The sequence below is a fragment of the Oncorhynchus gorbuscha genome, linkage group LG01, assembly GCF_021184085.1.
Source record: "Oncorhynchus gorbuscha isolate QuinsamMale2020 ecotype Even-year linkage group LG01, OgorEven_v1.0, whole genome shotgun sequence".
Lineage (NCBI taxonomy): Eukaryota > Metazoa > Chordata > Actinopteri > Salmoniformes > Salmonidae > Oncorhynchus > Oncorhynchus gorbuscha.
Genome location: NC_060173.1, coordinates 31819889 through 31961888, shown reverse-complemented (window position 1 = coordinate 31961888; position 142000 = coordinate 31819889). Strand labels below are relative to the sequence as shown.

General features: G+C 44.0%; 8 protein-coding genes across 15 annotated transcripts in view; 6 read left to right on the top strand and 2 right to left on the bottom strand.

The window, feature by feature from the left end:
* The first annotated feature begins 23530 nt into the window (after positions 1-23530).
* On the top strand, positions 23531-38203 carry LOC124004899 (proline-rich transmembrane protein 4-like). The gene is made up of 3 exons (XM_046313740.1): positions 23531-23843; positions 25541-26566; positions 34852-38203. The coding sequence occupies exons 2-3, from the start codon at positions 25669-25671 to the stop codon at positions 37008-37010; spliced, it is 3057 nt and encodes a 1018-aa protein (XP_046169696.1). The 5' UTR covers positions 23531-23843; positions 25541-25668; the 3' UTR covers positions 37011-38203.
* A 9259-nt stretch (positions 38204-47462) lies between these two features.
* Positions 47463-61838, bottom strand: LOC124036137 (inosine-5'-monophosphate dehydrogenase 1a). Of its 3 annotated transcripts, XM_046350329.1 has the most exons (17): positions 61606-61837; positions 60772-61021; positions 53979-54077; positions 52910-52958; positions 51964-52065; positions 51628-51702; positions 51234-51440; positions 51004-51091; positions 50708-50907; positions 50518-50608; positions 50278-50373; positions 49983-50126; positions 49614-49758; positions 49333-49476; positions 49141-49224; positions 48608-48624; positions 47463-48380 (listed from the first exon to the last, which is right to left on the bottom strand). In XM_046350329.1, exons 2-17 carry the CDS (start codon positions 61017-61019, stop codon positions 48280-48282), a joined length of 1890 nt encoding a protein of 629 aa, XP_046206285.1. In that variant the 5' UTR covers positions 61020-61021; positions 61606-61837; the 3' UTR covers positions 47463-48279. The 3 variants fall into 3 exon arrangements, with proteins under 3 accessions (XP_046206285.1, XP_046206295.1, XP_046206275.1); XM_046350339.1 differs by lacking the exon at positions 48608-48624 and adding an exon at positions 48510-48527 and having other exon boundaries at positions 60772-61838; XM_046350319.1 differs by having other exon boundaries at positions 60772-61837.
* Positions 61839-62438: 600 nt separating this feature from the next.
* LOC124036149 (glycine cleavage system H protein, mitochondrial-like) lies at positions 62439-67504 on the top strand. The gene is made up of 5 exons (XM_046350345.1): positions 62439-62631; positions 62843-62922; positions 63509-63572; positions 65614-65745; positions 66630-67504. Exons 1-5 carry the CDS (start codon positions 62481-62483, stop codon positions 66725-66727), a joined length of 525 nt encoding a protein of 174 aa, XP_046206301.1. The 5' UTR covers positions 62439-62480; the 3' UTR covers positions 66728-67504.
* Positions 67505-90621: 23117 nt separating this feature from the next.
* Positions 90622-103698, bottom strand: LOC124042424 (zinc finger homeobox protein 3-like). Its single transcript, XM_046360692.1, has 7 exons — positions 103431-103698; positions 100624-102445; positions 99875-100479; positions 99474-99705; positions 98280-98527; positions 93357-97322; positions 90622-93253 (listed from the first exon to the last, which is right to left on the bottom strand). The coding sequence occupies exons 2-7, from the start codon at positions 102407-102409 to the stop codon at positions 92393-92395; spliced, it is 7698 nt and encodes a 2565-aa protein (XP_046216648.1). The 5' UTR covers positions 102410-102445; positions 103431-103698; the 3' UTR covers positions 90622-92392.
* A 12590-nt stretch (positions 103699-116288) lies between these two features.
* On the top strand, positions 116289-124719 carry gtf3c6 (general transcription factor IIIC, polypeptide 6, alpha). 4 transcript variants are annotated; one of them, XM_046350285.1, is made up of 6 exons: positions 116289-116444; positions 123190-123270; positions 123379-123442; positions 123819-123863; positions 123955-124071; positions 124464-124719. In XM_046350285.1, exons 1-6 carry the CDS (start codon positions 116421-116423, stop codon positions 124604-124606), a joined length of 474 nt encoding a protein of 157 aa, XP_046206241.1. In that variant the 5' UTR covers positions 116289-116420; the 3' UTR covers positions 124607-124719. The 4 variants fall into 4 exon arrangements, with proteins under 4 accessions (XP_046206241.1, XP_046206234.1, XP_046206260.1 ...); XM_046350278.1 differs by having other exon boundaries at positions 123949-124071; XM_046350304.1 differs by having other exon boundaries at positions 116290-116444; positions 123955-124059.
* A 381-nt stretch (positions 124720-125100) lies between these two features.
* Positions 125101-127911, top strand: LOC124036103 (calumenin-B-like). Of its 3 annotated transcripts, XM_046350268.1 has the most exons (8): positions 125174-125247; positions 125365-125430; positions 125740-125966; positions 126075-126268; positions 126382-126548; positions 126660-126720; positions 126829-127028; positions 127186-127911. In XM_046350268.1, exons 3-8 carry the CDS (start codon positions 125743-125745, stop codon positions 127288-127290), a joined length of 951 nt encoding a protein of 316 aa, XP_046206224.1. In that variant the 5' UTR covers positions 125174-125247; positions 125365-125430; positions 125740-125742; the 3' UTR covers positions 127291-127911. The 3 variants fall into 3 exon arrangements, with proteins under 3 accessions (XP_046206216.1, XP_046206224.1, XP_046206207.1); XM_046350260.1 differs by lacking the exon at positions 125365-125430 and having other exon boundaries at positions 125101-125247; XM_046350251.1 differs by lacking the exons at positions 125174-125247; positions 125365-125430 and having other exon boundaries at positions 125718-125966.
* Positions 127912-133570: 5659 nt separating this feature from the next.
* On the top strand, positions 133571-136395 carry LOC124036094 (synaptotagmin-1-like). Its single transcript, XM_046350241.1, has 8 exons — positions 133571-133707; positions 134041-134204; positions 134373-134495; positions 134704-134871; positions 134980-135147; positions 135375-135492; positions 135668-135801; positions 135980-136395. Exons 1-8 carry the CDS (start codon positions 133683-133685, stop codon positions 136184-136186), a joined length of 1107 nt encoding a protein of 368 aa, XP_046206197.1. The 5' UTR covers positions 133571-133682; the 3' UTR covers positions 136187-136395.
* A 729-nt stretch (positions 136396-137124) lies between these two features.
* The window catches only part of LOC124042272 (otogelin-like protein), a 50850-nt gene continuing 45974 nt past the window's right edge, over positions 137125-142000 (top strand). Inside the window, exons 1-7 of the mRNA XM_046360676.1 lie at positions 137125-137290; positions 139188-139230; positions 139475-139520; positions 139892-139970; positions 140110-140202; positions 140982-141258; positions 141549-141754. Of these exons, the coding sequence (XP_046216632.1) occupies positions 137206-137290; positions 139188-139230; positions 139475-139520; positions 139892-139970; positions 140110-140202; positions 140982-141258; positions 141549-141754 (829 nt within the window). The 5' untranslated portion in view covers positions 137125-137205. The remainder of the gene's footprint in view (positions 137291-139187; positions 139231-139474; positions 139521-139891; positions 139971-140109; positions 140203-140981; positions 141259-141548; positions 141755-142000) is intronic.

Genomic DNA, 142000 nt, shown 5'->3' with positions numbered 1-142000 from the left:
GCTGCCAATGACTGGAACGAACTACAAAAATCTCTGAAACTGGAAACACTTATCTCCCTCACTAGCTTTAAGCACCAACTGTCAGAGCATCTTACAGATTACTGCACCTGTACATAGCCCACCTATAATTTAGCCCAAACAACTACCTCTTTCCCAACTGTATTTCATTAATTTATTTATTTTGCTCCTTTGCACCCCATTATTTTTATTTCTACTTTGCACATTCTTCCATTGCAAAACTACCATTCCAGTGTTTTACTTGCTATATTGTATTTACTTTGCCACCATGGCTTTTTTGCCTTTACCTCCCTTCTCACCTGATTTGCTCACATTGTATATAGACTTGTTTATACTGTATTATTGACTGTATGTTTGTTTTACTCCATGTGTAACTCTGTGTCGTTGTATCTGTCAAACTGCTTTGCTTTATCTTGGCCAGGTCGCAATTGTAAATGAGAACTTGTTCTCAACTTGCCTACCTGGTTAAATAAAGGTGAAATAAAATAAAAATAATTGTTTTTCCCGTTTTTGAGAAGACCCTCTCAGAGGGAACGGATGTGGCCACAATGCAGTCTCCCTGTCATGACTTTAGTAAACCGTGGGTAGACAGTGGCCTTGTTCTTCCACCAGCTCAGAGGATCTGCAGATCTTTGGAGTGGCTCCTCCAAATAGGATCGGACCTCCATTATGGCATCTGCTAAAGGGATTCGTTGATGCTGCATCCCCAGTTGCTCTCTCGTCAAACAGCATCCATTCGTTATTTGAATTAGTTAATTATATTAATTAAAATATTTTGATTATTCATATCTTATTTTATATATATATATATATATATATATATATATATATATATATATATATATATATATATATATATATATATATATATATAAAAATAAGATATGAATAATCAAAATATTTTAATTAATATATATATATATATATATATATATATAAATAGATTCGGCTCTTCTGATATGCGAGCCGGCTCTTAGAGCCGAGTCGTTCGCGAACGACCCATCACTACAACGAGCTGCATAACCCATTATGCATGCCGTGGTTATATGAGCACTCTAATTTTAATCCAAACAAAGCCCATTGTATTTGCCTTGAATAGTTCAATTAAGCCTGGCTGGCGCGCGACCCACGTGACTACGTCAGGACACCTTCGAGAGCTGGTGTAATATGGAACGCCAAAATTGATACGCGTCAAATAACACAGCTCTATTATAGAATGTTGTGTGTTCTGTATTTGTACGTGTTAACCAAGCGCCACCACTACTAGCAGTAGCACAGCCGGTGAAATCGTGCCTACATCAGAATGGGGGCGCTGATGGTTAGCGAATTTAAACAACGAGCTTACATAACCCATTGCGCATGCCGTGGTTATATGTGCACTCTAATTTTTATCCAAACAAAGCTCCTTTTATTTGCCTTGAATAGTTCAATTTAACCTGGCTGACACGTGACCACACCTTCGAGAGCTGGTGTAATATGGAACGCCAAAAAAGATAGACGTCAAATAATACAGCTCTATTATAGAATGTTGTGTGTTCTACCACGAACGATGTGTTTGCAATACCGCGTTGGTATTCATTTGATTTGGTAATAAAGCATTATTTGTTCGACCGCAACTCCTGGGTTGGCTAGCTAGCTTTAGTTTGGTACCTAGCTAGCACCAATAGAACCAGACTGAAAACAATGACCAGTAGAAACTGCAGTCCTTCTCATTATTCTTGCAATGATGTAGGAATCCTTGTGAGTAAGTATTATCTAGGTAGCAACTTGTTGTTTGCCTATTGAAATTGAACTCCTGTTCATGAAAATAAATAGCTAGCCAGCTACTTATTAACCCCGTTGCCTAAATATAACGTTATAAGCAGCCAGCTATCTTAATCTGGCTTTGTGAGGCTCGACCGGACCGGGTTATGTGTTGTGAGACTAGCCACAATAAGGATTAGGCACAATAGTGTAATTTGCGGATTCCCTTCAAAATACAAGTAAAATTGATGCAGAAGATTACAATTAGTGGAATCATGACATATTTAGACTAGATCATGTTAAACAAGATTGGAATGTGAAGCAATAAAATGGGTTATCAATCTACTCTGTGACACCCATAGAACACAACTGTGAAGAGTTTTCGCAAATATTAGCATTGTAGCTCTTATCGCAGAACTGTGACTGTGAAAGCACCTCTCCAGTCAGCATATTGTGTGTATTGACATTCATATTGCGCTCTACAGCTTTACCTAAAGATTTGGGATCAATGAAATGGGGTATCAGTCTACTCAATACCCAAGATATGTTTTCCCAACGTCCTCCTCAGAGTTATCAGACTCCAAAACATCCACGCAGTATTTTTATTTTATTTTTACTCTGGAATAGTGTTCAATACACATAGGTTGACAATAAATGTGGCTCTATTCACAGTTGTTTCAGAGTACCGCAATAACTACGACACTAATGATCTCTGGGTGTCACTGAGTAGACTGATACCCCATGTCATTGATCCACAATCCATAGGTAAGGCTGTGCAATAAGTATGTCCCCAATGCAATTCTAAAGTATAATACATCATGTGTGATTTCAACAGATTTTTGCCAAATTAACAAATAATTGTCTTTTGTTGATTTTATATAAAAACATTCCAAACTCGTTTAGCATGATCTATTCAATTATGGCATATTATTTGTATTAATTTGTGTCACTGTCAAATACATACTTTTATTTTGAAGGCTAACCGCAAAGTCCACTAGTGTGGCCAATCCTTATTGTGGCTAGCTTCACATAGATGGGTCTGATCACCATTAATCAAATAAGAACTGTTTTTAAAAAATATGGTTATTTTAGATGATGACACCTAGCTAGCTAGCTACTGAAACAGATTATGTCGTTTTGCAATGTTTTTGGGGAACAACAGTATTGCTGTAACAGTATCTGTAACAGTATTGCTTCCATACCTCTCCTCTCCCCTGCCTGGGCTCAAACCAGGGCCCTCTGCACACATCAACAACTGTCACCCCTGAAGCATTGTTACGTATCGCTCCACAAAGGTAAAAAGGTACAAATCTGTCGTTCAGCCCTTGAACAGTTATCCCACTGTTCCTAGGCCGTCATTGAAAATAAGAATTTGTTCTTAACTAACTTGCCGAGTTAAATAAAGGTTTGAAAAAATACTAAATAAATACATAAAAAAGCAGCGGCCCTTGCAGAGCAAGGGAAACAACTACTTCAAGGTCTCAGAGTGAGTGACGTCACCGATTGAAAAGCTATAAGTAGCCAGCCATTTCACACCGGTTACACATCCTTGAACTAGCTAGCTTTTTTTATGACTAGCACTGTAGGTGCGCGAGACAACTTTACCAGCATCATAGCATACTTATCAATGAATCGTTGTGACATACGAAATATGAGTGATAGTTATTACACATTGATTACACTATGTAAAACGTTTATGAACGCATTTAATTATTATGTGCCGTGCAGTCATATTCAGATCCTGATTGGTCAGGAAGCTTATTTGACACGTCCGATAGTGTTTTTTGACACGCAAATACCCAAACGGCGTTCCATAGGTAGAAGGGATCCAGTATTTGTCAAATAAAAGTCAATAATTGACATTTTTGTAACAGGTTAGGATCATTTATGTAGCAGGTTAGGAAAATGAACATAGCAATTGTATGGATAAATTAGCCTCTAAAATATATATATATAAACAAACCATAAATGTCAACATTTTTGTTTTCTTGGAAAGCTGTGAGCGCTATTATATGACACAATATTAGTACTTGTTGCATTTACAACTTGTCTAAATCCTATCATCAACTGATTTCAGTGGAATGTTGGCATATTGTCAGTGAATTACAAATATTCATGGATTCTCTCAAACTGGCTGGCTAGCAAACATACATTGCAGATAAATTATTAAAATTAATTTTTTATACAACATCTTATCACATTACTGGCAAACCATGGTTGGCCAACTCCCCGACCAAAATAGCTGACCTTTATCCCATCATAAGAATTCTATTGTCCCTATCTAAACACTAATCCTAACCTACACTAAACCCCAACTTAACCCTTACCTAACCTTTACCTTAACCATTTTCAATTTCAACTTCAATGGGGTGATGTCAGAGTTGGAGGTCTCGGGATCCCAAATAGCAAGGACCAATTTGTATTTATTTTAGTATTTTTTATTTAACTAGTCAAGTCAGTTAAGAACAATTTCTTATTTACAATGACAGCCTACCAAAAAGCAAAAGGCCTCCTGCGGGGATGGGGGCTGGGATGAAAAAATATATATAGGACAAAACATACATCACGACAAGAGAGACCTAAGACAACAACATAACATGGCAGCAACACATGACAACACAGCATGGTAGCAACACAACATGGCAGCAGCACAACATGGTAGCAGCACAACATGGTAGTGTGACACACACAAAATGTATGGTCACATTTGTGTTTATGTATTGTTTCTTTGTATTGGGAAAGGATGCTTTTACTGAAATGTCAGTCCTCCAAGGTTTCGCCATTGCGAGGCATTTACACAACTGTTGGCCAGTAGATGGCAGTGAAACATGTTCGCTTTGCACTGGGACTATATGTGATTCTGCACCTGTGTGTTCTTATAATTAAGAGAACTGTTGAAAGAGAATCCATGCACTCCTGTTTCATCATTTCTCCTGTAATACAGGACAGTAAAGTGAAAAAATACACTGCAAAAATACATAAAATATTCTGAATACCACAATATAGTTTTGTAACTTGCCTGTTGAAGTGGATGTAATGGTTTTGAACTACATGGTAATTGTATAACTTCGTACTGGACAGAAAACGAATGTCAAACGTAAAATGAAATGATAGCGGTGCATTCCTTTTATCAACAAAAAACAAATTCCTGACAATATCCTAAGGGTTTTGAGAATTTCATGTTGTAGATATGCTAGCTTGTTCAGTCATTTTCCAATAATTAGCATTAATGTCAGTTGCAATAGTTTGGCCTTTCTATTAGCCCTTCTTACACTGGGTGACTGTATTTTGAGCATGGGTATAAAGTAACTTCTAATGAGTTATACCAGTCTTTAAAGACTCATGTTTTAGAGTCTCCTATGGGGCTTTAGCGGGCAACAGTCAACTACATAATTATAACCTAAACAGGTGAAACAAGAAGTTAGGAGTAAATGTGTTTGGGGTATGAATGTAAATAGTTTTAGGATGTGAATTGGATTGGAATTTAATATTTTTTATATGTGAAGAAGCTCGTCAAAGGCAAGCTTTAAAATACTTTTAAAAATCTGACACGTTGGCTGGATTCACAACGAGTGTAGCTTTAATTTAGTATCTTACGTGTGTGATTTAATGAAGGTTAGATTTTTATATTATGTTATTTTGATTTGCCGCGCTGCATTTTCCCTGGCTTTTGGCCAAGTGGGACGCAATCGTCCCCTATGCATTAAGACATTAAGGCAGCTCCAAAATGCAGGTGTTTTAGCCTAGCTCAATGCTTTCTGTGGTGGTGAGGCAGCCTGCAGAAAATACGGAGCGTAGGGGTTGGTAATGTTCTCCAGTTGAGCCGTGATCAACAGTGTTCTCTCACTCATGGGGACACTACGTCACCACAAAGTCTACAGGTAGAGCTCGAAAATTCAAGACTGTCATAGATTAGAAGTGCCCATCCAAGAAGGCTTAAGGTCATTGGCCACAGATAAAATTACGTCAAATCACGTTATATCTACCGTAGCTTTGATTGGACTGTTCATGTCAAAATCATACTTTCATAATCTTAGCTAGCAAGCTAGACAAACAGTAATCATCATGCATTAAGTCGGCAATCTACTATCAAATCCTTTTCAATCCTTGTCATATGAAGATAAATTATAGATAAAACATATCGGTGCTCATCGGCCATTGGACATAAACATTACACAATAAGTTGGAAACCGCAAATTCAACAATGAGTGCTAATGCGCCACTGCAACCCCGGGTTCGATCCCAGGCTGTGTCTGTGACCGGGAGACCCATGAGGCAACACACAATTGGCCCAGCATCGTCCGGGTTAGGGGAAGGTTTGGCCGGCCGCGATGTCCTTGTCTCATCATGCTCTAGCGACTCCTTGTGGCGGGCCGGGTTCCTGAAAGCCGACTCGGTCGTCAGGTCGACAGTGTTTCCTCCGACACAGTGGTGCGGCTGGCTTCCAGGTTAAGTGACCAGTGTGTCAAGAAGCATTGTGGCTTGGCTCTCGACCTTCGCCGAGTTCGTAGGGGAGTTGCAGCGATGAGAGAAGATCGTAACTACCAATTGGATATCATGAAAAAGGTGGTAACACCATGGGCCAAAAACAGTTGAATCCATTGGCCAATCTGTAAATCCAGCATTACTTCTGCCGCGTTCAAAACAACTGGAAACTCATAACTGGGCAATCTCAGACTTCAGTGAGTGCAAGACAACGGGAAACTTCAAGACAAGTGAGTAAAACTAGCTCCGATTGGGAAAATACTGAGAATTATTTTGAATGGTTATCCAAATCAGAATTCCTAGTTGGGATTTCGGGCTTATTTCTAGATCCCACAAGAAGTACCGCCGCGCAACCTTTCTGTTCAAGTGAAGCAGAACAATGTGAGTCCAAATATTCCAGGGAGATACAGTGGAGCAAAAAAGTATTTAGTCAGCCACCAATTGTGCAAGTTCTCCCACTTAAAAAGATGAGAGAGGCCTGTAATTTTCATCATAGGTACACTTCAACTATGACAGACAACATGAGAAAAAAATCCAGAAAATCACATTGTAGTATATTTTATGAATTTATTTGCAAATTATGGTGGAAAATAAGTATTTGGTCAATAACAAAAGTTTATCCCAATACTTTGTTATATACCCTTTGTTGGCAATGACATAAGTCAAATGTTTTCTGTAAGTCTTCACGAGGTTTTCACACACTGTTGCTGGTATTTTGGCCCATTCCTCCATGCAGATCTCCTCTAGAGCAGTGATGTTTTGGGGCTGTTGCTGGACTACACGGACTTTCAACTCCCTCCAAAGATTTTCTATGGGGTTGAGATCTGGAGACTGGCTAGGCCACTCCAGGACCTTGAAATGCTTCTTACGAAGCCACTCCTTCATTGCCCGGGCGGTGTGTTTGGGATCATTGTCATGCTGAAAGACCCAGCCACGTTTCATCTTCAATGCCCTTGCTGATGGAAGGAGGTTTTCACTCAAAATCTCATGATACATGGCCCCATTCATTCTTTCCTTTATACGGATCAGTCGTCCTGGTCCCCAAAGCATGATGTTTCCACCCCCATGCTTCACAGTAGGTATGGTGTTCTTTGGATGCAACTCAGCATTCTTTGTCCTCCAAACACGACGAGTTGAGTTTTTACCAAAAAGTTATATTTTGGTTTCATCTGACCATATGACATTCTCCCAATCTTCTTCTGGATCATCCAAATGCTCTCTAGAAAACTTCAGACGGGCACTGCAGGATTTGAGTCCCTGGCGGCATAGTGTGTTACTGATGGTAGGCTTTGTTACTTTGGTCCCAGCTCTCTGCAGGTCATTCACTAGGTCCGTGTGGTTCTGGGATTTTTGCTCACCATTCTTGTGATCATTTTGACCCCACCGGGTGAGATCTTGTGTGGAGCCCCAGATCGAGGGAGATTATCAGTGGTCTTGTATGTCTTCCATTTTCTAATAATTGCTCCCACAGTTGATTTCTTCAAACCTATTACCTATTACAGATTCAGTCTTCCCAGCCTGGTGCAGATCTACAACTTTGTTTCTGGTGTCCTTTGACAGCTCTTTGGTCTTGGCCATAGTGGAGTTTGGAGTGTGACTGTTTGAGCTTGTGGACAGGTGTCTTTTATACTGATAACAAGTTCAAACAGGTGCCATTAATACAGGTAACGAGTGGAGGACAGAGGAGTCTCTTAAAGAAGAAGTCACCGGTCTGTGAGAGCCACAAATCTTGCTTGTTTGTAGGTGCCAAAATACTTATTTTCCACCATAATTTGCAAATAAATTCATAGAAAATCCTACGATGTGATTTTCTGGATTTGTTTCTCATTTTGTCTGTCATAGTTGAAGTGTACCTATGATGAAAATTACAGGCCTCTCTCATCTTTTTAAGTGCGAGAACTTGCACAATTGGTGGCTGACTAAATATTTTTTGCCCCACTGTATGTATACTGTAGCCAAGAAAGTAATACTAACTGTATGTTGTATAGTAAGCGGTTAGTAGCCCATGTGTCTCACCCTAATAATTTGGTTATTTCCTCCCTCGTAACTTAGCCTACTGCTTTATCCTACGTTTCTAGCTTGGTATACAGGGAGATTACTGTAAGAACGGCCCATGTTCGGAATTCTGTCGCTGTACAATTCAAAAGTGCTGAAAAAATAGTTTTATTGACTATGTCCGTCATTGCTCACTCATTAATAATGTCTTAATCAGAATTACGGAATGCCTCTTATCTGCTCGTCGTTCTCTTATGACATCACTTGTAAATCTCAATTGTCATAAGAAACTACATTTGTTTAAGCAAGTCAACCATATCAGCTATGTTTTTTTAAAGGCAGTAAATGAGGCTGAATGAACTGTTTTGCTGCCAGACAAGGCTCCGCTGATAGACAGGTGTAAGGATTCACTCTATGGTGCTGAAAAGAAAGCTATGCTGTTGGGAAAGCTTTATGTAGGCCCTAGCAGTTTTTGGACACCGTTTGGCACCATTATAGTGCAATGAATGTATTGGTTAGTGTGGTGTTGTGTTGTGTAGTGTAGTGGCTTTGCTGGCATGCATCCCCCATTTTTTTGTCCCACCAAGATTTACATGTTAAAATCGACAATGAAGGTTAGACTTTTTGTCTTTTTTACCCATCTTCATTCACTTTGACCACTTTGCCAACAACTGAGACAAAAAGTGAATGACATCTTCATCCACTTCTCTGCTTTTCAACTCTGAACTCAGAACCAAAATATATTATACCAATCAAACAATACAGCTGTTTAACTACCCATGTCAAAGACATTTCCTCTAATGGGACAAGGTAGCAGGTCAGGGTTCCATAGACGCAGGCAGAACAGTTAAAACTGAACAGTTAAAACTGAAGATGCAGCATGACCACATGGACAGCAATGAGTCATCAGGTCAGGTAGTCCTGAGGTATGATCCCAGGGCTCAGGTACTCTGGGGGAGAGAGCGAGAGCATACTTAAATTCACACAGGACACCGGATAAGACAGGAGAAATACTTCAGATGTAACAGACTGATCCTAGCCCCCTGACAAACTATTGCAGCATGAATACTGGAGGCTGAGACAGGAGGGTTCGGGAGACACTGTGCACCATCCAACGATAACCCCAGACAGGACCAACCAGGAAGGATATAACCCCACCCACTTTGCCAAAGCACAGCCCTCACACCACTAGAGGGATATCTTCGAACCACCAACTTACTACCCTGAGACAAGGCTGAGTATAGCCCACAAAGATCTCTCCCACGGAATGAACCCTTGGGGGACGCCAACATGTTTGTCTACTTCTTTACTATTCAAATCTGGCGGCTGAACAAAAATATATCTTGCCGATAAAAAGTTTACTTTTAGTAACTGCATGAACAACTGCCATTTTGAGCATTCTCACAACAAATCAGACAAAACTTAGAGCATTTGCAATCTTCCTCTTCTTCTCTGTTTATCAAATATGAAAGCGGATTAGGAATAGCTTCTACCAATCAATAGGTAGAGATGTTTTAATAACCCATCGAATCCTTTCTTTAAATATTTGTTTCAGACTGAACAGCTAGAGCTAAGATTTCAAATGCTTCCCCAGTCTGGACGAACTGGTATGATACAGAAAATATTTCTAAAGCTCACTTTTGTCATCCTCCTTCTCAGGATCGTGCTCTGTGCTCTAAATAATTCAACTGGCTAGTTTGCCTGTCTGGAATCGAAGGTTGATCCTGCTACTCTGATTGGATAGAGCAAAGCTGTCTCCATTCACTTGCTTCATAATTCACCCGGAACTAACTGAAAGTGAGATGAGAAGTTTTTCACACGCAACAATTGTATTTTAGACTCTGACCACAACCACACTCTTAGAAGAAAAGGTTCTGGATAGAACCAAAAAGGGTTATTTTGCCTGCTTTATCTGGGACCAAGGTAAGACCCAGATGCAGACCGTGTCGAAGTAACAATGTTTATTACAGCAACATTGGCAAAGGTACGTTACGGCAGGCAGGCTCAGGTCAGGCAGAGGTCAGTAATCCAGAGGTGGGGCAAAGGTACATTACGGCAGGCAGGCAGGCTCAGGTCAGGCAGAGGTCAGTAATCCAGAGGTGGGGCAAAGGTACATTACGGCAGGCAGGCAGGCTCAGGTCAGGCAGAGGTCAGTAATCCAGAGGTGGGGCAATGGTACAGTACGGCAGGCAGGCTCAGGTCAGGCAGAGGTCAGTAATCCAGAGGTGGGGCAAAGGTACATTACGGCAGGCTCAGGTCAGGCAGAGGTCAGTAATCCAGAGGTGGGGCAAAGGTACAGTACGGCAGGCAGGCTCAGGTCAGGCAGAGGTCAGTAATCCAGAGGTGGGGCAAAGGTACAGTACGGCAGGCAGGCAGGCTCAGGTCAGTAATCCAGAGGTGGGGCAAAGGTACAGTACGGCAGGCAGGCAGGCTCAGGTCAGGCAGAGGTCAGTAATCCAGAGGTGGGGCAAAGGTACATTACGGCAGGCAGGCTCAGAGGTCAGGCAGAGGTCAGTAATCCAGAGGTGGGGCAAAGGTACAGTACGGCAGGCAGGCAGGCTCACTCAGGGGCAGGCAGAGTGGTCAGGCAGGTGGGTACAGGGTCAGGACAACAAGGGTCAAAAACCAGAGGATGAGAAAAGAGACTGGGGAAAAGCAGGCGCTGACACAACAACGCTGGTTGGCTTGACAAACACGATGAACTGGCAACAGACAAACAGAACACAGGTATAAATGCACAAGGGATAATGGGGAAGATGGGTGACACTTGGAGAGGGGTGGAGACAATCTCAAAGACAGGTGAAACAGATCAGGGTGTGACATGCTTCATAAAAAGCACAATTAAAGATTCTATATATAACCTTTTTGTATGGTTATTTGATCAGAACCCCAGGGGTTCTTCTTCACTGAACCAAAATAGGTTCCATATTGGACCCTTTGGTTCCATATAGGGTCCTATATGGAACCAATTTCTGAACCCTAAGAGGTGCCTTAAATGAAGCAAGCATATAACCCTTTTTGGTTCTTTCCAGAAACTTGTTTTCTAAGAGTGCACACAACTACTGAACACAATCAGACAATTATTTACAACACAACTACTGAACCACACAACTGCTGACCACAACCACTAACCGTAACAACACAACTACAGACCATGAATAATGACCACAACAACTAATCACAACTATTTAACACAACTCCTGACCACAACCACACAACTACCGAGCCACACAACTCATGACCAAAACTCCACAACTACTGACCACAACTCCACAACTACAGACCATAACTCCTGACTGCAACCACACAACTCCTGAACACTACTGCCTGCAACTATTGACCACAACTACTGACAAAAACAATACAACCACTGACCATAACTACTGACCCATACACATACTTAAAACTACTGAACACAACTACTGACCACAGCCAGACAATTACAACATAACTACTGAACCACACAACTACTGACCAGAACCTCACAACTAATGACCACAAAACTACTGGCCACAACAACACCACAGACCACAACTACTAATCACAATTACTGACCACAACCACTGACAACCACAAAACTACTGTCTACTACTGACCACAACCGCACAACAACAACTAGAGACCAAACATACTGACCACAAATACTGACCACAACCACACAACTACCGAACCACACAAGTAATGACCAAAACTACACAACTACAACTACTGAACACAACTCCTGACTGCAACCACACAACTACTGACCACAAAACTACTGAACCATACACATTCTTACCAAAACGACTGACTACTGACCACAACTACACAACTACTTATCAAGACTACTGCCCATAATACCACAACTACTGACCTCACAACTCCTGAGCCACACAACTAATGACCACAACTACACAACTACTGACCACACAACTGAACCAAACACCTACATATTAATTAAAACTACTGACCACACCACAACTACAACTAGAGACCATAACAACTTACAACAAATCCTGATCACAACTACAAAACTACTGACCACCACTACTGAACCACAACCACACAACTACTGACCACAACCACAGGCTACTACTGACCACAACCACACAACTACTGACCACAACTCCTGACCACAACCCTACTGAAACACAACTACTGAACCACACAACTACAATTACTGACCACATCCACACAACTACTGAACCACACAACTACTGAACCACAACCAACTAATCACACAGCTACTGAACCACACAACTACAATTACTGACCACATCTACATAACTATTGACCACACCTAACCAACTACTGACCACACAACAAAACAATGAGAGAGCATAACAACTGAGCACAACTCCTGACCAGTTGTCATGGAAAATATTAATGTTGTTTCCAACTACCAATGGGCTACTGCGCTGGCTGCATACTTAGCGTTGAGACTGCCGAAAGGCCAGTCTCTTTGGCAAATGACAGGAGTGACAAGGAGTGGAATGTTAGCTAAAACAACTGGTACACATACAAGTCTTCAATTATTTAAGCTAGAAATGTCATTCAAACTTTAAAACATGCAGGTTGCTTGGAATAGGTTGCTTGTACAGTATATAGCCTTTTGATACCACATACTCTTTGAACTATAGGCTTGAATGGAAAATGTTTGGATCCGCCACTGCTCTTGAACCATTAAAGCTACAAACACCAAACCAACATTGACATGTACCGACGAACTCAACTTAGATTGCTTGTAAAAAAGATTGGAGTTACTTTTGTACTTTTTGAACTATAACTGTTTTATATTTGTATTAAAGCTCCATAGACTAAAGGTAAAACATTTATTTGCCACTGCTCTTGATCTGTTTCAACTACAAACACCAACCCAAACGTGCAGAATGTCTTAACTTAGATGGCATCAACACAGGTTTTTTCTACCATTCAAAATTCATGAACTTTAAAGCTTGTTGTATCCCCATTCATTTCAATGGTGGAATGCAGGCTTCAACATTCTAAACTGAAATAACAGCCCAAAACTTTAAGATTTATAAATCAAATCAAATCAAATTTATTTATATAGCCCTTCGTACATCAGCTGATATCTCAAAGTGCTGTACAGAAAATAAGGGCATAAGGTGAGACCCAAATGCAGACACAGGAGGCAGATGGTCAGGCAGGTGGGCTCAGAGGACAGGACAGGCATGGGTCAAAATCAGGAGGGCGAGAAAAAAGAGACTGGGAAAGCAGGAACTGAGAAATAAAAAAGTTGGTTGACTTGACAAACAAGACGAACTGGCACAGAGAGACAGGAAACAGGGATAAACACACCAGGGAAAATAAGCAACACCTGGAGGGGGTGGAGATAAGCACAAGGACAGGTGAAACAGATCAGGGCGTGACAGTAACCATCCCCCCTAGGGGCGCCTGGCGTCCTACCTGGGCATGTATCTGGTTGACCGGGGTATCGGTGGTGGAAGTCTGCGATGAGGGCTGTATCCAGAATGTCTCTAATGGGAACCCAGCACCTATCCTCTAGGCCACATATGTCAGAGTCAAGGCCCGCGGGCCACATCCGGCCCGCGAGAAGGTTTTTTACGGCCCCTGGGATGATCTTGATTTGTTATTAGAACCGGCCCGCAGACCGCAGCAAGCCGGCAGCCCGCAGATCTTTTACACGCACCAATACTACATTTCCCACAATGCAACGGTGACGCACCGAGCAGTAGGCTGCTTCATTTCAATATTTATTGGCACAGCAGTTGTCAGCATCACAGTAAAATTAACTTTCAGATACCCATCAAAAATGGCAAAACGGAAGGTGGACACTGAGAACCGGGGGTTTCAAACAAGGTGGGAGTCGGAGTATTTGTTCACGGAGGTAGCTGGAAAACCTGTGTGTCTTCTGTGTGGAGAAAGTGTGGCGGTACTGAAAGAGTATAATCTGAGACGACATTATGAAACGAAACACGCGGACAAAAACAAGAATATGGACATGGAACAAAGGCTACAAAAGGCAGAGGAATTCAAACGAGGCCTCAAATCTCGACAGGCTCTGTTCAAAAAGCCAAATCACAAGGCCAGGCTGCTGTCAAGGCCAGTTTTATTTTGGCAGAAGAGATCGCTAAATCAGCCCGGCCATTTACGGAGGGGGATTTCATCAAAAACTGCATGATTAAAGTTTGTGACGAAGTTTGCCCAGAAAAAAGGCAACTCTTTTTAAATGTGAGTCTGAGCAGAAACACCATTGCCGAGAGAGTAGACCAGTTGTCCATCAATCTAAAAGAGCAGCTTGTGAAAAAGGGAAAAGATTTCATTGCATATTCCTTGGCTGTGGATGAGAGCACCGACATTTCTGACATTGCCCAGTTGTCAATTTTCATCCGCGGAGTGGACTCCAGCCTAAGCGTGACAGAGGAGTTTTTGGCTTTACGTCCTATGCATGGCACAACTACGGGGCATGATTTGTATGAAGAGGTGTCAAGATGTGTAAATGAGATGGAGCTGCCTTGGGAAAAACTCGTGGGTTTGACAACCGACGGAGCACCTGCGATGTGTGGACACAGGAGCGGACTGGTGACGAAGATACGGGAAAAGATGCAAGAGGAAAACGCGACAGGTGAGCTGACAGCTTATCATTGTATCATACACCAGGAAGCGTTGTGCGGTAAAGCCTTGAAAATGGAGCATGTAATGAGCATCATCACGCGCACAGTTAACTTTATCAGAGCCAAAGGTTTGAATCACCGCCAGTTCAAGGCATTTCTGACGGAGTTAGAAACGGAGCATGGTGATTTGCCTTATCACACAGAGGTGCGATGGCTAAGCCAGGGAAAGGTGCTTCAAAGATGTTTCGAGCTTCGTGAGGAGATTTGTCTGTTCTTGGACAGCAAAGGGAAAGACACAACACAACTCCGAGACGAAATGTTTCTGTGTGAAATGGCTTTTCTGTGTGACATTACGAGTCATCTGAATGCAATGAACTTGCAGCTGCAGGGTCGGGATCGTGTCATCTCTGATATGTACAGTACAGTGAAGGCATTTAAAACCAAACTGACTCTGTGGGAGACGCAGATGCGGAAAGAAAATTTGAGCCACTTTCCCAGCTGCCAGACCATGAAAGAGAAGCTCTCTACCAGTGCGTTCCCGAGCGCACAGTTGGCTGATAAAATAGGTATGCTTGCCGCTGACTTTCGACGCCGATTTGCTGACTTTGAAGCACAAAAAGCAGGTTGGAACTGCTCGGTAACCCATTTGCTGTTGACGTGGAAAGCTCACCACCAAACCTCCAAATGGAGTTGATTGACCTCCAATGCAATGATGCACTGAGGGCAAAATATGCGGCAGTGGGTGCTGCGGAGTTCGCCCGTTTCCTCCCGACACAATGCCCCAGCTGCGCATCCAGGCTGCTCAAACGTTGTCTATGTTTGGCAGCACATACCTGTGTGAACAACTGTTTTCTTTGATGAACTTGAACAAAACATCACACAGAAGTCGACTTACTGCTGAACACCTCCACTCAATTCTGAGGATTTCCTCAGCTCAGAGCCTTACCCTGAACATTGATGAACTTGTGGAAAAGATGGGACACCACCAAGTATCACCCTCAACCTCAAACAAGTGAACATTACTGTGCAATCACATATTTAGAGTTTTTACTCAGTTCAAGTTTAAAAGTTAAAGTTTAATATTTGTTTTCACTGCATGTTACTTCTCCTTAAACAAAGTGTTGTTTTTGATTAATAGATTTTTGCACTTTATTTTATTGTATTTCAATCCAATTATATTTTAAAAATATTTCAGTTGAGTGGATGATAGAAAATTGCTATTATTGTTTTTTTCTTTGAAGTAAATTTAGCCCACTTTTGCTAAAATAGAAAATATAGGCTACTGATGGTGCCTTGAATACCGGTTTCTTTCATTTAATGTTCATGTTATGGGGATTTTTATATAAAGGAAATTTGTCTTTTGTGTCTGTTGAAAATTAAAGATTACTGACAGAGCCATAAGAAAATATTGCTTTATTTATCTGATCATATTGGAATATATTTGTTAGGTTTTCAGTAGGTTCAATTAGGTTCACTAGACTATATGCGTCATTTAAAACATTTTCAATGAACATTCGAACAGTCCGGCCCTCGGCTTGTAGCTAAATTTTTTATTTGGCCCTCCGTCCATTTGACTTTGACACCCCTGCTCAAGGCCGTAACCTTCCCAGTCAACCAGGTACTGGAAACCCCTGCCCCGTGGTCGAACATCCCAGGAGGCGTTTCACCGTGTATGCCGGATGGCCATCGATGACACGGAGAGGAGGGGTGGGCCTGGAGACAGATGACAAAGGGTTGTGAGACACAGGCTTAATCCTAGACACATGGAAAGTAGGGTGAAAACAGAGGGTACGGGGTAACAAGAGACGAACAGCAGTGGAACTAAGGACTCTAGAGATGGGAAAAAGGACCAATGAAATGGGGGGGACAGTTTGCGGGACTCCACCTGGAGGGGCAGGTCCCTCTGCCCAATACGGTAGCGGGGAGCTGGAGTCCGGCGGCAATCCTTTACTTGATGATACCTGGAGTTGGTCTTGAGAAGTGTCGCCCGAGTTCTTCTCCAGGTATGTCGACAGTGAAGGACGAACATCTGGGCCGAGGGTACGTTGACTTCCTGCTCTTGTTCTATGCAGATCGGAGGCGGATACCCCATGGAGCACTCCAAAGGGGAGAGTCCTGTGGCTGAACAGTGAAGGGTGTTCCGGGCATACTCCACCCAGACCAGTTACCGGCTCCAGGTAGTGGGGTTAGTTGAGACCAGGCATTGTAGGGTGGTTTCCAGGTCCTGGTTAGCTCGTTCCCACTGCCCGTTGGATTGGGGATGGAATCCGGAGGATAGGCTGGCCGACCACCAAATAAGAGTGCAGAACGCCTTCCAGAACTGAGACAAGAACTGAGGACTCCGGTCAGAGTCCATGTCCACCGGGAGTCCATGGATCCGGAAGACGTGCTGCACAATGAGCTGGGCCGTCTCCTTGGCAGAGGGTCGTTTGGGGAGATGGATGGAAATGGGCAGCTTTGGAGAACCGATCCACTACTGTCAGAATGACAGTGTTGCCATCAGATGGAGGCAAACTGACCACATCCACAAGGTCCAGAGAGATATGGGACCAGGGATGATGAGGGAGAGGTAGTGGCTGAAGGAGGCTAGAAGGAGCTTGCCGTGGAGTCTTGCTCTGAGCACACACAGTGCACGCAGCGACGAAGGCAGAGACGTCAGGAACCATTGTGGGCCACCAGAAATGTTGTCATAGGAAAGCTCTGGTTCGACAGGAACCTGGATGACAGGTCAGCCTGGAGGAATTCCAGGACCTGGGACTGGACTGAGTTTGGGACAAAAAACCATTCAGCCGGGTCCCCTTCAGGTTCAGGCTGGGAACGTTGTTCCTTGCGAACAAGGGTTTTAATACCCCAATCCAGGTAGGGAGAATGGTCTTGGAGACCGAAGGTGTGGCAAAGGAACTGTATAGGTGGGAGAAGGCGTCAGGCTTCACATTTTTGGACTCTGGGCGTTAGGAAATGGTGAAGTTGAATCTTGAAAATAACAAAGCCCACCGGGCATGCCTGGAGCTAAGGCGCTTGACTGTACGGAGATATTCCAAATTTTTATGGTCGGTCCAAACCAAAAATTGCTGTTCTGCTCCTTCCAGCCAGCGCCTCCACTCTTCCAGCACCATCTTGACCGCCAGAGGTTCTCGGTTGCCTACGTCGTAGTTCCTTTCTGCCGGATTGAGACAATGGGATAGGAAGACACAGGGATGGGGCTTTTGTTCCTGGGCAGATCGCTGGGACAGGATGGCGCCCACTCCAACATCAGAGGCATCGACCTCTACCACAAATTGATGAGACGGGTCCGGATGGATGAGGATGGGTGCTGTGGTGAACCGATGCTTCCGGTCCATAAAGGCTCTGTCAACAGCTGGAGACCATGTGAACAGTACTTTGGAGAGGTGAGTGCAGAGTGGGGGGCCACCAGCGTGCTGTAGCCCCAAATGAAATGGCGGCAGAAGTTAGCGAACCCCAGGAAACGTTGTAACTGCACCCTGGACTTAGGTTGAGGCCAAACTACCACTACTTTCACCCTTTCAGTATCCATTTGAACATTTCCATCAGCGATGACATATCCCAGAAAGGCGATTGTAGAGCGGTGGAACTCACACTATTTAGCTTTCACAAACAATTGGTTCTCCAAGATGTGCTGAAGGACCAGGATGTCGTCAAGGTAGACAAACACAAAAAGATTTCACGTGCACATTGTTTACCAGGGCCTGGAAGACAGTGGTAGCATTGTTGAGTCCAAACAGCATGACCTAGTACTCATAATGTCCGCTGGCTGTGTTAAATGCTGTTTTCCACTCATCTCCTTTGCGTATCTGAACCAGGTGGTAGGCATTCTGAAGGTCCAGCTTGGGAAACAAATGGTGGCCCCCTGGAGAAGTTCGAAAGCCGAGGAGAGGAGTGGTAGGCAGTAACGATTATTGATTGTTATATAATTTAGACTCCGGTAGTCAATGCACGGATGCATGGTATTGTCCTTCTCCAAGGAAAAACTCTGTGCTGGTAGGAGATGCAGATGGATGGATGCCTCCAGTAGCCAGAGACTCCTCTATGAACTCCTCCATGGCCTTGGTCTCCTGCCCGGATAGAGAATATAGCCGACCGTGGTGCCAGGGAAGAGATCAATGGCACAATCATGAGGACTGTGCGGTGAAGAGAAGTAGCACGTGCCTTACTGAATACCTCCAGGAGGTCATGGTACTCAGTGGGAACGGCAGAGACATCGGAGGCTTTGCCTACGCACTGAGGAGGACGTCTCGGGGACGGCTGTGCCGCTTTAAGGCAGTGGGAATGACAAAACGGTCTCCAACTCAGGATGGAGCTCGTGGTCCAGTCAATAACAGGGTTGTGTTTTTGGAGCCAAGAAAATTCCAGAACAACAGGAACATGGGGTGAATCGATGAGAAGGAACTGTATGTTCTCACTGTGGTTTCCTGAAACCCATGTCTGAATGGGCACTGTGACTGATCCAATTGGACCATGTCTGAATCGGTGACTGATCCAATTGAGCAGCCGTCCGGTGCCCTTGAATCCATGGGGACTGAGAGAGGTTGAGTGGGAATACCTAATTCAGAAACCATGGTAGCATCCATAAAACTTTCATCAGCCCCAGAGTCAATCAGCACCCAGAGAGACTTAGACTGGTCTCGCCACATCAGAATCACAAAAAAGGGTGTACGGGTGATGGGAATTAGGGAACTCACAGTCTGGCTCACCAGAGTACTTGTACCCACTAGAGAAAAGGGTTTCTTGACAGGGCAGGTGGCTATATAATGTCCCGCATCCCCACATTACAGACAACAGTTAGAACTCAGCCTGTGTGAGCGTTCCCCAACCGATAATCTAGCTCTTCCCAGTTGCATGGGCTCTGGAGTATCCAACTCACCCGTCGCCGATGAATCTCGAGGCTCTCCTCGGAAATACACACTTCGGCGATTTCTGGATTCCTTAGGGCATGCGCCAGCATCAACCGATGACCGAGTGTTCCCGAGGCCCGACCTCCTCTCACACCGGCGTTCTCATAGGCGCTCATCAATCCTAATCAAAAGGGCGATGAGGGAATCGAGGTTCAGAAGTATTTCCCGAGCTGCGAGCTCGTCCTTTATCTCCTTCGACAGTCCGTAGAGGAAGGTGTCGAACAGAGCCTCCCGATTCCAGGAACTCTCGGAGGTCAAAGTGTGAAAATCTACTGCCTAGTCTGCCACACTACTGGAGTTCTGATGTACCTGCAGTAGTTTGAGCCGCCTCCCTCCTGGGCACCGGAGAATCAAAAACCTTCCTCACCTCTGCCATAAATTCCTCCAGGCTATGGCACACCGCGGATTGCTGCTCCCACACAGCTGTTGCCCAGGAGAGCACCCTTACAGACATTAGCGTGATTAAATACGCTATCTTCGACCGGTTCGACAGGAACAAATAGGGCTGGAGTACGAAAATGAGGAAGCACTGGGAAAGGAATGCCCGGCAGGTACCAGGATCACCTGCATAACACTCCGGAGGAGGTAAGCGGGGTTCTTGTGGAACCGGGGGTAGTTTGAACCAATCCATAACTATTAGAAAGGTTACTGGGTGGTTGGGAGGTTTCAAATGTGGCGTGCTGCCTGTGAGCTACTTCACGGATTTGCTCCATTATCACCTTAAACCCTTGGTCGTCGTGTTCCGTCAGGGAACGAAATCCTTCCAAAAGGTCCCGAAGTAGCTCCTCATGCCTCCCAAAGGTGGCTCCCTGCAGTGAGACAGCGTGACGGAGCTGGTCCAAGCTGGATCTGTCATGGCCAGTTCGTACTATAAGGGCACAAGACGAGACCCAAATACAGACACAGGAGGCAGATGGTCAGGCAGGCGGGCTCAGAGTCAGGACAGACAAGGGTCAAAACCAGGAGCGCGAGAAAAGACAGACTGGGAAAGCAGGAGCCGAGGAACAAAAATGCTGGTTGACTTGACAAACAAGACGAACTGGCACAGAGAGACAGGAAACACAGGGATAAATACACCGGGGAAAATAAACAACACCTGGAGGGAGTGGAGACAAGCACAAGGACAGGTGAAACAGATCAGGGCTTGATAAGATTGTTCAAACTAAAGCATTTTGAGATCGTAAACACATTCTATGGCTTATGATGCTATAGTACACACTATAATATTTCCACACCTACAAACCATCCCAGAATAGGGATACTTTAACTAGCCCGTAGCCTATGAAAACCCTATTACTACTACTACTACTACTACTACCATTACTACTGCCATCACTACCACTACTACTACTATTTCACAACCATAAATACTTCAAAACTAGCAAGCACCCAAATTTACTTCAGAAAATGACTTTTTTCTAGTTCTTTATTGTGTTTTTATCCTCGATCATTCTCAACGTGTTGTTTTCGCATAGTTGAAACAGCAATGTGTTTTAAGAGTATTTTATTCATTCATATGGCTGCTACAGTGCGCTTTGCAGCAGAGGGCACAATCCTCGTTATCAGGTATGATCTGAATCGTAGTATCTCTTGTGCATGCAAATGGGTTTCTGCCTTTATGACACACACACACAGTCACACACACACACACACACACACACACACACACACACACACACACACACACACACACACACACACACACACACACACACACACACACACACACACACACACACACACACACACACACACACACACACACACACACACACACACACACACAGACACACACACACACACACATTTGGACACTGCCCCACTGTTTGGACTAGTCATCCCCTGTCAAACCTGACTCAGCAATCATACAAGCAGACAATGTGTGTGTCTGCGTGCGTGTGCGTACATGGTGTGTGTGCGTGTATGTGAGTATGTTGTTTTTGTGTTCCCGAGTGTCGGTGATCCTGTGCAAGTCTGTGTGTGTATATCCTCCTGTGTTTAAGTGTGTGTAGGGGGTTTGTATAGCCAGTGTGAGGCGTGCCCAATACTGGTTTGCCATGCCCAACGCTGAGATCATGTGTTTGGTCAGTCATTGTTCCACTCCGGACCCCTTTAGTTCTGGCTGGTTGGTGCCTTCCTGTGCGGTCATCACACCGGGTGTCAGTCGGCTCTGGTGTGGCTTTCCTAACCCACTACAGCACATTTGGCCACCTGTTGTCGGAAACCGGAAGGATTGTGTTGAGTCTCGGAGCTTTAGCTCAGTGGACTAACAGTTTTAAATGTGGTACAGAACACCCCTGGTTGAATGCCCGGTTAGTATTTTACCCCAGCTAACTATCCAATACTCTGTGACCCTTCACCTCCAGTCTGACCTATTGTGAGCAGGTCCTAGTGACTGTTATTTATCCATCATTGATCAATTGTTGGTCCTCTCTCTGGTTATGGATCGAAGATTTTGCTGATCCACAGGGACAGATAATGCTACAACCCTGAGACCAAACTCTATCTAATTTTGCACTGGCCTTTCAGAAAAAACATTTGATTTCACATGTGGAAAATCACATGATTTCCCGAGAAATTTCCCATGTGAAATCAAGTGAAAACATGTGTTTTTGGAACACTTCACATGTGATCGCATCTTCACGTGTAGTTTCATGTTATCACATGTTGCTTTACATGTTGTGACATTAACTTCACATAAGATCACATGAAACCATCTGTGTGTCTGCCCGTCTGTCTGCCTGTCTTATATTTCCCTGGGGTAAGTAAAGGTGGGAAAGAGTGCTCTACTGTATCTGCTACAGCCAGGGATAAATACGAGCTTTATTTATCATAAACCTGCCTGATTGTCTGACCAACAGACAGGAGGGACAAAGGAGATGTTGATGCTGAAGATGATCCATTCTTCATTGCTCTAAATCCAATTGATATTTGGTCAGTACTAATGTAAGTTCAGGATACTGGAATACTGTATACCAAAGCATGTTTGTTATTGCTCTATCTATGTATGATATTGAATAGACAGAGGCTAGATGTATTGGTTCATGTCCTGTGAATGCACTATTGTAATCAATTATGCTCACCCATAATCCAAACCCCAGTCAGTCGTATACTAGCAGAGCTGATCTATAATATAGATACAGCAAAATGGCCCATATGTGGAGTCCTATTCCACTCTGGACAGTCATCGAGTGCAGATTGAAGATTTACACAGATTAACAAGGCACAGTATGTGGATCAGTGTCTATTTTAAAGTATCCAGAGAGGAATTAAATGAGGACAGGAGCTTGGACTTTACCCCGCAGGGAGATAAAGTACTATATCTATCAGAGTCTGATGACATCAACATGTTGAGTAGGAGAGAGATAATGATAATTAAAGACAGAGCGAGAAGTGGGTATGTATATAAGACATGAGAGAGAGATGGTGTGATAACAGAAGGAAGATGCCAAACTAACAGCATTACAATGCAAAATCACAAGTTGTGCATTCTTAGCTTACAAAGAAGTTCCAAATTCCTTGTGATGTTTGTTCTATAATTTGTGATGTACTGGCTTCACTCTCACACTGACTATTGCTTTTATGTTAATCATGACAGAAGGGTTGGTTCAACTCCAGCTGCAAATGACATCCAATACACTATATTGATCTGATAGTTAGTTCCATGCACAATACCACCCTCTTGTTAACGATTCCTTCTTACAGGCATATTTATCTGCAGTGTGTGTGTGTGCGCCAACCCTTTTTGTCCCCCACTGGCTCCCATCCCATAATACGACCAGACCGCACTGATGAATTATTTGCCCAGTGAGGTGTATCCACGGGAACCATGCATTCCTGACACACATCATAGAGAGAGAGACACACACACCCTTGAACGAGGGAGGGAGGGATAGAAAGAAGGAGCATACTGAGTGTGTGAGTGATACTGAGAAGAGGAGTGAGCAGAGTGAACCTGTAACTCAGTCTAACACACACAGACAGACTGAGGGATCTTTACAGCAGCAACGGAAGCAGCAGGAGCGTGGTGTGGGACAGAGAGGGATGTTGTCTGGCTGAGCAGGGACCTCTCCCTCTCCTGTCTGTCTGATGGAGAGCAGAGGGACGCAGCACAGTGAGTACTACAGGCTGTGTGTGTGTGTGTGTGTGTGTGTGTGTGTGTGTGTGTGTGTGTGTGTGTGTGTGTGTGTGTGTGTGTGTGTGTGTGTGTGTGTGTGTGTGTGTGTGTGTGTGTGTGTGTGTGTGTGTGTGTGTGTGTGTGTGTGTGTGTGTGTGTGTGTGTGTGTGTGTGTGTGTGTGTGTGTGTGTGTGCATCCAGAAGATATAGATTGAGGTAGGGTTTGGGGAGTTGTGAAGGGCTAAGGAAGAGAGACAATGATCAAGAGGAAGAAATTGAAATTGTTGGTGTTGCTGTGTGCCCAGCTAGCACACAGCATATATTTCTTAGCACTTGGTGAAGACGGGGTTGACCTATGGTTATTTTGCATACAACCTTCCCACAATGTTCTGGGAATGGTGCAGGATAGTTGCTTAGCTTTGGAACATTTCTCAGGACATTTAAGGAACTTGACAAAATAACGTTATTTTCTTGGTATTTCATTACTTTAACAGAACATTTCCTAAAAGTTCAAACATGGTAACATTTAATATATATATTTTGTCATGTTCTAGGATTGTTCTCCTACTGGTTTGACATTGAGCATTTTCTCAATTAGTTCAGAGAATATAAAGAAACAACGTTCTTCTGTTGGAATTTCAATACTTCAGCAAAACGTTTCCAACAGATTTCCTCATGGTTCTATTTTAAGTAATGTTCAAAAAAATGTTTTAACAACATTGAGAAACAACGTTCTTCAGGTTTCCTTGTGGTTCTATTTAAAGGCATGTTCTCAGAACATTATGAAAACGTTCCATAAAAACGACACAAAAATATTAGTAATGTTCAAATAACTTTTTAATTATCATATTGAAAATCCTATACATTCCGTCTTCTACATCAACAAAACTCTCTCTATCCTATGTCTTGTTAAGTGTGTTCAGGTGTGTTGGTCGAGCCCACTAATTGGCCACACCTGATTTTAATGAGTGCTTGTTTCCTCTGAAATGGGGTCCGTTTGAATAGACCAAAATGAACAGTTTTGTACGAGTAAAAAAAAATACTAGCTCCATCCTGGTGGCGCAGTGGACTAGTTCCATGGCTAGAGAATAGAAGATTGTAGGTTCAAATCTCACTGATGCTGTGCCATAAATGATTAATTCCTAAGCAAATAAATTTCCATGTGTCCTATCTGTACCTGGAGTTCAAACCTGTTAACCTAAGCTAGCAGTCTTTTTGAAAAATTCAGTGAATGTTTTATGGAAGTTATACAAAAAAAACTCTAAATAACCTCTCATTTCTGTTCTCAGAACATTAACAAAACCTCCCAGGAAAACTTTCAGGAACCCATAGTAAAATGTTCTCAGAACCTCCCGACAACCTAAAAATGAACGTTCCCAGAACATGTTTAAAAAACGTTAAGTTTTACTGGTCAGGAAACGTATGACTTTGTTCCCAGAACCAATGGGGAACCAAAGATGTAGGTTCCCACAACTTCCAAAGAACCAAATGTGCTAGCTGGGTATGTAGGAATATATATGGTGACTGCTGTGCTACTTCCTGAGAGCATTGGCAGAGAGAGGCATGGAAATATCTAACGGGGTATGCGTGTATACATTGAAGGGTATGTTGTTTTCTAGTGGAAGAGTGAAGAGGGATATGGCTCCAGTTTTTTGTATTCTGACTTTGAGGTGTGTGTTGTCTGTGTTCTGCAGGTGAGCTGATACTAAGGTGTGTGGGGTCGAGGTGAAAGAGGAGTTCGCTGGGAATCATGTGATTGGACAGCGATGTTTACCTGCATAATGTGACTTCACAGAGAAGATTATACTATAGGGTCTCCATTATGGCTGTTGTGATGTGCATCTCTCTCTTCCTCTTCCTGCTCCTCCTCTTCCTCTCCCTCACTCCTCCCCTCCATCTGCATGCCTTCCCCCTGGCGACAGAGGCACCACCTCACCCACACACAGACACACAGATAGATGTACAGGTTTCACACAGCCCTTTAGGGGCATCCTGGGCTCTGGTAGGCCTCAACGCTGGAGCCAGAATGGCCGACTCTCTGGGTTGGTTTCCAGGGCTGAGGGGCCCCATACTGGAACCTGAGGAAACTGAGAAACAGGACTACACAGACGAGTTTCAAGGAACTATTGGTGAATACCATGATTTGCTAGAAAGCCCTGAGCAGTCACCTAAAACTGTCCCCAGACAAACAGGGCTGGAGACATTCAGATTCACAGAGGCAGACAGTGTCACTGCATGGATGGAAATCAAACCCCCAACTGGGACCTTATTTAGGAATGGACTACCAGACAGGATCCAGGATGGAGATCCTGAAAACGAGCTGAAAGAGAGCAACACCAGGGAGAAGGCTGGATCCCCACTAACAACTTCACAGGATGGACAGACTCCTCTGATACATCTGTCACTCCCACAGAATGGAGATAGTATTGGTAGACCAACACCCATCCTTCTCTTTCGCTCTGACTATACAGAGACCCCAGGCTTTAATCCACTCACTAGGCCTACTTTACCAACCCCAGTGACAGCACAGCTAGGCTCTACTCCTGACCCGGACCAAGACCAACCCATAGCCTTGGCCACAGACAAAGGGTTACTATCTCTGGACCAACCAGCCACCCCACACAGAGACATGATGGAAGGAGATATCGTGATGGAGACTGGAGACTTCTCAGAATTGGAGGACGACACAGAAAACCTCACAGATTCAGGAACAGACACAGGTAAGACAAACTTCTCAAATCCAACCCCCCATTCCCGTCTTATAGTTATATGTCCGCTTTTACAATACCCTCAGGATGTTAGTAAGAAAGAATAGGATATTGATCAGAAATAATTGTCCTATTTTTCTATTTTGTGTAACACTGGTGGTGAATTAACTGATTTACTGTGTAAGTATGACGAGTATCCCCTTATATATTCCCTTCATGACATCCTACCTCTGATGTCAAGAAATGTGTATTTTATGTTTCCATACCTCTGTAGCAGTACATAGTAGTTAGTGGTAGTATGTTTTCTGTTGAAGTCAAATCAAATCAAATCTTATTGACACATACACATGGTTAGCAGATGTTAATGCGAGTGTAGCGAAATGCTTGTGCTTCTAGTTCCGACAATGCAGTAATAACCAACGCTTAATTTAACCTAACAATTTCACAACAACTACCTTATACACACAAGTGTAAAGGGATGAAGAATATGTACATAAAGTTATATGAATGAGTGATGGTACAGAACGGCATAGGCAAGATGCGGATCGCGTACAGTATATACATGAGATGAGTAATGTAGGGTATGTAACCATATAAAAGTGGCATTGTTTAAAGTGGCTGGTGATACATGTATTACATAAAGATGGCCAGATGCAGTAGATGGTATAGAGTCCAGTATATACATATGAGATGGGTAATGTAGGGTATGTAAACATTATATAAAGTGGCATTGTTTAAAGTGGCTAGTGAAACATTTATTACATACATTTTTCCATTATTAAAGTGGCTGGAGTTGAGTCAGTATGTTGGCAGCAGCCACTCAATGTTAGTGGTGGCTGTTTAACAGTCTGATGGCCTTGAGATAGAAACTGTTTTTCAGTCTCTCGGCCCCTGCTTGATGCACCTGTACTGACCTCGACTTCTGGATGATAGCGGGGTGAACAGGCAGTGGCTCGGGTGGTTGTTGTCCTTGATGATCTTTATGGCCTTCCTGTGACATCGGCTGGTGTAGGTGTCCTGGAGGGCAGGTAGTTTGCCCCCGGTGATGCGTTGTGCAGACCTCACTACCCTCTGGAGAGCCTTACGGTTGTGGGCGGAGCAGTTGCCGTACCAGGCGGTGATACAGCCCGACAGGATGCTCTCGATTGTGCATCTGTAAAAGTTTGTGAGTGCTTTTGGTGACAAGCCAAATTTCTTCAGCCTCCTGAGGTTGAAGAGGCGCTGCTGTGCCTTCTTCACCACGCTGTCTGTGTGGGTTGACCAATTCAGTTTGTCCGTGATGTGTACGCCGAGGAACTTAAAACTTACTACCCTCTCCACTACTGTCCCATCGATGTGGATAGGGGGGTGCTCCCTCTGCTGTTTCCTGTCCACAATCATCTCCTTTGTTTTGTTGACGTTGAGTGTGAAGTTATTTTCCTGACACCACACTCCGACTGCCCTCACCTCCTCCCTGTAGGCCGTCTCGTCGTTGTTGGTAATCAAGCCTACCACTGTATAGTGTCGTCTGCAAACTTGATGATTGAGTTGGAGGCGTGCATGGCCACACAGTCGTGGGTGAACAGGGAGTACAGGAGAGGGCTCAGAATGCACCCTTGTGGGGCCCCAGTGTTGAGGATCAGCAGGATGGAGATGTTGTTACCTACCCTCACCACCTGGTGGGGCGGCCCGTCAGGAAGTCCAGTACCCAGTTGCATAGGGCAGGGTCAAGACCAAGGGTCTCGAGCTTGATGACGAGTTTGGAGGGTACTATGGTGTTAAATGCTGAGCTGTAGTCGATGAACAGCATTCTCACATACGTAGGTATTCCTCTTGTCCAGATGGGTTAGGGCCATGTGCAGTGTAGTTACGATTGCGTCGTCTGTGGACCTATTGGGGCGGTAAGCAAATTGGAGTGGGTCTAGGGTGTCAGGTAGGGTGGAGGTGATATGGTCCTTGACTAGTCTCTCAAAGCACTTCATGATGACAGAAGTGAGTGCTACGGGGGCGGTAGTTGTTTAGCTCAGTTACCTTAGCTTTCTTGGGAACAGGAACAATGGTGGCCCTCTTGAAGCATGTGGGAACAGCAGACTGGGATAAGGATTGATATGTCCGTAAACAGTTACTGTAATTTAGTTATTCCAATATGTTTTCATTAATTTAATTCCCTTAATCTATTTTATGAGAATTTGTAAGATTCTTGTTTGCATAAAATAGACGGAGACCAGACTTTTCAATAATAGGTAACATAATTTATTCTCGGAGCGCGCTGCCACGTTACCACGAGCAACAGTTTATATACAATAACATGACGTCACTCCATTGCTCCTAAAATGAATCTCCTCCTCCAGACCGGGTCAAAGGGAACTTTAAAAGTTCATTCTGTGTTCATTCTGACCCCCCTAGCACATACACAGGACACACAACACAGCTGAATTAACTTTTGACTCCTCACCATTATCGATCACCACTTAGCTGACAGTTCTAATTAACAGAAAACCTAGGAATGCACTCACAGCCTTATCTAAAACACCCCAGAGCTCAGTTTCGTCGGTTCAACCATAGGTTAACTACCTTATCTGTTTACTTAATCCACAACCCATTCCTTTCTTCCCAGTTGGAATGGTGTTCATTAACTTTAATTACTCCTTGTCCGTGTCACACAATCCCTTCTTATGAACTCATATTGTTAATCAGATATAATAAAACAGAGTATAAGTTTACTTAGTTACAGTTCCATTTCAAATTATTTGTTCAGTCATTTAATCATAATTTTCCTAACATAAACACACCAGCCAACTGGTCTGCGCATGCTCTGAGGACGCGGCTGGGGATGCCGTTTAGGCCTGCAGCCTTGCGAAGGTTAACATGTATAAATGTTTTACTCACGTTGGCTGCAGTGAAGGAGAGTCCGCAGGTTTTGGTAGCGGGCCGAGTCAGTGGCACTGTATTGTCCTCAAAGCGAGCAAAGAAGTTGTTTAGTCTGTCTGGGAGCAAGACATCCTGGTCCGTCATTGGGCTGGTTTTCTTTTTGTAATCCATGATTGACTGTAGACCCTGCCACATACCACTTGTGTCTGAGCCGTTGAATTGTGACTCTACTTTGTCTCTATACTGACGCTTAGCTTGTTTGATTTCCCTGCGGAGGGAATACTGTTTGTATTCGGTCATGTTTCTGGTCTCCTTGCCCTGGTTAAAAGCAGTGGTTCGTACTTTCAGTTTCGCGCGAATGATGCCATCAATCCATGGTTTCTGATTTGGGAATGTTTTAATAGTTGCTGTGGGTACGACAACGCCGATGCACTTGCTAATAAACTCGCTCACTGAATCAGTGAATTTGTCAATGTTGTTGTTTGATGCAATGCGAAACATATCCCAATCCACGTGATAAAACCAATCTTGAAGCGTGGAATCAGATTGGTCGGACCAGCTTTGAACAGACCTGAGCGAGGGAACTTCGTGTTTTAGTATCTGTCTATAGGCTGGAAGCAACAAAATGGAGTCGTGGTCAGCTTTTCCGAAAGGAGGGCGGGGGATGGCTTTATATGCGTCGCGGCAGTTAGAATAACAATGATCCAGGGTTTTACCAGCCCTGGTAGCACAATCGATATGCTGATAGAATTAGGTGAGTCTTGTTTTCAGATTAGCCTTGTTAAAATCCCCCGCCTCAGGATATGTGGTTTCCAGTTTACATAGAGTCAAATAAAGTTCGTTCAGGGCCATCGGTGTGTCTGCTTGGGGGAGAATATATGCGGCTGTGATTATGATCGAAGAGAATTCTCTTGGTAGACATTTGATTGTAAGGAATTCTAAATCAGGTGAACAGAAAGACTTGAGTTCCTGTATGTTGTTATGATCACACCACGTCTCGTTAATCATAAGGCATACCCCCCCCGCCCCTCTTCTTACCAGAGAGATGCTTGTTTCTGTTTCTTGTTTCAATGTGTGAAGAAACCAGCTGGCTGTACCAACTCCGATAGCGTTTCTCGAGTGAGCCATGTTTCCGTGAAGCAAAGAACGTTACAGTCTCTGATGTCTCTCTGGAATGCTACCCTTGCTTGGATTTCATCAACTTTGTTGTCAAGAGACTGGACATTGGCGAGTAGTATGCTAGGGAGCGGTGCACGATGTGCCCGTCTCCGGAGCCTGACCAGAAGACCGCTTCGTCTGCCCCTTTTACAGCATCGTTGTTTTGGTTCGCCTGCTGGGATCCGATCCATTGTCCTGGGTGGTGGGCAAAACACAGGATCCGCTTCGGGATAGTCGTATTCCTGGTCGTAATGATGGTGAGTTGACGTTGCTCCTATATCCAGTAGTTCCTCCCAACTGTATGTAATAAAACCTAAGATTACCTGGGGTACCAATGTAAGAAATAACACTTAAAAAACTAAATTACTGCATAGTTTCCTAGGAACGCGAAGCGAGGCGGCCTTCTCTGTCGGCGCCAGAAGTAAGTGTGTGTTGGAAAGTAATGGGACTTGTCTGCTCTGTCTTCTCTGTGCCACAGTGTGTGTGTGTGTGTTAAGTATTCTGCCAGCAAATACGGTTGTTTTACAGGGCAGTTTACTCCATGCCTCCTCATCTCCCACTCCTTCAATCCCCGTTCTCTTCTCCCCTCTCTCAATCACCCCTTCATCTCCCATTCATCTCTACCACTCCCTCTCTCTCCTCTGTCACAGACACACTATCTCCCTCCCCTGCTGTCCTGTCTTCTTTAACAGCTAAACTGAGGGAGACTGTGAATTAATTCCATGTGAATAACAGTAAATGAGATGAATGGCAAAACATAGCAGGACTTGTGGTTGTCGGACATCCCGGAGTCGCCTCTTCACTGTTGACGTTGAGACTGGTGTTTTGCGAGTACTATTTATTGAAGCTGCCAGTTGAGGACTTGTGAATTGTCTGTTTCTCAAACTAGCCACTTGTCCTCTTGTTCAGTTGTGCACCGGGCCTCCCACTCCTCTTTCTGTTTTGTGAAGGGAGTAGTACACAGCGTTGTATGAGATCAGATACTTAACTAGTCTAAAGAAGGACAGTTGTATTGCTTCTTTAATCAGAACAACAGTTTTTAACTGTGCTATCATAATTGCAAAAGGGTTTTCTAATGATCAATTAGCCTTTTAAAATTATAAACTTGGATTAGCTAACACAACGTGCCTTTGGAGTGATGGTTGCTGATAATGGTCTGTACGCCTATGTAGATATTCCATAAAAAAATTAGCCGTTTCCAGCTATAATAGTAATTTACAACATTAACAATGTCCACCCTGTATTTCTGATCAATTTGATGCTATTTTAATTTAATGAACAAATAAGGACATTTCTAAGTGACCACAAACTTTTGAACTGTAGTATGTGTATATACAGTATATATATAGTATGTGTATAGTAGTGTGTGTGTGTGTGTGTGTGTGTGTGTGTGTGTGTGTGTGTGTGTGTGTGTGTGTGTGTGTGTGTGTGTGTGTGTGTGTGTGTGTGTGTGTGTGTGTGTGTGTGTGTGTGTGTGTGTGTGTGTGTGTGTGTGTGTGTGTGTGTGTGTATACATTTGAAGTCAGAAGTTTACATACACTTAGCCAAATACATTTAAACTCAGTTTTTCACAATTCCTGACATTTAATCCTATTACAAATTCCCTGTCTTAGGTCAGTTAGGATCACCACTTTATTTTAAGAATGTGAAATGTCAGAATAATAGTAGAGAGGATGATTTATTTATACTTTTATTTCATAAATCACATTCCCAGTGGGGTCAGAAGTTTACATACACACAATTAGTATTTCATAGCATTGCCTTTAAATTGTTTAACTTGGGTCAAACATTTTGGGTAGCCTTCCACAAGCTTCCCACAATAAGCTGGGTGAATTTTGGCCCATTCCTCCTGACAGAGCTGGTGAAACTGAGTCAGGTTTGTTGGTCTCCTTGCTCGCACACGCTTTTTCAGTTCTGCCCACAAATGTTCTATAGGATTAAGGTCAGGGCTTTGTGATGGCCACTCCAATACCTTGACTTTGTTGTCCTTAAGCCATTTTGCCATGTCTTTGGAAGTATGCTTGGGGTCATTATACACTTGGAAGACCCATTTGCGACCAAGCTTTAACTTCCTGACTGATGTCTTGAGATGTTGCTTCAATATATCCACATAATTTTCCATCCTCATGATAACATCTATTTTGTGAAGTGCACCAGTCCCTCCTGCAGCAAAGCACCCCCACAACGTGATGCAGCCACCACCGTGCTTCACGGTTGGGATGGTGCTCTTCGGCTTGCAAGCATCCCCTTTTTACCTCCAAACATAACGATGGTCATTATGGCCAAACAGTTCTATTTTTGTTTCATCAGACCAGAGGACATTTCTCCAAAAAGTACGATCTTTGTCCTCATGTACAGTTGCAACCCGTATTCTGGCTTTTTTTACGGTGGTTTTGGAGCAGTGGTTTCTTCCTTGCTGAGCGGCCTTTCAGGTTATGTCGATATAGGACTCGTTTTACTGTGGATATAGATACTTTGTACCGGTTTCCTCCAGCATCTTCACAAGGTCCTTTGCTGTTGTTTTGGGATTGAGTCACACTTTTCACACCAACATACGTTAATCTCTAGGAGACAGAACGTGTCTCCTTCCTGAGCGGTATAATGGCTGCGTGGTCCCCTGGTGTTTATACTTGCGTACTATTGTTTGTACAGATGAACGTGATACCTTCAGGCGTTTGGAAATTGCTCCCAAGGATGAACCAGACTTGTGGAGGTCAATGTGGAGATGTACATTTTTTTTAGGTCTTGCCTTATTTCTTTTGATTTTCCCATGATGTCAAGCAAAGAGGCACTGAGTTTGAAGGTAGGCATTGAAATACATCCACAGGTACACCTCCAATGAACTCAAATCTAGTTAATTAAGGCCCAGTCAACTTCGTGTATGTAAACTTCTATCCCACTGGAATTGTGATACAGTGAATTTTAAGTAAAATAATATGTAAGCAATTGTTGGAAAAATTACGTGTATTGCACAAAGTAGATGTCCTAACCGACCTAACCAAAACTATAGTTTGTTAACAAGAAATTTGTGGAGTGGTTAAAAAACAAGTTTTAATGAGTGTATTTAAGTGTATGTATACTTACAACTTCAACTGTATTTTGGGTATAGTGTGTATATTTGTGTTGTATTGTACAGTGCACATTTGGAAATGAGACCTAAATCTCAACTTGTCTTCCCTGTTAAAATAAAGATAAAACAAACACATGCACATGTAACAGTTTACCTTCCGTCCCTCTCCTCGCCCCGAACCAGACACACTCTGCACACATAGACAACAGCCACCCTCGAAGCATCATTCCCCATCATGCCACAAAAGCAACTCCTTCAAGGTCTCAGAGCGAGTGACGTCACCGATTGAAACGCTATTAGCTCCCACCACCGCTAACTAGCTAGCCATTTCACATCAGTTACACTCAACCCCCTTTTGACCTCCTTTCCCGCAGCAACCAGTGATCCGGGTGAGCAGCATAAATGTAACAGTTTCACCTTCCATCCCTCTCTGCGCTCGAACCAGAGACCCTCTGCACACATACAACAGTCACCCTTGAAGCATTGCTACCCATCGCGACACAAAAGCTGCAGCCCTTGCAGAGCAAGGGGAACAACTACTTCAAGGTCTCAGAGCGAGTGACGTCACCGATTGAAACGCTATTAGCTAACTAGCTAGCTGCAGAGTGGCAGGGTAGCCTAGTGGTTAGAGCGTTGGACTAGTAACCGGAAAGTTCAAACCCCCGAGCTGACAAGGTACAAATCTGTCGTTCTGTTAACCCACTGTTCCTAGGCCATCATTGAAAATAAGAATTTGTTCTTAACTGACTTGCCTAGTTAAATAAAGGTTTTTTTTTTCAATAAAAAGAGCTCCTATCTCTGTACTGTATTTATTTCTCTATGAAGAGGCAGTAGGCACATAGGGAATAGAAGCATCTACATTATTCAGATGGTATGTATTCATAGGGGACAGACATATGGAAAGGGTATGTGCATCTACAATAGTATGTTATAAATTATGTAATGTTAGTGAGTGTGCCAGTTTCTGCAATCTATAAATAGTTCACAAATGAGAACAGCAATGGGGTCAATACTACCGAATCTGACCGCAGTGTCTCTTTCCCTCCCTTGCCACCCCCCCCCCCTGTCTCTCTCTCTGACCCAGTTAGAGATTCCCAGTTACGAACATGTACTTTTGCACTCGCTGATGTTTCACCCTATGAAAGCCCTCAGATCTGGGGATAGGGGCAAGGAGTTGATTTGGGCATCAGTTTCAACCATCTTTGTTTCTGTTTTACAGGTGTGTCTCCAGAGAAGGTGTGGCCTAAGGCAGCCACCAATGAGACACCTATCCTCGACTGCAGCCTGGAGACCAAGGCCACACCCTGCAACACAAATCAATCCTGGAGCCCTGTTTACCCTGATGACATCATCTCAAATAAATCCCAGCGCCCCATTCTGTCTCTAACCCCTCCTCTCTTCGTGCCTCTGTATTCTGATTGGAACTCAGCTCTGGCCACCTGGGGCTTTGCCTGGGAGGTCCACATCTACGGTCTAGGATCTGTGTTCGCTGCATTAGGTCTGATATCTGTACTCTGCCTGTTAGGCCTGCCCCTGCGCTGCCCCCCTGGAAGCCCCTACTTCACCCTGCTGCATCTGTTCCTCCTGGCCACTGGAGGCACTAGAGCATTCACTCTGCTGTATGATGCTTATAGTCACCAGGACCGCCTGTCTGCTCTGGGCTCTCTCCTACTTTCTGAGCTACCCTTACCCTGCCTCACCTCTGCCTTCTCCCTCTCCTTCCTCCTCATCTCCCTCCGCTCTCGCATGCACCTCTCCCTCCCTTTCTCCCTCTCTCTCTCCCTCCCTCTCTCAGCTCTACCCCGGCCCTGTCTCTTGTTCTCCCTTTCCCTGTTGCACTTTGGGGCCTCCCTGGGCTCCATAACTCTCTTCCATGTCTTCCCCAGCCTCCCTGTACTCCTCCTACTCCCCCAGGGAGTGTTCATCCTCCTCTGCCTCCTCCTCCCCTGCTCCTTCCTCCTCTTCTACTGCTTTGTACGACAAGACACCAAGCATGTCCAACGGCTGAGTGATGGTGAGGGAGAGGTAACAGGTTCCCCGGTGTTGGTGGGGCGGCCGTCCCGCTGCCCATTCGCTGAGGCTGGGGAGTGGAGCAGGGCGGCAGGGGCTGGGGTAGGAGGGTCTCTGTGCCTGTTAAGCTGTGGGGGGTTCCAGCTGTATGGGATGTTACATGCAATGGGGTTTGGAGGGGTGAGTGCTGGGGCGGGGTTTCAGCCCTGGCCTTGGTGGGGCTACCAGCTGGGCTGCAGGCTCTGTGAGGTGGGGGTGTGTCTGTCCTTGTCAATCATCGGCACTCATCCCCTCCTCTTCTGTTGCTCCAACTCCTGCCCCTGGACTAAACCCAACTGCAACCCCCGTCCTGGGTCCTGGGTGCAGCTGCCCTGTGCCTCACCCTCAGGAGGGCCTAGCCACCCCCTTCCCCTCTCCCCAGCCCTCCCCCCTCCCTACCCCTGGTCCCTGGGGCAGGAAGAGAAGCTGGTGGTATGTGATGTCATCAGTAAGCGCCAGTCCGAAGCATTCCCCCTTTATACACTAATAGACCCCCCCTCAAACGGACTGAACCTGCATCCTAACCTTAACACCCACCCTGGCCAGACCAGAACCTCAAGACACCCCCACCTCCCTGACCCTCCCAGCCCACCATGGATGCCTCAAGCTGGGGTTGCATCCCAGGGCTCTTCCCAGGCTAGTCTAGTTCTGGACACTGACTCCACAATGTACCTGCGCCCCCCCTCTCCAATCGATCTGTCCCGGAGCATAGACCAGGCCCTGTACAGCGAAACCCTGTTCCCCCACAGTCTCTTCAGTCATCCCAGGTTACTCCACGCATCCTCCAGCCTCTCCTTGAACTCCCCTGGCTCCCACCTCAGCCAGAGTGCCTCACAACCTGGACACAGCTCAGCCGACAGCTCCCTCTACCGGAGCTCTTCCTGTAGAAATGTTGATATGTCTCCTACACGGCCTCCCCAGCCAGGGTGCTTCCTCCCAGGCCACGGTGATCCCATCTCTCCCCCTGAGCGCTGGTGGAGAGGTAGTAACTCCAGCTGCATGTGCCAGGAATCCCTGAGTGGTTCTTCCCAGGGTCTTTTCTCCAGCCCGGGGGCAGGAGGGGCGCATTCGCATCCCCACTCCACGAGAGGGCAGCTCCCCTCCCAGAGCAGTCTGCCCAGGACGCTCCCCAACCTCTCCCACCACAGACGCTACCGCACCCTCAGCTCCACCTCGCAGGACAGTCAGGGGGAGGGGCGGCTGGCGGGCAGAGAGGACCTGAGTGAAAGCAGGTTGCTGGAACGGGATCTGGCCGTACAAGCGGAGTTCGTCAACGTGTGCCGACAGATCGATGCTCTTAGCGTGTGTAGTGACACTATTGACCTGTAGGTCGATACTACTGGGTTTGAACCATGAGTCATCTATGCGCCACAAGACACTGTTAGTCTGCAGAGCTAAAACAATATATTTATCTGTTATGTAAGGACATAAGGATATGTTGTAAAATGCACAGAGATTATATATTGACCTCTAGAGAGATCTAAGGACTTAACTGATTAGCTAACGTTTGTGTTTGAGTAGTTAACATTGAGCTCAATTAGCTTTTCACTGCTACATCAGATGTGTTTGGAGGCATTACTATTAATTACAGTTTTCTGGGATTCTACATGTAGAAAATAGACATAAGTTAGACTTAATTAGAACTAAATAAAGAGATACAGCTCTGTTTGATTAGTTATAAGTGTACAGTTATAGAGTTACAATATATGCTAAATGAAACCACTTTCTGAACCAACCAATGTGGAGTAGATTAGAACACTAATGTCAGTGTAGTGTTGACGATAGCCATAGACATTTGCAAGATCACTTCATGCTTTAGTGGTACTTACTGGGGGAGAGTGAACATAGTGTAACAGATGCTGTCATACCTTACATTATATCTGTTTTTTATTAAAACATTTGTTCTTATAAAGCATTTATAACTGGTGCCCTACCACAAGGGTATCTGGTTAAGTCACAACAGCAATATCAACCAGGAGTTGTGTTAGAGTGTCCAAGTGCCAAATGTTGCTATGGAACCAACACCAAATCAATCTGAGAGATCTAACAACGTTTTTCAGACAGGAACTAATCTAACTGAAAAGCAGCTCATCCTCTGATATTCACACTGACTTCAAACCTTTTTTCTACAAAGAGTATGTGTCATACTGTACATACATCATTAAAGGCTGTGTAAAAAAAAATGTAAATACAATGTACATGGAAAACATGTATACTGTATGGCATGTATCATGGACAAGGTATGATAAACAAAACATTAAGTTTATGATGTTTGAAAACACAAGTCATTAATTGTAGTGTATGAACATACAACAGATACACTATAGATAATACTGTAGACCTTTAGGGATTCTCCAACTCTATACATTGTCATGAGCTTCAGGCCATATCACATGGAGTTGTTTCAGTTGAACTTACAGTACCTGTCAAAAGATTGGACACACCTACTCATTCAAGGATTTTTCTTCATTTTTACTGATTTTTACATTGTAGAATAATAGTGGTAGAGCATGGCGCTTGTAACGCCAGGGTAGTGGGTTCGATCCCCGGGACCACCCATACGTAGAATGTATGCACACATGACTGTAAGTCGCTTTGGATAAAAGCGTCTGCTAAATGGCATATATTATTATTATTATTATAAAACTATGAATTAACACATATGGAAACATGTAGTAACCAAAAAAGTATTAAACAAATTAAAATAGATTTTAGATTCCACCCTTTACTTGATGACAGCTTTGCACACTCTTGGCACTATCCCAAACAGTTTCACCTGGAATATTTTTACAACAGTCTTGAAGGAGTTCCCACATATGCTGAGCACTTGTTAGCTGCTTTTCCTTCACTCTACCATCCAACTCATCCCAAACCATCTCAATTGGATTGAGGTTGGGTGATTTTGGAGGCCAGGTCATCTGATGCAGTACTCCATCACTCTCCATTGACCTCTGTGAAGCATTTATTTGGGCTGAATTTCAGAGGATGGTACCTAATGAACTTATCCTCCGCAGCAGAGGTAATGCTGGGTTTTCCTTTCCTGTGGCGGTCCTCATGAGAGCCAGTTTCATCATAGCGCTTGATGTTTTTTTGCGACAGCACTTGAAGAAACTTTCAAAGTTCTTGAAATTTACCAGATTGACTGACCTTCATGTCTTAATCATTTGAGCTGTTCTTGCCATAATATGGACTTGGTCTTTTACCAAATAGGGCTATCTTCTGTATAACACAACTGATTGGCTCAAACGCATTAAGAAGGAAAGATATTCCACAAATGTACTTTTAACAAGGCACACCTGTTAATTGAAATGCATTCCAGGTTACTACCTCATGAAGCTGGTTGAGAGAATGCCAAGAGTGTGCAAAGTTGTCATCGGAGAAAAGGTTGGTTAACACTTTTTTGGTTATTTCATAGTTATTTCGTAGTTTTGATGTCTTCACTATTATTCTACAATGAAAGAAAAACCCTTGAATGAGTAGGTGTGTACAAACTTTTCACTGGTACTGTAGGTGTTGAAAATTCAACATAGTTTGACGTTTTTTTCAGTAGTCAGCAGCAATAGTTAAAAATAGAAATAGTAATGAATTCAATGTCTGTTCATCTAGCTACCACAGATGTAAATCTGTAGTGTAAGCCTTGAGCGTGGTTTATGTTGCTATTAAACAGCCTAGGCTTGGGATAAGAATGAAAAATGGATTGAGGAGAAAGGGGTGAAATAAGGAGAAAGAGAAAAAGGGAGAAAGGGAACGAGTGAGGGAGCAAGCATAACAAAGACCAAACTGTCCTCTGTTGGTGTGGAAAAAATATGCTGTCGCAATGTTAGTGATGACGTTATGGGCAGAAACTGATGTAATGATGTCATGTAATGTCAATCAGCTCATTGATCATGATAGGCCTACACAACATACATACACCAAATAAAGAGATCAGTAGATTAGTCTAATTCTTTATTCTGGTGGTACAGCTTGAGTGAATTAAAAGCCAGAGATTGAGATCACCAGGATAGAACAAAATAAATAACTCTAATAAAACATCTGATCAGCTTTTGTGCAACTTTCAGCACCCAAGGTTCACTTCACACAAAGGTTAACACAACAGACAGAGTGGTTCTGTCGTTGCTGGTGGTTGACTAACAACTGATAGTGGTCTACTGTTATAAACTAGCTGCAGGTCTTCTACAGGAAGAAGATTTATGAAATGGAAGATGGATAAACAACATTTCTTCACTCACTGCCACCAGGTACAGATGTAGAATCTTCATTTGAGCCAGTTTGCTATAGCAGGAAAATAATCCTGTATCAACAGAAATGTTGAATTATTAAGTTGATCACTGGAGGTTGGTGTGGTATTGGCTGGAGTAGAATATGTGTGGAATGGTATCAAATACATCAAACATGGTTTCCATGTGTTTGATGCCATTCCCTCAGCAGCCTCCACTGATGTGGATTATAATTCAAATTTACATTTTTGAAGGGGTTGATACATTTTTGTTGGGGCAAATCAAGTCTGACATTTTAAACTGGAAATTACAAACTTTAGAAGCCTTTTTCAAACTCAAATACACTACAAGCTTGCATTTCCTGCTGTGTAAGAACATTCTGAGCAACAAAATTGTGATCAAATTAAGATCCTACATCTGCAGTAGCAGTACATGCAGCCTGGTTAACAAGATAATTATAGAAAGACATCCAGGGGTGGTTTCCAGGACACACACTACATTGAGCATGATTAAGTCCATGCCTAGGCTTAGTCTGTGTTCAGGAAACCAGCCCTAGGTATGTTACACGGTATACAGTATTATATTGTGGGCTACATATATATTCCTTTTCTCAAATCCACTCAAATACTACAGTATATATTTACAAATACATCATATTATTAACAGTCTACTGATAAATTAAACACTAGGCCAAAGTCACTGTACAAGTATGCTCTCATCAGATAACACATCACAAAACTTTACACAAAGACAAAACAGAATTTGGGTATCTACTTTCTATCTGTTTTGTTTGATTCCAAACTGATGAGAATCCAGTGAGAGCCTGATTACAGCAATATCCACAGTGTAGACCGGTGATGTAGTCAACACACTAAACCTTGAGTCAGAGTCGAGTCCAAAGTCCCTAGTGTTAAAGTCCTTTATACTTGAGTCAAGAGTTCCTTGGTAGTGCTAAAAGCTGTGGTCCAACCATTTAAAAATCTAAATTCTGTTACATTGTTGCACATTGTAAAGATATCTACATAATACAGCACTAATATTTGCTGTTGTAGCTACTTTGTTAAATCATGCAACAAAGAGATTACAAAGAGAAATCACTACTGATCGAGTCCGAGTCTTCACTGGTCGAGTCCGAGTCAAGTCATAAGTCATGAAAATCATGACTCGAGTCCAAGTCAAGTCCAAGTCCTGGGACCTTATTTATCAATATTGCGGTAGAAATTTTTATAAAATACTACTTACGAAGGGAATTTAGAATGTTTAATAAGCTAAGTGTATGTCGCACGTCACTAATTCACAGGGGAGGCATTTTAACAAAAACATTTTTATCAAAATGTGTTTTTTGGCAGAAATGCTTTCTGGAATATGTGAACTAGCCTAGCTACAAAGCAAACGGAAAAGAGATGCTGCCGTGAAGTGTTTATCCATGTACACGGGTAAGAGTCTAGCTACATTTTCAGATATTATACATTTCTAATTTTGTCAGAAAGTCATTTTCATTGCAAGTTAAAGTGTACTGTTAGTTAGCTGGATCACTAGCTAACATAACGTGTATGATCTGTGTGGTAATATTATTAGGATCCTAGAAATCTATTTGCATTGCTAGTTGTAGCCCAATGTTAGCTAGCTAGCTTTGAACCTAGTTTGTTCGCTTTAGCTACCTGCATATTCATACTGTAGCATTTTATGCATAGTGACAAGCTATGACAATCCATTTGTACTGTAGCTATGGGTTGGGAATATAGTTTATTGTTTAGCCAGGTAGCTACACATCTAAACAAGACTCCACTTAGCAAGAGAATGATTACTTGAGGTGTGTCTGAGGTTGATTATGGCCATTTATTGTATTTCAGGAACATGTGTACATGTATAGACAATAGTGACCCATACACATAACTAGATGTGGTTGGGGGTGGTTGTAGCATTTCTTTCACATGACCCATCAATGTAGACAAGTGGCTGGGTAAGCATCATCTAATTATAAATAATTTTTATCTGGACACTTTCAAAGTCAGATTAGGGTATAGGCCAAAGAGTAGATAAAGTAGAAATTGTAAAGAGATGGGTGGGGCTAAGACTTAAGAGGGTGTGAATGATGCAGAATAGATGTAGACAAAGAGCTCTCCAGTAGGTCTACCATGTATCAAAACATCCAAGGGCCCTTTCCTCAAAAGTGGGGTTACAAGTTTATAAACTTTCAAAGCAGAATTACTTTCCCATTGTTCCTCAACTGCAGTGTATGGCTGATATTCCCTTTAGTAGCTCTGAGTCTCTACTTTATTCCAATTTAAAAGTTTTTTTTTTTAATGTTGCTACTAGAACCGAATTACATTTACATTTACATTTAAGTCATTTAGCAGACGCTCTTATCCAGAGCGACTTACGAATCAAGCCGGTGGTTCACATACGGTCAAAAGAATCTCTTTAAAGCCTGTGGGGAATACACTAAGCCATACCATGAAATATAACCAACAACGGGCAAACAAAAAAAGCTACGAAAAACATATAATTTTCCGAGACTGAAATAGAGGTGCCTAGTGTCAGAGATTGAGTACAATCAAAATGTTTTACTTTGCTCACTCAGTTGTGGTTACCTGTACAAATTAAAACATAGATAAAAAGAGAGGACCATTAGGACAATTCAAGTCACTTTAGCAATGGCAAATATACTTCAAATGAGTAGCTAGACAACTCACTAATATGCCATCCATCCTTAACAGCACCCTCCTGTAGGCATATACCGTGCCTTGCAAAAGTATTCATCCCCCTTTGGCATTTTTCCTATTTTGTTGCATTACAACCTGCAATTTAAATAGATATTTATTTGGATTTAATGTAATGGACATACACAAAATAGTTCAAATAGGTGAATAGAAATTGAAAAAAATTCTTGTTTAAAAAAATTCAACAACAACAAAAAATATGGAAAAGTGGTGCGTGCCAAAGTTGCGGAGACAAAGTTGTAGAGACAAAGTTGTGGAGACAAAGTTGTGGAGAACAAAGTTGTGGAGAACAAAGTTGTGGAGACAAAGTTGTGGAGACAAAGTTGTGGAGAACAAAGTTGTGAAGAACAAAGTTGTGGAGACAAAGTTGTGGAGACAAAGTTGTGGAGAACAAAGTTGTGGAGAACAAAGTTGTGGAGAACAAAGTTGTGGAGAACAAAGTTGTGAAGAAGTACAGATCAGGGTTGGGTTATAAAAAAACATTAGAAACTTTGAACATCCCACGGAGCACCATTAAATCCATTATAAAAAAATGGAAAGAATATGGCACCACAACAAACCTGCCAAGAGAGTGCCGCCCTCCAAAAAATACGGACCAGGCAAGGAGGGCATTAATCAGAGGCAACAAAGAGACAAAGAGAAAAAGATAACTCTGAAGGAGCTACAAAGCTCCACAGTGGAGATTGGAGTATCTGTCCATAGGACCACTTTAAGCCGTACACTCCACAGAGCTGGGCTTTACAGAAGAGTAGCCAGAAAAAAAGCCATTGCTTAAAGAAAAACTAGCAAAAGGTATGTGGGAGACTCCCCAAACATATGGAAGAAGGTACTCTGGACAGATGAGACTAAAATTGAGCTTTTTGGCCATCAAGGAAAACGCTATTTCTGGCGCAAACCCAACACCTCTCATCACCCTGAGAACACCATCCTTGAAAAATATCCACACAGCATGATGCTGCCACCACCATGCTTCACTATGGAGATATTGTTCATCGTCAGGGACTGGGAAACTGATCAGAATTGAAGGAATGATGGATGGCACTAAATACTGGGAAATTCTTGAGGGAAACCTGTTTCAGTCTTCCAGAGATTTGAGACTGGGACAGAGGTTCACCTTCCAGCAGGACAATGACCCTAAGCATACTACTAAAGTAACACTCAAATGGTTTAAGGGGAAACATTTACATGTCATGGAATGGCCTAGTCAAAGCCCAGACCTCAATCCAATTGAGAATCTGTGGTATGACTTAAAGATTTCTGTACACCAGCAGAACCCATCCAACTTGAAGGAGCTGGAGCAGTTATGCCTTGAAGAATGGGCAAAAATCCCAGTGGCTAGATGTGCCAAGCTTGTAGAGACATACCCCAAGAGACTTGCAGCTGTAATTGCTGCAAAAGGTGGTTCTACAAAGTATTGACTTTGGGGGGGATGAATAGTTATGCATGCTCAAGTTCTGTTTGTTTCACAATAAAAAAATATTTTGCATCTTCAAAGTGGTAGGCATGTTGTGTAAATCAAATTATACCAACCCTAAAAAAAAATATTTTAAATCTAGGTTGTAAGGCAACACAATAGGAAAAATGACAAAGGGGGTGAATACTTTCGCAAGCAACTGTGCCGTCGCTGTTCTGCAGAATGAACGAGTTGTGCTTTCCACATGGCCACCACATTCAACAACTTATTTTGCACATCACTTAACCTATCACCTGCAGATGAGTGGAAGCCTTTTCTGTTCACATGCTGGCTGAGGCTGCATAGTTTAACTCATTTTGGGATGGTTCTATTATGGCGATGTGGGGGCCATCCATTACTCCGTTCATATTTGGGAACGCTGATGGCAAAGAAACCCCTATTGACTTCAACCTGTTGTGCGATGGTGTATGGACATTTTATGTAACTGGTCGTTTTGCTGATGACTGCATCCAAAACATAGGCTCATCAAGGGCTGTGAGATGCCGATCGGCAAGCTCACACTGAAAAGTTCCCGTTGGCAAAAACCAGAGGGTGGATAGCACTTGCATGTGCACCGGAATAGCATGTGTGTGTGCCTTTCTAAAGCAGGTCTTAAATAAAAATCCAATAAGATTTGGGAAACGATATCTGATGAGCCAATCTGTAAAAAGTCCCACCGATCTCTAAAAATGCACTCTCTGCAAAATGCAGCGTGTGCAGAAAGAGCAAGCTCAGCTAACTCTCGTTTGATTTCCCATCTGTCTTTTATAGTATTTCACCTGCACCTGACTGTAGCCTACTTTATATGAATTATTATCATAAACAGATGTTCTGACATGGTCCAATTATACAGTACCAGTCAAAAGTTTGGACACACCTACTCATTCAAGGGTTTTTCTTTATTTTGACTATTTTCTACATTGTTCAATAAGAGTGAAGACATCAAAACTATGAAATAACACATATGGAATCACATAGCAACCCAAAGTGTTAAACAAATCAAAAACATTTTATATTCTCCAAAGTAGCCACCCTTTGCACTGATGACAGCTTTGCACACACTTGGCATTCTCTCAACCAGCATCATGAGGAATGCTTTTCCAACAGTCTTGAAGGAGTTTCCACATATGCTGAGCACTTGTTGGCTGCTTTTTCTTCACTCTGCTGTCCAACTCATCCCAAACCATCTCAATTTGTTTGAGGTTGGTGATTGTGGAGGCCAGGTCATCTGATGCAGCACTCCATCACTCTCCTTGATCTAATTTTTTTACCTTTATTTTACTAGGCAAGTCAGTTAAGAACAAATTCTTATTTTCAATGACGGCCTAGTGGGTTAATTGCCTGTTCAGGGTGTGTTTGGGTCATTGTCCTGTTGAAAAACAAATGATAGTCCCACTAAGTCCAAACCAGATGGGATGCCGTATCATTGCAGAATGTGGTATCCATATTGGTTTAAAAAATCAGTGTAACCAGCAAAACACCCCCACACCACCTCCTCCATGCTTCACAGTGGAACCACACACGTGGAGATCATCCGTTCACCTACTCTGTGTCTCACAAAGACACAGCGGTTGGAAGCAAACATCTCACATTTGGACTCATCAGACCAAAGGACAGATTTCTACCGGGCTAATGTGTATTGCTCGTGTTTCTTGGCCCAAGCAAGTCTCTTCTTCATATTGGGGTCCTTTAGTAGTGATTTCTTTGCAGCAATTTGACCATGGTGACCTGATTCACGCAGTTTCCTCTGAACAGTTGATGTTGAGATGTGTCTGTTACTTGAGCTCTGTGAAGCATTGATTTGGGCTGCAATCTGAGTTGCAGTTAACTCTAATGAACTTGTCCTTGTCTCTCCTGCAGAGGTAACTGCAGCAGAGGTCTTCCTTTCCTGTGGCGGTCCTCATGAAATCCAGTTTCATCATAGTGCTTGATGGTTTTTCCGATTGACCAATTTCCGTATTGACAGATTTTCCGTATTGACAGATTTTCCGTATTGACAGATTTTCTTAAAGTAATGAAAGATCGGTTTCCCTTTGTTATTTGAGCTGTTCTTGCCCTAATATGTACTTGGTCTTTTACCAAATAGGGCTATCTTCTGTATACCACCCCTACCTTGTCACAACACAACAGACTGTCTCAAACGCATTAAGGAAAGAAATTACACAAATTAACAAGGCCCACTCGTTAATTGAAATTCATTCCAGGTCACTACCTCATGAAGCTGGTTGAGAGAATGCCAAGAGTGTGCAAAGCTGTCATCAGTGCAAAGGGTGGCTACCTTGAAGAATATAAAATGTATTTTGATTTGTTTAACACTTTTTTGCTTACTATATGATTCCATGTGTTATTTCATAGTTCTGATGTCTTTACTGTTATTCTACAATGTAGAAAATTGTACAAATAAAGATTCACAATGGAATACAATTAAATCGAAGAATGATTTAATTATTACTCAACACACAATTTCACACATTTTCAACATACAGAATATTTTCCCCATTCTATGCTTGACAAGCAGTTCCCTTATTCCGCCACTTTGCACTGTGCCTATGCATTGTTATGGCTGTGCATAAATGTATGCACACTCTCAAGCAAAGTTCATAGTGATAAATCTCACACTTTGCATGGAAATCATCTCTCACATTGTTTACCCACAGATTTGATCAAATGAGGCCCCCGGACTCTAGTACTACAACACTGGTATAGCCTCCATGTGCAGTCTTAAGGCGCTGTGGTTATCCCTGATTTAAGGCTAGCACATACCTTATAGCTTATCCTAGCTTTGGTCCTCTCTACAGTAGAGCCACAAGACAGACCTCTAGGCTATTCCATACAGTAAAAAACAATACTGTACCTCCAAACCAGTGGAGGCTGCTGAGGGGAGGACTGCTCATAATAATGACTGGAACAGAGCGAATAGAATCAAACACATGGAAACTATGTTTGATGTATTTCATACCATACTGCTCCAGCCATTACCAAGAGGCCGTCCTCCCCAAGCAAGGTGCCAACTGTGCTCCAAACACATCTGAGACCTAGGACCATGATCAACCAGAACTGGTTTAAAGAGTTACAGGGTACATAAAACAAGGATTATTATGTTTAAACAGGACACAGTAGTCACAGTTCTACATTAGCTACATACATATAAAAAATGGTCAAAGACTCCAGCCACCCTAGTCATAGACTGTTCGCTCTGCTACCACACGGCAAGCGGTACCGGAGCGCCAAGTCTAGGTCCAAGAGGCTTCTAAACAGCTTCTACCCCCAAGCCAGAAGACTCCTGAACATCTAGTCAAATGGCAACCCAGACTATTTGCATTCCCCCCTCCACACAACTGCCACTCTCTGTTGTCATCTATGCATAGTCACTTTAATTAACTCTACCCACATGTACACACTACCTCAACTAACCGGTGCTCCCGCACATTGACTCTGTACCGACACCCCCCTGTATATATTGTTATTTTTAATGCTGCTCTTTAATTACTTGTTACTTTTATCTCTTATGCGTACTTTTTGAAACGGTACTGTTGGTTAGGGGCTCATATGTAAGCATTTCACTGTAAGGTCTACACCTGTTGTATTTGGCGCATGTGACTAATACAATTTGATTTGATTTATACAGCCCGATGGCTCTGTGCCATAACCCAATACATCTGACCATTGAAGCTTAGTCCCTAGTCCCTGTGGTTTATGTCATAACATCAATTAAGTCATAGGTCAGAGGTGACTCTTTGGTCTCTCAAAAGCATCTTACACAACACAGAGAAAGAGTAGGTAGAGGTAGACAAGAGGAGAGGAGTCCAGGGGTCTTCCCTTGTATAGCCAAAGGTTTTGTAATGGTTTAACTGAGTAGTAGCTATGGTTAGGTCAGATGTGGTAACTTGGGTGGAGGTTGAGTAATGGTTGAAGGTAGGTCAGATGTGGTAACTTGGGTGGAGGTTGAGTAATGGTTGTAGGTAGGTCAGATGTGGTAACTTGGGTGGAGGTTGAGTAATGGTTGTAGGTAGGTCAGATGTGGTAAAATGGGTGGAGGTTGAGTAATGGTTGTAGGTAGGTCAGATGTGGTAACTTGGTTGGAGGTTGAGTAATGGTTGTAGGTAGGTCAGATGTGGTAATTTGGGTGGAGGTTGAGTAGTGGTTGTAGGTAGGTCAGATGTGGTAACACGGGTGGAGGTTGAGTAGTGGTTGTAGGTAGGTCACATGTATCCGTTGTGCCTGGTGGCTGCTGGTGAGGGTACACTGGGTGCTGCTCGTGAGCTCACTCTCCCTCCTCCCTCAGTATAGCCGCTTCTCATAACTACAGGAAGACAACACACAGAGACAACTGTCAGGAATACAAGTCAAGCTTAATTGAAACTCATATTACACTACATAAACTACATTGAGGGTTTTAAGAAATTGGTGGGGCTTTAAAAAAAGTAATGACCTTGATTTTTGGGTCTTCCTGAAATCAAAAAGGGACCAACGGAGAAAATTGCAGTAGGAAAAGAGTTAGAGTTGTGAGCACAGGGAGAATGTACTTACATGGCACAAAAGAATATCTATGATGAGAGCATGAGTCAGAGAAAGAGAGAAGACAGACATTGTGATGTTTTGCTTGCTTCAGTGCTACTGTTTAGGTCAGGGGTAGGCAATTCTATCCACAAATGGTCAGAGTAGGTGCAGGATTCTGCTCCAGCTAAAGCCGTGACACATCCACAACAATAAATCAACCAATCATAGTCAAAAGTGAATTACTTGCATCTGCTGTTACTGCTTTGGCTGGAGTGAAAGCCTGCACCCACAATTCACCTCGTATGGTATAACTGCCAATCTCCGGTTTAAGTAGCAACTCCTAAACAACATATAGTAAAGGAGATATGGACGGCACTGGTGAGAACAAACACACCCACTCACACACTACCACCCAGGCCAGAGATAAAGGACATCGGACACAGAACATGGGACATAACAGGACAGGTTAGTCGATCACAGAGGAGAGTAAGCACAGGATCTACAACGAATACCACAGGACAGGATGTGTAAACGATGCGAGAGCCAGGCAGGGGCAGACTTACGAGTGGAGCCCGTGTACTCCCCCCTCAACCTGAGCTGACATGGTCCTCTTCTCAAACTTCAGCTCCCCAGAGTACATCATGGACCTGGAATAACATACAACAATACAATTATATCACATCAATGGAACAGAGAGACACAGATCATATTAAAGTGGAATACAATAACACTATCTAACATCTGTTCAGACTTACCGCAGTATGCAGAGGCTCTTGGCTCCGATGTCTTGGCAGCCATGTTGTATGCCAGCGATGAGGTAGGGGGCAAACTTATGTATAGAACCTTTATCCTGAACCGACCCTGACACACCCTGAGCCACCTTCACCTTGTCCCCCTCACTGTCGAGATAAACACACAATCACAGTATCCCTATCACTGCAAATAGATAACACACACACACCTTCTCCTCCTCACACCTCTGGCCTTTGCCCTAATTACTGGAAATACACAAGACACACCGTGTCTCTCTCTCTACCTGAAGTAGCGTTTCTGGCTGCTGCTGTTCTTCTCCATGGCGTCCAGGGAGCCCATCCCGCGGTACTTCTTCAGCCGCACGCCATCTGAGAAGAAATACTCCCCCGGGGCCTCTGTGGTTGCTGCGAGCAATGACCCCATCATCACTGAAGGCATAGAAGTCAGAGGTGGAAGGAGGTGAAAGTTAGACCATTGATAGTATGGTGTACATTTTCCTGTTTGTGGGAAAGGCTAATTATAATGCTTGGTGGGTTCAACACACACACACACACACACACACACACACACACACACACACACACACACACACACACACACACACACACACACACACACACACACACACACACACACACACACAAATACACACCTGTGGATGCCCCAAGTGCGAGAGCTTTTACCACATGTCCAACGGTCTGGATGCCTCCGTCTGCAATGACGGGCACACCGAAGCGCCTGGCGTACTCTGCCACCTTGTACACTGATGTGCCCTGGGGACGCCCACACGCCATCACTGGCACACAATACAAACATAACACAAAGCAACATGTCAGCAACGTGTCAGCGATTGGACAACAAATAGTTTGTCTTTTTAACTAAACATTTGTACAAACTGTACACTCTCCTCCCTCCTCATTTGCTGTTCCTCCCCGGTCTCTCGTTACCTTCCTGGGTGATGCAGATGGAGCCGCAGCCCATCCCCACCCTCAGAGCGTCCACACCCGCATCAATCAGATTCTTAGCCTGGGCTGCAGTCACCACTACACACACACACACACACACACAGACAGAGATACAGAGATACACATAGAGAATGTAAATTGAGAATGGGGAAGAAAGAAAGAAAGAAAATGTGTGAGATTAAAATGAAAGAGACATTGCTAGAGGAGGTAGAGGAAACTCACCGTTTCCTCCCACCACCTGTAGTTCAGGGTATTTCTGTTTGATGTAGTTGATCATGTTGATCTGATAGACAGAGTTCCCCTGGGAGGAGTCCTACATGGTAAACAGACAGGGGTTAGAGAGGAGCGGAACCCAAAGATAAGACAAGTAACCAAAAATACAATATAAACAACTCAACTTCCCCAGACCCACCAGCACTACCACATCAACCCCAGCCTGCATCAGCAGGTCCAGTCTGCATTTGTCCTCCTCTCTGGTTCCGATGGCCGCTCCACACAGCAGCTGTTTCCTGGAGTCTTTAGAGGCAAGTGGGTAGTCTCGGTTCTTCTTCAAGTCTGTCCTGGCGATGATGGCAACTAGCTCATCACTGTCATTCACTATGGGCAGTTTACCTGAGAGAGACAGAAGTTCCAAACAAAGATTGATCTTTTGCCATGTCCTCTCTAAAGTGTCACTACAGGAAATGTTGTGTCACTACCATACAGCACCTTTCTTGCTGCGCTGCAGGATGTCGTTGGCCTCTTTCAGTGTGACGCCAGCTGGTGCAACCACTAAATCTTCCCTCTTTGTCATAGCCTGCAAGAATCAGCCATTCATGTAAACCTCACAGGAATAGTATTCAATTATTCAAGAAATAGACTCATCCAGTTTACAATGTGTTTTGATAGTATATTGTCAATATTGGACGTGTACAAACAAACATGTCATCCCCACACACCTCTTCCAGGGGTCTGTCATGGTCTTTCTCTGAGAGGAAGTCAATGTCTCGGGAGGTGACGATGCCCACCAGCTTGCTGCCCATCTTGCCCGTCTCGGTGACAGGGATGCCAGAGAAGCCGTGGCGGACCTTGGCTTCGAATACGTCTCCCACTGTGTGGCGAGGACTCATCACCACTGGGTCTGTGATGAAACCCTGCTCAAATTTCTGACCACAAATACATAAACATCATTCAGCGAATGTACATTTGTATTTATTAAAACAGCAAGTTTACGTGTATTCATGTACTGTTACATTGTCAAATGACGTTGTGACATGAGACTTTATACTGTTGATGTAACGATCTATCAATATACTGTATATCATCATGTTGTCCCACCGCTAGCCATCTTACCTTAACCAAGCGGACCTCGTTGGCCTGGAACTCTGGAGTACAGTTATGGTGCATGATCCCGATCCCGCCCATGAGCTATAACAAACAAAGCACTGACCAATCAGGGTTTGCCGAACAATCCAATCAGACTTCAATATGTGTCAACCAGAGTCCATGTATTACAAGACATATTTTATTTTTATTTATGGAAATAGATAAAAACTCATTACCACAATCAAAAATACCACTAGTAAATTTGTATAGTTTTAAAACATTTTAAAAGTTTTATAACAGATTTGTGGTCTTGTCTTATTGCTGTTGGCTGGCTGAGGAGATGAGGAGTGGCTCTATACTCACAGCCATAGCAATGGCCATGGAGGACTCAGTGACTGTATCCATGGGAGATGAGATGATAGGAGTCTTCAGGGTGATCTTCCTGGTCAGAGCTGAGGTCAGGTCCTAGAAACAGGAAGTAGAGGAGGAAATAGATAATTATCATCACATTACAGTGATCTGAGAAGAAAAACTTAACTACATAAATAATGACACCCTGTCACCAAATACCTGTGACTGGAAGGAAAGACCAATCTGAACATGCAACACCTCCTCATTGCCATTAGGTGGCAGCATGGACATCAGCTGTCCCTGCTCAGTCCTGTATGTACAGTCATGTACAACAGGAGACATACCCTTCTGCCAGTAGAGAACAAACAAGCTAAAAACACCAGCACCTGTAGCCTACTAAAGCAATTACCCCGGGCATGACTCTGACTCTCAGCCATGAGGGACTGGTGTTGCTATTCTCAGTGTTGTTGTGGAGTGAAGTGGTCTGACTGGCTATGTAACAGCCGAGAGTGTGTGTGTGTGTGTGTGTGTGTGTGTGTGTGTGTGTGTGTGTGTGTGTGTGTGTGTGTGTGTGTGTGTGTGTGTGTGTGTGTGTGTGTGTGTGTGTGTGTGTGTGTGTGTGTGTGTGTGTGTGTGTGTGTGTGTGTGTGTGTGTGTGTGTGTGTGTGTGTGTGTGTGTGTGTGTGTGTGTGTGTGTGTGTGTGTGTGTACACACGTTATTCAACAGAGAGGAACATAAAGCAGCCTCCTGTTCTCCTCAGGGAGGCAGAGAGGACCACATGAGAGGAGTGGTTGCACACACACACACAGGGCTATACTGGGCTGTGTATGTATAGGTACGACATCATATGCCAGAAAACAGCAATGGAGTTGACTAAAGCAGTAGCATGGCTATGATACTGTAGCTTCTGTTGTTAATTAGGAAATAAAAGGTTAAGCAAACACACTGGATACTCACCACTTCATCAGAAATAAAGTCTATGAAACCAGGCAGAATCAGGAAATCACTGTAGAGGGAGGAGAGGGACAAAAAACAAATTAACAGAGAGAATATTGTGTGGTCTATGAATACTGACATATCATGTTGTCCTGAAAGGTGGATACACATCATTCTGCCAAACAGTGAGGGACCTGTTGTGTGAACACTTCCCACGCCTTGTGTCCCAGCACCAGTCCCTTGACCCCTGCCCAGCACAGAGTCACATCCCTACACCCTCAACCACTTTGCATATCACACACTCTCACACAGACTGGAAATAAAGCCTTTTTCTAATCCTCCCACTGTACTAGATGTGAGGATATGATGTTCTCTCTGTGTAAATCTCCATTAGGACTGATAACACAAGCCTAATATACTCATTCTAATTTGAAAATAAAATATTCCTCTTATGTAAGGCTGCATAATGATGATTATTCTACTGGTCTGGTGTCACCATATCATCACAGCAGTCAATGAATGTTGGTATCACACTAACACTTATAACGTCTTACTGAAGTGGGTCTCTGCTGAGAGAGGATTTGTTATATCTATGATACATTAGTGTGGTCATTAAGATAACACACCAGCGACAGGGTAGCCTAGTGGTTAGAGTGCTAGACTAGTAACCGGAAGGTTGCAAGTTCAAAACCCCGAGCCGACAAGGTACAAATCTGTCGTTCTGCTCCTGAACAGGCAGTTAACCCACTGTTCCTAAGCCGTCATTGAAAATAAGAATTTGTTCTTAACTGACTTGCCTGGTTAAATAAAGAAAAAAAAAGAAAAATATCCATACATATTCAGCAATCTATGAAATGTTTCAAATTTAGGTGGAGGAGCACATGTCCACATGTATCAGAACTAGGACTACTACATATCATACTAGTTTGAGTGTCCCGGATATACTGTATGTTTACTATGCTGATCTATGAGACCAGGCTGAGTCACTCTCTGTCATACACTTTCAATTGGAAACATTTCAAGAATTTCAATCAAGATCATTGGAAATGCTCCTCTCTAAGTCTGGTAGAATGTATAAAAAAAATCTTACTTATATGTGAGTCCATCCCCGATAGAGAAGAGCTGCTGAGCCGTCAGTCCATCTTCAGGCACGTACCCTGTCCCTCCACTGATCAGGTAGTCGGCCATGCTGGAACACACACATGCAGTATATATACAGTACATGTGTGTATATATAAACTCAGCAAAAAAAGAAACGTCCTCTCACTGTCAACTGCGTTTATTTTCAGAAAACTTAACATGTGTAAATATTTGTATGAACATAAGATTCAACAACTGACACATAAATTGAACAAGTTCCACAGACATGTGACAAACAGAAATGGAATAATGTGTCCCTGAACAAAGGAGGGGGGTCAAAATTAATAGTCAGTATCTGGTGTGGCCACCAGCTGCATTAAGTACTGCAGTGCATCTCCTCCTCATGGACTGCACCAGATTTGCCAGTTCTTGCTGTGAGATGTTACCCCACTCTTCCACCAAGGAACCTGCAAGTTTGCGGACATTTCTGGGGGTAATGGCCCTAGCCCTCACCCTCTGATCCAACAGGTCCCAGACATGCTCAATGGGATTGAGATCCGGGCTCTTCGCTGGCCATGGCAGAACACTGACATTCCGGTCTTGCAGGAAATCACGCACAGAACGAGTAGTATGGCTAGTGGCATTGTCATGCTGGAGGCTCATGTCAGGATGAGCCTGCAGGAAGGGTACCACATGAGGGAGGATGTCTTGCCTGTAACGCACAGCGTTGAGATTGCCAGCAATGACAACAAGCTCAGACCGAGGATGCTGTGACACACCGCCCCAGACCATGACGGACCCTCCACCTCCAAATCGATTTTTCTCCAGAGTACAGGCCTCGGTGTAACGCTCATTCCTTCGACGATAAACGATCTGACCATCACCCCTGATGAGACAAAAGCGTGACTCGTCAGTGAAGAGCACCTTTTGCCAGTCCTGTCTGGTCCAGCGACGGTGGGTTTGTGCCCATAGGCGACGTTGTTGTCGGTTATGTCTGCCTTACAACAGGCCTACAAGCCCTCAGTTCAGCCTCTCTCAGCCTATTGCGGACAGTCTGAGCATTGATGCAGGGCTTGTGCGTTCCTGGTGTAACTCGGGCAGTTGTTGTTGCCATCCTGTACCTGTCCCGCAGGTGTGATATTCAGATGTACCGAAGCTGTGCAGGTGTTGTTGCACATGGTCTGCCACTGCGAGGACGATCAGCTGTCCGTCCTGTCTCCCTGTAGCGCTGTCTTATGCGTCTCGCAGTATGGACATTGCCATTTATTGCCCTGGTCACATCTGCAGTCCTCATGCCTCCTTGCAGCATGCCTAAGGCACATTCACGCAGATAAGCAGGGACCCTGGGCATCTTTCTTTTGGTGTTTCAGTAGAGTCAGTAGAAAGGCCTCTTTAGTGTCCTAAGTTTTCATAACTGTGACCTTAATTGCCTACCGTCTGTAAGCTATTAGTGTCTTAACAATCGTTCCACAGGTGCATGTTCATTCATTATTTATGGTTCATTGAACAAGCATGGGTGATACAGTGTTTAAACCCTTTACAATGAAGATCTGTGAAGTTATTTGCATTTTTACGAATTATCTTTGAAAGACAGGGTCCTGAAAAAGGGACGTTTCTTTTTTTGCTGAGTTTATATATCACACACAGTGAATTCGGGAAGTATTCAGACACCTTGACTTTTTCTGTATTTTGTTACCTAAAATTGATTAAATAGGTTTTTTTCACCTCAATCTACACACAATAGCCCATAATGACAAAGCAAAAACATTTTTAGAAATTATTGCCCATTTCTTTTTTTTTTTATGAAATCACATTTACATAAGTAGTTACTCAGTACTTTGTTGAAGCACCTTTGGCAGCAATTACAGCCTCGAGTCTTCTTGGATATGACGCTACAAGTTTGGCACACCTGTATTTGGGGAGTTTCTCCTATTCTTCTCTGCAGATCCACTCAAGCTCTGTAAGTTTGGATGAGGATTGCCGCTGCACAACTATTTTCAAGTCTCTCCAGATGTTTGATCGGGTTCAAGTCTGGGCTCTGGCTGGGCTACTCAAGGACATTCAGAGACTTGTCCCGAAGCCACTCCTGCGTTGTCTTAGCTGTGTGCTTTGGGTCGTTGTCCTGTTGGAAGGTAAACCTTCATCCCAGTCAGAGGTCCTGAGCAGGTTTTTCACCACTTTGCTCCTTTCATCTTTCCCTCGATACTGACTAGTCTGCCAGTCTGCAAATGACACCTCCCTCTGCAACTGGATCCTGGACTTCCTGACGGGCCGCCCCCAGGTGGTGAGGGTAGGTAGCAACACATCTGCCATGCTGATCCTCAACACTGGAGCTCCCCATGGGTGCATGCTCAGTCCCCTCCTGTACTCCCTGTTCACTCACGACTGCATGGCCAGGCACGACTCCAACACCTTCATTAAGTTTGCTGACGACGCAACAGAAAAGGCTTCTCAACAGTTTTTACCCACAAGCCATAAGACTCCTGAACAGGTAACCAAATGGTTACCCGGACTATTTGCATTGTGGGCCCCGCCCCCCAAACCCTATTTTACACTGATGCTACTCTCTGTTTATCATATATGCATAGTCACTTTAACTATACATTAATGTACATACTACGTCAATTCTAGGTTAGACTACTGCAATGCTCTATTTTCCGGCTACCCGGATAAAGCACTAAATAAACTTCAGTTAGTGCTAAATACGGCTGCTAGAATCCTGACTAGAACCAAAAAATTTGATCATATTACTCCAGTGCTAGCCTCTCTACACTGGCTTCCTGTCAAAGCAAGGGCTGATTTCAAGGTTTTACTGCTAACCTACAAAGCATTACATGGGCTTGCTCCTACCTACCTCTCTGATTTGGTCCTGCCGTACATACCTATACGTACGCTACGGTCACAAGACGCAGGCCTCCTAATTGTCCCTAGAATTTCTAAGCAAACAGCTGGAGGCAGGGCTTTCTCCTATAGAGCTCCATTTTTATGGAACGGTCTGCCTACCCATGTCAGAGACGCAAACTCGGTCTCAACCTTTAAGTCTTTACTGAAGACTCATCTCTTCAGTGGGTCATATGATTGAGTGTAGTCTGGCCCAGGAGTGGGAAGGTGAACGGAAAGGCTCTGGAGCAACGAACCGCCCTTGCTGTCTCTGCCTGGCCGGTTCCCCGTTTTCCACTGGGATTCTCTGCCTCTAACCCTGTTACGGGGCTGAGTCACTGGCTTGCTGGGGCTCTCTCGTGCCGTCCCTGGGGGGATGCGTCACCTGGGTGGGTTGATTCACTGTTGTGGTCGGCCTGTCTGGGTTCCCCCCCACCCCTTGGGTTGTACCGTGTCGGAGATCTTTGTGGGCTATACTCGGCCTTGTCTCAGGATGGTAAGTTGGTGGTTGAAGATTTCCCTCTAGTGGTGTGGGGGCTGTGCTTTGGCAAAGTGGGTGGGGTTATATCCTTCCTGTTTGGCCCTGTCCGGGGTGTCCTCGGATGGGGCCACAGTGTCTCCTGACCCTCCTGTCTCAGCCTCCAGTATTTATGCTGCAGTAGTTTATGTGTCGGGGGCTAGGGTCAGTTTGTTTATCTGGAGTACTTCTCCTGTCCTATTCGGTGTCCTGTGTAAATCTAAGTGTGCGTTCTCTAATTCTCTCCTTCTCTCTTTCTTTCTCTCTCTCGGAGGACCTGAGCCCTAGAACCATGCCCCAGGACTACCTGACATGATGACTCCTTGCTGTCCCCAGTCCACCTGGCCATGCTGCTGCTCCAGTTTCAACTGGCCTGGGCCCTAGGACCATGTCCCAGGACTACCTGACATGAGGACTCCTTGCTGTCCCCAGTCCACCTGGCCATGCTCCTGCTCCAGTTTCAACTGTTCTGCCTTACTATTATTCAACCATGCTGGTCATTTATGAACATTTGAACATCTTGGCCACGTTCTGTTATAATCTCCACCTGGCACAGCCAGAAGAGGACTGGCCACCCCACATATGCTCTCTCTAATTCTCTCTTTCTTTCTCTCTCGGAGGACCTGAGCCCTAGGACCGTGCCCCAGGACTACCTGACATGATGGCTCCTTGCTGTCCCCAGTCCATCTGACTGTGCTGCTGCTCCAGTTTCAACTGTTCTGCCTTATTATTATTTGACCATGCTGGTCATTTATGAACATTTGAACATCTTGGTCATGTTCTGTTATAATCTCTACCCGGCACAGCCAGAAGAGGACTGGCCACCCCACATAGCCCGGTTCCTCTCTAGGTTTCTTCCTAGGTTTTGGCCTTTCTAGGGAGTTTTTCCTAGCCACCGTGCTTTTACACCTGCATTGTTTGCTGTTTGGGGTTTTAGGCTGGGTTTCTGTACAGCACTTTGAGATATCAGCTGATGTACGAAGGGCTATATAAATAAATTTGATTTGATTTGATTTGATTTGAATTGGCCCGAACAACCAGTGCTCCCGCACATTGGCTAACCGGGATATCTTCATTGTGTCCCACCACCCGTCAACCCCTCCTTTTACGCTACTGCTACTCTCTATTCATCATGTATGCATAGTCACTTTAACCATACCCACATGTACATACTACATCAATAAGCTTGACTAACCGGTGTCTGTATATAGCCTTGCTACTGTTATTTTCAAATGTCTTTGTACTGTTCTTTTTCTTCAGTTACCTACACACACACACCTTTTTTTTCGCACTATTGGTTAGAGCCTGTAAGTAAGAATTTCACTGTAAGGTCTACACCTATTGTATTCGGCGCAAGCCAGAAGAGGACTGGCCACCCCACATAGCCTGGTTCCTCTCTAGGTTTCTTCCTAGGTTTTGGCCTTTCTAGGAAGTTTTTCCTAGCCACCGTGCTTCTACACCTGCATTGCTTGCTGTTTGGGGTTTTAGGCTGGGTTTCTGTACAGCACTTTGAGATATCAGCTGATGTACGAAGGGCTATATAAATACATTTGATTTGATTTTGATTTGATTTGATTTGAAAAACATCACCACAGCATGATGATGCCACCATGCTTCACTGTAGGGATGGTGCCAGGCTTCCTTCAGATGTGACGCTTGGCATTCAGACCAAAGAGTTCAATCTTGGTTTCATCAGACCAGAGAACTTTGTTTCTCATGGTCTAAGAGTCCTTTAGGTGCCTTTTGGCAAACTCCAAGCAGGCTGTCATGTGCCTTTTACTGAGGAGTGACTTCCGTCTGGCCACTCTACTATAAAGTTCTGATTGGTGGAGTGCTGCAGAGAGGGTTGAGCTTCTGGAAGGTTCTCCCATCTCCACATAGGACTTCTGGAGCCCTGTCAGAGTGACCTTCAGGTCCTTGGTCACCTCCCTGACTAAGGCCCCTCTCTTCCCGATTGCTCAGTTTTGCCGGGCGACCAGCTATATAAAGAGTCTTGGTGGTTCCAAACTTCTTCCATTTAAGAATGATGGAGGTCACTGTGTTCTTGGGGACCATCATTATTTTGGTACTCCTCCCCAAACAATCAGAAAGGGGATTCATCAGAGAAAATTACTTTACCCCAGTCCTCAGCAGTCCAATCCCTGTACCTTTTGCATAATATCAGTCTGTCCCTGATGTTTTTCCTGGAGAGAAGTGGCTTCTTTGCTGCCCTTCTTGACACCAGGCCATCCTCCAAAAGTCTTCACCTCACTGTGCGTGCAGATGCACTCACCCCTGCCTGCTGCCATTCCTGAGCAAGCTCTCTACTGGTGGTGCTCATCAACTTCAGGAGACGGTCCTGGCGCTTGCTGGACTTTCTTGGGCGCCCTGAAGCCTTCTTCACAGCAATTGATGCGCTCTCCTTGAAGTTCTTGATGATCAGATAAATGGTTGATTTAGGTGCAATCTTAGTGGCAGCAATATCCTTGCCTGTGAAGCCCCTTTTGTGTAAAGTAATGATGACGGCACGTGTTTCCTTGCAGGTAACCATGGTTGACAGAGGAAGAACAATGATTCCAAGCACCACCCTCCTTTTGAAGCTTCCAGTCTGTTATTCGAACTCAATCAGCATGACATAGTGATCTCCAGCCTTGTCCTTGTCAACACTCACTCTTGTGTTAACAAGAGAATCACTGACATGATGTCAGCTGGTCTTTTTATGGCAGGGCTGAAATGCAGTGGAAATGTTTTGGGGGGATTCAGTTCATTTGCATGGCAAAGAGGGACTTTGCAATTAATTGCAATTTATCTGAACACTCTTCATAACATTCTGGAGTATATGCACATTGCCATCACACAAACTGAGGCAGCAGACTTTGTGAAAATGTATATTTGTGTCATTCTCAAAACTTTTGGCCATGACTGTACTGTACGTAGTTGTCTTTCTACAGCCCCTAATGATATGAATGGATAGGGGATAACATCAAAACAACACTAATTTACCTTCAGTGTGGTTGTTTACCTTTCAATTAGATAAATAGCTTGGCTCTGTAATCTGGAAATGTTGATGAACCTACAGACTCTATAACCCTGTCAACGGAAAGTCTTTCACTCTGTGTGACGGTCAAGCAGCAGGTAAGAGGCTTTAGTTACGTCACTGTCTCCTGATAGCAGATAACTGGGATTTATAAAGCTCACTGACAACGTCAATGACAACACCTTGACTGGCACATGGATGTTTGGTAGTTCATTAATGTAGATGAAAGCCAGTAATTCACTAGGCCAGTGGGGTCTGGCACCTGGGACCGAGCTAGGGCCTAGTTGTTGACTGATGGTTAGAGCAATTGGAGTTTAGATGATGACAAATGGTATAGGCGGACTAGTTTTGTTTGTTACCTGTGTGTGTGCGCGTGTGTGTCTGGCTCACCTTTCAGGTTCATATCCGGCTTGGATGCGTGTGGCATTGTATCTCTGCGCGGCCGTCTCGTGCCCGTGGCCGTGAGGGTTGGTGTGCGTGTAGGCTCCACGAGGGTTGGAGTTGGGGTGTGTGTGTTCCCCTTCACGGGGCGAGAGGCGCGGCCTGGCAGGCTCAGTGTCACCAACTATACGGCGGTAGTCGATCTGGTAGGTGTCTTGCTCAAGCTCACCAAACCGGTCGTAGCCTTGACCCTCCATCTCTGAGAAATCCAGGGCTAAGGCCTCCACGGTCGTCCTCTCTCACACACAGACCTGACTGACTCCTTTCACACACACACACTCATGCACACAACCTGACTTACCTCTCACACACATACACAACCAATGCCTCTGACACACTTGAGGCCTCGATCAAGTATCACATGCACATTCAATGCCTTACAATTACAATGCCTCATTCAAACAAACCTGGCATATCACGGACACCTGCACACCCAACGCCACTAGAACAGACTTCCCCAGAGTGTGTTCTTTCTCTAACACACTGCTTACATGAGTGGTCTGTGTCCATTCACTGCCACAGTCGTTATCAGAAACACACAGACACACTGTCTCACAACTGTGTCAATTAAATAGCCCTCCTCTAAATCCTCCTGTCACTGTCTTTGGGGTGTTCTCCTGTCTCTCTGCAGATACAGTCTATGGGAGATAAGGCCTAAAAGTGGGATCTCTGGTGGTCCTGAGACTGATGTACAGAAAGATGGAGAACTACCTCTCTCTTCGTTAGACAGAAGTAGGGAGGGTGGGTCACGCTGCAGGCTCAGGAGTCCTCTGAGGAGGATACAGTTGCAGTGAGCTGAAATCCTAGGTCCTGGGTGAGGCTGAGTGAGTGTCCCCTGGATGTCCTCCGGTCAGGCAGGGTGGTGAGTCCCAAAGGGGAGAGGGAGCTGGGAGGGTAGATCAGCCCCCCTAAGGCCTGGAGAGCTTTGGAAGCTGAGCTAGTGGAAATGTGAGAGCAGTTTGTTCCTGAGACGACCAGACTATTTTTCCTCCTCTCCTGGCTTAGCTCTGTTTGTGACAGTTGTAGACGTCAGTCCTACAAAGAGGATTGGAGGAATTAAAGCAGGAGGGGAAACTGGCTGGAGGGAGAGATGAGAGAGGGAGTGAGAGTTCAGTGATAGAGAAGGGGTGGAGAGCTGTAAAACACACTTTCCCAGTATCTCCATGGTGAGGGGTGTGTGTTATCAGTCTCAGACTGTATTTTGTAGGCAGGTTACCTAAATGTAACTCTGTGCTCTGCTGAAACCATTGACTGAGGGGAGAGTGACTGGATTGCTAGGGGCATTTTCAGGAACATCATCTGCAGATGATTAGTGCTTGTGACAGTTGCTGAGGGATTGGACCAGCAAAGCCTATTTAATACTCACTTACAGTCTCTTTCTCTCCCATTCTCTTTCTTTCTCCAGTAGCCTCTCCCCTCTAATCCCATCCCATATTGAAAAAAAAGTATTCGTATTTTACTCTGTGGATGTAGGCCGATCTGTATTCTACATGTAATACAAACATGCATTTTCTTACATAACACAATGGAACGCCACAAGTATATTTGTATCCGAACTTCCACCACTTTGTGCCCTGCTGAACTCGCCCCAAGTGGCATCCGTGATGATGACGTCTAATAAACGTGACAGCCACTGCAGTTGTAAAGACGCGACGAAAATGGCTACGTGTGTAATGCTACGTTGCTTGTCTTCCAACTTTACCTCTGCCATGCCCTTTCTCTACAGTTCGGCACAGCTAACTCCCTCTCGGCTGGTATCCAGGGCATATGGACTACGGACTCTGTTCACTACCACCCGACTCTCATCAGGTACTTGGTTGTGGACCTCGCAACACAGGTGGCTAGCTAACACGCTAACGTTAGCTAGTTCATAACAAGGACGTTCTTGTTTTGCATAGCACGGACATAACGTAGCTAGTTAGCTAAGCGTGTAGATTAGAATTAGACGAATAACTTTTTAGGTTTGTCGACTTATGTGTAGCTACTCGAACTAATTGCAATTTTCGCCTGAATTCCACAGCTCTTAAATTCACAGACAAACACGAATGGATACGAGTAGAGGGGGAGGTAGGGACGGTTGGCATCAGCAAATTTGCTCAGGTGGGTTGTTCTCGAGGCATGCTATCACTAGTTCTTAAAGACATGTTTCGGTACCTGAGTGATAAATAAATTATTTAAACCTGCTTTGGGCTGGATGTGTCAATGTGTAGTTCATACATGCAAAATTAGTATTACCTCAATTAGCCATGAAAGTGACTTTTCTTGAATCTGTGCCATGCCATTTTCACTACATAGTAATTAGTACTAGTAATTAAAGTTGTAGCCAATGAACTTCTTCAGCCCCTCGCATTTGAGTGACAACTAACAAAAGGTCTTCTCAGCGATATCCAAGGAGTTTGCAGGGTGGACACAGCAGAGAGGGGGAGCAATGTGTTGCACATACGTGACCTAGTATGCAAATTTCGTGGACCTCTTTTGGCTTGTGAGTGCTAATTTCAGAACTACTGGCTAAAAAGTATACACAAGTACCGGACAATCTCTTTAAGAGCCCCATTAGGACATGTGGTTTTCTTACCAACCCACTGTTAGTATATGTTGTGGCGCTCCCAACACATCATGGATCATCAGTGTTGTTGGGACTGACACGTCTCATTTAATTGGTAAAATCTAAATCTGTGTCCTGCAGGAGGCTCTAGGAGATGTGGTGTACTGTGGACTACCAGAGGTTGGCACACAGCTGGCACAAACTGGTAAGCAGCAAATCAAATTAGCAGATGTTAATGCGAGTGTAGCGTAATGCTTGTGCTTCTAGTTCTGACAATACAGTAATAACCAACGAGTAATCTAACCTAACATTTTCACAACAGCTACCTTATACACACAAGTGTAAAGGGGTGAAGAATATGTACATAAAGATATATGAATGAGTGATGGATGATAGCGGGGTGACCATGCAGTTGCTCGGGTGTTTGTTGTCCTTGATGATTTTTATGGCCTTCCTGTGACATAGGCTGGTGTAGGTGTCCTGGAGGGCAGGTAGTTTGCCCCCGGTGATGCGTTGTGCAGACCTCACTACCCTCTGGAGAGCCTTACAGTTGTGGGCGGAGCAGTTGCCGTACCAGGCGGTGATACAGCCCGACAGGAGGCTCCTGATTGTGCATCTGTAAAAGTTTGAGTGCTTTTGGTGACGTGCCGAATTTCTTCAGCCTCCTGAGGTTGAAGAGGCGCTGCTGCACCTTCTTTACCACGCTGTGTGTGGGTGGACCAATTCAGTTAGTCCGTGATGTGTATGCCGAGGAACTTAACTTTCTACCCTCTCCACTACTGTCCCGTTGATGTGGATAGGGGGGTGCTCCCTCTGCTGTTTCCTGAAGTCCACAATCATCTCCTTTGTTTTGTTGACGTTGAGTGTGAGGTTATTTTCTTGACACCACACTCCGAGGGCCCTCACCTCCTCCCTGTAGGCCGTCTCGTCGTTGTTGGTAATCAAGCCTACCACTGTAGTGTCGTCTGCAAACTTAATGATTCGGTTGGAGGAGTGCATGGCCATGCAGTCGTGGGTGAACAGGGAGTACAGGAGAGGGCTCAGAACGCACCCTTGTGGGGCCCCAGTGTTGAGGATCAGTGGGGTGGAGATGTTACCTACCCTCACCACCTGGGGGTGGCCCGTCAGGAAGTCCAGTATTCAGTTGCACAGGGTGGGGTCGAGACCCAGGGTCTCGAGCTTGATGATGAGTTTGGAGGGTACTATGGTGTTAAATGCTGAGCTGTAGCATTCTTGCATAGGTATTCCTCTTGTCCAGATGGGTTACGGCCATGTGCAGTGTAGTTGCGCTAGTTGTTTAGCTCAGTTACCTTCGCTTTCTTGGGAACCGGAACAATGGTGGCCCTCTTGAAGCATGTGGGAACAGCAGACTGGGATAAGGATTGATTGACTATACCCGTAAACACACCAGCAAGCTGGTCTGCGCATGCTCTGAGGCTGGGATTGCCGTCTGGGCCTGCAGCCCTGCGAGGGTTAACACGTTTAAATGTTTTATTCACGTCGGCTGCAGTGAAGGAGAGTCCGCAGGTTTTGGTAGCGGGCCGTGTCAGTGGTACTGTATTGTCCTCAAAGTGAGCAAAGAAGTTGTTTAGTCTGTCTGGGAGCAAGACATCCTGGTCTGCAACGGGGCCGGTTTTCTTTTTTTATTTCGTGATTGACTGTAGACCCTGCCACATACCTCTTGTGTCTGAGCCACGGTGGTCCTTCTGTAGCTCAGTTGGTAGAGCATGGCGCTTGTAACGCCAGGGTAGTGGGTTCGATCCCCCGGGACCACCCATACGTAGAATGTATGCACACATGACTGTAAGTCGCTTTGGATAAAAGCGTCTGCTAAATGGCATATATTATTTATATATTATGAGCCGTTGAATTGTGACTTTACTTTGTCTTTATACTGATGCTTAGCTTGTTTGATTGCCTTGTGGAGGGAATAGCTACATTGTTTGTATTCGGTCATGTTTCCGGTCACCTTGCCCTGGTTAAAAGCGGTGGTTCGCGTGAATGATGCCATCAATCCACAGTTTCTGGTGTGGGAATGTTTTAACAGTTGCTGTGGGTACGACATTGCCAATTAACTTGCTCACCGAATCAGCGTATTCGTCAATGTTGTTTGACGCAATGCCGAACATATCCCAGTCCACGTGATCGAGGCAATCTTGAAGCATGGAATCAGATTGGTCGGACCAGCGTTGAACAGACCAGAGAGCGGGAGCTCATGACCTGGCCTATCGCTGTCCTCTTTTTAGATGAATTTGGAGCATTGGAGAGTGTGAAGGCAGCCAGTGAACTGTACTCTCCTCTAACCGGGGAAGTAACAGAGGTCAACACACTCCTGGCAGACAACCCCGGCCTCGTCAACAAGTCCTGCTACAAAGACGGTGAGCACAGACACCCGCGCGCAGACATACAGTGAGCTCCAAAAGTATCCGGACAGTGACACATTGTTTTGCTGTTTTGGCTCTGTACTCCATAACTTTGGATTTGAAGTGATACAATGACTGAGGTTAGAGTGCAGACTGTCAGTTTTAATGTGAGGGTATTTTCATATCGGGTGAACCATTTAGAAATGACAGCATTTGTTAGACGCACAAATATACAAGAAATGTGTGCTTCTGTAGCTTTCTCACTTATTTTTCACAATTTACTCAGGATTATCCGTAATCTTGGTAGCGTCCACATTAATGTAGAAGTGTTTCAAAACATATATTCTTATTTACAATAAAAGTCACTCCAAAATGATTTATTTACCATTAATTTCTATTGGGCACAAAATAATCTGAAACGCAACCAAAACAAACAACAAATGCATCCAACAAATTTGTAGAGTCACAAGCTTGATGTAATCATTGCGTGTTGTGAATATGGGACCAAATACTTAACTTTGGACTACTTTAATACACACAGGTGAATTTGTCCCAATACTTTTGTTCCCCTAAAATGGGGGGGAAGAGACTGTACAAAAGGTTAAGTAATTTCCAAATGGTCTACCAATATGGATGAAAATACCTTCAAATTAAAGCTGCCAGTCTGTAGTTTAACCTCATAGTAGTTGTATCATTTCAAATCCAAATTGCTGGAGTACAGAGCCAAAACAAAATTTGTCACCGTCCCAATACTTTGAGCTCACTGTATATGCATACACTAGTCTAAACGCTTTCTTGACACGCACACAAACACGCATATTAGTGATTATTTTAGAAATAATATTCAAACAAGGCCTGTGACTAGGCTCACCTCTGACTTCTAATCCTTGCTCCGACAGGATGGCTGATGAAGATGACCATTGCTAACCCTAAGGAGTTGGATGCTCTGATGGATGAGAAGGCTTATGAGAGATACATCAGATCCATAGAAGACTAGCATCGCCTGGACCCTCATCACCCCCTCACCTGCCTAGCAATCCCTACTAGAGAGGAAGTGCACCAGTTGTGCCGGGAGTCAGATGTGACACTACACCGGGAAACCACCAGAAACGCCAGAGAAGCAGCAGAGCTCATCCTTATTGACTTGCCAGTGTTATTGTGGTCTGAATGTTAAGTCTTTAGTGTACTGGTAATGACTATGACCTAATGGGGATGTTGGGAGCAAATGTCTTACACATGTGGCATGACGTACTCTACATGGCTGATGTAGAGTGATACTGTACGAGTCCTGATGCATTCTCTGGCTGAATCTCAAGTCTTATCCTTGATTCCTTGTGTCCTTTCTCTGCCTCCTTAAAACATTAGAGGGTTTCATTATGTTTTGAGGAGTTAAGGACACAAAATAATTGAGGAAAATACTTTAAGATTAATCCTCAGTCTTCTACTCAAAAGCCTTCCCCAAGCACAGGGGATGAGGAACGTTTGGTGCATTCATAATTAAGTGAGAAGTTGTTAATTATACCAGTTTGATGTATTCACATGCTTTTAACTCATTGAGAAATGGGATGATTGAGTTGTAGGGGGGTTTAAGTGGATTTTTCCCAGTTGTGTGTGGTAAATACCACCTTCCCACTTGGTTATGAATGCAGCATCACGACTGAACACTACTGGGAAAAAATAGTGCAATTCTGAGGACTATCAAATACAGCTGTCTGGATCAGTCCATCTGGTAGGGGAGGGGGAAGGGTTAATAATAAAGCACTTTGGATCTGGAGCAGGCTGGTTTATACTGTATGTTGTTGTGCGTCTGTGCGCACAGCATGTACTGGCACTGAAGATTACGTACAAATAAAACTTGCACTTCCTTGTGTGTTTACTTAGTGCAAGTCATGTCCACTTCATCCCCCCTGGGTACTTTTACTGAGATGTCTGTGTAGCCTCTGATACTAGTTTGGAAAGACAGCACTTAAAGATTATTTTCATTCATGTTTATATTTGCTTGAATTCCTTAGCACAAATATTGCACTTTAACACAATGACACCTAGTAGCAGTGCTTGCAGTTGATTCAGCCTGCATTACTGAATTATGATTGGTAAAGGACTAAAATGTAAACCAATTCAATTAAACAGCAGTTTGTCCTTGTTACACAGACTAACCACACTGTTCCCGCACCGATGACATGGATGTCGATTAAGGCAGCCCCCCCACATCTCTGATTCAGAGGAGTTTGTTTTACATTGCAGTTGTACAACTGGCTTGGTGTACCATTAAACTCTAACCCATGATGTGGTACCTAGTTTTGCAACAGTTCTATCAGTGTAGGCTGATCTTTAACCCCTGCCCTCTTGGTCATCTGTGAAACGTAGCCACTCCCCCAGGCACAGAGGATAGCCTGGCCTTAGCAGCAGGGGTCCTCCTAACCCTTCCCCGGGTCAAATGGGGGTGTGCCAGTCCCTCTATCTTTCTCTGGTCTCTCCCTCCCCTCTTTCATCACGCTGGTCATGAAGTCTGTCTGGTTCAGGAAGGCGATGGTCTCATCCCGCCTGCAACTCACATGGGGGTTAGAGGCAGCGTCCGGGTCTGGATCATCTGATTGGTGTTTGAACTCCATGCGGGTGATGACAGGCAGGAGGAACTGCCTATCTGTGTTGACTACGAATCCCTGAGAGAGAAGTTGTCACTCACTCAATTTAGCAAAATTCCCAGTGTGACATTTGTACATAAAATACACCATTATAAAATGGCTAAAGGCTTTAAAAAAAAAGAGAAGAAATCATACAGGAAAAATAGTACTGAGGACCACTCATGAGACACAATACAATAGAAGCAGTGAGTTGATGAACACCCAGGGCCTCCGAGACCAGGGGGGGGGGACCAGGTCCACGTACTCCCCAAAATGCCTCCTCACCAACTTCACGTCCTGCAGAGAGAGGTTCCTTTCCTCCAGATCTGTCAGTGTAGAGCAATAAGGAAAGTGTAACACTCACACTTCTATACAGAGAAACACATGAGAGTTGAATTAACTTAGGAGCAAGGCTATGGTAGGGTTATGGTAACTACAGTAAGGTTAGGTTCAGGTTATTACAATGAGGTTAGGATAAATCTGGTAAGATAAGGGTAACTATGGTAAGGGTATAGGTTAGGATAAGGCTGTTGCTCTTGTCTTACCGGTGCGGCACAGCATGGAGGCTGGACACTTACAGGGTTTGTGTATGAAGTCATCAGGCACAGCAGCCAGCTCAGGACACCACGTCCTGGCGTAACTTCCGTTAGGGTCACAGGTCATGGCCGCGTCAACAGGATGCATGACAAAGTTCCAGTGGTCCAGACCACACATGCCTCCATTCTGCCACATCACTGCATTTTTGGCCATGTCAGCATCTACCAGGGTGTCCTACACACACAGTAAAATGTGAATTAAACAGACAAAAGCTCTATATTCTGGTGTGTGTGTTCACCTGAAACCAGCAGTATCCCTCCTGCCATGGTAGATGGAGGTAAACTATGAGGAAAGATAGTTGTTCATCATCTCATATAGTTGTTCATCCATTCAGTCAGCCACAGCTGTCTACTATACGCAGGGGTGGGCAGTTCCAGTCATCAAGGGCCTGATTGGTGTCACAGTTTTTCCCCAGCCCCAAATAACACGCCTGACTCCAATAATCACCTAATCATGAGCTTCAGTTTAGAATGCAATTTGATTAATCAGCTGTGTTTGCTAGGGATGCAGAAAAATCAATCAGGCCCACGAGGACTGGAGTTGCCCACCCCAACCTGTCCTGCCTCTCTGCCGTGCCTTCAGATGATCCTGCTCACAACTCCACCGAAGGGCCTGATTGGACAGAAACCAGGAAGCGAGTGAGTGTTCTGCTTTCATTGGATACAAACCAGGAAGAGGATCAGTGTTAACCCTGCCCTTACCTTGTCTCAGTGGTTCCCAAGGAAGGTCAGGGAACAGTGTTGACTGCCAGTAGGCCAGGTCCCTCCAGGACAGTTTTCATATGAACTTGGGGGGTCGGCAGCGTACCCCTTTCACGTGCCACAGTGAAAAAACTACTGTAACTGTCACTGCCATAATATTTTAAATATCCAAAGTGTATATCTAGAATGAGTCATAATCATCCATGAAAAGACATATTTAAATGTACATTTCTTTGAATTTTTCATACGTTTTTCAGTTATCAATTCTGGTGATAGTAGGAGAGAAGTGAGTAGGCTGGGTCGTCACTAGTTACCACAGCCACAAAGACATAAACCCCGCCTATTTCTGCATTTATTTTCTTAAAATTGGATTTTAAACATAAACTTAACCACACTACTAACCTTATGTCCAGCCTTAAATTATGATCTAAAAGCTATTTTTGTTTTAATTCATTGTTATGATATAGACCATTTGACTTTGTGGCTGTGCTATCTAGTGAAACATAAATGATTGACTCAACAGCTGATCTCTAGTTAACCCTCCTGCTCTGTTCCGGCCTAATTGGACCGATTTACAAATTTTCTCTCTGAAAAGAAATGTAGTTTATTTCATCTGATTGTCATAAGGTTCCATGATTTTGTCCACACAGGGCATCTGAACATACAAAATACATTTGGAGGATTTTCATAAAATGTAGGTTGCTTTATTTAACTTTTGGTCATTAGAAATGAATGGGTGAGACTACAATTAGTGTATAAATGTGTGTTTGAGCACACACACACACACCTCATTCCCCTTCTTGGCTTCCATGACAACCCCCACGGGAACCTTTCCCCAATAGAATCTTTCCCCCACGGGAACCACACCTGTTGGCATTCTCACAAACAATTGTAACATTGTTTCAACTAATATATAGAACTGTTCTCTCAGCTCTGGTATATAAAGCTTTTTTGAGGCCTTGCTCACAATTCATTCTGTGGCAGCACAATGACTAAACAGTATACTGTATGTGAGGCTCTTGATCATATCTTTGATCATGACACTGGTGAGGAGGAGAGAATCCTTGTTAAACTTTGACAAAACGTAGTCTGTGATAAATAGCACAATATGTTTGCTCTGAATATTTGTTTTAGTCAAAATAATCCATACATTATGCTTTTTTTACTCAAAAACGAGTTGTATGAGCTCAGGTCAATGAGGCCTACAGGCCATAAATAGCAAATAGAAGTTCAAAACGTGTAATGTTCACAAGAACTTAAGTTGATATAAAAATCGAACACAACATTAGGTGATAATATATGTATTATTGTGTATTTTTAATCAGCTATAATGGGGTGGTCATTTTGAACCGGGAACACAGAATTCATTAACATGAAATGAACACAACAGGAGGGTAAACAAACACAGTCCAACACTATTTTGTAATCTGATGCAATGCAATGCAACATTTTGACCAGTAGAGAGCACACAAGTCTAAAATATGACAGACATGAGTCATTTTCTACGCTCATGGTGCTCCGGAGCACCCCTCAGCTCCCCTCTTCACACTAAAGACAAATCAAATCATCATAATTATCATCATCGTCCAGTCTAGCCATCCTACAACCTCTCCCACCAACTTTCATAACCTTCATTTATTCTCTTGATCCTTATACTATACTGAAAGGATGCAGGAGAGAGAGGGGAGAGGGAGTGGGAGAGAGAGATCAATAGTGTTTAGACAGGGTATGTAGTCTCTAAGTGTGTGATCAATAGAGAACAGGGGGAGATTAGCTGGCTTCTCTCTCAGTTTCCCACTAACAGACAGATCAGTGAATGGACCAATCTGCCCTCAGGCTAAACACATTGACCTGCTGTTTCAGTCTTCTGTCTCGTGCTATCAATAAAGATCTGTTTTGAATGCATACCTAAGAGATCAAAGAGAGAGACAGAGAGAAAGGTGAAAGGAGAAGAGAGGAGGTGAGGACGGGAGATGAGAGGAGCGCAAGAGAGAGGGAAGGGAGAGAGATAACGAGTAAATGAGCAGACAATAGTGTTGCGCTGTACCTCCAAGTCTTTGTCCTGCCAACAAGGCACATGTCCACAGCTCTGACTCCTTAACACAAATGTACACACGTGCACGCCCCTATAAAAATCACCATAACATCTCCAGGACAATTCATGTAAAGACAGATTAAAAACTAAGTGAGGAGAAACGGGCCACTGGAATAGCTATTTGCAACTCATAAATCATTCTGACACACAGGCGCGCACGCACGCACGCACGCACGCACGCACACACACACAGTAATTAAACAGTGGCTATGTACTCTCTCTTGGTGTAAATCAGACATGCAGACACAGTTATCACATTAGGGAGGTCTGCCATGTAGAAACACGAGGGGGAGGGGAGGGGACCAAACACACATACAGATACACACGATTGCATCCTCCTCCCACAGCAGGAGGAATATTTGTATTTCTTCACCATAACCATGGTTACAGTACATAAACACATAACCTGAACCATGACATCCCAATTCGGCACTTGGTCCATGATAGCAAAGACTTTCCCATTTCACCTATCCTCTCTCTTGTTCTCTCTCACCCTTTCTCCTCTCTCTATCGCTCTGTCTCTCCTCTGTTTTCCCACAGTGGTCGATAGCTCTTTAGAAGCATTGAGTGAATCAGCTGGTGGAGAACAGGAGGACAGAGAGATGCTGAGGGGTTAATGTAGGTAAGCAGGAGGACAGAGAGAGGATGAGGGGTTAATGGAGGTGAAGAGAAACATGAAGAACACATCACTTCATTGCCAGGTATCAGAGCTGAAGTCTAGCTATAAAACGGGGAGAACACATCACTTCATTGCCAGGTATCAGAGCTGGAGTCTAGCTATAAAACAGGGAGAACACATCACTTCATTGCCAGGTATCAGAGCTGGAGTCTAGCTATAAAACTGGGAGAACACATCACTTCATTGCCAGGTATCAGAGCTGGAGTCTAGCTATAAAACTGGGAGAACACATCACTTCATTGCCAGGTATCAGAGCTGGAGTCTAGCTATAAAACTGGGAGAACACATCACTTCATTGCCAGGTATCAGAGCTGGAGTCTAGCTATAAAACGGGGAGAACACATCACTTCATTGCCAGGTATCAGAGCTGAAGTCTAGCTATAAAACAGGGAGGACACATATCGTCATTGCCAGGTATCAGAGCTGAAGTCTAGCTATAAAACAGGGAGAACACATCACTTCATTGCCAGGTATCAGAGCTGGAGTCTAGCTATAAAACGGGGAGAACACATCACTTCATTGCCAGGTATCAGAGCTGAAGTCTAGCTATAAAACAGGGAGGACACATATCGTCATTGCCAGGTATCAGAGCTGAAGTCTAGCTATAAAACAGGGAGGACACATATCGTCATTGCCAGGTATCAGAGCTGAAGTCTAGCTATAAAACAGGGAGGACACATATCGTCATTGCCGGGTATCAGAGCTGAAGTCTAGCTATAAAACAGGGAGGACACATATCGTCATTGCCGGGTATCAGAGCTGAAGTCTAGCTATAAAACAGGGAGGACACATATCGTCATTGCCAGGTATCAGAGCTGAAGTCTAGCTATAAAACGGGGAGAACACATCACTTCATTGCCAGGTATCAGAGCTGAAGTCTAGCTATAAAACGGGGAGAACACATCACTTCATTGCCAGGTATCAGAGAAGAAGTCTAGCTGTGATGTATGCTCGACGGGACCATCTAGCCCTATAGCAACCGCCATAGCAACACACTCTGCCATCTACGTGAACAGCATAATAAGATTACAGGAATACACACACACCGTCAGAAGCAGAAACATTAACATACACACACACCGTCAGAAGCAGAAACATTAACATACTGTACACACACAGTCAGAAGCAGAAACATTAACATACTGTACACACACAGTCAGAAGCAGAAACATTAACATACTGTACACACACTGTCAGAAGCAGAAACATTAACATACACACACACTGTCAGAAGCAGAAACATTAACATACTGTACACACACCGTCAGTAGCAGAAACATTAACGTACTGTACACACACTGTCAGAAGCAGAAACATTAACATACACACACACTGTTAGAAGCAGAAACATTAACATACTGTACACACACTGTCAGAAGCAGAAACATTAACATACTGTACACACACTGTCAGAAGCAGAAACATTAACATACTGTACACACACCGTCAGTAGCAGAAACATTAACATACTGTACACACACCGTCAGAAGCAGAAACATTAACATACACACACACTGTCAGAAGCAGAAACATTAACATACTGTACACACACCGTCAGTAGCAGAAACATTAACATACTGTACACACACCGTCAGAAGCAGAAATATTAACATACTGTACACACACCGTCAGAAGCAGAAACATTAACATACACACACACTGTCAGTAGCAGAAACATTAACATACACACACACCGTCAGAAGCAGAAACATTAACATACTGTACACACACTGTCAGAAGCAGAAACATTAACATACACACACACCGTCAGTAGCAGAAACATTAACATACTGTACACACACTGTCAGAAGCAGAAACATTAACATACTGTACACACACTGTCAGTAGCAGAAACATTAACATACTGTACGCACACCGTCAGAAGCAGAAACATTAACATACTGTACACACACTGTCAGAAGCAGAAACATTAACATACTGTACACACACTGTCAGAAGCAGAAACATTAACATACACACACACCGTCAGAAGCAGAAACATTAACATACTGTACACACACTGTCAGAAGCAGAATCATTAACATACTGTACACACACTGTCAGAAGCAGAAACATTAACATACACACACCGTCAGTAGCATAAACATTAACATACTGTACACACACCGTCAGAAGCAGAAACATTAGCATACTTTACACACACTGTCAGAAGCAGAAACATTAACATACTGTACACACACTGTCAGAAGCAGAAACATTAACATACTGTACACACACCGTCAGTAGCAGAAACATTAACATACTGTACACACACTGTCAGAAGCAGAAACATTAACATACACACACACTGTCAGAAGCAGAAACATTAACATATTAACATACTGTACACACACTGTCAGTAGCAGAAACATTAACATACTGTACACACACCGTCAGAAGCAGAGACATTAACATACTGTACACACACTGTCAGTAGCAGAAACATTAACATACACACACACTGTCAGAAGCAGAAACATTAACATACACACACACTGTCAGTAGCAGAAACATTAACATACTGTACACACACCGTCAGAAGCAGAGACATTAACATACTGTACACACACTGTCAGAAGCAGAAACATTAACATACACACACACCGTCAGAAGCAGAAACATTAACATATTAACATACTGTACACACACTGTCAGTAGCAGAAACATTAACATACTGTACACACACCGTCAGAAGCAGAAACATTAACATACTGTACACACACCGTCAGAAGCAGAAACATTAACATACACACACACTGTCAGTAGCAGAAACATTAACATACTGTACACACACCGTCAGAAGCAGAGACATTAACATACTGTACACACACTGTCAGAAGCAGAAACATTAACATACTGTACACACACTGTCAGAAGCAGAAACATTAACATACACACACACTGTCAGAAGCAGAAACATTAACATATTAACATACTGTACACACACTGTCAGTAGCAGAAACATTAACATACTGTACACACACCGTCAGAAGCAGAGACATTAACATACTGTACACACACCGTCAGTAGCAGAAACATTAACATACTGTACACACACTGTCAGAAGCAGAAACATTAACATACACATACACTGTCAGAAGCAGAAACATTAACATACACACACACTGTCAGTAGCAGAAACATTAACATACTGTACACACACCGTCAGAAGCAGAGACATTAACATACTGTACACACACTGTCAGAAGCAGAAACATTAACATACACACACACCGTCAGAAGCAGAAACATTAACATATTAACATACTGTACACACACTGTCAGTAGCAGAAACATTAACATATTAACATACTGTACACACACTGTCAGTAGCAGAAACATTAACATACTGTACACACACCGTCAGAAGCAGAAACATTAACATACTGTACACACACTGTCAGAAGCAGAAACATTAACATACACACACACCATCAGAAGCAGAAACATTAACATACTGTACACACACTGTCAGAAGCAGAAACATTAACATACTGTACACACACTGTCAGAAGCAGAAACATTAACATACACACACACTGTCAGAAGCAGAAACATTAACATACACACACACCGTCAGAAGCAGAAACATTAACATACACACACACTGTCAGAAGCAGAAACATTAACATACACACACACCGTCAGAAGCAGAAACATTAACATACTGTACACACACTGTCAGAAGCAGAAACATTAACATACACACACACCGTCAGTAGCAGAAACATTAACATACTGTACACACACTGTCAGAAGCAGAAACATTAACATACTGTACACACACTGTCAGTAGCAGAAACATTAACATACTGTACACACACCGTCAGAAGCAGAAACATTAACATACTGTACACACACTGTCAGAAGCAGAAACATTAACATACTGTACACACACTGTCAGAAGCAGAAACATTAACATACACACACACCGTCAGAAGCAGAAACATTAACATACTGTACACACACTGTCAGAAGCAGAAACATTAACATACACATACACTGTCAGAAGCAGAAACATTAACATACACACACACTGTCAGTAGCAGAAACATTAACATACTGTACACACACCGTCAGAAGCAGAGACATTAACATACTGTACACACACTGTCAGAAGCAGAAACATTAACATACACACACACCGTCAGAAGCAGAAACATTAACATATTAACATACTGTACACACACTGTCAGTAGCAGAAACATTAACATATTAACATACTGTACACACACTGTCAGTAGCAGAAACATTAACATACTGTACACACACCGTCAGAAGCAGAAACATTAACATACTGTACACACACTGTCAGAAGCAGAAACATTAACATACACACACACCATCAGAAGCAGAAACATTAACATACTGTACACACACTGTCAGAAGCAGAAACATTAACATACTGTACACACACTGTCAGAAGCAGAAACATTAACATACACACACACTGTCAGAAGCAGAAACATTAACATACACACACACCGTCAGAAGCAGAAACATTAACATACACACACACTGTCAGAAGCAGAAACATTAACATACACACACACCGTCAGAAGCAGAAACATTAACATACTGTACACACACTGTCAGAAGCAGAAACATTAACATACACACACACCGTCAGTAGCAGAAACATTAACATACTGTACACACACTGTCAGAAGCAGAAACATTAACATACTGTACACACACTGTCAGTAGCAGAAACATTAACATACTGTACGCACACCGTCAGAAGCAGAAACATTAACATACTGTACACACACTGTCAGAAGCAGAAACATTAACATACTGTACACACACTGTCAGAAGCAGAAACATTAACATACACACACACCGTCAGAAGCAGAAACATTAACATACTGTACACACACTGTCAGAAGCAGAATCATTAACATACTGTACACACACTGTCAGAAGCAGAAACATTAACATACACACACCGTCAGTAGCATAAACATTAACATACTGTACACACACCGTCAGAAGCAGAAACATTAGCATACTTTACACACACTGTCAGAAGCAGAAACATTAACATACTGTACACACACTGTCAGAAGCAGAAACATTAACATACTGTACACACACCGTCAGTAGCAGAAACATTAACATACTGTACACACACTGTCAGAAGCAGAAACATTAACATACACACACACTGTCAGAAGCAGAAACATTAACATATTAACATACTGTACACACACTGTCAGTAGCAGAAACATTAACATACTGTACACACACCGTCAGAAGCAGAGACATTAACATACTGTACACACACTGTCAGAAGCAGAAACATTAACATACACATACACTGTCAGAAGCAGAAACATTAACATACACACACACTGTCAGTAGCAGAAACATTAACATACTGTACACACACCGTCAGAAGCAGAGACATTAACATACTGTACACACACTGTCAGAAGCAGAAACATTAACATACACACACACCGTCAGAAGCAGAAACATTAACATATTAACATACTGTACACACACTGTCAGTAGCAGAAACATTAACATACTGTACACACACCGTCAGAAGCAGAAACATTAACATACTGTACACACACCGTCAGAAGCAGAAACATTAACATACACACACACTGTCAGTAGCAGAAACATTAACATACTGTACACACACCGTCAGAAGCAGAGACATTAACATACTGTACACACACTGTCAGAAGCAGAAACATTAACATATTAACATACTGTACACACACTGTCAGTAGCAGAAACATTAACATACTGTACACACACCGTCAGAAGCAGAGACATTAACATACTGTACACACACTGTCAGAAGCAGAAACATTAACATACACATACACTGTCAGAAGCAGAAACATTAACATACACACACACTGTCAGTAGCAGAAACATTAACATACTGTACACACACCGTCAGAAGCAGAGACATTAACATACTGTACACACACTGTCAGAAGCAGAAACATTAACATACACACACACCGTCAGAAGCAGAAACATTAACATATTAACATACTGTACACACACTGTCAGTAGCAGAAACATTAACATATTAACATACTGTACACACACTGTCAGTAGCAGAAACATTAACATACTGTACACACACCGTCAGAAGCAGAAACATTAACATACTGTACACACACTGTCAGAAGCAGAAACATTAACATACACACACACCATCAGAAGCAGAAACATTAACATACTGTACACACACTGTCAGAAGCAGAAACATTAACATACTGTACACACACTGTCAGAAGCAGAAACATTAACATACACACACACTGTCAGAAGCAGAAACATTAACATACTGTACACACACTGTCAGAAGCAGAAACATTAACATACACACACACCATCAGAAGCAGAAACATTAACATACTGTACACACACTGTCAGAAGCAGAAACATTAACATACTGTACACACACCGTCAGAAGCAGAGACATTAACATACTGTACACACACTGTCAGAAGCAGAAACATTAACATATTAACATACTGTACACACACTGTCAGTAGCAGAAACATTAACATACTGTACACACACCGTCAGAAGCAGAGACATTAACATACTGTACACACACTGTCAGAAGCAGAAACATTAACATACACATACACTGTCAGAAGCAGAAACATTAACATACACACACACACTGTCAGTAGCAGAAACATTAACATACTGTACACACACCGTCAGAAGCAGAGACATTAACATACTGTACACACACTGTCAGAAGCAGAAACATTAACATACACACACACCGTCAGAAGCAGAAACATTAACATATTAACATACTGTACACACACTGTCAGTAGCAGAAACATTAACATATTAACATACTGTACACACACTGTCAGTAGCAGAAACATTAACATACTGTACACACACCGTCAGAAGCAGAAACATTAACATACTGTACACACACTGTCAGAAGCAGAAACATTAACATACACACACACCATCAGAAGCAGAAACATTAACATACTGTACACACACTGTCAGAAGCAGAAACATTAACATACTGTACACACACTGTCAGAAGCAGAAACATTAACATACACACACACTGTCAGAAGCAGAAACATTAACATACACACACACCGTCAGAAGCAGAAACATTAACATACACACACACCGTCAGAAGCAAAAATATTAACATACTGTACACACACCGTCAGAAGCAGAAACATTAACATACTGTACACACACTGTCAGAAGCAGAAACATTAACATATTAACATACTGTACACACACTGTCAGTAGCAGAAACATTAACATACTGTACGCACACCGTCAGAAGCAGAAACATTAACATACTGTACACACACTGTCAGAAGCAGAAACATTAACATACTGTACACACACTGTCAGAAGCAGAAACATTAACATACACACACACCGTCAGAAGCAGAAACATTAACATACTGTACACACACTGTCAGAAGCAGAATCATTAACATACTGTACACACACTGTCAGAAGCAGAAACATTAACATACACACACACCGTCAGTAGCATAAACATTAACATACTGTACACACACCGTCAGAAGCAGAAACATTAGCATACTTTACACACACTGTCAGAAGCAGAAACATTAACATACTGTACACACACTGTCAGAAGCAGAAACATTAACATACTGTACACACACCGTCAGTAGCAGAAACATTAACATACTGTACACACACTGTCAGAAGCAGAAACATTAACATATTAACATACTGTACACACACTGTCAGTAGCAGAAACATTAACATACTGTACACACACCGTCAGAAGCAGAGACATTAACATACTGTACACACACTGTCAGAAGCAGAAACATTAACATACACACACACTGTCAGAAGCAGAAACATTAACATATTAACATACTGTACACACACTGTCAGTAGCAGAAACATTAACATACACACACACTGTCAGAAGCAGAAACATTAACATACACACACACTGTCAGTAGCAGAAACATTAACATACACACACACTGTCAGAAGCAGAGACATTAACATACTGTACACACACTGTCAGAAGCAGAAACATTAACATACACACACACTGTCAGTAGCAGAAACATTAACATACACACACACTGTCAGAAGCAGAAACATTAACATACACACACACTGTCAGTAGCAGAAACATTAACATACTGTACACACACTGTCAGAAGCAGAAACATTAACATACACATACACTGTCAGAAGCAGAAACATTAACATACACACACACTGTCAGTAGCAGAAACATTAACATACACACACACTGTCAGAAGCAGAAACATTAACATACACACACACTGTCAGTAGCAGAAACATTAACATACTGTACACACACTGTCAGAAGCAGAAACATTAACATACACATACACTGTCAGTAGCAGAAACATTAACATACACACACACTGTCAGTAGCAGAAACATTAACATACACATACACTGTCAGTAGCAGAAACATTAACATACACACACACTGTCAGTAGCAGAAACATTAACATACTGTACACACACTGTCAGAAGCAGAAACATTAACATACTGTACACACACTGTCAGTAGCAGAGACATTAACATACACATACACTGTCAGAAGCAGAAACATTAACATATTAACATACTGTACACACACTGTCAGTAGCAGAAACATTAACATATTAACATACTGTACACACACTGTCAGTAGCAGAGACATTAACATACACATACACTGTCAGAAGCAGAAACATTAACATACTGTACACACACTGTCAGTAGCAGAGACATTAACATACACATACACTGTCAGAAGCAGAAACATTAACATACACACACACTGTCAGTAGCAGAAACATTAACATACACACACACTGTCAGTAGCAGAAACATTAACATACACACACACTGTCAGAAGCAGAAACATTAACATACACACACACTGTCAGAAGCAGAAACATTAACATACACACACACTGTCAGTAGCAGAAACATTAACATACTGTACACACTGTCAGTAGCAGAAACATTAACATACACACACACTGTCAGTAGCAGAGACATTAACATACACACACACTGTCAGAAGCAGAAACATTAACATACACACACACTGTCAGTAGCAGAAACATTAACATACTGTACACACTGTCAGTAGCAGAAACATTAACATACACACACACTGTCAGTAGCAGAGACATTAACATACACACACACTGTCAGAAGCAGAAACATTAACATACACACACACTGTCAGTAGCAGAGACATTAACATACACACACACTGTCAGTAGCAGAGACATTAACATACACATACACTGTCAGAAGCAGAAACATTAACATACACACACACTGTCAGTAGCAGAGACATTAACATACATGTCAGTAGCAGAGACATTAACATACACACACACTGTCAGAAGCAGAAACATTAACATACACACACACTGTCAGTAGCAGAGACATTAACATACACACACACTGTCAGTAGCAGAAACATTAACATACACACACACTGTCAGAAGCAGAAACATTAACATACACACACACTGTCAGAAGCAGAAACATTAACATACACACACACTGTCAGAAGCAGAAACATTAACATACACACACACTGTCAGTAGCAGAAACATTAACATACTGTACACACTGTCAGAAGCAGAAACATTAACATACACACACACTGTCAGAAGCAGAAACATTAACATACACACACACTGTCAGTAGCAGAAACATTAACATACTGTACACACACTGTCAGAAGCAGAAACATTAACATACACATACACTGTCAGAAGCAGAAACATTAACATACACACACACTGTCAGTAGCAGAAACATTAACATACTGTACACACACCGTCAGAAGCAGAGACATTAACATACTGTACACACACTGTCAGAAGCAGAAACATTAACATACACACACACCGTCAGAAGCAGAAACATTAACATATTAACATACTGTACACACACTGTCAGTAGCAGAAACATTAACATATTAACATACTGTACACACACTGTCAGTAGCAGAAACATTAACATACTGTACACACACCGTCAGAAGCAGAAACATTAACATACTGTACACACACTGTCAGAAGCAGAAACATTAACATACACACACACCATCAGAAGCAGAAACATTAACATACTGTACACACACTGTCAGAAGCAGAAACATTAACATACTGTACACACACTGTCAGAAGCAGAAACATTAACATACACACACACTGTCAGAAGCAGAAACATTAACATACACACACACCGTCAGAAGCAGAAACATTAACATACACACACACCGTCAGAAGCAAAAATATTAACATACTGTACACACACCGTCAGACGCAGAAACATTAACATACTGTACACACACTGTCAGAAGCAGAAACATTAACATACTGTACACACACAGAAACACACAGTGGAGGTTTGGTTCATATTCCAGAGCCTGATCAAACACTCAGCTGTTGGTTTTGTGGATCACTGTAGGGATGTTTAGAGAGCAGAAATAGAGAGAGGAAGAGAGGAGGGAGAGAAAATGAAAATAGAGGAGAGGTGAGGAGAACAGAGGTTGGATATGAGAGACCATCCCCTTCTGGATGCTTTGAGAGAAGGAAGGGGTGGAGGGGACAGGAAGAGAAAGAGGACATTAGAGAAAGAGAGAATAAAGGAAGATAGTCATAGCTGCAGGAATATTTTAGGGGGGTGTGGATTAACGGGATTGATAAAGCCCTAGTTCACACAAGACTCATCTATTTTTTTCATTATTATTATTATTATTTTCAATTTGTCAGGGGGTGCTGCAGCACCCTCAGTACCACTACTTCCTGCGGCTATGAAGATAATACAGAGGCTTGAGAAAAGGAGAATGGTAAAGGAGGTGTGTGTGATTAAAATGGAGGGGAGAGAAAAGAAGATACATTAGAAGAGAGAGAGGATGAAGGAAAAGAGGGAGAGGATGAAGGAAAGGAGGGAGAGGATGGAGGATGAAGGAAAGGAGAGAGAGGATGAAGGAAAGGAGAGAGAGGATGAAGGAAAGGAGAGAGAGGATGGAGGATGAAGGAAAGGAGAGAGAGGATGAAGGATAGGAGAGAGAGGATGAAGGAAAGGAGAGAGAGGATGGAGGATGAAGGAAAGGAGAGAGAGGATGGAGGTTGGAAAAGAGAGAGAGGCTGAAGGAAAGGAGAGAGAGAATGTAGGTGTGGAATACTGGAGGATAGAACAGAAGATAGAATTCCTCCCCCTCCAGCCTTGCATAAATTACACATTTCATTTGCATATTCACTACTTTCACTACATGACTACATACATGATATTCATTAGCATAATAACCATCTATTATAGTAAGCTTTGTTTGACGATAAAGGATAGTTTAAGGGAAAAACAATATGAGGAAGGGAACAACACGAGGAAGTGTGTGTGTGTGTGCATGCGTATGTGTGTGGGGGTATCTTTGTGCGCGGGTGTGCGTGTGTGGGTATGTGTGTGTGCATATCTGCATGTGCGCGTGTGTGTCTGTGTGTGTGATCTGGGATTCCATTCCTGGATTCCTGGTGCATGTGTTTATTGTGTGCTGTGCGTTATATATACCCCAGAGGGAGGGGGTAATCAAACTACCTTCAGGGCTTCAGCTGAACTCAACACACAGGGAGCTGGGAAGAGAGAGACATAGAGACAGACAGAGACAGATGGAGACAGAAAACAGAGAGGCAGACAGAGAGACAGACACAGAGAGACAGATATATATATAGAGGGAGAGACAGAGAAAGAGGCAGGGAGATATTGAGGGAGGGAAAGAGGGCGGTGGATAGAGGAGCTGAGAATGAGGTTGGCACGGTGCCATCCACTCAGGGCTGGTTCCCACACACTGGCATGGGGAGGGTGGTGTAGAGGGGCCAGGATAAGGAACAGAGAGACTCTTTCACATTGCTACACCAATGCCCAAAGACAGACAAGATACTAAGATGTAGAGGTCGTCATTGCAAAAAATTGTTCGCAATTGACATACCTGTGTAAATGAAGGTTAAAAAAATATAAAGAGGAGATGCAGATGATGAAGGAGGACATAAGGAAGACCCCTGGAGGGTAGCCGAAACAAGACGACTAGATCCAGGAAGATGAGGAGAGGAAGTAGAGAAATTAGGGTGAGGACGGAGGGAGGAAAAGGAGGACGATGAAGAACATGGACTCTGCCGGGCGATTTGAGAGGCACATCAATGGCAGCTGGCATTCAGAGGACAGGCACCATACCATCAACAGTCTCCACTCCCTCCATCCTCCTCTCTTTCTCTGCATCCATCGCTCTCTCCTCCCTGTGCCAGCTAGTGGATGACATGCCAGCCAGCTGCTATGACACACTCGAAAACAACGGAGCTAGCAGCAGAGAAATGTCTCGTTCGGAGAGAGGAGATTCACTTGAGAGGATTCATCGCTATTCAATGTTTGTTTGTTTGTTGGATTGTTTGGACAAATCTGGCCAGGATTGCCAGGGCAATGGTTGACAGCTTCCCAGCGATGGCATCTTTCAGCGGGGGAGGCAGACCAAGAGTTGGCACTACATCAGGGGAGAAAGACAGAGCGTTGGCACTGCACCAAACACAACACAACACAACAGATGCTTACGGCCGCTAACAGGCTGGTTAAATACTAAAGAAAGAGCTTTCACATGCTTATGTGACCGACGGGTTCAAACCTAGGGATCAAACGTTTTAGTCCGCTAAGTCAATGCAGCTCTTCAGACGGGATCAAACGTTTTAGTCCGCTAAGTCAATGCAGCTCTTCAGACGAGATCAAACGTTTAAGTCCGCTAAGTCAATGCAACTCTTCAGACGGGATTCAAACGTTTTAGTCCGCTAAGTCAATGCAGCTCTTCAGACGGGATCAAACGTTTTAGTCCGCTAAGGCAATGCAACTCTTCAGACGGGATTCAAACGTTTTAGTCCGCTAAGTCAATGCAACTCTTCAGACGGGATCAAACGTTTTAGTCCCCTAAGTCAATGCAACTCTTCAGACGGGATTCAAACGTTTTAGTCCGCTAAGTCAATGCAACTCTTCAGACGGGATTCAAACGTTTTAGTCCGCTAAGTCAATGCAGCTCTTCAGACGGGATTCAAACGTTTTAGTCCGCTAAGTCAATGCAACTCTTCAGACGGGATTCAAACGTTTTAGTCTGCTAAGTCAATGCAGCTCTTCAGACGAGATCGAAATGTCAACAACAACCAACAACCAGTAAGTGGCAAAGGCACAATATCCTCATGAACCCAGGAGTACAGCAATAAGGAGAGGGATGAGACTGCAACTTTCTCTGTACTAGTACCTCCCTCTCTTCTCTCAGTATCTGCACCGCTAAGCAGCAAACACTGAACCCCTGTGTTTGGAAATGGCATCTCCTACACTCTTAGAAAAAAGGGTTCCATAAGGGTTCTTCGGCTGTCTCCATCGGAGAATCCTTTTTAGTTCCTTTCTACAGAGGGTTCTACATGAAACCCAACATGGTTACACCTGCAACCAAAAGGGTTCTACCTGGAACCAATAAGATTCTTCAAAGGGTTCTCCTATGGGGACAGCCAAAGACACCTTTTAGGTTCTAGGCTTCCTTTTAGGTTCTAAGAGTGTATGGTGCATCAGACTGAGGGAACATTTACAACAGAAGAATAATGAGATCGTCTTAAATATGGTGGCCTGTTATGGATTTCAAGTTCACAGAGAAAACAAGGATGGAGGAATCAATGAGAAGATGGATTTTGGGATTCACCATGTGTGTTATTTCCATACCAGCCAGATTGCTGCAGTCCAAAGGCCAGATCACAGACACAAGCAGAACCAGGCAGTAGGCGCTGCTGTGTGTGTCTGGTTATCTCCTCTGTTGATAATGAACAGTGACGGACTAATTTCAACAGCCAATCATAATTAGTGATTTAATCGCTCTGCAACATTTTCCTCACCCTGCTTCCCACCACCTCACCCCAACTCACACCCCTAAACCGTGCCACATGGTTGGACGTGACTGGATATGCTAATGTCTGGAGATTGTGCGTGTAGACAGAGAGAATCTGCCAGGACTAAAAGGGATGTGTGACAGTGTGAGATCACGCAGCAGTAGTTCCGTTTTTTGGTTTTTCTTCACTGGTTATTTGGATTAATCATGATTGGTTGAAGACGGGCTTAAACTGCTTCACCTTAGCTAGTTTGCGTGTGTGTGTGGGGGGGGGTGTGGGGGGCTTTGGCTGAGAGTTTCGTTTTGAGAGGGTGGAGACTTCATTTTTGCCAGAACTTAATTTCTAACATGTATGTGCACAGAAGTGAATCGCATTGCAGCTGACCCAATTACCTGAGATTTTATTTATGGGGGCAGAGATTATCTGGAAACTAACGAGCAGTGAATCAACCTCTTCCCTCTCTTCATCTCCTCCCTCCTTCTATCCCCTCCCTACCACTCATTTTACTCCCGCCATCTCTCCCTCCCTCCAGACTCCTGTGGGATCTTAATTAATCGCAGCCTTCATTATGCAAATACAGTGCAATAAACGACAGGAAAGGAGGAGCTAGACACAGTCTAATGGAGGGAGAGGTGGGGGAGGGAGCGATGGAGAGGGGATGCAAATCTGGTTTTACCTACAGTATGATCTCACCAATACCATTGAACATGTTCTGATAAAGGATTGGTACATGTTTATAGCAGAACACAAGACTATAGTGTCATCTCTCCATCAAGCACCTGCTCTCCCCAGACTGTTGGGCTATTCTGCTTCAAGCACAGAAGGAATATATGTAATACTTGCAGAAGCTCAGCAGCCAACGCCATCTTAGTTTAATCATCACACAGGATCATAGGGTTCATGCGAATTTCATTTGCATATCATTAAACGGTGAGACTCATTTGGAGCGGCCAGCAGGAATGGGGTTGGATGAAGAAAAAAAGCATCTCGTTATTAAACATCAATGTTTTATAGTCCGCCAGCCAATCCATTTAATTTGGCTGTAATCAAAATGTGTCAAGAGACAATCAATCATTCTAACAAGGATATTACCAGCATCTCAATCTGGAAGAACATTTGATACTGGAAAGGAACCTGTGTATGGAGCGTAAAAGTATATTCCCCCATAACACATCCAGTATACTGTATGTGGCACAGGAAGTTGGTGGCACCTTAATTGGGGAGAACAGGATCGTATTAATGAGAGGAGCGGAATAGGTGGAATGGTATCAAATACATCAAACACATGTTTTCATGTGTTTGATGCCATTCCATTAAGGCCGTTCCAGCCATTAATATGAGCCGTCCTCCCCTCAGCAGCCTCCTGTGGTATGTGGTTTACATTACGATTGCCTTTCCAGTTTCCCTTCTCTGAACTGTGGAAAGAGGTGAAACACACGTAAAGAGTCAGATGGAGTCAGATGTCATATCTCAATGATGCCACAATGAAGTTAGCACTGTGTGTGAGTGTGTCTGTGTGCATGCGTGCGTGAGTGTGTGCGTGAGTGTCTGTTTATGCGTAAAACACTCTTTACCATAAGCGATGTAATTAGACTGCTGATCTTTTTGCATGCAGATCAGTTTGACAGCATGACAATTGCTCAAACCTGACACACACACACACCCCCATGACCCACCCCCTATCATGGGCAGCATGTGGTGTTGTCTGTGGGCAGAGTGTATAAGGATTAGCATAATGCGGGGTGAGTCTGTGTAACAGCCACGGTGCCGCGTGCTGAACTCACTGTCCTGCTGTTGAGCATTCAAATCTCCTAATGGATGTAAAGTAGCTAGCTACCTAGGAGAGGGGTATGTGTGTTGGGGGTGGGGCATAACAATGATAAAAGGCATAGATAGATCAAATGTAGACATAAGAATAAAGTATAAAATTACATATTTGTGTGAACTATGAGTGAACTAACCCATTTAAGATGCTCCTAAAAGCAGACAATTCTGGCAATACAGAGCCTTCAGATACTGCGGGGAGAATGTGTTCTAGAACATTCACATTGTAAATAGACTTTTACCAGGCTCTCTCTCCCATATGATTGATTAGAACAGCCTGGCAACCATTCTAAAATCATTAAGAAGATGGATAGAGAGCACATCTTCTAATAAAAACCGCTCTATACCTGATGAACCACTGAACAAACTCTTCCTCAATGACATTCACTGATTACTGCCCTACAGAGTGTGTGTGTGTGTGTGTGTGTGTGTGTACTATTAATACTGTACTCCATTAGTGATATGACTATTGCAGTATAGTATTCCAGCAATCAGTTTCACATCAGGACTGTGTCTGTACTGGGATTACTAGTAGTGAATAAAAACATACACTGATAATGTGAAACACACACACACTGAGAGAAATCATGGAAAAGCATCTGCCAGAGGAGGGGTTGAGGCTGGGGTGGGGGTGTTATCAGTGAAAACAGAGTCCTGTCTCTTTAACTGGTGGCTGCGCTGAAGGATTCATGAATAAACATTAACTTGTTCCTCTGCTCACACAGAACCAATCTAAATCTAAATGAGTCTACATACACACCAATACCAATGACATTATAACCCTTCTGCTGCCCACCCCCCCCTCACTGATGCTCTAGTGTATGACATTACAACCCACTATCCCTCCTTAAAGTAACCTCCCCTGTACCCCTCAACCACATTAAAAATATGTACACGAGTAGGCAATAGCATTATATCCCCTACTCACACATACACCCTCCCCTTCCTTCAACCCCCCTCCCCCAGCCCCACTTCCAGCATCATCAACAGCAGCAGCAGTATAATTCATGTGAGGTTATTAATATTCATCATATCATTTTGTCACAAAGGAAAGTAATCTGGCTGGATGTCACTGACGTAATTAATGAACTGACCTCTGGGTCCAGGGATCGACCCACAACACACACACACACACAAGACATTGGGCAAATATGTCCACCAAACCAGACTTTATTTACCTCAGTGGCTATGGAAAGGGGAGGGGGAGAAAACACACATCCATTTGAAAACTGGGGAGAAGGAACAAAGTTAACCACTGGAGCAAGAGACTGGGACAGGTGCACAACACAGGTATCTTTTGGTTATCACTACGGCAACAGCTTCCAGGAACGACACAATATTTACATCTTACAGTTATTCAGAAAATAAGCAAAAGGAATAGAACAACAATATGTACATAACTGCCAAGTGGTACAGTATTTGGAATTTCAGTACAGAAGAAAGATCATTGGTATTGTGGTAAACATTGGTCAGATATAGAGCTATGGGTAAACAGAGTTAGAATCCTTTGGAAGGTTAGCCTGGATGACAGACTGTTTCTGTGTTCAGTATCACTGCATGGCTACAATCTGTGTGGCTACATGACTACGTGCCTACCAAGGTACATGGGATACGTGTCTATGTCACTACATGGCTACATTGTTGCCTGGCTACATTGTTGCCTGGCCTATAGCAGGGACAAGCATGGCTACATAGCTACATGGCTACATAGCTACATGGCTACATTGTTGCCTGGCCTATAGCAGGGACAAGCATGGCTACATAGCTACATTGTTGCCTGGCCTATAGCAGGGACAAGCATGGCTACATAGCTACATGGCTACATAGCTACATGGCTACATTGTTGCCTGGCCTATAGCAGGGACAAGCATGGCTACATAGCTACAAGGCTACATTGTTGGCCTAAAGCAGAAACAAACATGGCTAAACAAGCCAGCGACACAAGATCAGAAACATACTGGTACACAGACCTGTGGAAGGTTTGGGCTAGATACAATCCAACCTGCCATAGAATAGCTATGCAGGATCTTAAGTATAGAAGTATCTTATCTTTATAGTGTCATTGTAACTTCTTTGTATCTTTGTTCAGAAACCACTGTCCACATAGTAATACATTACTGAGTAAATACTGCCGCCCCAAGTATCTCTTTGTTAACATCAGAATAAAAGGTCAGGTTATGAACAGCGTCATGTGTGTTATAACAGTTTGTTGTTATTAAAGTATTTTAAAAATACGTTAGCAGCCAACTGGACATCCTCAAAGACTGAGATGGATTCTTCCATCTGGTTAAAAAGACATTGACATTGAGGAGGAAAACATTTCAACCACTCTACACACTGCAATGGCTCTGAAGTAGTTCCCTACTGAGTATGGTACACTAGGGTTTGGTTCCCTACTGAGTACACGCCTACTGAGTGCACTAGTAGCTGGGGGGGGGGGGGGGGGGGGGGGGGGGCTTTGAGAAGTGCTCCTCCATCCTAGTATAATAACAGGTTTTGGTTTATCTGGTGGTGACAGTATACACTCACCAGTGGCCTGGTGAAGACAGATACAGCAGGTCTGATACAGTCACTCTTTCTTCCCAACAATCAATGTTACATTATCAAGTCAACTTTTGAAGTTGTTTTTTTGTGGGATTTATGCATCGATGGTTACAGTGTTATTGTCTTTGGGTTGTGTTTTAAAGCATTCGATATTATCATAGTTATTACTGTTACTACAGTAATATTATTACATTTAGAGATCAAAAAGAGGAGAGATGAGAAAGAGAGCGAGAGAAAAATGGTTAGAGTGTGTGAGAGAGTTAAGTGCACACAACATCTAAAGTTTTCATCAGTATAACACAACATCCGAAGTTGTCATCAGTATAACGTCAGTAACTCTCAGTGAGTACGGTTGGTCAGAACATCGGCAGTCTCTGGGGAGACTGAGTCGACCATATAAAAGCTACATACTGTACATTAATTTACCCCTCACACCATTTAACATGGTAATAATGGAATAATGGAACTATCAATGATCGGTCAGAAAGCTCAGATCTCTCAAATCCAGAGAGGTTTCTTTTGAACTACCATTATAGGAACTTCATATCAACAGTCAATATTTACATCATAAGGTTTCAAAACAGACTTTGTGTCTGGCATTCGGAACAGAAGAGAAACTAGTACATTACTACGACCAAATAAAAAAACAGTTCAGTTGGCCTGAGTATAGTAGACATGGAATTATTACACAACATATTGGTATTTACTTCAATAAGAAAAGGCAACTCCACATCATAACGCCTACATTATGTTCTCATACACCACACAATTACACTTGTCTTATCGAAGCATAATAACGACCGTTAATCCATAATATTCATAAACATTTACTAAACACAGACAATGTTGTGTAGTGTTTGGTTAAAGTTGTGACATATATTGGTCGAACGTTATCAAAATAGCTTCTTATATGACCTCACAAAGGACAAAGTGGACTTAGCTCAGTGCTATTTGGCCTATTATCCACATAAGGAGTGTTCAGTACATGTGCAGTAGAGTCATCATTGGCTTGAGAAGGTTGAGGTCTGCTTCAGCACCACGTAGACCAGTCAGTCTATTGATACGCACCAGTCTCACTTCTACTCTTCACTGTATGGTTTGTACTGCGGTTTGGAAATTAAAACCACCATGTTGACAACACAATCCACGGACATGTAAGGTTTTGGTTACGAGCTTTGGAATCCAAGCCAGTCTTTGCAGATGCTCTTTGTAAAGAATATTTTACATTTTTGTTTTCCGTAGCTGCTTGTGTTTCTTTCAGTTTTCTTATACTTTGAAAGAACGTTCTATACACTAAAACGTCTAACAGTTTGATACTTGCACTTGTAAAGTCTTTAAACAGAAGTGGGAGGGGCACACACTGTGTCCTGGTTCTCCAGATTCTATTGTCAGAACAGGGACATCTGTTGGCATGGAGGGGTTAACTCCTGAGGTATCGGTTGGAGGACAGGAGAGGAGGGGAAAGGCAAGACAGAGGAACAGAGGAGTGGTGTCTTAAAGCTCTAGAGGAGGTCTGCCCTGTGATGTTTTGGGGCTGCGTAAGGGGTGAGGTACACTGGTAGAATGCTCTTTGGCTTCTGTGGCATCTGGTTGGTTTATTGTTGTGAGTGACATGCACTTAGTTCATGGCTGTGTGCGTTCTCTCCCCTGTCCTCTGCTGCCTTTCCCTCTATCCTGTGGTGGGGTCAACTCTGAGGCTCCTTGCCCTCTTCTCCTTGGCCCGGCCATTCTGAAACCACACCTGCACCACCCTGCGTGGGAGCCCCAGCTGCCGTCCCAGGCCCTCACACTGCAGGGGGCTGGGGGTGGGGTGCTCCCTGTAACAGGCTCTGAGCTTGGCCACCTGCTGGGGGGTCATCTGTGTACGCTGCCTCTGCTGCTGCTGCTGTCTCGGTCCATGCCTATCCACACTCTCAGACAGACTTGGACTGGAATTCTGGTCACAGTCTTGAACGTTGAAGCTTGCCATCCCATATTTGTATCCCAGAGACAACAGATTGCTATGGTTACCCTCATGAGCCTGGTCAGACGAAGGGAATATTTTTACTGACAGACCTTCTTCCTCTTCCTCCTCTTCCATGTCGGGTTCGTTCAGGTCAAAGGTCATATCTGTTTTCCCAGAAATGTATTTTCTCTCAGTGGGGATGACCCCGGGGCTTGGAGAGGGATGAAAGGGGTTCGGGGAGGGATGGAGGGAGGTAGGGAGAGAAGGATGGTGGGAGAGAGAGGGAGAATGCTGGAGGGAGAGTGGGGGACCCTCCCTGTCTCTGTAGGATCCATGGTTGTGAGAAAAGCGGAAGTCATCAGCGGAACCTATCTGATGAGACAGGCCATAGGCAGGTCTGTCAGTTTGGGACCAGTGGCGGGCCCTAACATGGGCGTCCAGGGCACTTTGAGCCTTGAACAAAGCCCTACAGAACGGACAGCGCCTGTGGTTGTCACCCAGACCCAGACCCACACCTAAACCTCCTCTCCCCAGGGTCTGGAGCTGGCCCTTCCTCTGACGAGCCCTGGTGTTCTGGAACCATACCTGAGGAAGGACAGACAACCACAGCATTATTACATGTTATTACACAAAAGATTATTCAGCATTACAGAATTAAAGAAATGTTACTATGAGAATGATAAAGTACCTGCACCACACGTTTCTTCAGCCCTGTGTCCCTGGTGATGCCCTCCAGTGCAGAGCGGGTTGGGTTGGAGTTCAGACTGTAGCGCTGGTATAGAACCTCTAGCTGCTCTGCACTGATGGTGGTCCTCTGGCGCCTATCCCTCCTCTGCTCATCCCCCTCTCCCTCCCTCTCTCCCCCTTCCTCTCCATCACCGGCCATCACATCACTCATAGGCCTAACCTCTGTTCCTTCCTCCAGCCTACGCTCCAGAGAGGGCAGGGCTGGGCTAGGAGCAGAGTGTGTGGTAGTGTATGGGGGCAGGGCTGGGCTAGGAGCAGAGTGTGTGGTAGTGTATGGGGGCAGGGCTGGGTTAGGAGCAGAGTGGGTGGTAGTGTATGGGGGCAGGGCTGGGTTAGGAGCAGAGTGGGTCGTAGTGTATGGGGGCAGGGCTGGGTTAGGAGCAGAGTGGGTGGTAGTGTATGGGGGCAGGGCTGGGCTAGGAGTAGAGTGGGTGGTAGTGTATGGGGGCTGGGCTGGGCTAGGAGCAGAGTGGGTGGTAGTGTATGGGGGCAGGGCTGGGCTAGGAGCAGAGTGGGTGGTAGTGTATGGGGGCAGGGCTGGGCTAGGAGCAGAGTGGGTGGTAGTGTATGGGGGCAGGGCTGGGCTAGGAGCACAGTGGGTGGTAGTGTATGGGGGCAGGGCTGGGCTAGGAGCAGAGTGGGTGGTAGTGTATGGGGGCAGGGCTGGGCTAGGAGCACAGTGGGTGGTAGTGTATGGGAGCAGGGCTGGGCTAGGAGCAGAGTGGGTGGTAGTATATGGGGGCAGGGCTAGGCTAGGAGCAGAGTGGGTGGTAGTGTATGGGGGCAGGGCTAGGCTAGGAGCAGAGTGGGTGGTAGTGTATGGGGGTAGAGCTGGGCTAGAAGCAGAGTGGGTGGTAGTGTATGGGGGAAGAGCTGGGCAAGAAGCAGAGTGGGTGTTGGTGTATAGGGATAAGGGTGGTTGGTGGCAGGACGATAACAGGGACTGGTACTGAAGCATTGATTGGAGGGCTATGGGCTGCATTAGACCAAGGGGGAGGAGAGAGGGGTCTATGGGAAAGGGAAGAGAGGAGAGTTTGGATAAAGGAAGACGGGGCAGGGGGAGTTGGGGTAAGGGGAGAGGGGGTATGGAGAGTTTGGGCTTGTATATGATAGTTTGAGAGGGGTCAGGGCAAGGGGTGTTTGTCGTTGTGGTACTGTCCTGCTCTGAAAGTGGTTTTGTTTGGCGGGGGGGTGGAGGAGGAGAGGGTGTTGGTGAGGCTCTGGCATGAACTGGGAAGAGGGAATTAACTGGGGCTTGGTCTGGGGACAGGGTTACAGATACGGATGCTGGTGCTGGTGGTGTGCGAACAGCTGGGTCTGTGTCTATGGTTGTTAGGGTTGCAGCTGGGGTAAGGGCTGGGACTGAGGTTTGGGAGACGGCGAGGGATTGGGCTTGGTCGAGGTTTGAATCTGAGGCTGGTGCTGGGGGTAAAGGTGGAGGTGCTGAAGCTGGGGTTAGGGGTGCAACAACAGTAGTCTCAGTTTCCCCCGGTGTGAAGGGTCTGAGGGGGTAAAGGCGGTCGTACTGCCGTCTGTACTGTCTGGAGAACATCTCCAACACTACAGGAGGGATCATCTGACGGTGAACAAACTCCTGGTGGCTCTTCAGGATCAGAGAGTCAGAGAACAGCTTCCCACATTCTCCACATTGCTTCTCCTCCTCCAGGCATCCCTCCATCTCTCTGTTCTGCTGTCTCTGTCTGCTCTGAGTGCTTTGTAGGGCCAGCTCCCAGCCATATCTTTCCAACAGAACTCTGAGGGCCTTCTCTGCCCTCTCCTTCTTCTCACTCTCCTGCAGCTCTCCATTCTTCTCTCCATCTCCCTCAGGAGGGGAGGATGGGTTGAACTCTTTCTCTGTCTGGTGGAGGGGGGAGTCACTGCCAGTGGTCTCAGCCTGGGTTTCACATTTCGGGGCATGGGCTGGAAACTGGATTCCATTCGTCTCTGGCTGTGGAGAGGGAGGTTCAAGCCTCTCTATCTGGGGGTGTTGGTCCGAGGTGGTCTGAGGGGAGACAGCTGAGGTGGTCTGAGGGGAGACAGCTGAGGTGGTCTGAGGGGAGACAGCTGAGGTGGTCTGAGGGGAGACAGCTGAGGTGGTCTGAGGGGAGACAGCTGAGGTGGTCTGAGGGGAGACAGCTGAGGTGGTCTGAGGGGAGACAGCTGAGGTGGTCTGAGGGGAGACAGCTGAGGTGGTCTGAGGGGAGACAGCTGAGGTGGTCTGGTTCATAAGGGTTGTGTTGGGGTTGAGATGCAACCCTCCAGAAAGGTAGAAGGACAGGAGCAGCTGCTGCTGTAGAGAGAATAGGCTGTCTGGGGATAAGGGGAGAGGAGGGAAGAGGTTCCCGTGTTGGAGAATCTCTGCTGCTGAAGGGAGGTGCTGCTTTAGCAGGTGTGGGAGCAGTGTTGGACTAAAGAGCTGGGGCTGGAGGAGGGCTGTGTGTTGCTGTATCTGGGCTTGGGCTAACTCCTGTTGCTGTAGTATCTGGGCCTTGGCTAATTGCTGTTGGAGTAACATCAGGTCCTGCTGTCCTGCGGAAGCGGTCAGGTCCTCTACTCTCCTCCTCTTAGCCTGTTGACCCTTAACCTGCCCAGAGACACCCACACTCAGCTGGGCTTCACTCAGGGAGGAACAGGGACTTGGGGGGGCAGGGGCTGGTCTGGTGGCTGCTGGGGGGTTTCCCCTGGTAGATGCCTCTCCTCCTCCAGGCGAAGGGCTGGAGGCAGGGGTCTGAGTTTGGACCAAGGATGGGACTGGGGTGTGGGGAGCCTGAGTTGAGGCTGGAGTTTGGTGGGTGTGGGGGTTCAGTGGTAGCTGGGTTCGAGCTGCACGGGCTCGTGTCTGGTGCAGTACAGAACGGAGGTGGATGTCCAGGGTGGAGCTCTGGCTGTAGGCCACCCCACACATTCTGCAGCGGTAGGGCCTGGGGTCAGAGGCCAGGCTGCACCGGTAGGGGCTTGGTTCCAGGCCCTGGGGGGTGTCGGCATAACTGGGGCTGGAGTCATGCAGGGCCCGTCTGGCTTTGGCTCGGTGGAGGTGGGACACAGAGTTATAGTGGACCAGCAGGATGGTTCTCTGAGTGAAGGACTCACAGCAGACTGAACACTTGTAGGGCCGAGCCGGGTCCAGGAACCGCTCCAGAGTCGGGTTCGAGCCCTTGATGAGGGGGCTGGGTTCTGACCCTGCCTCCTCCTCCTGCTGCCCTGAACCCTTGTCACTATTACTAACCCCTGGACTGGGCCTCTCCTCCTCATCTGGGTCATCCTTTTGATCCTCCTCTCCTTCATTTCCCTCCTCATCTTCTTCACTCATACTCTCCCCCTCCTCTTCCTCCCCCTCCAGGCTGGTTGGTCGTTGGATGTGTGCTTCAATCTGGTCAGGGTGTGTACCCTGTAGGTGTAGGTCCTGTAGGTGTGTGTTGAGCAGGTGTCTCTGCAGGGCTTCTTGGCTGCGGCAGCGTCTGGGGCAGAGGTGGCACTCTGTCGCCGCCCTCATGGCATGGTACTGCCAGTGCAGTTTCAGCTTCTCCTGTGTCCGGAATGCTAGACTGCACCTGCCACAGCGGAACCTGTAACAATGACGATCAGAGGAGGGAGGGGCATCGCTGGGAGGAGAGGGAGGTAAGGCGGATGAAGGGAGGTGGCTGAGGGAGGGAGAGGGAGGAGTGGGGAGGGAGCTGGGGGACTCTGGGAGGTGAGAGGTGTTGTCCTCTGCTAGATGCTGATCCTCACAAGGACGGGTGGGCAGAGCAGGGACATCTTTGGCTGGTATCACTTCTTCATTTATACGGGAGTCGTTTGATTGAGACTCATTTCTGAGGGACTCCTTTGCGTAAAAGTCGATTGTGTTGGAATCGTTTGTTTGATATTCGTTTGTGTTGGAGTCGCTTGAATGGGAATCCACTGCCACCTGGAAAAGAATCCAACAACAAAGCTTTTGAACGTCAGTCTGAACCTATCCAGATGACTGATTGCCTTTATAGTCAGTCAAAACAGTGTCTTTCCTGTTTGATAGTGCAGACGGAATAATAATAGTGATGCTCCTGTATTGTCTACATCACCTCATTCTCCCATTACACACTTTACTTCTAAATCAATGAATAATAATACGAGACGGAGGGAAATAGAATGAAGAGTGTTTTTATATCAACCACACACACAGAAGGAAGACACACACACTTGGCATGGCAGAGACAGAAGAGACACATACACATATGCGGGTGCAGCAGTGAGAGAGTGAAGGTCAGGCTTAATCTTGAGAGAGTAATTGGAAAGCGAGGAACATAATGGCCATCATCACCCCAGACTGAATTAATGAACCTACACTACTATCAGAGAGAGAGAGGGAGAGGGGTGGAAAATGGGGGCTGTGGTGGCAGAGAGATGGAGAGAGAGAGAGAGAGGGAGAGAGAGAGAGAGAGAGAGAGAGAGAGAGAGAGGAGTGGTTGAGAGGGGGTGAGAGAAAGAGGAGGCGCAGAGAGAAAGATGGAGAGAGGGGGGGTGGAGGGGGGGGACGAGAGAGAACAAGGGGTGCAGAGAAAAAGATGGAGAGAGAGAAGACGGGTGGAGAGAAGAATGAGAGATGAAAAGGGAGTGAGAGAAAAAAGGGAGAGAGGAGAGGGTAAGAGAGAGGAGAGGAGAGGGAGGGATGAGGGGAAAAACAGGAAGACTAAAAGGAAGAAGGCAGTCAAGTGAAGTCAGAGAGGGAGACAAAGAGCACTTAGCATGCTGGGTAAAGTAATGGAGGTTGGTGATGTGGAGAGATGAGCACTCTTTGTTTGCTAGAGACACTAAAAGCAAACTCCTTCAGCTTGATTGCACTTCTGCTTATGAAAGGTAGCTAGAGCACACCCACACACACACTTACAGTGCTCATGAGCTTCTCCACACAGTCCTGGGCCACACTATGAATGAGTGTGAGGTGACATCTCAGGTGTGTGTGTACCAGTGTGTCCTGGCACAGTGGGCACTTGGCAGTAGTATGTTGGTCAGTGGTGTGCTTGTCGGTTCTGGGGCATTTGGGAGAGAGGGGGCTCTGTGTCTCCTCCAGCCAAGAGAATGATCGCTTGGCTGGGGATAAGGAATCTCTCCTCTCCCCCTCCTCACTGCTTTCATCTAGAAAGATAACACATATGTTAATACACAGCAACACACACACACACACACACACACACACACACACACACACACACACACAGATTGATCCATTATTGATTTTCTATTAAAGAGCCTCCTGGGATTCAGACCAGTTCATTCAGACCAAATACCTGCTATTGACTGTTTAATACAGAGTAGCAGACAGAGTTAGACCAGATTTAGACCAGACAGAGATAGAACAGAGTACAGTAGGAGTCATTAGAACGGTACTCAGAAGTCTAGTTTCTGACCCTCACTAAGCCTAGTCATGGACTAAAAAGCATGCTCGAATGGAGAATCTCTATTGCCAGTGTCTTGGGTAACTGGCCTGAAAGTTATATTCTGGAATATTACAGTCATTTAACAGATGCTCTTATCCAGAGTGACTTACAGGAGCAATTAGGGTTAAATACCTTGCTCAAGGGCACAACGTCAGATTTTTGTTCACCTTGCCAGTTCTGGAATTCGAACCAGCAACTTTTCGGTTACTGGTCCAAAGCGCTTAACCGCTAGGCTACCTGCCACCCTACAGTTCAATAGCAGTGAGTCAGTAGGTGCTGTAGGTGCTCGTTAGCATTGTCGGGGTGATAGGGGATGTAACGAGCATGTGTATCGACAAATCAATTAACCCAATTGACCCCTGACCATAATCAATCATTCCTTTTCTCTCAATCACTCTCTCTTCACCTTGCTCCATCTCTCCAAGTTTCTTCTAATGTCTTCTCTCCGTTGACTTATCCTATGCCTGCAGTTAATTTTACCTAACCTATTTATACATTTATTCTGGACTGATGTTCAAAATATGGTCGAAATTCCCTCTTGCCAATGTCTACAATAATTCCATACTTTTAAATTCCTCAGGAGAAATGAACAAGTGCACACTTCAGAGAGAAGGGAATGGGAAAAGACGACCTGAATTTCTTACCTATCTCAGGATTGGTGCACTTCCTGATGCTGAAAATGGCAGCTAGATCCTCTCCTTTATTCAGGCTCCTCCTTTTCACAAGCTGCAAGCGGTGAAGCTCCTCCCTCTTATGATGACCCGTGGAGTGGGTGTGTCTCAGTAAGTGGAGTTTAGAGCGGGAGGAGTAATTACACAAGACACAGTGGAACAACCAGGAGCCTCCAGCTACTGCACTGTCATACTGCTCTAAGAACTAGAGAGAGAAGGAAAGAGAGAGGGGGAAGTTGGAGTTATACAAGGTGTGATAGAAAGAAATATGTACAAAATAAATCTGGTCTCTGTGTTTTATTTGCTGTCTATTTGCCAAATATTTCGAAACAATTGTATAGCGCAAAAACAGCAATTATTGTGTTTGTACTGACCATGTAGACTCTGAGGCTGGCCTGGTGTTGGGAGTTGACGCTGTGTATTCTCAGTTTCTCCAAGCTGGTGGTCTGGAAGTCACACACGTTACACTTCAGCTGGACCAGGTTGCCTGTAGCAACCAACTTCCCAACTTCCTCCCAGTCCACAGCTTCCCCCTTCTCCCCTCTCTCCCAGAGGTGGGCAGCCAGCTGGTAGCGGACCCTGTGTCTGTCTGTCTGGCAGTGTAAGGTGAAGTTAGCTGTGAGGGGGGTGCTGTAGCCACACAGCCTGCAATAGCAGCCTCCGGCCACCAGACAACGCCACTCAGACTGGGGCAGGGAGCGGGGGGCACTCAGGTGAGACCCAAGAGACTCCAGACTGTCAGAGGAGAAACTGAAACACACCAGGCACCGGAACACACCACGGTAGAGGAGAGATGAGGAGGAGAGAGACAGGGGAGGAGGGGGAGAGGGGGAGAGAGACAGGGGAGAAGGGGGAGAGGGGGATGGAGAAGGGGATGGTGAGGAGGAGGGAGGAGGAGAGGGGGAGGGGGTCAGGGTTGAATCTGGGGCAACTGGCTCCTCTGCTGTTAGTTGATGAATATCCAAAGACTGCTCCCCACCTAGAACACACACACACAGAACACAGACAGGCCGATACATATAAGCATGGATATAATCAAGTATCAACCTAACTTGATGTGCCAGTGAACAGAGCCCAACAGAACAGTAGTTAAGTATGTGTCAGTGTGTGTGTAGTCTCTCACCTGTGCTGTGTAGCAGTGTGAGATGAGGAGGCAGACTCCTGCAGTGGGCCAGGTAGTAGCTTCTCTGCAGCTGCAGTACGTTGTGTGTGTGTTTCAGGCGCAGCACATTTTGTGTGTGTTTCTCGCTGGTGGTGTGTATGCGCAGGTTACGCGCAATGCTGGTCTCATAATCACACACCTCACACCGCCACCTCTTACCCTGGGAGGAGGGATGGCTGGGGTAGGGTGGTGTGTTTTCAGGGGGCTGCGTGACTTCGGGGTGTGTGTGTCCGTACACCTGACCGCCTGCCATGTCTCTGACAGTGGAGCCCGCGCTGTGTGTGGAGTGTGTGTGTGTGCTGTGCGCATGTTGTGTTTGTCCTGCTGTCTGTACGTTGCTGAGGTGTTTGTCTGACTGCATGTGTATGCTGAGGTTTCCTTTAGAGGACGTGGCGTAATCACACACACCACAGCGATAGGGCTTGTACCCACAGACATAACTCTCCCCTCGGGATAGACGAGGATGGGCCTTCCCTGTGCTACAGTACAGACACACACCCCTTGACCCTCCACAAACACAATTCTCCCCCAAGCCCCCACACACACATGAGCCCCCAGACTCTGGGTGTTTTTCTCTGAGGTGGACTTGCAGTGTCTGCTGGGATTTGTAATGCCAGTTACATTTGGGGCATTTAAGTGTCTTGCAGGAGTTCCGGGAGTGCATCAATGCCATGTGACTGTTCAGTGAGACGGGAGAGGAGGGTGAGGAGGAAGAGGAGGGAGAGGAGTGGAGGTACTTAGATACAGTCTCTATGTTCTCATCTCCCTCTCGTTCCTTCTCTCCATTTCCCTCATCATCATCTCTTTCTATTTCCATCTCTCTATCTCCATCTCTCACTTCTGGGTTGTTGTTTGGTTTTGGAACTTTGGCGGTGTCTCCATTGGAAATAAGGGAAGTGTGAGTGGCGTCTGCCCTACCATCATCCTTAGCGGGTGGGCTGGTGGACTTAGACAGAGCAGACTGCTGGGGTTTAAAGCTCAGAGGAAAACAAGGACTATTGCCCTGTACTTCTCCTGTGTCTCTCACCTCTGTCTCATTCTGAGGATAAGGAGAGGAGGGGAAAAAGCTGGAGCGCTTTGGAGAGGTGAAAGGAGAGGTAGAGTGCTTTGGAGAATTGGAAGGTGATAATGAGAGCTTTGGACAGGTAGAAGGAGAGGTAGAGTGCTTTGGAGAATTGGAAGCAGTGATGTGGATGTTGCTGTTCAATGTGCCACTGGCCATAACAGTGCTGGAAGCAGAGCTGTGCTGGCTCTGTCGAGGTAATAGACTACATTTGGATTTGGTTTGGCTTTGGTTTGAGATGGCCTCTTCTCTCTCCTCTTCCTCTTCCTTCTCTTTTTCCTCTTCTCCTCTGTCTTTGCTGCTGAAGGCTGGTGCAAGGTTTTTTCTTCCCGTTTCCTCTCTGTCCTCCACCAGTAACAATCTTTCTTTCTCCTTCTTCTCATTTAGCTTCTCTTCCTTCTCTTGCTCTTCTTTCAGTGTCACACCATTATTCTGTGAGTATATACCCCACTCCCCTTCTGGGGTCTCCTCTCTGCCTGCGGTCCCCTCTGCACCCCCTTGCTCTGTCTGGGTCAGGTTAGAGGGCTCTTTGGCAGGGGCCGGGGCTGAGGTACGAGAGGGCGACCCCTTAGAAGGAACCACTTCCGGGGTCAGGAGAGGATGAGATAACGGCTTGGTGCTGATGTTAGGTTCTCCTCCCTCTCTCCCTCCATCCCTTCCTCTCCCTCCCTCACCGATGTCCATAATGGCTCCTACAGCAGCCACGCATCACTACCCCACCTGAGAGAGGGATGGGGAGAGAGAGAGAGGGAGAGATGGAGAGCGAGAGAGAGAGGGAGAGAGAGAGATGGAGAGCATGCGAGAGAGAGAGAGAGAGAGGGGGAAGAGAGAGAAGAATTTAAAGGAAGAAATGCATGCACATAGGACTGAGTGTTAATTACTGCAACACAATAAACAATAGTCTTTGTCAGGTGAACTTCTACCACTGGCCTTGGCTCTAAAGGTTTTCATTTACACAGATCAATAGCCTAGTCTATCGATAACAAATCTAAAATTATTGACACAATTATTCCCCACTATATGTCTATCTAGTATGGGAAACTATTACTTAATGAAAGTAAGTGTGTGTGTGTGTGTGTGTGTGTGTGTGTGTGTGTGTGTGTGTGTGTGTGTGTGTGTGTGTGTGTGTGTGTGTGTGTGTGTGTGTGTGTGTGTGTGTGTGTGTGTGTGTGTGTGTGTGTGTGTGTGTGTGTGTGTGTGAGAGAGAGAGAGAGAGGCCGACAGAGAGAGAGAGGTGGGGGCATACTGGTTAACGGGAATTCGACTGAATGAGTCGCGCTTTAGAGAGAGAATTATATCCTACCCTGATAAAAGAAAATAGGGCTTACCTCCCTTCACCAACTGAGCTGAAAACATTGAACCGACAGGAAACGTAGATGATTGCGTTTGTATGCATTGTCAGCGCGGGAAAAACTCACAAACCGAGGAACTATCGCTGACAGTAGCCTGCAACTGCTGATGTTAACCAATATAGGCTACACCAGCTGACACAGACATTATTTAACTGGAATGGTGACTATGACGATGTTTATATTACTGTAGCGTACTTCTGTCTTTGTTTAGCCTACTCAAAAGAGATAAAAAACCGCAACAGCCTATAGCGGCACAAAGCTCTTCTTTCCATTCAACAGCACAGCCAATATCCGCGATATCCCCCAGCAGTTTGAGGGATATCGCCGACAGTTAGAAACAAACGCAGACTCACATCTGTGCGGCTGTGGCGGCGGCGTCTCTGGACTCCTTGGACTGTATCTGTAGTAATCCAGTCAAATAGCGGGTCTACTGAACATCCACATATTCCCTTTGGACCAGAGAGCGTACAGGAGAGGACAGCCGCAGAGAGAGCAGCATAACACAGTCCTCCTCTCTGTGTTCCTAAAATCGTCTTCTTAAAGCTATATCTACAGTAAACAGAGAGACGGAGGGGTGTGAGCGGGGGAGAGGTAGAGTGAGGTCTGAACATAGAGGAGAGAAAAACACTTAGCTCTTTATTCCTGCTAATTGGTTTCCTGCAGATGGCTGAGACTACCCCACTGCGCATGTGCAAGATGCACTGGCAGCATCAATGGGATGCGGCGAAGGAGAAAGGGAGGGGAGAGAGGGGGAGAGGGACAGAAGAGGGACTATGTACAAGACTAAAGAGGATACAGATAGTCGGAGAAAATAGTGAAGTAATGGAATTATCATTGTAATGTTGATATTGTAAGAAAGGGTTGGAATAATTGGAATAATACTTGTCACAAATTGTTAAAGTGAAATGTAGATGTATAGGGCAAATATAGTTGAGTGGTAGGTATATCGCCTATATCCCATACAACGTCATAGTCGCATGCTATGACACATTATTTGACAAGTATTTATTATTTCAATCCACACAAAACTAGACATCTGCTACATTATTAAATAATATTATATAATACATTGTATCAGCGTTAGGCTATATCTGCCGTGCATCAGAGAAGTAGGCCAACACCAGCCACATTATGACTAAAAGGAGAAACAACGAGTTGTAAAATGTCTTCTATTTTTGGTCATAAATGGCTAAGGCCTACATATTTATTTATGAATCTTTCCGCTTTTTCTTACATAAGCTCTCTCTCTTTCCTCCCTTCTATTGTCATGATAATTTAATTGTGGATTTCACAATCTGTCGGTCTCTCGAGGCTCAACAGACTTTACGTACAATACCCTGCGTCTTCACGACAATATTCCATAAACCAACCGTGATTGTATAATTAAAATCTTTATTTTTTTCACCCTTAAAAACATAAACAAATAATTGTTTAACAGAATCTGAATAATTGTTATGATAGGCTTATTATAATTGTTCATAATAATCCAGGCTAATATAATATAGGCTAATATATTATAATACAGCCGAATACAATGAATATAATATATAATAATTTCAGAATTATTATTTTCATAAATCACATGCTGTAATTACATATCTGATAGAATATGCAATTACAATACAGAATTCATGAACATTTTCATTTGTTCTGATTTGTAATGATTATCTTTCAGAGAAATGTGTATTATCTGTGTAAATAATAGGCCTATGCTGGGACTTTTTCACTTCCAGTGCATCTTCCTAAAACCTTGTATATCGTGCATTAAACATAGAGATGGTTATTGTGAAATAATGTATTACAATATTAAAGTAAGCTTACTTACTATGTGATACGATGATACGAGAAACATCTGCATAGAAAATTCTCTAGAAAATAACACCACCTTTGCTTCTATATTCGATATGTACTCAAGTTTAATATACAATTATTATTATTATTTTTTCAATATAACACAAAGAAAATACTGTTTTTGCTTGCTTCTTAACCAGGTCTCAGGTTGTTATATTATATTTATTCCACACATAATGTATTATTCAACATCATGACCTCTTGTGTGTGTGTGTGTGTGTGTGTGTGTGTGTGTGTGTGTGTGTGTGTGTGTGTGTGTGTGTGTGTGTGTGTGTGTGTGTGTGTGTGTGTGTGTGTGTGTGTGTGTGTGTGTGTGTGGAGGGGGGGGGCTATTTCAAAACGCTTTGCGTTCTATTTTTCATTTTTAATTAAACGAAAACGTAAAGTGGGCTATAACTTACTCATTGCAAACCAATTTAAAATCTTCAATAAAACCTGCTGTAGCCTAACCTTTTCTGACACAGAATTTAAAGGCATGTTGTACTGGGATTAAGATATTGAAATTGTCCTCTGCACCACTGTTGTTGCTTATATCCGGTGAAAGGCTATAAGGCAATATGACCTATAGCATTTCCAAAATTAAACTAGAATATATTCATAATTAAATACTTTTTATTGACCTATTAACACATGTATTAGTTGATGTTGTTGCTGTTGTTGATATAAATTCAATATGCTGAATAAATCTGATTATTTTGCATAGCAGAAAGTGGATCCCAAATATGCTGGAACGGTTTATGAGTTCGCCATTGTAAATACTCGTAACAATAGGTTACTTATTTTATTTCTCTCCATCTGAAAATGTGTTGTTTATTTACGTTTATATTGGTCAACTTTTGAATGTAAATGATGGTGTATTTCTGTAGGCCTACACTATATTATGATCAACATTTGATGACACTCTTCTGCACAGAAATCATGTATGTGAACGCATTCCTATCTTATTAAAGTCTACTGTTACATTATTAAAACATAAATTAATCAAATTTAGATTATATTTATAATAATATATTATACGGAGGAATTCAAATTCAAAATAAAACAGAATGTACCATTGTGTTTTTCTACGATTTTATGTCAGGCGCAGCGCGTGGAGAGATATCTCAGGGGAATATGCGTGTGTCTTTAATCCTTTGACTGAGTCAAAATCAGCCATTATATATTCACACAGAGACAATCTAGTGGACGGTCAGAAGCTAAACACACGTGTGCAGTCTCGATCAATAAAACAACCATCAGTGCAACCAACCCAACATTATACACACACTCCTGGCCTGGTGCCAGTCCCCCCTCACTTTGCCCCCAGGCAAGATTTACCCTGTTCCTGCTAATGGGACAGTAACCACTGGTACACTCCCTGCCCGTCCTGCCCCCTGGGCATAACAAGACCCCAAGCAACCCCCAGCCTCTTCCCATGAACCCAAACCTCCAACCCCCACCTTCCCCAGACCCTATATAACATGCATATGTCTTTGGGTACAGCAGGGGGAGGAGGGGGGGAATAAATTGGGAAGGGAGACTCATCCAACACTCTTCTCTCCAACCCATGGTATCCTACCTAAATGAGCCATTGCTATGGTAACATCCTGTCTGGTCGACCTGGCAACCCCACTCAGGTCCAGCAAAAATGGTGCACAGTGAGAGAGAGATAGACAGACAGGAAGAGAGAGAGAGAGAAAGTGAGAAGGAAAGAAAGAGAGAAATTGAAAAAGAGCAAAGTAGTGAGAGGGCAAGTAAAAAGGGTAGTTGGTAGTAAGATTTGCAGATTGAGGAGCGTGGGGAACATACCTCACTATTCACTAAACAACAGCACTCTCTGCTGGAGAGAAACTGTTACAGGGAGCTGCACAGACAAAACATTATCTGATGGTCATGTGGATAATATAGACCCTCCCTGTAGGCTAAAGTATCTAAATGTATCAGCAAAGATATTTCCTTCCTCATCTGATGTTCAACTGTTGGATCACAGTAGAGGCTCTGTTTGTTTTTACTCCACACTGGGTCACTCGCAGCAGCGCATCGTCAACCTCAGGAGGCTGAAGAAATTTGGCTTGTCACCAAAAGCACTCACAAACTTCTACAGATGCACAATTGAGAGCATCCTGTCGGGCTGTATCACCGCCTGGTACGGCAACTGCTCCGCCCACAACCATAAGGCTCTCCAGAGGGTAGTGAGGTCTGCACAACACATCACCGGGGGCAAACTACCTGCCCTCCAGGATACCTACATCACCCGATGTCACAGGAAGGCCATAAAGATCATCAAGGACAACAACCACCCGAGCCACTGCCTGTTCACCCCGCTATCATCCAGAAGGCGAGGTCAGTACAGGTGCATCAAAGCTGGGACCGAGAGACTGAAAAATAGCTTCTATCTCAAGGCCATCAGACTGTTAAACAGCCACCACTAATATTGAGTGGCTGCTGCCAACACACTGACTCAACTCCAGCCACTTTAATGATGGGAATTGATGTCAAATATATCACTAGCCACTTTAAACAATGCTACTTAATATAATGTTTACATACCCTACATTATTCATCTCATATGTATACGTATATACTGTACTCTATATCATCTACTGCATCTTTATGTAATACATGTATCACTAGCCACTTTAAACTATGCCACTTTGTTTACATACTCATCTCATATGTATATACTGTACTCGATACCATCTACTTCATCTTGCCTATGCCGCTCTGTACCATCACTCATTCATATATCTTTATGTACATATTCTTTATCCCCTTACACTTGTGTGTATAAGGTAGTAGTTTTGGAATTGTTAGTTAGATTACTCGTTGGTTATTACTGCATTGTCGGAACTAGAAGCATAAGCATTTCGCTACACTCGCATTAACATCTGCTAATCATGTGTATGTGACAAATACATTTGAGCTGATTTGTTAATCCACCTTTAATCCATTTTATTTCAGGTTTTAAAACAGGCTGTTCCACAAGGTTGCACATGCATCTATCATAAATGTCTTCTTGTTTGAGAGGGGAAAGGCAGAGCATCAACCTACCAGGCAACTGTAGTTAATCTAGCTATCAAGTTCCCATATAATGTTCCTGCCCTGGCCTGCACCTTTCCTTCCTCCCTTCTCTCCTTTGAGAAACCAACACAAATAAGCTACAGCCCACAGAAACATTCTCACACTGAAGAACCCATCTCAGTGAGAAAAAAACATGGTAAGCATTATAGCCTGTTTCTGTTTCTTGCTACAAGAAAACAGAAAGTTATTGAAGGAGAATAGAGCAGTTGGGGGAAAGGCGAGACTAAAGGAATAGCCTACTTGAACTGTTTGTCCTGCTTGACAACTGTAACCAGATACATTTATTAAACAAGGCAATATTTACAGAAAGGACCACCTCATTCATTTAAATTCCACTAATCTTGGTCACTGCATCAATGTGGAAAACTCATTGGATTTGAAAAAAAGTAATCAACATAAGGGCATTTCGTATTTTTTCACCTAACTCTCTATCTCGGTGTGGGTGTGCCTGTTCACAGGGCTGATCTAGGTCAGAGGACAGTATTTGTCTGCTCCTGAGAAGGGAGTAACAACTTCTAAAATGAGTCTTTCTGCGGCGAGAGACGAGGGGAACACTTTCTCAATAAAAATTGTCTCGAGAAAGAGGAGAGACCAGTGTCTCGTGTACCCGGCTGTGTGTCAATAAAGATTGTCTCCAGAAAGAGGAGAGACCAGTGTCTCGTGTACCCGGCTGTGTGTCAATAAAGAGTGACATGTCAATGGATCCTTATAACTTCAGTAAAGAAGAACCCTTGTCCAGTGAACAGGGGTAATAATACTTCTTTTTTAACCACACTCTGATACAGATATCTGAGTACTCCTCAACAACAATTGACTATTTCTTCCTCGGTCAGGCTAAAGATGATCTCCTTGGTTTTTGGCATGGTCCATCAGGAGCAATCAGTGTGTCATGTAGCCAGTTGTTTGTCTTTGAAGAGTGAACCGTCTATGGGACCACCAATCAACTTTTCCAGTGAACAGGGGTAATAAGACTTGTTGTTTTAACACCACACATAAATATGAACTACTCCTCACTATTTCTTCCTTAGCCAGACTAAAGATCATTTCAGGAGAAACTAGTGTCTCTTGTAACCAGCTCAGACCGGCCTTTATTTCAACGTCCACGGACATGAACCAATTCTGAACCAATCATAGACATTCATAGACGTCCGGTCCTGACAGGCCAAATATAGACGTTCAAACATAGCCCAAACATAGACATCCGGACCGGACCAAATCTGAACCAATTATTATACTCTACTTTTCTTTAGTGTACTGTGTACTGTAACGTACTGTACTTTGCTATGCTCTACTGTACTCTATGCACTGTGCTGTCCAAATTTGTGAAACATAGATGTCTATGATTGTTGGCTGGGTGGTAGCCTAGCAGTTAGAAGGCTGGGCCAGTAACCAAAAGGTAAGTCACTCTGGATAAGACCGTCTGCTAAATGACTAAAATGTCAAACTGACTTGCCTAATTAAATAAAGGTTAAATTAAAAGGTGTTTTTAATTTAAATACACTACAGTAATATATAGTTTAATTTAGCAGAGTACAGTACAGTAGAGTTTTATTCAGTAGAGCACAGTAGAGTAGAGTACAGTACAGTTTAATCCTGTAGAGTACAGTACAATACAGTAGAGCACACTAGAGTACAGTACAGTTTAATCCAGTAGAGTACAGTACAATACAGTAGAGCACACTAGAGTACAGTACAGTTTAATCCAGTAGAGTACAGTACAATACAGTAGAACACACTAGAGTACAGTACAGTAGAGTTTTATTCAGTAGAGTACAGTACAGTTTAATCCAGTAGAGTACAGTACAATACAGTAGAGCACACTAGAGTACAGTACAGTTTAATCCAGTAGAGTACAGTACAATACAGTAGAGCACACTAGAGTACAGTAAAGTAAAAACAATTAAAGTAGAGTGTACTGTATTGTACCTTAGTTTACTCTAATGTACTCAACTCTACTGTACTCTACTGGATTAAACTGTACTGTACTCTACTGTGCTCTACTAAATAAAACTCTACTGTACTGTACTCTACTAAATTAAACTATATATTACTGTAGTGTATTTAAATTAAAAACACCTTTTAATTGAACCTTTATTTAACTAGGAAAATCAGTTAAGAACAAATTCTTATTTACAATGACGGCCTACCCCGGCTAAACACGGACGACGCTGGGCCAATTTTGCGCCGCCCTATGGGATTCCCAGTCACCGACGGGTTGTGATACAGCCTAGAATAGAACCAGGGTATGTAGTGACGCCTCTTGCAGTCAGATGCAGTGCCTTAGACCGCTGCTCCACTCGGGCGCCGAAGTGCAGTGTACTCTACTAAATTAAACTCTACTGTACTCTACTGAATTAAACTATACTGTACTGTACTCTACTGTACTTTACTGTACTCTACTGAATAAAACTCTGCTCTGTCCCATACCATACTGTACTGTACTCTTTGTTCTACTGTGCTCTACTGTACAGAACTGCCATACTGTACTGTGATGTTCAAACTTGTCAAATTTAGCTTAGACGTCAGTGTTGGGTGAACTACATGTAATTCAAATAGTAATGTAATTACAATTTGCCATAGCTTGGTGGTGGTGGAACTACACTGAACAAAAATATAAATGCAACATGTAAAGTGCTGGTCCCGTGTTTCATGAGCTGAAATTAAATATACAAATTCAAAACCAAACGCACATTGTCTCAAAAATGTTGTATACAAATTTGTTTACATCCCTGTTAGTGAGCATTTTATCCGTTGGCAAGATAATCAATCAAATTTCAGTCAAATGTATTTAGTTCTATAGTCAAATGTATTTAGTCAAATGTATTTAGTTCCATAGCCGCAAGCAGAACAGCTGAAACTGGAGCAGCAGCACGGCCAGGTGGACTGGGGACAGCAAGAAAGAGAGAAAGAGAGAGAGAGAGAGAGACCCTAGGCTGAGACAAGAGGGGTCGGGAGACACGGTGGCCCCGTCCGACGATACCCCCGGACAGGGCCAAACAGGCAGAATATAACCCCATCCACTTTGCCAAAGCACAGCCCACACACCACTAGAGGTATATCTTCAACCACCAACTTACCACCTTGAGACAAGGCCGAGTATAGCCCACAAAGATCTCCGCCACGGCACAACCCAAGGGGGGGCACCAACCCGGACAGGAAGATCATGTCAGTGACTCAACCCACTCAAGTGATGCACCCCTCCTAGGGATAGCATAGAGGAGCACCAGTAAGCCAGTGACTCAGCCCCTGTAATAGGGTTAGAGGCAGAGAATCCCAGTGGAGAGAGGGGAACTGGCCAGGTAGAGACAGCAAGGGAAGTTCGTTGATCCAGTGCCTTTCGGTTCACCTTCACACTCCTGGGCCAGACTACACTCAATCATTGGACCTACTGAAGAGATGAGTCTTCAATTAAGACTTAAAGGTTGAGACCGAGTCTGCATCTTTCACATGGATAGGCAGACCATTCCATAAAAATGTAGCTCTATAGGAGAAAGTCTTGCATCCAGCTGTTTGCTTAGAAATTCTAGGGACAGTAAGGAGGCCATCTTGTGACCGTAGCGTACGTGTAGGTATGTACGGCAGGACCAAATCAGAAAAATTGGTAGGAGCAAGCCCATGTAATGCTTTGTAGATTAGCAGTAAAACCTTGAAATCAGCCCTTGCCTTAACAGGAAGCCAGTGTAGAGAGGCTAGCACTGGAGTAATATGATCAAATTTTTGGGATCTAGCCAAGATTCTAGCAGCCGTGTTTAGCACTAAATGAAGTTTATTTAGTGCTTTATCCGGGTAGCCAGAAAGTAGAGCATTGCAGTAGTCGAACCTAGATGTGACAAAAGCATGGATTCATTTTTCTGCATCATTTTTGGACAGAAAGTTTCTGATTTTTGCAATGTTACGTAGATGGAAAAAGTCTGTCCTTGAAACAGTCTTGATATGTTTGTCAAAAGAGAGATCAGGGTCCATAGTAACGACAAAGTCCTTCACAGTTTTATTGAGAAGACTGTACAACCATCAAGATTAATTGTCCGATTCAACAGAAGATATCTTTGTTTCTTGGGACCATAGAACATGCACCTCTGTTTTGTCCGAGTTTAAAAGTAGAACATTTGCCACCATCCACTTCCTTATGTCTGAAACACAGGCTTCCAGGGAGGGAATTTTGGGGCTTCACCACGTTTCATCGAAATGTACAGCTGTGTGTCATCCGCATAGCAGTGAAAGTTAGCATTATGTTTCCGAATGACATCACCAAGAGGTAAAATATATAGTGAAAACAATAGTGGTCCTAAAACGGAGCCTTGATGAACACCAAAATATACAGTTTATTTGTCAACAGGACAAACCATCCACAGAGACAAACTGATATCTTTCCGACAGATAAAATCTAAACCAGGCCAGAACGTGTAAAACCAGACTGAAGCGTTTCGTATACATTGTTTGTCTTTAGGAAGTCAATGAGTTGCTGCGCAACAGCTTTTTCTAAAAATAATTGAGAGGAATGGGAGATCCGATATAGGCCGATAATTTTCTGGGTCAAGGTTTGGCTGTTTTAAGAGAGGCTTTATTACTGCCACTTTTAGTGAGTTTGGTACTTATCCGGTGGATTGAGAGCCGTTTATTATGTTCAACATAGGAGGGCCAAGCACAGGAAGCAGCTCTTTCAGTAGTTTAGTTGAAATAGGGTCCTGCGTGTAGCTTGAAGTTTTAGAGGCAATGATTATTTTCATCAATGTGTCAAAAGATAAAGTACTAAAAAACTTGAGTGTCTCCCTTGATCCTAGGTGTCAGGAACTTCAAAATGAGCGGACGCAGGAGCAGCGTGATTGAAGTTCCACATCTTTATTTTGGTGCACAAACACAAAACAATTTCCCACAAAGCAGGTGGGAGATAGGGCTTCCTAAATATGAACCCCAATTTGAGGCAACGATTACCAGCTGCCTCTGATTGGGAACCGTACAAAACCACCAACATAGAAATACATATTCTCGAACACCCCCCTAGTCACACCCTGACCTAAACCACTATAGAGAATCCAAGGGCTCTCTATGGTCAGGGCGTGACAGTATCCCCCCCACTGGTGCAGAGGTAGGCTCTTGCCTTGGAGCGGGACTGGACACCGTGCCTGGATGGGGCACCGGCGCAGCGGAAGGCTCCGGCCATGGAGCTGGGTTGAACGCCGTGTCTGGACTGGGCACCGGCGCAGAGGAAGACTCCTGCAATGGAGCGGGACTGGACACCGTGCCTGGACGGTGCACTGGCACAGATGTAGGCTGTTGACCTTGGAGCGGGACGGAACACTGTGCCAGGATGGGGCACCGGCACAGAGGGAGGCTCCTGCCATGGAGCGGGACTGGACGCCTTGCCTGGACTGGGCACCAGCGCAGAGGAAGGCTCCTGCCAGGGAGCGGGACTGGACGCCTTGCCTGGACTGGGCACCGGCGCAGAGGAAGGCTCCTGCCAGGGAGCGGGACTGGACACCGTGCCTGGACTGGCCACCGGCGCAGAGGAAGGATCCTGCCCGGGAGCAGGACTGGACGCCTTGCCTGGAAGCTCCGGACCGTTGAACGTCGCTGGAGGTTCCGAACCATGGACCGTCGCTGGAGGTTCCAGACCGTGGACCGTCGCTGGAGGTTCCGGACCGTGGACCTTCGCAGGAGGTTCCGGACTGGGAACCGTCGCCGGAAGCTCCGGACTTGGAACCGTCGCCGGAAGCTCTGGACTGTGAATGGGCACTGGAGGCCTAGTGCGTGGAGCCGGTACAGGTAGCACCGGACTGGTGACACGCACTTCAGTGTGAGTGCGGGGAGGAGGCACAGGACGTACCGGACTGGGGAGGCGCACTGGAGTCCAGATGTGTGAAGCCGGCGCAGGTTTCACCAGACAGCTAACCGGATCCTCTGGTCGAATGTTGAGCAGAACACATTTGCACAACATCTCTCTCCTCTCACTCTCTTCTAACTTCTCCATCGCCTCCGAACGGTTTCTTGCTCTTTAGGGCGAATGCAGGGAACCGGCACATGACGTACCGGGCTGGGGAGGTGCACTGGAGATCTTATGTGTGCCAAATATGTCTCAAGTTTTGAGGGAGCGTGCAATTGGCGTGCTGACTGCAGGAATGTCCACCAGAGCTGTTGCCAGATAATTTTATGTTAATTCCTCTACCATCAGCCGCCTCCAATGGTATTTTCGAGAATTTGGCAGTACGTCCAACTGGCCTCACAACCGCAGACCACGTGTAAACACGCCAGTCCAGGACCTCCACATCCAGCTTCTTCACCTGCGGAATCGTCTGAAACCAGCCACCCGGAGAGCTGAAGAAACTGTGGGTCTACACAACTGGAGAATTTCTGCACAAACTGTCAGAGACCGTCTCAGGGAAGCTCATATGGGTGCTCTTCGTCCTCACCAGGGTCTTACCTGACTGCAGTTCGGCATCATAATGACTTCAGTGGGCAAATGCTCACTTTCGATGGCCACTGGCAAGCTGGAGAAGTGTGCTCTTAACGGATTAAACCCAGTTTCAACTTTATAGCAGGCAGATGGCAGGGGGGTTATGGTATGGGCAGGCGCAAGCTACAGACAACGAACACAATTGCATTTTATCGATGGCATTTTGAATGCACAGAGATACTGTGAGGAGATCCTGAGGCCCATCATTGTGCCATTCATCCGCCGCCGTCACCTCATGTTTCAGTATGATAATGCACAGGATCTGTACACAATTCCTAGAAGTTGAAAATGTCCCAGTTCTTCCATTGCCTGCATACTCACCAGACATGTCACCCATTGTTTGGGATGCTCTGGATCAACGTGTATGATAGTGTGTTCCAGTTCCTGCCAATATCCAGCAACTTCCCACAGCCATTGAAGAGGAATGGGACAACATTCCACGGGCCTCAATCAACAGCCTGATCAACTCTATGTGAAAGAGATGTGTTTTGTTGCATGAGGCAAATGGTGGTCATACCAGATACTGACTGGTTTTCTGATCCACACACCACACCCCTACCTTTTCTTTTTTTTAAGTATCTGTGACTAATGGATGCATATCTGTTTTCCCAGTCATGTGAAATCCAGAGATTAGGGCCTAATTTATTTATTTACATTGACTGATTTTCTTATATGAACTGTAACTCAATCAAATCTGAGGTCCAACCTGCTCTTAAAGACCCACATTTTTTATTTATTATTATTTTTTTTTATTTTACCTTTATTTTACTAGGCAAGTCAGTTAAGAACAAGTTCTTATTTTCAATGACAGCCTAGGAACAGTGGGTTAACTGCCTGTTCAGGGGCAGAACGACAGATTTACCTTGTCAGCTCGGGGATTTGAACTTACAACCTTGCGGTTACTAGTCCAACGCTCTAACCACTAGGGTAGTGCATGCCTTTGTTCAAGAACAGTTCTACCACAGGAGGCTGCTGAAGGGAGGACAGCTCATAATAATAGTTGGAATAGAGTCAATGGAATGGAATGAAACACATGTTTGATACCATTTGATACCATTCCCATTATTCTGTTCCAGTCATTACTAAGAGCCTGTCCTCCCCAATTAAGGTGTGAGTTCTGTGAGTTATGCCATAGTGTTTCTACTAATAAGCTGATTAGTAGAATCAGGTGTGGTAGAATGGGACTTGAAAATGAAGCCAACCCTGATACAAAATACTAACAAATAACAAACTGCTGGGAAACATCCATAAAAAGGTGAGTCATTAGACAAGTACAAAAGCACAAACAATTTGAAATAAACACAATTCAATTTATAGTATTACTAGTCTTACATTGAAAACTGACATAAATCTATGGAATTTAAACTTTTGCTAATTTAAATGTAATGTACAGAATATTGTGTATGAAATGTGGCTGCAAAATTAGCAGTGCCACTGCTGGGGGTGTAAATTCTGGAAAATTGAAGTGCTCCCTTTTACAGCGACACAACGTACAGAAAATAGTGTACGGTGGAATATGGAAAAACTATTGGATTTAAGATGATTGGCCACTATAATGGCCGCCAAATGAGCAGCGAAGGTCCACTTGATGTACACTCTGTGCATTTGGAAATGTAAAAGTGCTCCTGCGGAAAATGGACCCACGTTTTACTGCGACACAAGTACAGATAATGTTGAACCTGTGCAATAAATGATAGGAGTACAGACACAAAACACATTGGCTTTTTTTAAGATTAAAAAGGGCAACCTTTAAAAAATATTTCGATTGTTCTTTGTATGGTAACTAGTATAACATATATCGATATTTTTGCACACTTTCCATCATTTTCGCCGTAACTATTCATTAAACTGGAAAGGACTTATATTCTGAAGGAGTCCCAAACTCCGTGACCAGGAAGTACTTAGTTATTATTGCCTGTTTCACAGCGGTGTGGGTCTTTGTTTATTATTCCCGGCGGTTTCTTTATCAAGCATCGTGAATATGGAAGACGAATGGGAGGAGGAGGTAAGACCAAAGAGTAGTTGTCGTAACAGATCGTGACTTTGCTTATTCGTCTCTGATTCCCTATGAAACGCCACTGGCACAGAATGAGAGCAGTTTGTGAAGCGACTACATAGAATTGGCATTCCAGACGGAGATCTTTGGTTGGGTGATGCAACCATTTATTGCCGGATATAAAATAAAAATTAGCAATCCATTTGATTTACCGAACAAATGTGCAGAGAGGTGTATTACAAAGCTGATCTAGTGAGAAGGTAAGAACCATATGCTCTCTCATTCAACCTGTGAGCTAACACATCCTGTTCACGTGGGTACATGTGAGTGCCCCATCCCCAATGGTGCCGCTCAATAATCTATCCGACCTCATGAAGTGTTCACTTACTTCCCACAAATGCTTAATGACTTTTCTTGCACGCCGCCTCTCCCTCTACCAGTGTGTTCCACATGACATTGTCAGGCTGAACAGGGATTCAGGAAGGGGAATGCAGCTTTTTGATAGATGGCATCCCTCAAGGAGGCAAGAAAGAGATTTCTATTCAGAAATGTAGTTTTCACTAGGAGTCGTTTTAATAGGATTTCAGGAAGAGGAATGGATGTAAAAAGAGGATGAGAAGCTGAGGTTGAATCTGAAGATAGCAGAAAAGAAAGAGATGGTGTGTCGAAGAAGATTGTTGTCAAGTACAAACAGAGTGAGCCGTACGCCATACTGAGTTCTGGCGGTGAAATTAATAAGGACCAATTAAGTGACGTGGAAGGTGTGGTGAAGAGCTCGGAGTCCGACCCTTGCGTTGATGGACGTGATAAAGACGAATCTGGTCCAGTAGGAGTACATTTCTGGGAGAGAGTGGATCCTTGCTCTTTGCCAGATCTAGTTGTGGTTTCAGAGTGGGTGGGAAACAAGTTAGGTGTAGTTGAATCAGTGAAGGTAACCCGTAGTGGACTGATAGTTTTTTGTGTTACTTCCGCCCAGATGGAGTCGGCACTCATTGTCACACAACTTAGGTTAAGATCTGTTTCTTGCTTTCCTCTTAGTAGAAGGGCATCATTGAAATGTATGATTTTTGGGGTAGTGTGGAGGTGAAGCAGTTGAACATTCCTGGTGTTTGTGATGGCCGTTGTTTGGTGCGCTGCAGACCCAGTGGGGAGTGTGGTGAAACAGAGGTGTCACAGTCTCTTTTTGATTCTCTACTTGAAAAAGTCATGTTAGGATATATCAGTTATCCTGTTAGAGCTGTTGTGTAGAATCCACTGTGATGTTTCAGGTGCCATGTTTATTGTGGCAGCAGTTTGTAGGAGGGAGATTCCAAGATGTGGGAAGTGTGCTGGAGGGTATAGGACAGAGGATTATGTAGTTTAAGTGGATGAAGTTGTGTCAACTGTAGGGGTTCCCATGTTGCAGGGGATTGAAAGTGTCCCGTGCGAGTGAGGCAGGTTGAGGTGGTCAGAGTCCGAGCAGTGCAGAAAGTGTTGTATGCTGAGGCAGTGAAGAGAGTAGAGGAGGATGGTTTAAGGGTGAGGGATCCCTGTGAGTAGTAGATGTGTGCCAGCACATAGGGATAGGCCAATGAGTGATCTATGCTTTAGTAAGGTTGGCTTCTTAGCATTCATAGCAATAGTTATTAACTGTACTGCAGAATGAAATGTAAATCACAGAAAATGGAATGTGGTAGTTGGTTTTTAATGACTGTAGGGTTAGTTGGAAGGGTTTTAAATTATTTGTATTTAATTTTTCAGAAGGTATAATGGATTTATACTATAGTCCAGTTGGGGGTGGTAATGCAACATTTTGGTATTTTATTAGGATCCCCATTAGCTGTTGCGAAAGCCACAGCTACTCTTCCTCCCAGAACATGAAACATTACATAATACAGAAAATTAATAGACCATAACAGTTCAAAGATGGAACTACATGCATTTAAAAGTGGCATGCATAACCTACATGTCAATATATACAAACAAAATATCTAGGTTAAATAGGGGAGAAGCGTGAAGTTCTGCTTTCTGTTTTTTGAAACAAGGTTTGCTGTTCATTTGAGAAATATGAGATGGAAGGGAGTTCCATGCAATAATGGCTCTATATAATACTGTACGCTTTCTTGAATTCGTTCTGGATTTGGGGACTATGACCCCTGATGGCATGTCTGCTCTGGTAAGTGTGTGTGTCAGCGAGGGTTGCAAACTTTCCGGGAAATTTTCCATGGGAAGTTAAGCCTGGGAATTTTGCTTGAATTCATCAAAAATGTTAGCTTATAACAGGTAACCTTTTTTTGTGGGATACACAAGGCAATTCTAGGTCTTGTGGCATATTTTGGTTAAACTATCCCCAATTCAATGGAATTGTAACCCTCTGTATGCACAGTGCATTCTTCCATCACATGTACAGCTGATTCTCAAGATCTTGTACACTAATAAGATGCTATTAAGTCCACACTACTACACTGTCTGAGCCAAGGACTACATGCTTTCTGGTAAGTTTTGTTTACAATACTGGGTGGGGTGAATAATATATTTGACAATTTTTTTTGTTAACTAGTAAATAGTAGCCTACAGCAAAGTGTGTTTAAATCATTTTTAACTTGATAACAATTTCTGCTAGTTAGTTTTTGCTACCATGTGGGTTTTAGCTTGTTTGAGCCTGCTAACTGAGTGTTCATTCACCTGTTTCCATACATGTTTCTTTTTTAAACTTATTACAAAGGAGTTGTTTAATCAAACTGCTTAACTATTTATCTGTACATGGAATTGTATTTGTTTTTCTTTACTCATTTTTTTCTAATCTTTACAGGAAAATGCCACGGGCACTATCTAATGTGTGGAGACATTTCCCTGCAGCTAATGTAGGAAAAGCTGTGTATGTACATTTGCAAATACTGTGGCAAATCATATGTGAAGAATGCAACAAAGATGTAAAATCATCTGGCCAAGTGCATAAAGATCCCTCAGTGCTCACAACAAGCAACCTCTGACAAGAGTCTCTCTACTTCTATTCAAGGTGAAAATTATGAATCAGACACCTTATCGATAGCAACAGCTCACGGTCCTCCTGCAATCAGAAGCTTTTTTCACTCAATGGAGCAACATGGTCAGAGAAATGCTGATGAATGTCTTGCTCGAGCTGTGTATGCAACTGGTTCACCTCTGATGCTTACAGGCAATGTGTATTGGAAGAGATTTCTGAATGTTCTTCTCCCTGCATACACCCCTCCAACCAGACATGCTTTATCTACTCATTTGCTGATGCAGAGTTCAAGGGAAGGTCAAGCAAATCATAGAGAAAGCAGACTGGATTGCAATCTGATGGGTGGTCGAATGTTTGTGGGCAAGGAATAATTAACTACATCTCCACCACTCAACCAGTATTCTACAAGAGCACAGACACAAGGGACAACAGACACACCGGTCTCAACATTGCAGATGAGCTGAAGACAGTCATCAATGACTTGGACCACAGAATGTATTTGCACTGGTGACAGACAATGCTGCGAACATGAAGGCTGCTTGGTCTAAAGTGGAGGAGTCCTACCCTCACATCACACCCATTGGCTGTGCTGCTCATGCAATCAATCTGCTTATCAAGGACATCATACAAGAGAGCCAAGGAAATGGTTAGGTATGTGAACGGTCATCAAGTTTTAGCACCAATCTACCTCACCAAGCAAAGTGCGAAGAATAAGAGCACCACATTGAAGCTGTCCGGCAACACCCGTTGGGGTGGAGTTGTCATCATGTTTGACAGTCTCCTGGAGGGGAAGGAGTCTCTCTAAAATATAGCCATATCACAGTCTGCCGATATGGACAGCCTCATCAAGAGGATCCTCCTGGTTGATGTATTTTGGGAGAGAGTGGTAAGCAGTCTGAAACCCCTGAAACCTTAGCCATTGCATGGATTGAGGGAGACAATACCATCCTGTCTGATGTTCAGACTCTGCTTGCAGATGTATGTGAATAAGTTGCTCCAAGCAGTGGAAACTGCAGTTCTGAAATGCATCAAAAAGCGTGAAGACTTCTGCCTGAAGCCCATACACGCCACAGCGTATATGTTGGAGATGCAATATGGCAGTCGTGCCAACATATCTCATCAGCCACCTGATGGAAGGGACTGAGGCTCTTTCCCCTGTTGCCTCCATCATCCTCCCAATCCTACCAACATCAGCCTCCTCAGAGCGCAACTGATCCTTGTTTGGGAACACACACACCAAAGCACGCAACAGGCTGACCAATACAAGGGTTGAAAAATCTGTGGCCATCCGGGCAAATTTGAGGCTTTTTGCGCCTGACAACAAGCCATCCTCAACTAGGTTGGAAAGTGAAGATGAGGCCTCACAGTCTGATGTTCTAGAGGTGGACATTGGGGAGCTCCAGGGAGAAGACATGGAAGCCTGAGAGGAAGGCAACCAAAGCTTTAGTTTCTAGACTATCATTTTACAGATGAATGGTAAATGTTTTTGCGTGATGCGATGGATCATTGGGATCATTCAATGTTCCCTTTCTTTTGTTATTCAGTGAAATCCCATGTCAAGAGTCAACTCATTTAAAGTTCAATTCGTAACAAAAAAAAATTATTCTTTTTTCTATTGGATGGATTTAATCATTTGCAATTATGTCTACTTGTGATTAGAGTTCGACCGATTATGATTTTCCAACGGCGATACCGATACCGTCATTAGAGGACCAAAAAAGCCGATGCATATTAATCGGCCATTTAAAAATAATAATAATATTTTTTTTATGTAAATGTATTTGTAATAATGACAATTACAACACTACTGAATGAACACTTATTTTAACTTAATATAATACATCAATAAAATCAAGATGTGCCGCTCTGTTTTGGGCCACCTGCAGTTTAACTAGGTCTTTCTTAGCAGCACTTGAACAGATGGCTGGACAATAATAAAGATAAGACAAAAGTAGAGCCTGCAGGACTTACTTTGTGGAGTGTGGTGGACAGACCTCTCCCCACCTTTACAACCATTGATTTTACATTGGCGTGCGAAAGTATTCACCCCCGTTGGCATTTTTCCTGTTTTGTTGCCTTACAACCTGGAATTAAAATGGATTTTTGGGGGTTGTATCATTTGATTTACACAACATGTCTACCACTTTGAAGATGCAAAATATTTTTCCTTGTGAAACAAACAAGAAATAAGACAAACAGAACTTGAGCATGCATAACTATTCACCCCCCCCCCAAAGTCAATACTTTGTAGAACCACCTTTTGCAGCAATTACAGCTGCAAGTCTCTTGGGGTATGTCTCTATAAGCTTGGCACATCTAGCCACTGGGATTTTTGCCCGTTCTTCAAGGCGTAACTGTTCCAGCTCCTTCAAGTTGGATGGGTTCTGCTGGTGTACAGCAATCTTTAAGTCATACCACAGATTCTCAATTGGATTGAGGTCTGGGCTTTGACTAGGCCATTTCAAGACATGTAAATGTTTCCCCTTAAACCACTCAAGTGTTGCTTTAGGCTCATTGTCTTGCTGGAAGGTGAACCTCCATCCCAGTCTCAAATCTCTGGAAGACTGAAACAGGTTTTCCTCAAGAATTTCCCTGTATTTAGCGCCATCCATCATTCCTTCAATTCAATTCTTTCCCAGGCCCTGCCGATGGGGAAAAACATGGTGTTCTCGGGATGATGAGAGGTGTTGGGTTTGCGCCAGAAATAGTGTTTTCCTTTATGGCTAAAAAGCTCAATTATAGTCTCATCTGACCAGAGTACCACCTTCTATATGTTTGGGGAGTTTCCCACATGCCTTTTGGCGAACACCAAATGTGATTGCTTATTTTTCCATGATTTGGAAAGGAACACATCTGTCTATATAAGGTCCCACAGTTGACAGTGCATATCAGAGCAAAAACCAAGCCACGAGGTCGAAGGAATTGTCCATAGGTCTCCGAGACGACAGGATTGTGTCAATGCACAGATCTGGGGAGGGGTACCAAAGAATTTCTGCAGCATTGAATGTCCGTAAGAACACAGTGGCCTCCATCATTCTTAAATGGAGGAAGTTTGGAACCACCAAGACTCTTCATAGAGCTGGCCAAACTGAGCAATTGGGGAGAAGGGCCCTGGTCGCGGAGGTGACCAAAAACCAGAAGGTCACTCTGACAGAGCTCTAGAGTGCCTCTGTGGAGATGGGAGAACCTTCCAGAAGGACAATCATCTCTGCAGCACTCCACCAATCAGGCCTTTATGGTAGAGTGGCCAGACGGAAGCCACTCCTCCGTAAAAGGCACATCACAGCCAGCTTGGCGATAGCTGAATGACACCTAAAGACTCTCGGACCATAAGAAACAAGATTCTCTGATCTGATGAAACCAAGATTACCATTTGGCCTGAATGCCGAGCATCAAGTCTGGGGGAAGCCTGGTGCACTTCACCACCTTTACCGCCTTTAAACTCCGCCGAAGGTTGAAGACTTCCCACAAATCTAAAAGCATTGGATTGGTCGGGCTGGAGGGAGTTTTCAACATATTTCTTATACCAACCATTCTTTTCCTTTATCAGTGAAGGGAAATTAACAAGTGCACACTTTGGGAGAAATAAGAGAGTATTGGGATGCACCTGTAGTGTAGAAATGTCTCCTACAGTTTTCTAGAGACCTCTGGAAAGTCTTAGCCAACACATTTTATGGTGGACGATGACATCTAGTGTTTGTTGTGATCAGATACACCCTCTATCATGGAAAAATGACTGAAGACAATTTCTTAAATGTTCTGCCCCTCTCTTTCTCCCTCTCTTTTTAGGAGCAGTTGGTTGTGGTTGAGCTCTCTGGTATAATTAACTCAGATTTTTTGACCAAGTGTCAGGGAACCTGCAAGATACTGGTGAGTGATCTGGCTTCCCTTTCTCACGCGCTACAGTAGATAGCAAAGCAAACGTTCAATGAAACCTCTACGTTCCTCCTGTTGATTTTCTTATTTGTTGTATTGAAGGACATTGACAGTGAGCAGCCAATGATGCAGGTGGGAAGATACGTGTTTGCGGGAGAGTATGACGGTAAGTGTAGTCATTATTGGTGGATTCTATTTGCTTATGCCTGACAACATATTTGCTGAATGTATAATGAACCCCTTGCCCCTCCTCCCTATGTACACTTTAGATCTGAAGGGACTGGGATAATAAAAACAACTCAACATGTCACTTGTTGCATCTTGCCTACTGATAGACTAGGTGGAAGTGTCTAGAGAAGATGGGCTAGGGGTCTTGTTTTTAATACATTTGTGTTATCCATTTTCCAGTGAAGTACATGTAGTTCTACATGTTTTGGAGTAGTGTTCTTATTAGTGCCCTGTTGTGATACTGAGTTACAGACTGAGTGTCTGTTTAACTCTCCCCTCTCTGGCTCTCTTCTCTCCCCCATATCTCCTGACAGATGCCTTGGGCACCTGTGTGCTCTTCGAGGAGGGACAGACGAGTGGTGAGTATTGACGAGTGGTGAGTTTCATAGAGATGAACTGATCTTCACTCTAAGTTCTTTCTCCTCTCTCGTGTGTTTGTTTTAGGGGCAGACCCAGAAGCCAGTCCAGAGCTGAGCTATAAGTGCCACACCGTTAAGAGACTGATGATGCAGAGAACCTTCCTTGCTGAGAAAAAGGAAGGAGACAACAGCTCAGGTTACACACACAGTGAGCCCTCACGCTCACATACCAACACACACACATACTGTTGTGCTATGCTCTCTATTTTGGATCAATACTGGGGTCCTCTGGAGCTCAGTTGTTAGAGCATAGAGCTTGCAACAACTGTAAAGTTGGTTTGATTCCTGGGACCATCCATACGTAAAAATGTATACGTGTATTACAATGTCGCTTTGGATAAAAGCTTCTGCCAAATGGCATAATTAATGTCATTAAATTTGCCGGAGTTGGACTTTTGCTTCTAGTGACTTCATTCAATGCAAATTTTACTGCACAATACCTTTTGTAGCCGAAGTCAAACTTTGAGATGCTTGAATTTAGCTGTTTTTTTTTAATGCGACATGAAGATGCTTGAATATGGCTGTTTGTTGCTGTTGCAGGAGACTTTCAGTTTCAGCCACTGAGTGACGGAATGTCCCCAGCCAGACTGGACTCACTCTCTCACTTCATCCAGAACCCAAAGAGGACCTCCAAGCCAGCAGGGGAAGGGGGAGCACACACAATGGGGCAGAAGACTGGGTAGAGGGGTCAGGCAGGACACTGTCAGCAACTCCAGTAATTAGGTTTTACCTCTGATTTGTAATTATATTTTTGTACTGTGTATGTTGTTGAAATAAATATGTGACGCTTTCTAGACGTGTTGTTTTTGATTACCGTATTCTAGTACTTAATAGATGGGATATTTCCTGATTTTGCCTGGAATTGAGAACTGCTTGAATCTCCATTTTATCGCCATCACCTCATTCTTTCATTTCAGAATATCCCCATTCAGTTGGAATGTCAATGATTGATGATGAAATGGGCATGCAGCTTGAGGGGATGTACTCATGCATATCCTACTAATGAACTTGGTTGTGTGATGCAGTTTTAAAAAACACTTAATGTCACAACAAGAAATAAAAGTCAATGTTAGAAAGTTGTTTTGATAAGTGCTGCTCTTTTTTGGGGAATGGGGAAAATATTTAAAAACATTACAAGCTCATAGCGTGAGGACGTGGCGGTTATTAACCAATCAAAAGGCCGAAGCTGTCCAGAAGTGGAGTAATGGACGAGCGGTATGAAACAAGCTAATCTTAGTACAGGAAACGACTTTACTTCGGCGATGGGTGTGTATCCGGAGTAGATGACGTTGACGGTCAAAAGCGAAAGACTAAAGAAAGACCGGTGAGTAAAATATCACTTTTACGCATACCTAAATTCACAGTGCATCTGTTTTATCCTGCTAAATTATTGTAACATTAAAGTTATACACTGACATGAACAGTGCATTTATTTCAACAGATGTCGAGCTAGCAAGCATGCTTATTTGCTAACGTTAGCTTGCTTGCTAACTGGCTTCACAGCAGGGTAAGACTAACATAAAGCCAACTAGCTATCCATGTCATGTATTTTAAAAAACGCGGCTAGTTCAGCCAGAAACGGTGGAGCCACAGATGAGTAGGGGAAACTGAGTTTGTTATATCTTTGGTGGAACTAGCTACTTCATCACACACTGTCACTGATCGCGTTGATATCCGGCTAGATTTCTAGCTTGCTAAGGCCGTTCCTATTAGTATGGCTAAACTAAAGATGGGCATGACGAATTCCTGTCGTAAACTAAATAGACTGACACAATCATATTGTTGTAAGCATCTGTCTGTCGTGTGTATGTGTCAGAGTATGGCGCTGCGGCCGTTGGTCATGTGCTTTGCGCTGTGCGTGGTGCACGCCTCCAGTAAACCCACCATCGACAAGAAGGACCGTGTCATTCATGACGACCTGCTTAGCAACCGCAACCATGACGACGCAGATAACTTTGATTATGACCATGAAGCGTTTCTTGGACAGGATGAGGCCAAGACCTTCGATCAGCTCACACCTGAAGAGAGCAAGGAGAGATTGGGGTAACACACCCACACACACAAACGCAGATGCTGCATCTTGTTTAGAAGCGAGAGAAATAGATTTGTATTGAAAATATGGATTTTACACCCTTCTCTCTCTCCCTACAGTATGTTGGTAGAGCGTATAGATGAGGACAAGAATGGGTATGTGTCAGTAGAGGAGCTGAAGAAGTGGATCAAACACAGTCAGAAGAGGTGGATCTATGATGATGTGGACCGCCAGTGGAAAGGTCATGACCTTAACGGAGATGGACTGGTGTCCTGGGAGGAGTACAAGAATGCCACATACGGATACATACTGGGTACGGGCACACACTCTGAGCGAGTATAAGAATGCAACTTACGACCCCTGACAAGTGCCTTTTCACTGGAAGGTCTGACTTAAACTTTTTTAATTGGTATGTGTGCCCCTAAGATGATTCAGACCCAGAAGATGGCTTCAGCTACAGACAGATGATGTCACGTGACGAGAGGAGATTCAAAATGGCCGACCTGGACGCTGACCTGAAGGCCAATAAAGAGGAGTTTACAGCCTTCCTCCATCCTGAGGAGTACGACCATATGAAGGATATAGTTGTACTGGTGGGTCACACACCCAAACACACAGCATTTATTTTGTAATACAAACACAATTTCTTTATTGTCTAAGGTAATCAGCCAGTAACATATTTGTGCCAATACCTTCTCCTGTAGGAGACCATGGAGGACATTGATAAAAACGGAGACGGCTTCATAGATCTGGAGGAGTACATAGGTGAGTTATAACCTGTAATAACACCTGAATCAGTACATGGGGGACACATAGTTATAACATATCAGCATCTCTCTTTTCCTTTTCTCTTCCCTCCTTCCCCTCTTCTAGGTGACATGTATAACCAGGAGGGTGATCCTTCAGAGCCAGAGTGGGTGAAGACAGAACGAGAACAGTTTACTGAGTTCAGAGATAAAAACAAAGATGGCCGCATGGACAAGGAGGAGACCAGAGACTGGATCCTCCCTTCAGACTACGACCATGCAGAGGCAGAAGCCAAACACCTGGTCTACGAGTCAGATAACGACAAGGTGTGTGTGTGTGTGTGTGTGTGTGTGTGTGTGTGTGTGTGTGTGTGTGTGTGTGTGTGTGTGTGTGTGTGTGTGTGCGTGTGCGTGTGCGTGTGCGTGTACCGGAACAGAGCGCATCTAACCAAAGATTGTGTTTTCTCTCCCCCTCTCTCTGTAGGACGGCCATCTGACCAAGGCAGAGATCGTAGAGAAGTATGACCTCTTCGTTGGCAGTCAGGCTACTGACTTTGGAGAAGCCTTGGCAAGACATGATGAATTCTAACCTTCCACTTCCCACACAGGGTTGGGCTCAATTCAGTCATGGAGTTGAAATCCCAATTAAAAACACTATATGGAGAATAGGGTGACGTTTGAGACGGAGCGTTTCACACTAGTGTACTAAGTAGTGTACGAGTTTGGACATCAAGTTTGGATATCAAGACACACCTCCTGGTTTGGCTCCACCTCCACCATCCTCTCGTTCAATCCGGACAATGGAAAGGATATACAGCATTTCCTCTGTCTTCGTTTGCAGATCTTTGTTTTTGTAAAAAGTGACAGAATACAGATGTTAGTGTTTGTTTTGGTAGCCTTGTTTGAACAATGTGTCAGACGTGCAATGAAGGGCAGAACTGTGCATGTTGTGGTCATTTCAGGTTTCAATTCAGGAAGTGACTAAAAATTCAATAGAAAAAGTGAATTGATCCCAACCCTGGTGTGTGTTCTGCTATGCACTGGACTATGAAGGGGAGATGTACAGTGCCCTCTACTATTATTGGCACCCTTGGTGAATATGAGCAAACGGGCTGTGAAAAGAAAATGTATTTGTTTATCCTCTTGGTCTTTCTTTCAAAATATTCACATAAATCTAACCTTTAATTAAAGTAAAATAATTTGAAAAAAATATTTAAAAAACTAATATTTTTCTCTGTATGCCACAATTATTGGCTCCCCTTCATTCAATACTTTGTGCAACCTCCCTTTGTCACGATAACAGCTCTGATACTCCTATAATACGTAATGAGGTTGAAGAACACATGGCAAGGGATCTGAGACCATTCTTCCAAACAGAATCTCTCCAGATCCTTCAGATTCTGAGGTCCACTCTCCTCTTCAGCTCATCCCACAGATTTGCTCTGGATAAGAGCGTCTGCTAAATGACTTAAATGTAATGTAAATGTATATGGGGTTTAGGCCAGGGGACTGGGATGGCCATGGAAAAATCTTGATTCTGTGGTCAGTGAACCATTTTTGTGTTGATTTTGAGGAGTGCTTTGGATCATGTACTGCTGGAAGGTCCAACCATGGCCCAGTTTATATCTGCTGGTACTTGTCCATGATACCATTTTTCCTAACAAGTTGTCCAGGGCCTTTGGAAGAAAAACAGCCCCATAACATAAAATATCCACCACCATACTTCACAGTGGGGATGAGGTACTTTTTTACATGGCTATCTTTCTGTCCATGCCAGACCTACCTCTGGTGTTTGTTTCCAAAAAGCTCTATTTTGGTCTCATCTGACCATAGAACCCAGTTCCATTGAAAACTCCAGTAAAGTTTTGAAAAATGTAGGCACTTGAGTTTGACAGCAAAGGCTTTTTTTGGAAACTCTCCCTAACAACTTGTGGTTATGTAGGTGCGTCTGATTGTAGTTTTGGAGACTTTCGGACCCCAAGACCCAACTAACGTCTGCAATTCACCAGCTGTGATCCTTGAAGATTTTTTGGGCCATTCGAACCATCCTCACTGCGTGGGGTCAATATAGACACACGTCCTCTTCCAGGCTGATTGTTAACATCTCTCTCCAGTTGCATTAAACTTCTTAATTATTGACCTGATAGTGGAAATGGGCATTTTCAACCATCGTGTCTTTCCCATAGTGATTGATGATGGGAATTTGACCTGTGTGTCACCTCATATTTATACCCCAGTGAAACGGAAATTCATGGCTTACCACTTATGTGTTCCTAATCATTCAGGTGAACTTAATGTAAAATATTAATGTGAATATACTTCAGTTAGATTTTACCTATAAGAATATCTAGGAGTGCCAATAATTGTGGCACATGCTTCATCAAAAAATATTTATTTCAAAAAAATGTCTCAATTTTACTTAAATTAAAAGTTACATTTTTGTGAATATTTGGAATGAAAGACCAAGAGGATAAACAGTAAAGCATTTTTTTTCACAGCCCGTTTTGCTTATATTTACTAAGGGTGCCAATATTGGTGGAGGGCACTATAACACGGTCCACTCTATAAGCTACTACCACAAACTGCTCTTTTGATTTCATTGGCTAGCAGTGTCTTCATCCCACCACTCCCCAAATGTGGCCAATCCTCCCAGGGTTAGGGTTAGTGGTTGTAGCCCAGGGATCATCAACTAGATTCAGCCGTGGGACGATTTTTAATATATTTTTTATTGAGTGGATGGTCGAGGGGCCAGAACATAATGAAGCAATAAGGCCCAATAGGGTGTAGTATATGGCTAATATACCACGGCTAAGGGCTGTTATTATGCACAACGCAGCGTAGAGTGCCTGGATACAGTCCTTAGCTGTGGTATATTGGCCATATACCACAAACCTGCGGTGCCTTATTACCATTATAAACTGGTTACCAACGTAATTAGAACTAAAAATAAATGTTTTGTCATAACTGCGGTATACGGTCTGATATTCTACAGCTGTCAGCTAATCAGCATTCAGGGCTTGAACCACTCAGTTTATAATTACAAATAATTTGTAGACTGCAAATTGACTGCAATAAGACCAAACACACATTTGACTAAAACATAATAATTTCAAACCTTGCTTACATTTGTATACGATCACGTGTCTATTATGCATGGCTATACTTGGGAACAGATTTCTTAAATCAAAGTCAGTTGGACCTAATTTCCTAGTGTTTTTACAGTCTTATGTATGACAATGTAAAACAAATGATGTCATAGTTTTTTTTGGCTCAGAAAACTCGGGCCGCTTGCCACCAGTTGGGAAACACTGTTGTAGCTCATGGAGTGGGCCTCATCAAAGCCTCATGAAGACTGTTTGGACGCGTGCAATACAACACAACCATAGGGACTGGGGTGTGTGTCGGCCAATAGCGGTCCCCCGTGTCCCCTGTGTGCAGGTTTTAGTTCCTACATGTGTGTAGGAGCTTGGCTCAATTAGGGGTTAGATCAGTTATTTTTTTATTTACTATTTACTTCAGTTTGGGCACCCCCTGGGTCGTACATTTCTGATCTAGTACCTGTACTAGCACAACATATTTATAGCCCTGTGTTAGTACAGGGCTGGAACAAAAATGCAAGGACCAGAGTTGCGAAACACTGGATGGGAAACAGAGAGAAACTGTAGGACTCCTCTTTCCTCCTTTCTTTCTCTCTTTCTGTGTGTGTCCCTCCACTGAGTGCCTCCTTTTAGTTTTATTTTGGTATCTCCTGAATAGTCTTCTGTACTACACACACATACTACATATGTTTGGAGGCTTATGAAAGTAATATTTCCCCTGTCCAGTCTTCTTCCTTAGTTATAGTTGTCAGACTGTATAATAATTGTATAACACCTGATATTTAGTGTATAACCCTCTATAACCACTGTTATTGATCTGGTTCAACTTCCCTCAATCCCTCTGCCATCAGAGCTACATGATAATGACATGAACAGTCATAACTGTTGGTACAAAGACAGTTTTGATAAACTGACACCAGAAGTAGGACTTTTTATGACATGTTATGTCATGTTTTCAACAGTGTTATTTATGTAGGTCTTATGACAGAGGTTTCTAGTAAAGTGTTTCCATTGTCTTTATAAAAAATAATGTTATAATAATGTATATGCTATAATGTATATGATGTAGCTGTTTTTTACATGATCAATCCAGCGCCATGCCTATCAGTAGTGATGACCCTGTACATACCCTGTCACCTGTTGCCTTGTTGACAGTGTGTGCTGTTGTCAATCAGGTGGAGAAGTGTTTTTCTGATTAAAAGGATGTTGTGGAGGTTTTATACAAGTATAACTAATCATTCTAATTCTAAGGGTGCTATGTTACCCTTATCAGATAGTTTTAGACCAATCTGAATCAAATCTATTTTACCACATATGTGACCACCAAGACTAGAACCTTAAGGCCAACCTAGACATTTGATTGAATTGCCATTCAGTTTATTTAAAAAATGAACCGGGAAAAAGAATACAGTTGGGGAATCTTAGAACCGTATCTAAACTAGTGACCCTCATATAGCACCTACAATCACTGAATATCTTCACCGTGGACACATTCATCAATCCATACAATGGCTCTGTCTACAGAATATTCAGCAAGGTGAACAACAGGTTTGAAATCATACTGCTTCACAGAGGTCTGAGTTCTGCGTATGTGTGTGTTAATGTATGTGCGTCAATTGGTGCATCTCTTATCTCTGGTCAAGGTGAACTGGGTGGGGCCGGAACTTGATACCAGCGTTGCTGCAGAAACCGCATCCTACAGTTCTAATTCAGGCAGCAGCATCTACACATAGAGTATCGACCTCTGGAAGCACACACACACACACAATGCATACCGGTTTGCAGTATATACATGTACATGTTCAATCACACATACAAACAGTAATGTATATGTAGTATATGCATGCACAGTCACACACAGGCATACCAGTCATCCAGTTGGAATGTAGATGGTTTCTCCTGCTGAAGTCTCAGTATGCTAACGAGCCTATAAAAAGCCATGTCACCAAACCATGAATATTCATCCATGTCCCATGTCCCAGCGAAGGTGACCTGTAAGGGCGCAGCATAGGTCACAAGGAGCAGGGCTTAGATTAGAGGGACTCAACCCCCTGGGACCCACCCCATCGGACAGCATACATATCCCCATACTAATTCACACACGTTCACACAGCCAACCAGAGATGCCCTCTCTCTCCTTTCTCTCTTGCTCTCATTCCCCTCTTTCCTGTCATACCTGTGCTCCTTGTCTCAGAGACTCTGCTGAATGAACAGAAGGTTAAAACAAACAACAAGAAGCTGCCACCCCTCCTCACCTCCCTTCCTCTTTCCTGATCCTCTCCTCATCCTGTCATCTCTCTCTCTCTCTCTCTCTCTCTCTCTCTCTCTCTCTCTCTCTCTCTCTCTCTCTCTCTCTCTCTCTCTCTCTGTGTGTGTACCTGAGAGTCATCTCCACCCTGCAGCCAGTCAGAACCAAGGCCAGGACATACACACAAAGGTAAGACTCCCTCTCGCTTCTCTTTCTAACTCTTTCTCTCCCAAGGTGTGGTCAGTGATGGTGGTTGAGGTGACGGGTGTAGTTGGGTTAGGGTTATAATTTTGGGTAAATGTTAGATTACAGTCGGTCAGGGTTACAATGTTGGTTTAGGGATAGATATATGTTAGGGTTACAATGTTGGGTTAGGGTTAGATATTTGACTGTGGATCAGGGTTAATGTCATTTCCAGTTTTGGTTGTAAATGTGGGGATATCCGAACCATCTACAGTATGTTACAGTATGTTATCTTCAGCTTAACTCTTTATTTAATCAGGCAGGTCTAACTTCTTATTTATAGTGAGGACCTAAGAGAGTGGGTTAGAGTGAGTGACAGAGTTTCGCCATGATGGAACGAACTCGTTATAAGACAATCCACTATGGAAGTGACTTGTCATGCACTTGTAGTATGTACCTATTAGTAGCATGGCATGCGGAAGACAAGCAAAACATCCTAAATAAATCCAAAGTGATTTTCTTCCTGATTAGCAACAGTGATTAGTGTAGTTGTGTCTCTAGTGATGACATGATGATATCAATGTCATTGCGTATTACATTTAAAAAAATATACATATATTGTCACGTGTTGTTTTACACTAGTTCTAGAATGCTAGACTGTCTTCATTGAATATTTTCTGCTAACATTGATGAAGGTTAAGAGCTGAGTGAGTCAGTTTCCCAGACTCAGATCTGAAAAACACAGAAGGGGTAGGGATCAAGGTGAAGGGGTAGGATGTGAATTGGAACCGTCCCTACTCTGGACTAAAAACATTCTCACCTCCTCTCTCCAGAGATCAGACACTCATGATGTCCTTTCTCTGTCCCCCTCTCTTCCTCCACGCCCCCCCCCCCCATGTGTTGTGTTGTCAGCAGGTTTGACAGGGGACAGGGTTGTGTATCTTATGTACAGCTGGCCTTAGTGCCAGACCAGCAGAAACACAAGAGGCTGTCTGACACACACACAACTATGACCACTCTATAACACATACGGCTGGATGTTTCTCAAAACTTGGTGCTGATCATTAATATACAGTATTCCACACTAATAAGTGTCTATTTGAAAAGTTTGTCATTTTTGTCCAGATATCTGGAATGTTGCAGTATTGTGAGTTACTGTTAAATGAACAATCTGTAATTTAAACAGCCTGCCCTGTCACTTGGTTTGGCATTCTGAAGGATGGGGCTGGGAAATCTAACCACTCACTCAAATTTGAAGACAGAGCTAGTTTGGATGCAAAAAGTGAAATTTTTTGAAAGACTTTCCTTCTCTCTGTGTCTTTCTCTCTCTAGATGATGACAAGTAGTCGTAGGGCCACCCCGGCACAGCCCAGCCCCTCACACCTGTTAATCAACCCCAATGCCTCTGCAACCCCAGAACCTGGGCCCGGAGGCCACACCTCCACAAAGTTTATGAGCGAGTTGCACTCCCTCCACAGTGAGTAACAACCAATCAGGGGTGGGTTTCTAGAGCCTTCGTAGCACTAAGTTCATTTTTAAAACCAAGTGCAGTTGAAGTACTCAACTGAGAAATAAAATACTCTCACAAGCTAGTGAAACCCTCCTGTGTTATGTAAAACATCTGCTATCAATGTATTATTAACTGTGTGTGTGTGTGTGTGTGTGTGTGTGTGTGTGTGTGTGTGTGTGTGTGTGTGTGTGTGTGTGTGTGTGTGTGTGTGTGTGTGTGTGTGTGTGTGTGTGTGTGTGTGTGTGTGTGTGTGTGCGTGTGCGTGTGTGTGTGTGTGTGTGTGTGTGTGGGCGCGCGCAGTGCCCTCATGGGCTATAGGAGCTCTGTGCGTGGTGAGTGTGTGTCTGGTGTTGTCATGCTGTTTGTGTGTCTGGAGGAAATGTCTGAAGAAGAAAGACAAGGACACAGAGAAGGAGAAGAAGGGCTTGAACATGGACACTGAGCTGGAGGGAGGCACCTCTGAGGTATACATACACACACACATAGCAGAGTATCAACTCCCTGTGGAGCGCTGCACAGAAACGTTTAATAAAAAGCACGGCTAATTACAACTGAGGCTGTGTATGTCTCTGCTGGTTAGTGAGTATCAGGTTTCATTTATGTGTGTATATGTGTGTGTGTGTGTCCTTTAGCCCCTGAAGGATGAGGGTGATACAGAGACCGGATTGACTGGCAGGGAGGAGGAGGAGCCTAAAGTGGAAGTGAAGTTGGGCAGACTGGAGTTCTCAATGGACTACAACTTCACAGAGAACACGGTGAAGACTCCTTGTTTCAATCCCTGCTCTAACACATCTGATTCAGCTAACCAAGTGGAACAGCAGATTAACCAGGCTGAGGAACAACAAATCACTCCATCAGAGACATGATATATATATGGGTAAATTCTCTCTTCCTCTCCCTGTTTCCTCCCTCTTTCCTCACCGTCTCCTCACCCTACCCTCTACCCCGCTTCCCTGTCTGTAGTTGGTAGTAGGTATCCTGCAGGCCTGTGATCTCCCTGCCATGGACGTTGGGGGAAGTTCAGACCCGTATGTTAAACTCTACCTTTTGCCAGACAAGAAGAGGAAGTTTGAGACTAAAGTCCACAGGAAGACACTCAACCCAACCTTCAATGAGACTTTCACCTTCAAGGTACACCTAATTCCTGACCTCTGACCTCTAAACCCTAACACTGATTCAACAAAGTGTTTGTGTGTGTATGTGTGTGTGTGTGTGCATACTGTGTGTGTGTGTGTGTAGGTACCGTACAGTGAACTGGGAGGCAGGACTCTGGTGATGACAGTGTATGACTTTGACCGTTTCTCTAAACACGACGCTATTGGAGCGCTACGAGTACCAATGAGCAGCCTGGACTTCAGTCAGATGACACAGGAGTGGCGGGAACTGAAGAAGGCAGAGAAAGAGGAGGTGAGAATGGAGAAATTAGGAATATAGTGAAAAAAAATTGATTGAAGAGATATATATATATAAATAGGAAAGAAAGTCAAAAAGTTACAAATCATTTAACCCCACAAAATTAAACAAAGAATTCACAGAAAGTAGGAAGAAAACAAAAATGTCAGTATTCACTCTCCCATACCTCTTACCCTCGCTCTCCCTCTCCCTTCCCCACTCCCCTTTCTCTCTCTCTCCAGTCAGAGCGTCTGGGTGATATCTGTCTTTCTCTGAGGTACGTTCCTACAGCAGGGAAACTAAGCATTGTCGTCCTCGAGGCCAAAAACCTAAAGAAGATGGACGTAGGAGGACTATCAGGTGAGGCGGTGTGTGTGTGTGTGTGTGTGTGTGTGTGTGTGTGTGTGTGTGTGTGTGTGTGTGTGTGTGTGTGTGTGTGTGTGTGTGTGTGTGTGTGTGTGTGTGTGTGTGTGTGTGTGTGTGTGTGTGTGTGTGTGTGTGTGTGTGTTAGGCTGATCTCTGTCTCCTCTGTCAGACCCCTATGTAAAGATACACCTTCTGCAGAATGGAAAGAGACTGAAGAAGAAGAAAACCAGCATCAAGAAGAACACTCTCAACCCTTACTACAATGAGTCCTTCAGCTTTGAGGTGCCTTTCGAACAGATACAGGTATGCTCTCTCACCACACAAACACACATGCACTCTCTCTCTCTCTCTCTCTCTCTCTCTCTCTCTCTCTCTCTCTCTCTCTCTCTCTCTCTCTCTCTCTCTCTCTCCCTTACTACAATGAATCCTTCCTCATTGAGGCCCATCAAACATAGGTTTGTGTCTGTGTTTGTGTGTGTAGAAGGTGCAGGTAGCAGTGACAGTGTTGGACTATGATAAGATTGGGAAGAATGACGCTATCGGGAAGGTTTTTCTAGGCGGAGCCAGCAGCGGCACAGAGCTCCGTCATTGGTCAGACATGCTGGCCAACCCCCGCCGGCCCATTGCTCAATGGCACGGCCTCAAAGCAGAGGATGAAGTCAACGCTGAGCTGGCTGCCAGGAAGTGATGTCATATCCCTAGGCAGCTCTCTGTAGAAGACTACTTTATATTGATGCATACTGACTTTGCCCTTCTACTCCTACCCACTTATAAACTCCCAAACCCTGATACCCATCCACCATTCATGACCCCCCCACACACACCCCCTCCTCTACTGTATAAAGTATTTAAGACACATTACTATCTGGGACATTAGCATGTATATATCATGATAATACTGTGAAAGATGTACATTATACTATGTTATTAAACATTCTAAGATTGTTGCTCTGTAAATCTTCACTCACATCAGATTCACATCACTGGCCAGCAGAGGGAGTCAAAGTCTTTCTGGTCCTTCTGTAGCTCAGTTGGTAGAGCATGGCGCTTGTAACGCCAGGGTAGTGGGTTCGATCCCCGGGACCACCCATACGTAGAATGTATGCACACATGACTGTAAGTCGCTTTGGATAAAAGCGTCTGCTAAATGGCATATATTATTATTATATTATATTATTATATTATTCTTACACACACATATACACACACACACACACACATATATATATATATGTATAACGCACACACACAGTTACACACACACACGATCGATCTCATTTATAATAAAATTAAAGTTGAATTACTGAAAATCATACAGATTGAACCTTAAAGTAGGACTAAATTAAAAAATAATCAAAAGTAGGCCTACGTTATTCAGTTATTGCATTTGTAATGTCCTAATCTCAGATAATCTATCTACTTCAGTTAGGCCACTATTTTCCTGTGCATTGAGAGTTGAGTATTTCCTTTTTTCAGTTTTTTTCGGTTTGATGTCACCTGTTTGGTACAAAAACTATGCACACACACACACACACACACACGCACACACACACCCAACACATGCGCGCAAGTGCACTCATCATCCATCTGAGGGGCTCGCTCAACTTCCTCTGTGCGCGTGGATGTCAACCGCGGGAAACTCGGTAACGAAAAGAGATCACTACTCCCCAGTCTGTCCTGTGAAATGTTACGTTAACCTCCGGGTGGATGAGCTCTGAGATGAACGGTCCGCGGAGAGTCAAACTGTTTCTTCTTTCGTGGTATTCAGTCCTCCAGCTGCTGACAGCACAAGGTGGGTCTCCCAACGACACATGCGCATAATCCCAATTTCATAACTTTTACAGCTGATTCATTTATATCCAGTCTTTCAGCACTTTTGACATTTTAAATGTGCCATAGCGTACTACCTTAATTTCAGAGGCCAGCAATTTAGGATCTGCGCTATATCCGTGATCTCGATTTAAAAAGTTTATTAAAGTTTGAACATTATGAAATATCGAATCATTTTACTGTTAATATTATCAACCGACACTGTAGTTGTGTAAATACTTGTTATTTATGTTGTTTAAATATGTGCAATACTGATTCTACTGATATGCTGGAATGGTTCTGCATTTTGAAGATTAGCTGTCTGTTGTAGATATATTTGTTATGTGTTGTGATAGTGATATGCGAGCCTGTACATTGTGATAGTGATATGCGAGCCTGTACATTGTGATAGTGATATGTGAGCCTGTACATTGTGATAGTGATATGTGAGCCTGTACATTGTGATAGTGATATGTGAGCCTGTACATTGTGATAGTGATATGTGAGTCTGTACATTGTGATAGTGATATGTGAGTCTGTACATTGTGATAGTGATATGTGAGTCTGTACATTGTGATAGTCATATGTGAGTCTGTACATTGTGATAGTGATATGTGAGCCTGTACATTGTGATAGTGATATGTGAGTCTGTACATTGTGATAGTGATATGTGAGCCTGTACATTGTGACAGTGATATGTGAGTCTGTACATTGTGATAGTGATATGTGAGTCTGTACATTGTGATAGTGATATGTGAGTCTGTACATTGTGATAGTGATATGTGAGCCTGTACATTGTGACAGTGATATGTGAGTCTGTACATTGTGATAGTGATATGTGAGTCTGTACATTGTGATAGTCATATGTGAGTCTGTACATTGTGATAGTGATATGTGAGTCTGTACATTGTGACAGTGATATGTGAGTCTGTACATTGTGATAGTGATATGTGAGCCTGTACATTGTGATAGTGATATGTGAGTCTGTACATTGTGATAGTGATATGTGAGTCTGTACATTGTGATAGTCATATGTGAGTCTGTACATTGTGATAGTGATATGTGAGTCTGTACATTGTGATAGTGATATGTGAGTCTGTACATTGTGATAGTGATATGTGAGTCTGCACATTGTGATAGTGATATGTGAGTCTGTACATTGTGATAGTGATATGTGAGTCTGTACATTGTGATAGTGATATGTGAGTCTGTACATTGTGATAGTGATATGTGAGTCTGTACATTGTGATAGTGATATGTGAGTCTGTACATTGTGATAGTGATATGTGAGTCTGTACATTGTGATAGTGATATGTGAGTCTGTACATTGTGATAGTGATATGTGAGTCTGTACATTGTGATAGTGATATGTGAGTCTGTACATTGTGACAGTGATATGCGAGTCTGTACATTGTGATAGTGATATGCGAGCCTGTACATTGTGATAGTGATATGTGACTCTGTACATTGTGATAGTGATATGTGAGCCTGTACATTGTGATAGTGATATGTGACTCTGTACATTGTGATAGTGATATGTGAGTCTGTACATTGTGATAGTGATATGTGAGCCTGTACATTGTGATAGTGATATGTGACTCTGTACATTGTGATAGTGATATGTGACTCTGTACATTGTGACAGTGATATGTGAGTCTGTACATTGTGATAGTGATATGTGAGCCTGTACATTGTGATAGTGATATGTGAGTCTGTACATTGTGATAGTGATATGTGAGTCTGTACATTGTGATAGTGATATGTGAGCCTGTACATTGTGACAGTGATATGCGAGCCTGTACATTGTGATAGTGATATGCGAGCCTGTACATTGTGACAGTGTGTGGGATGTTTTATTGATGGCATTTTCTTGTGTTTAGAAGCTCAGAGCCAACTGACAGAGACAGACGGAAGACTACAGAGGTGAGATGAGTGAATGAAAGGAAAAGAGAGACTCATCCCCCTCCGGGGATTTATTCATTCAATGTCATGACCAAGCTGGTGTGTGTGTGTGTGTGTGTGTGTGTGTGTGTGTGTGTGTGTGTGTGTGTGTGTGTGTGTGTGTGTGTGTGTGTGTGTGTGTGTGTGTGTGTGTGTGTGTGTGTGTGTGTGTGTGTGTGTGTGTGTGTGTGTGTGTGTGTGTGTGTGTGTGTGTGTGTGGACGCAGGAGGGCTAATGCACTGCGGAGGAAACGGGATCTCCTAGGGGAGGAGGTAGGTACACTACACCTAAGAGAACCAGAGGTCAGGACTCACTCAACACACTGACCAGCACAAAGACGCCTTTGTAGGACACACACACACACACTGGGGCAACTACACTAACAGGGCTAGAGATACACAGCGGTGTAGTGCAGGGTAAAGGCCACATTTTGTTTTGCACGGTTGTTACCCACCTTTTACAGAAAAATAGCATTGAAAGTACAGATTGTTACTTTTTTCACCATGACAGGCTACCTATTTCTTTACCACTACATCATTGGATACACACATACTACACACACTAAACACACAGTGTGACAGATTCACAAACTGGGACTGGTAGGTATGTATGTGTGTGCTCACCAGTGCTCTCTCCTCTCCAGACATTCAGTCCTCTTCTCTCTGAAGCAGCTCTCCCTCGCAGTGTTCTACATAATTACACGGCCCGCGATGCCTCCTCAGGTAGACACACACACACAGGGTGAGGTTGGGTCAACGTGGCTACAGAAAAGACTGAAAAGCAGTCTGTCTTGTAAAGAATCATTTGTTCTCAAAAGTCTTTCCAGAGAAGATTGAGGAAAGATTGCGTGTGTTTTACCAGAGTACTGTGGCTGTCTGAATGGGGGATGGTGTCAGGAGGGGGGCGTGTGTGACTGTGCACAGTTCCAGGCCCTCGGAGACCGCTGCCAGATCAGTGAGTAACACACACACTCCACAATGCATGTCTCATTTTTGTGTGTGCTTAGTGCGTGTGTGTTTGTGTGTCTACATGAGAGTTAGACTGACACGTCAATCAACAATCATTAATAAGCTGCATTAAATTAATAACCACACACACACACATACACACAAACACCCCCCAGTCCATATAGTGTGTGATTAAGTCTGAAAGATTAGGGTTGAGTTTCTGTAGACTACATCAGAACTGGATCTAGTACAGCCTCTATACTTGTAGCTTGCCTGAGAATTTAATTAGTGTTTCCCTTGCCCAGCTATGGTTGGTTTTGGTGGGTTTGGTGGCGCAACGGTAATATGAAATGTTGCTGTTGGGTTCTTGTCCCGGGTATGGCAGACAGGGACCACCACTGTTACACAGTGTTCCTGTTAACCAAATACCTACCTGGTTAAAGTACCACCACAGCACCACCACTGTTACACAGTGGGTCTAGTTGGCAGGTCTGGGAATAGTGCAGAGACAGGGGTTTCCTGGAACTGAGCAGCTTTTAGTGAGCTGGCACTGTGAGCAACCAACCTCTCCATAGCCTCTTACTCACAAAGACAGACCAGTGCACCTGCAAGCTGATTCAGAGTGTGTGTGTGTGTGTGTGTGTGTGTGTGTGTGTGTGTGTGTGTGTGTGTGTGTGTGTGTGTGTGTGTGTGTGTGTGTGTGTGTGTGTGTGTGTGTGTGTGTGTGTGTGTGTGTGTGTGTGTGTGTGTGTGTGTGTGTGTGTGTGTGTGTGTGTGTGTGTGTAGTTCCTAACCAGGGCCAGGACAGAGATGGGATATGCAGGTCTTGGGGTCAGTACCACTATGAGACGTTCGATGGCAGCTACTTCTACTACCCTGGAACCTGCTCCTACATACTGGCCCAGGACTGCCGCTCAGCCACACCACAGTACACAGTGTGGGTCCATAACAGCCGTGTGTGTGAGGGCAGTGTGTACTCCTGTCCCAGGGCTCTCAGTCTCTTCTTCCCCAACGAGGAGGAGATCCACATCTCTGGATACCAAGTCCACCAGGGGGGTCGCAGGTGTGTGTGTTTGTGCTTCGTAATGTGTGTGTGTGTAGGGCGGCAGGTAGCCTAGCAGTTAGAGCGTTGGTCCATTAACCGAAAGGTCGCTGGTTTGAATACCGAAGCTGACGAGTTGAAAAATCTGTCGATGTGCCCATGAGCCAGGCACTTAACCGTCATTTTGTCCAGGAGCGCCGTACTACTATGGCTGACCCTGTAAAACAATATGTTTCACTGCACGTATCTGGTGTATGTGACAATAAAGCATTGTAAAAATTAAAAAAATCTGTGTGTGTGTGTGTGTGTAGGCTGATCCTACCCCAGACAATAGGAGGTGTGTTTATAGAGCGTCTGGCTGACTACCTGCTGGTGAAGAGTGTGTTTGGCTTCTCTCTGGCGTGGGACGGGGGGAGCGGAGTATATCTGAAGATGTCTGAACAGCACCATGGCACTCCCTGTGGACTTTGTGGGAACTACAACAACCTGCCCAACGATGACCTCACCACAGCCCGTGGTGAGACACACACTCGCACACCTCATCAAAGCCCACTGTAAGACTGGACAGACAGGTCCAACCAGTCTCTTATTCTCCCTCCTCCATCCATCTCTTATCCTCTCTCTCAGCACCCAATCATCCCTCCATCACAACCTTTCTCCTCTCAGCACCACAGGGAACCATTCTAGTTATTATTACTGAGGGGGAGGCCCTAGTCCTGTAACCTGAGAGGAGAGGAGAGCAGAGAAATGGGCAGAAGGTTGC

Coding starts and splice junctions, on each gene's coding strand:
- LOC124004899 (XM_046313740.1), top strand. CDS start 25,669: ATGGCTGTTGTGATGTGCATCTCTCTCTTCCTCTTCCTGCTCCTCCTC. Junction 26,567..34,851: donor AGATTCAGGAACAGACACAG/GTAAGACAAACT, acceptor TCTGTTTTACAG/GTGTGTCTCCAGAGAAGGTG.
- LOC124036137 (XM_046350319.1), bottom strand. CDS start 61,019: ATGGAGGGTCAAGGCTACGACCGGTTTGGTGAGCTTGAGCAAGACACC. Junction 52,066..52,909: donor ACTTTATTTCTGATGAAGTG/GTGAGTATCCAG, acceptor TCCTGTTTCTAG/GACCTGACCTCAGCTCTGAC. Junction 49,225..49,332: donor AAGAGCCTCTGCATACTGCG/GTAAGTCTGAAC, acceptor ATGTTATTCCAG/GTCCATGATGTACTCTGGGG.
- LOC124036149 (XM_046350345.1), top strand. CDS start 62,481: ATGGCTACGTGTGTAATGCTACGTTGCTTGTCTTCCAACTTTACCTCT. Junction 63,573..65,613: donor CACACAGCTGGCACAAACTG/GTAAGCAGCAAA, acceptor TCCTCTTTTTAG/ATGAATTTGGAGCATTGGAG. Junction 65,746..66,629: donor CAAGTCCTGCTACAAAGACG/GTGAGCACAGAC, acceptor TTGCTCCGACAG/GATGGCTGATGAAGATGACC.
- LOC124042424 (XM_046360692.1), bottom strand. CDS start 102,409: ATGGACATCGGTGAGGGAGGGAGAGGAAGGGATGGAGGGAGAGAGGGA. Junction 100,480..100,623: donor CACACTGCTACACAGCACAG/GTGAGAGACTAC, acceptor TGTGTGTTCTAG/GTGGGGAGCAGTCTTTGGAT. Junction 99,706..99,874: donor CCAGCCTCAGAGTCTACATG/GTCAGTACAAAC, acceptor TTCTCTCTCTAG/TTCTTAGAGCAGTATGACAG.
- gtf3c6 (XM_046350278.1), top strand. CDS start 116,421: ATGGAAGACGAATGGGAGGAGGAG. Junction 123,864..123,948: donor CGAGGAGGGACAGACGAGTG/GTGAGTATTGAC, acceptor TGTTTGTTTTAG/GGGCAGACCCAGAAGCCAGT. Junction 124,072..124,463: donor CAGCTCAGGTTACACACACA/GTGAGCCCTCAC, acceptor TTGCTGTTGCAG/GAGACTTTCAGTTTCAGCCA.
- LOC124036103 (XM_046350251.1), top strand. CDS start 125,731: ATGTGTCAGAGTATGGCGCTGCGGCCGTTGGTCATGTGCTTTGCGCTG. Junction 125,967..126,074: donor GAGAGCAAGGAGAGATTGGG/GTAACACACCCA, acceptor CTCTCCCTACAG/TATGTTGGTAGAGCGTATAG. Junction 126,269..126,381: donor CACATACGGATACATACTGG/GTACGGGCACAC, acceptor TGTGCCCCTAAG/ATGATTCAGACCCAGAAGAT.
- LOC124036094 (XM_046350241.1), top strand. CDS start 133,683: ATGAGCGAGTTGCACTCCCTCCACA. Junction 134,205..134,372: donor TGGAGGGAGGCACCTCTGAG/GTATACATACAC, acceptor TGTGTCCTTTAG/CCCCTGAAGGATGAGGGTGA. Junction 135,148..135,374: donor AGAAGGCAGAGAAAGAGGAG/GTGAGAATGGAG, acceptor CTCTCTCTCCAG/TCAGAGCGTCTGGGTGATAT.